The 115,871-nt window shown below is 37.5% G+C and overlaps 2 protein-coding genes across 3 annotated transcripts; both read left to right on the top strand.

Moving 5' to 3' along the window:
* The first annotated feature begins 243 nt into the window (after window positions 1-243).
* On the top strand, window positions 244-44,125 carry LOC131839079 (pregnancy zone protein-like). Of its 2 annotated transcripts, none has more exons than XM_059186178.1 (36): window positions 244-381; window positions 2,578-2,761; window positions 3,502-3,655; window positions 3,815-3,867; window positions 4,398-4,418; window positions 4,868-5,036; window positions 6,276-6,360; window positions 8,457-8,580; window positions 10,521-10,635; window positions 12,156-12,265; window positions 14,177-14,338; window positions 14,958-15,185; window positions 16,573-16,636; window positions 20,249-20,391; window positions 23,209-23,358; window positions 26,278-26,442; window positions 28,361-28,466; window positions 31,508-31,643; window positions 32,040-32,268; window positions 32,779-32,905; window positions 33,180-33,301; window positions 33,518-33,569; window positions 35,487-35,570; window positions 36,447-36,623; window positions 36,914-37,001; window positions 37,437-37,593; window positions 37,991-38,065; window positions 38,347-38,524; window positions 38,786-39,009; window positions 39,918-40,136; window positions 40,288-40,418; window positions 40,791-40,881; window positions 41,726-41,794; window positions 42,162-42,264; window positions 43,281-43,322; window positions 43,957-44,125. In XM_059186178.1, exons 1-36 carry the CDS (start codon window positions 299-301, stop codon window positions 43,977-43,979), a joined length of 4,443 nt encoding a protein of 1,480 aa, XP_059042161.1. In that variant the 5' UTR covers window positions 244-298; the 3' UTR covers window positions 43,980-44,125. The 2 variants fall into 2 exon arrangements, with proteins under 2 accessions (XP_059042161.1, XP_059042162.1); XM_059186179.1 differs by having other exon boundaries at window positions 28,361-28,460.
* Window positions 44,126-61,073: 16,948 nt separating this feature from the next.
* LOC131837976 (SCAN domain-containing protein 1-like) lies at window positions 61,074-61,713 on the top strand. The gene has a single exon (XM_059183625.1). The coding sequence runs from the start codon at window positions 61,130-61,132 to the stop codon at window positions 61,580-61,582; it is 453 nt and encodes a 150-aa protein (XP_059039608.1). The 5' UTR covers window positions 61,074-61,129; the 3' UTR covers window positions 61,583-61,713.
* Window positions 61,714-115,871: the final 54,158 nt, after the last annotated feature.

Here is a 115,871-nt window from a genome sequence, read left to right on the forward strand (position 1 = left end):
TTTTGTTTCTTCTTAAAAATATTTAAGGTACTGATTAATAATCAGAGCTAGTGTAGCCTAAAAGTCCTATTTTTCAAAGACATAGAAAATTTGAGAAAGTGGATTAAAGAACACTGATGGTTGTAGAAATAATCTGGAATTGATTTTTTTATACTGGAAGTAGTTAATATGTTACAAAAATAAATGGTTAGCAGTTTACTTTCACTGCCCATCAGGTAAAATAAAAACCAGAGATTACAAGAACAGAGTTCAAGAAATCAAGGACTCAGCTTCCTATTATTTCCTTTCTCTCCCCACCATGAGGGGAAATCAACTGCCCAATCCAGTCTTGATTCTATTTCTCCTGCTCCTTCCCAGAGATGCTTCCACTGCTTCAAAACCGTAAGCAACATTTCCAGAAAATTCTACTGCCCCTCTCTTTCTCATTGTGTTATCTGCTTCTTGATATGTCTCACTTACTTATTTTCTGATTTCCTGTGAAGTTATCTACTGTTGAAGGGGTTTGGAAAGGTCAGTACATTGTTATGGCTCATGTGGAAAGGGGCATACTCCAGTTCTAGAAAACACAGAGACATAGGGCGGTAACATTTATGAAACATTCACCAAATAAGAATACAGAATTATACAACATTCACTTAATAATAATATAAAATTCCCACCAAAAAGGGGGGGGCATATTTTTATAATTGTCTCATGAAAAGGGCTGCTGTGTCTCGTCCACTGTGAAATGGCTCAGTGGCCATATTTTCCCCCAGTCAGGGATCACCAGGACGGATGCATGACTTTCACACAAGCCAGGCTTTGTGTGTCAGGTCACTCAAATCATCAGCAAACCTGTAGGGGCTGGCATTAGATCTTGGGACTTTACATATTAACAAAATGTGGGCTCTGCCTTCAATACCTCACAGTATAGAAAATAGGAGGAGATAGTGCACAGAGAAAGGAATACAGTGCAAAACCAGAAGCAAGCACTACAGGATTTTGTGAGAATGCCCACAGAGAAAACCTCCCTCCTCCTGGAACCTTTAAGTGATATAAGAGACGGGGTATCACCTAAATGTGCAACGAGAAAGCTGTTCTTGATATAAGTCCTATGAAGTAAATAGGATATACCCAGATAGATAAGGACACTTCAGAAGGAGAGAGAGGCCTGGGCAAACCAGAGCATTGCAAACACAGCACGTTCGAGTGGTTGCAAATGATGGGCAAAGAACAGTAGGAAAAGTGATATTTTCTTCTGGGTGAACATGGTAATATATTTGGTGATTAGCCTTGCCTAGCTTGGTTTGTCTTCCAACATCAGAGAGTGTAAGAGAGAAAAGAGCTAAAATTGCTCTTGGAAAAATACTGCAAAGCAATTCAATTCTTCCTTACCTATTAATTGTTATCACTTTAGCATCCTAAAATAAGGACATTCATATCATCCACATGAAACCCAAGACCACCGGTAGGCAGGTTCTTAAGGCTTTCATGATAATCAATGGGTTAATCACATTTTGTTGTTGCTTAAAAAAAAAAAAAAAGTTTTTTCAGCTTTATAGACATATAATTGACAAAATTACAAAATATTTCAACTGTACCATGTGATGATTTCATATACACATATATGAAAGGATTCCTCCCACTGGGTGAATTAACACATCCATCTCATGCATATTTACTCTTCTTCTTTTATTTTTCTGAGAAAGTTTAAATTCAACTTCCAGCAAATTTCGTTTATACAATGCAGTTATCAGCTATAGTCACCATGTCTTACACTATATCCCCAGACTTCATTCTTCTTACTATAACTGAAAGTTTGTACCCTTTTACCAACCTCTCCATATTTCCTTCAACACCCCTCCACTCCAGGCCCCAGAAGTCACCTTTCTATACTCTGTTTCTATGAATTTGACTTTTAAAAAAAAAGATTCCACGTATAATTGACAGCATGCAATATTATCTTTCTCTGGCATACTTCATTAATAATGATATCAAAGTCCATCATGTTGTTGCAAATGATAAGATTTCCTTTTGTTAAAGCTGAACGGTATCCCATTTCTAAATTTGAAAATGACTTCTTTTTTTAAAAAAGATCTTGTTTATTAGAGAGAAAGAGAGAGAGAGAAAGAGTGCACAAGTAAAGGAGCAGGGCAGAGGGGAAGCAAGAAGCAGACTTTCTGCTGAACAGGGAGCCCAACATGGGGCTTTCTCTCAAGGACTGCAAGATCTGACCTGAGCCAAAGGCAGACACTTAACTGACTGAGCCATCCAGGTGCCTCAGAAAATAATTTCTATCCAAAATACAAAGTGACTCCTGGATTGCTTATCCATAGCTTATGAATAGTTCTACAAATATTGTGAGGGTGAATACCTCCACAGCACAACAGAAGCATATTAATGTTTAACTTGTTGGAGGTTTCTGAGTTTCTAAGGTCTTTTGGATTGTCCTTTGAAGAACACATTCCTCTGCCTTTTTGCTGAAATCTGGCTCTGTTCTATGATTGGTGATTCCAGAAAAGATGATCTAGAATACAGCCACAATAATGATGTCTTTTTAACTTCTCCATGATTGATCCAGACGCCTCTTCTCCACAGGCAGTATCTGGTGCTGGTCCCATCACAGCTGTATGCTGGGGTTCCCGAGAAAGCTTGTATCATGCTTACTCACCTGAATGAGACGGTGACACTGAACATAATTCTGGAATATGGAATGCAGACCAGAACCCTCCTTGCAGACGTGGTGACAGAGAAGAACTCCTTCTACTGCAGCCCGTTCACTGTCAGTATGACTCCTTAGGATACAGAAGCTCGTTAGAGGAAGAGCATATTTATTAGCTGATGCCTTGTGTCCTGACCCCCAACAATAAAAAAGCATAATGAAAACACTGAGGAGTACAAAGTGACTTTCAAATTAGATTCTACTGAATATACTTTCATAATATTTCCAAACAATTCCATTGTAATATGCAAAACATAATAGTAATTATAGGAAAGATTTAATTTGCCCTCAAACTCGTGAGGGAAATAAAGTTCATGCCGTTACCCACAAAAACATTAAAATTCATAAATTTAAATGACTTATTTAAGATCTCACAAGTGGTCATTGGTTAATGTCTTATCCTTGTAACCTGTTATTACATAAGGAATTAAATAGTTAATGATACTGGCTTACTGCCAATGATATAACACATAATGTTGAGGTTGACCATCGGACAATAACATTTGATAATCATTTTAATGCCATCGTATTGCTGTGGATATGAGAGCGTGTTATTTCCTTCACCCTCATGACTGTTTGAAGAACTAGTTCCTTTCATTGAGGTGACATTTCCCCTTTAAATCAACAAAGTGTTACCGTCATGTTACATTAAACTTAAGAATCTATAAACCCAGGGACATAATTTTCTATTTATTCCTCACTCGTTCTCTGGGACTGACAAGAGAAATAAGAAAGTCAGAAAGGCTGAGACATTCAGAAGTGGGTCTGCATAGATTTTTCAGCTCTTTTCTACCTTACAGCTTCCGGAGTTCCCGTCTTCCTCAGGGTTGATTACTGTGGAGGTGAAAGGTCCAACCCAGCAGTTTGTAAAGAGGAAGAGAGTGCACGTCATGAAAGTAAACAGCCTTGTCTTTGTCCAAACAGACAAACCCATCTACAAACCGGGACAAACAGGTATAGGGAACCAAATCAGCAAGGGCCACTTTACGGGGCAGGTGTGTGGTTCCCTATTAACTTATTTTGCAGTCGTGAAAATCCAGGCATGTTGTTATCTGTGCTATTTACCCTCAATTCCCACTGGGTAGTTTAATGGGGAAAATCTCTATGTTTCAGTGAGACTCCGCATTGTCTCTGTGGATGTCGATTTTCGCCCTTTGAATGACACGGTAAGTCTCCTTACAGTGGGTAAGTTTGGGGAAAATGGGAAAAAAAGTATCAAGCCCATTTTTTGCAGAACCTGAAACCAATACGATCTCATAAGAGTTCCACTGCTGGAGAATAGAGAAACCAGTTCACCAACTGCATTGTTAAAATAAAATATTCAGTTGAAATTATCCTTTTAAAGATCCCGGTAATTTTCATTGAACAAAAGAAAGTAAGTGCATTTGATTTCTCCCTTAGAGAAATGGAGACTTTCTCAGAGATAAATTTCATCTGCAAAATAAATTTATTTGGACCTTTTTACCGTAGCATAACTTTCCTCAATTGTACAATATTTCATAAAGGTAAAGTCATGACTTCTCAAGAACTATATGTCCCAAACTACACATGTAAACCAAACTGGGGCACATCTCCTTGTTTGGACAAGAAATATACAGACTCACTTCCTCTCATCTGGATAGCATATCAATGTTGATGAAATGGCTTTCTTGTTCTGACATTTATCCCACACTCATACTATTTTTTTTCTTTCCAGTTCCCAGTGGTTTATATAGAGGTAGGTAATATCTTATGCATCTCAGATGGGATGAAGACTTACTTATGTTCCATTGCCCCTTGCTACCCCTCTCTTCCCACCCCACTAGCACCTCACCAAAACTAAACAGTTTTCCCTATCTTCAATTCTTTGGAGAGTGGAAAAGATGTAAATGAAGGGGAAAAATCCCCTGAGATGATACAAGTTCATGACTCTTCCAATATTTCTGACCAAATTGGATATGCATAATTTCAAAAAGAGGTATTGCAATCTGTAGTATCTCATTGCTGGTAAACTTGCTGCCCTTTCCTCAGTGTGTAATTCCTAGAAAACTTTGCTCAGTACGTTTGGTGTCAATTTACTAACCATCTCTTATCTAACTCCCAATGTGCCCTCCCTAAAAAGCTTTTCCTCTACTCAGATTATGTATTTCAGTTGTTTCTATGAACTCATAATATTTTTATCTGTAGAATCCCAAGAGGAACCGAATTTTCCAATGGCAAAGTCTCAGACTACAAGGAGGACTCAGCCAGCTGTCCTTCCCACTCTCAGTGGAGCCCACTCTGGGTGCTTATAAGGTCAAGGTTCAGAGGGAGTCAGGGGAAGAAATAGAGCACCCCTTCGAAGTGAATGAATATGGTAAGAATTCTGCCTTTCTCTAAGACGTTTATGACATTACTTTAGAGTTTAAGAGTTTTGACACATAGATATAAGCAAAAATCTAACAGATAATAGTTGGAAATTAGCAAGTTTTTAAAAATTTACCCAAATATTCACTAAGAATCTTTCATGTACTATCTTATTTAATCCTCGTATCAACCATCTGAGGTAGATACTCTATGGTCTCCATTTTACAAATGAGTACATCAATACTAGAACAGTTAGTAATTTACCAAAATCCCAGTAAGAGGTAAGAGAGATTTTAATAAGTCCATTACCTTATTCAAACCAAAATTGTTAACCAACGCAACAAATATCTTCACGCATTTGTTGATCTGTATCTTATACCTCCTGGCTGTCTCTAATCTACACCTAGACTACTCTATTCAAAATGGTCAGACATTGAAGCCATCTTACTAGCTATCAGCCATGTGGATTTTCTCATGAAAATGTAGTATTTCGTGCCATGGATGAAGAGACTGCTCACAAAAACATCATTCGCCAAATTCACCTGAACTGCTATGAGGATTATAGAACAGATATATTACAGGAACAGTGAGCTTTACACACCTGTGAGAGAGGATGGGAAAGTAAGGGTCCAGGAGGGGGAGTTAGATCATAGGAAATTACTAACCAATTCTCCTGAACCGTGGGTGGAGAGGAATAAATTAGCACCTTCCAGGGTACCTTCAGATCCCAAAGTGAACCACAAAGGGAAACTGACAGAAGAATCTATGGAAGACTGGATGTATCTGTTCTTCATATCTACCACTTCTTTATTTCTGTAATAAGTGTCTGGTGGTGGGTCTGGGGACTCTTTTAGTCAGCAGGACAAGCAGCTGGGAAGAATTGGACACAGAGGGAAAGAATAAGGACAAATTGGAATTTCCTCACCTCTCTGTACCTGCCACCACATCGAATTAACCATGATGACCTTCAGAGAGTAACGATGCTGCTTTCTTTCCATCTTTAAGTCTCAACCAAGTTCAAAGGGGATTCTAGGAAATGTAGTACCAGCATAACAAAATAAACATGGTACAAATACCCACGGTCATAATCATGTTTCTGTGATCAGTAGAGGCCCTGCAGCTTCTTAATGTAATGGAAATCATTTCATGTGATTCGATGTTATAAGGTTCTGTAATAAAATCATTACAAATACTTACAAGATAGCCTGCCCACCCATCTTCACCTCTTTCTTCCTTCTGTTGACGACAGTTTTGCCGAAGTTCGAGGTCCAAGTGAAAATGCCCAAGACTATCGGTTTTCTAGATGAAGAATTTACGGTATCTGCCTGTGGCCTGTGAGTTACATTTTTTCATCCATTTTGATCTCCCTACTCTATGTTCATTGCAATTAATCGTTACCAGGCTTCAAAGTATTTTAATTAGAGAATGACTTTCTCTCCAACACGCCTGAGCTCCAGCTAGAGAGCAGGGGTGGCAGCAAAGGACACTCTTACTACTACAAACAAAAGCATTTACTGAACACCTAAAATGTGACAGAAAATGTTTTAAGTGCCTTGTAAGATGGGGATAGTTATCCTTAGTTTGCAAATGAGGAAACTATAACACATGGGGGATAGAAAACTTGTTCAAGTAAATAGGAAGACTAGAATTTAACTCTAGCAGTCTGGCTCCAGACCCTCAACTCGTTACCCTATAATTGTCTCTACAATTAAAAAAAGAAAATCTAGTTTCATGAAACATTGTACATGCCAAACACTGTGCCAAACTGAAGACAGGACATCCAGCTCAAGCTCATGCTCATGTTCATAGCTTCTGTGTTATTCTGTATCCTATGATTCCTATTTTTTTTTATTGCTCCCAATTTCATAAACTATGGAAAATTGGGGCGGGGGAATGAAGCAGACCTTCTTAAATAGATATATAGATATATAATGTAGAATTTAAAAGACGTGTCATAGTTATTTCCCTGATTGCTTTTTAGTTCAGTAGAATATTCTCCATACACACTGAGGACACCTTACCTCTTGCTTTTGAAAACAGTGTGAGGATCATACTTTCATCTTTCTTACCAGTTTTGATGCTTGAGAATTTTCCTTCAGAAGGGAGAGCCCTTTGAGTGACACTTAAAGATAACATTCAGCAAAGTGAGATACAGTAAATGGCTTATTGCTTTATCAGCCTTCCTAGAAATTAGGGGGGAGAAACTTTAGAAAGGGGAAGATTAGGGTCATCAAAGCCAAAACTCATCTACCTCACAGTTTGGACCAAAGCAATTGGTCTCAAACTTAGGTGAACATCAGAATCTATGGAGATGATTGGTTAAAATGTAGATTCCTTGACCCCCCACATCTAAAGATTCCAATCATAAATCTGAGAAAGGATTCAGGATTCCAAATCCCAATACAAACATCAGGTAATTTCAATGTAGGTGGTCCATTAAGCATACTCTGAGAAACAATGGACTAAGTTTGGCTTCCCATCATGTATTACTTCACTCAGCCTACTATGACAAAATACCACAGAATGGGTAGTTTATAAGAAACAGAAATTTATTAGTCTTAGTTCTAGAGGCTGAGAAATCCAAGATCAAGGTGCCAGCATGGTCACGTTCTGGTGAAGATTCTCTCTGGTTCATAGCTGGTGCCCTCTTGGCATGTCTTCATACGGCAGAAGGAACAAAGGATCTCTCTGGAGCCTCTTATAAAGACACCAATCACATTCATGAAGGCTCAACCCTCACTATCTATGCACCTCCCAAAGACCTCGTCCCCAACACTATCATCCTTAGGGTTTAGGATTTCCACATATACATTTGGGGGGGGAAGCAAACATTCAGACCATACCATAGCATATCCTTCCATTAGATTTTGCAGAATTGGAATAAGTCATTATGCTACTCTTCATTTATAACAGATATGTTAAATGATATGTAACGAGTGTTTTTGAATATTTAAATTCCCATTTAAGTTCTCATTTATCCTCTTAAAATACATATGAATTAGGGAAGATTTAGAAATACCCTGTCTACATGTCCTTAAATTCTTCCCTGAAAAAACTTAGGTGTTGTCAAAGTTGAAATTATAACCTAGATCATCTGATGACGGGGAAAGAAGAAATAAGATAGTCTTATAGTAAAACCTCAACTGAAAGGGAGGAAAGATCTGAGAAATACTACATTGTTAATTTTCCCTTTAGAGGTGTTTCAAAGAAGATTCAGTAAGTATTTTCTCTTTGAGTTGTAGTTGTAGGTCCACTTAGATAATTAAGAAGACCTAGTTTCAGAATAAGTGCTTCTCGAGTACAAATGGTATGGAAGGAAATATAATTGGTATATGAACAAGATGGATATATGAATGGATCAAATCATGTGAAAAAATATAGGAGTTGTTTATATCAAATATCCTTTTGTATAACTGCTTTACTGTTATAGATACACATATGGAAAGCCTGTCTCTGGTCTGGTGAAAATTAATGTATGCAGAAAATACTCACGATACCATTCGACCTGTCATGGAAGACATTCACAAAGTATCTGTGAAGAATTCAGTCAACAGGTATGTGATAAATGAAACAAGATGGGATCAGGAGGCAGACAAACCATAAGAGACTCTTAATCTCACAAAACAAACTGAGGGTTGCCAGGGGAGGGGGGCAGGGAGAGGGTGGGGGGGTTATTGACATTGAGGAAGGTATGTGCAATGAAGTGTGTAAACCTGGCAATTCACAGACGTATTCCCTTGGGGTTAATAATACATTATATGTTAATAAAAAATTTAAAAATTATATTTAAAAAAAAGAATTCAGTCAACAGTTATGTGGAAACTATTCTCCCCAGACATTAACACCAGATCTTGTTTTCTCATGGATTATAATGCAATAAAGAATATCATACAAAAGAATATAATATTTTAAGGTGAAAACAGTTACAACAGAAAGTAGTATGGAGTAAGGGAAACATTGTAAGATCGCTTGGTAATGTTTGGAGCCCACTGGAAAGTTGGGTTCATGAATTTATAGTGGTATTTATTTGGCCAGTTTTGTAACTTTCTTCTGAGAGCAATCAGCATGCCAGGTATAAAGGCATAAAATAATATGGAAGTATCCAAAGCTGGCCTTCACTTATCAAACAGGTAATAGAAAAAGAATGACAGATGTTAAGAATTTGGTTAGTGGGAGGGGGTGGCTGACTGGCTCACCTGGTAGAGCCTACGACTCTTGAATGCAGGTTCATGATTTCCAGATCCCTGTTGGGTGAAGAGCTTACTTTAAAAAAAAAAAAAATTTTTTTTTTTTTGGTTAGTTCAAGAATCAAATGACTTGCTATGGAATCTAAACTTCATATGGAAGAAGAAAAAAATAACATAAAAGCCCAGGGAGTGGCAGTGAGTGACACTGTAAGGGTATGGAAACGAAAGTTACCAAAGCTTCAGAGAGGGTTGCCTGGGTGGCTCAGTTAGTTAAGCACCCAACTCCTGGTTTCAGCTTGGGTCATGATCTTGCATTGGTGAAATAGAGCCCCACTTTGGGCACCATACTGGGTGTGGAGCCTGCATAAGATTCTCTCTACCACTCTCCTTCTGCCTCTTCCCCTACCCTCCCCACCCCTCCTCCCAGACTCATGGGTATGTGCACTCTTTCTCTTCAAAAAACAAATGAACAAACAAAAAACCTGCAGAGAGCAAATTAATGAAAGGCAAGAGTGACGAATATGATGATTAATGTCAAAAAAATCAATAAGAAAGATAAACATGAGAGAAATAAGGTTGCCAAAACTCTAATATATCAAGGATACAGGAATTAGTTTTATTTTCAAGTGAATAAATTAAAAAATGATTAAGTAAATATAAGTACATTAAATATGCTTAAGCTTTATTATGCAATGCATATTTTCGTGTAAATAAGTAAAAAAAATGAAAACAAATATTTCTTAAGATGTGGTTCCCAATGTTTAGTTTGGAAATCTAATGACTATAATGATTCATCTATTCAAAGAATATATATGTTTTTATTAATGTCCTAGGCATAGAGAAATACAGTTAAGAAAATGTAATCCTTAGTTGAGGTGTAGCTGAAGGTGATCGAAGAGGAGGTGTTGTATCTGAGCTGTGTTTAGAAGAGCAGTAACTGTTGGCCATGATAAGAATGGAAGAAAAAGAATGTTATCACGTGAGAAACTATGTATGCAGAGAGAGTACGATGGCACATTTGGAAACTAGTTAATTTAATTTGGCAGAAACGGGATAGACTTTCAGAAGAGAAGGAGGAAGGGAAAGGTTGGCAATGAGTAACTCAACGGTTAACGAAGACATCTGATGCCATTTTTGGCTTGGGAAGAAATGTGATGCCATTTTTGGCTTGGGAAAGGATCAGCACCTAAAAGATGGTCAGAACTTTGTAAAATTTCCTTTGGCCAACGAAAAACTTTCACAGGTTGATAAATGACTTTTTTGACAGGAAACCAGAGGACCCAGAAACTCTCTTTCTTTCTCTTCAGGCAGACAGTGAAGGGTGTTTCACACAACTCGTGAAGACTAAAGTATTCCAGCTGAGACAAAAGGGGTATGACATGAACATACAAGTGGAAGCCAAAGTCAAAGAAGACGGAACAGGTTCACGTTATTTTGAAATATTTATTAATTCATTAATTCACCAATATGTTAAGCATTTATCAAATGTCCATTTCTGGGGACTATAAAATAATACAGTCCTTCCTGTCAAGGATCTAGAAATCTAAAAAGAAATTATGTATATGTATGTATATGTATATATGTATATATGTTTGCATGTATATATTTATAATCATAACAAAATTTCCATGAGCAATGTAAAAACTAAAGTCCAAATGAGTATGAAGAGAGAGAATTAATTCTTTTATAGAGATAGAGAAAGTTTATAAAGTACCACATGAGCTGATTTATATAGAATGGATAAAATTTTGAAAGCTCGTGATGGACTGAAAACACATGATTTACATAAAGCAAATATGTTTGGTCTCAGAAGAATCTAAAAATGTAAGCTGGAGCTAAGGTGTGTAAAAATGTAAATCATGCGCTACAAAGATTAGACTTTATTATGAAAAACCTTGGATATCAGCAGATAGATTTAAGGAGATGTTGTAAGTAAAGTGATTTTTGAAAATATAATTCAAGCAGACATAAAGAGGACAGGCTAGATGAAACAATTTTAAGAGGTTACAACGTGCTACATCAGATTACTATTCAAAATTGTTCCAAAGATTATGAATCTGGGGGCTGGGAAAAGGAAATGCCATTAACTAAGATTAGGAGTAAATGAGAAAGAACTATTATGATGAGAATGTGTCAAGGATAATTAATTGTAATCTGGAATATCAAGATAGAAGTTGACTCATTCTGGTTTAAAAATAATTTTAAAAGAAAATCAGAGCAAAGTCAAGACCAGAAATGTAAATCTGGAACAATTCCCATTGTATCTATATCCTCCTATGAATAAGTGCATTTGTTCTGAAAGTGAATTCACTTAACATAGCTAAATAGGGGCTGGAGACAGACAAGGAGAGACCCAAGGACAGAAACAACTACATTTAGGACATAGTGTCAAATAAACCAGCCATAATAAAATTAGAAGTCATAGAGATGGGGAAAGCAAAAAAGCTATAGATGATGAAGCCAAAACACACATTACACTTCCCTGAATGAAAAGACACCAGGTGTTGGCTATACTGGAAGAGCCATACAGTGAAAAGAAGTGTCTTGCTGGGGAAGTAGTTTGTAATAGACATTTAAGTATATTTTGAAGCCAATGTGAAAACTCATGTTGCATGCAAAAAGTCATGGGGAGAGGGAAGAGATCTGAGAGACAGAAACAAAAATGGAGCAAGCTCATGGAGGACATGGGAAGAACCTAAGAACAAAGATAGAACCAGAAAGATACTTGTGAAACCAGAGGAATTTGGGAATAAGGTATAACAACTTTTGTATGAAAGTGAAGCTAATGTCAAGTTGATTGTATTTTCTAGGTGTGAAAAATTCTGGAAAGGATAAAAAATAGAATAGGGTTAGTACTTTGCCAGGATGAAGTGAGGCTGGGGTGGGTGTGGGAGGTGAGTCGAATCGAAAGAACAATTCAACTTCACTTATTTCTTTTTCAGAGTTGGAATTAACTGGGCATGGATCATGTGAAATCACAAATACTTTAACCAAACTGAAGTTTACAAAAGCAGATACACATTATAGGCATGGGCTCCCTTTTTTTGGGCAGGTAAAATAATTTCTCAAGGGAATCATAATTTCTATAATTTGGGGGATGTGGATTTTAAGAAAATGAATTTTTATACCATAAAAGTACAATTTATTATAAAAATATTTATTTAGAATAAGGAAAGAAATTATAGCAAATGACAAACTTAAAGGGCAAATACCATTACATCCAGAAAAATAAAGTACACTTTTATTAGTTTACTTCCTAACACATCTCTAAAATACATTTTTCCTGTGTAGTTTGGCTGCATACTTTTTTGATTGCCTCTTTATAAACAATGATTTTGTAATGTAATTTTTTAAAGATATTTTTCGTCTAGATGACTTTTTATATTGATAGTTTTTAAAAGTTTTTTTAGCTTCCTAAGCTCAATATTGGTAAATATTGATAAGTTTTCAGACTGATATCCAACTTAGTAAACTATCAGTTTTCTGGTTTCTAGCCATTTTAAATTTCCTTTTTTAGTAATTAATCCTTGAGTTGACAGTTGATAGGCAATTGACAGTTGATAAGCAATTGGCAGACAATAGGCAAAATCTTTTCGTTAACTGTGACATTCCTAACTATTTCGCAGTTGATGACATTATGAATTTTCTATTTTCTTCATTCATTGTAGCATTTTGTATCAAATTGGCAAGAAATTAATAAATATATAGATATGTTGGGGCAGGGCCATTTTGGATCAAGAAAGAATGTGAGGAAACTGAGGACTTAAAGATGAATATGACTTGGCAAGAAATTTAAGAAAGAGGGGAGAATAGCCAGGGCCCTAGGTGTTAAACAGCTTCTAAAGAGCAGAGAACTAAGAGTGTGACTGACCGAGGTAGAAGACAGAGCTAACTGGATTGGCTGGATAGCTATAGGTAAGCCAGAGCAGATCTTGAGGGCCTTTTAGGTGAAGTTCAGTATTTTGGACTGAGAAGTTACAGAAGAATTTAAGGAGAATAACAAGATCAGTTTAACTCAGGCTGTAGAGAGAATGGTTTGAAGTAAGCCTGAAGCAGCAAGAGGGTGAACTGTGTAAGATTAAATAAAAAGCTATTGGGAATCAAGTAGGGAAAAAATATTGCGTTTTGTCAGCTAAGAAAAGAGGTAGAGCTAAAATAAAAACAAAGCATTTATTTGGGGCCTCAGACTTGCAATGCAGAAAACATGGATTTGGGCAGCAGATCCAATAGTGGCCCCCTGTCCCCAAGAACAAATAACAAGGGTTTTTGAAGACAAAAGAGAATTCTTGTACATGTTATTCATAAGGAATTTTGATTGGCGTTGTTGGCAGAAAACTAATCTCAACTGAATATAATTGGTTGCTAAGGCTACCACCAAATAAAAGCTTCTGCAGCAGGTTGCAGGTGTTTCTGTGAGTTTTGGCCCAGTTCAAAAGTTCATGGGTCCTCTGGTGAGGATGTCAGAAGGCCCATCTCCTTAATGGCCTCCCAGCTCCATTGTAAACCTCTTGATAAGTGATCTCATTTTATTTCACCTTAAACAGGTTTAACTGGTATAGAAATAAATGAAATGTGTTTAACAGAGTAAGAGATAGCACTTGGCCATGGTTAGAATTTGTCAGTGAAAGAGAGAAAACGATTTTTTGAAAGGACCTTGATATTGCCACCATAATCTATGGGATCGATAAAATCACCATATACTGAGACAGAACACTGGGGATGAAGTAAATAGGGAAGGGTGATATCCATTTTTTGGATATTCTCAATTGTTTTGTGCTCAAAGAATACCTATATAAGAATGTCAAAAAGAAAGTAGTTTAGAGCCCAGAAAATAAATCTTATTTTCAGATTGATTCTAAGATCTTCAGTAAATGATAGTAGCCACGGGGTCAAGAGGTGAACGCAACTGAAAGGGTAAGATGTCATTGCTATGTAACACCAGCTATCATTTCCACACTTCTAGGCTCTTCTTGTTGATGAGAAGGATCAACCAATCCCCAATAAAGCTGTAAGCGTCAATGTGGATGTAACTGCGTACCATTCCATCCTTACCACAGATGAGCACGGTCTGGTGAACATTTCCATTGATACCACTAACTTCACATCTTCTTTTCTTTCAGTTAGGGTAAGTGGGAAGGGGCATCCAGGACTACAGACAGATTGCTGAGGTCACATAATTTAAGGATATATGGGAATCATGTAAATTCTAGGGAGAAAAGAAATAGCAATAAAGAGTAAAATAGAAATTAAGCAATTCAGAGACCTAAATTTTAAGAAAACATTACTTGCCCCAAAATTTTGGCTTTAGATAGACTCCATTTACAGCATGGTCTAGTTTCAGAAAATACATATTGGATCATCTTGATATTCCCTTGTAAAATTCAATATTTTTACAATTTTATTACAGATTAGATTTTGTTTAGTTTTTTTGGTGTACCGCCATTTTTTGTTTTCTGTAAAAAAATTAAATATCTTTATGCAGTTTATAGGCATAGGGTATTAAGGAAAATAATTGATCCTGACTGTGAGTGAATATGATCTACCAAAATGGTATAGAACAACCTTAAATAAATTTAAGGAAAGGTCACTCACAGATTATGCTTTATTTGGGAAAGCAGATTATGATGGAACCAAATAAGCATGGTTCATGTAAAATCTTCAGTAAACAACTCTTCAGAGTGATGAATGTATACATAATGTACACTAACAAATAGCCTTTTTAAGACCTTTATTCTTTCCACTAGGTCACTTACAAACAAAATAACCACTGTTTTGATAACTGGTGGCTTGAGGAAGTTCATATGGAAGCACAGCACACTGTAAAGCATATTTTCTCCCCGAGCAAGAGTTTTGTTCACCTTGAACTTTTCACTGGTACCATGACCTGTGGACAAATCCAGGACATCCGGGCACACTACATCCTGAATGGACAGATTCTGAAGGATGAAAAAGAATTAACCTTCTATTATTTGGTAAGCATAGAAACCACTATAGCTCTTTCTAAATGTGTAAACCCCAAAATGAGTGAACTCCTATCTAAGTAATGCTTCTGTAAGATAGCAGAGTAAACCCTTTTTTTCTTGAAGAAAAGTTGCTTCCTAATAAAATTGTTAATGCTTTAATTTCTTATTTATGCTTTGGTCTCTACAGAAACATTTAGTTTTTATGAGTTCCAATGGAAAATTATTGAATGAGAGGAAAAATCAGGAACTTAATCAACAGGAAATAAAAATTATAACCTTGGGACTCCTGGTTGGATTAGTTGGTGGTTAAGCGCCCAAGTTGCAACTGGTCTCAGCTCAGGTCTTGATCTCAGGGTTGCAAATTCAAGCCTCATGCTGGGCTTGCATTGCACAAGGAGCCTACTTTTATTTTTTTTTTTTTTCAGTGTTCCAAGATTCATTATTTATGCACCACACCCAGTTTTTTAGGAACCTACTTTAAAAAAATACTCTTCTGGAAAATACTCAGTTTTGACAATAATTGGAGAAGTGAATCAAAAAACAATAAAGTAATTTATACATATAAATACAATTTATAACATATACAATTTATACATATAAAGCTTCTAAATAATCTACAAAGTTCATGACTACTGCAACTGCAGGGGAAAAGGACATTGACAGGATTATTATAAATTGGTATAACGCTTTTGAGAGCAATAAGCCTATTTGTGTCCCAAGACTAAAAATAATATCTAAAATTGGTAGTTATTCAGGTAAGTCATTTTAAGAAGAAAAATTTATGTGTAGGAAATTCTATATGGGTCCATTAACTATAACTATGAAAAAGTAAGAGAATATTGACAATAAGAATCTTAGTTTTATTTGTTCCTAGTTCAGTGACTTGGGCATTTATATAATCCTTATTTGTACAGACAAATGTCAGTCATCTTCCCTGAATACTAAGGATGGGATTTAAATCTACTTCATGGGAATATTGTGCACACTAAATAAAATCTGAAAACCAAATTATTTTGTTCAATGCCTGGCACATAGAGAGTATCATACATTTAGTTTTTTAACAATATAGAATACTGACATATATTTTATATCTGCCTCTACTGTTTATTGCTTTGTGTATGTCTAAAATATTTGTTGAAAGAACATGTAAACTTGAAGTATTGATATTCAAGATAAATAGCAAACATTAAGTAAAATAATAACATTGCAAAACTTATATACCCGTTATTTATGGTGTATAACTATACATATAGAAAAATACTGAAAGAGAACGTGAGTGTTTGAAACTTCAGGGTTGGAGTAGTGAGATAATTTACTTATATCTTTTAAATAAGCTTACGTAAGTTTAATATGTGTGTGCTCTTTAGAATGATAGTGGATATATTTCTTTCTTCAGATCAAAGCAAGAGGAAGAATCTCTCAATCAGGAACCCATGTGTTGTCCATTGAACAAGGAGACAGTAAGTACTTCCAGGGTTTCCAGGTTTTTTTTTTTTTTCTCTCATATACTCAATCCCAAACATTACAGCAAGATGGAGTTATTTTTACATCTTATATTTTACATGTACATTTTATGGAGATGATGGTCACCAACCTTCTTCCATCAACCAAAGATGAGGAAGCTAATATAAAAAGATAGCATACTAGATTCGTTTTAGTCCACTTAGTATTCTTTCTTAATTTTATAGCATTTCTATATTTTAAATTTTCTTCCTAAAGTAAAATATATTCATTTTATTATTAAATGTTTTAAAACACATAAAATAATTTGAAAGTGCAGAAAATCACCAAAGAAAAATCTTACTGTGTAGTTCTTTGCACTCGTTTCCTATTGTTGCTATATTAGATTGCTACCCACTTTCTGGCTTAAAACCACACAAATTTATCAGCTTATGTCTTCGGTCAGACGTCTCCCTAGGCTAATATCAGACTGTCGGTAGTACTGCATGCCTTCTGGAGCTCTAAGGAATTAAATATCTTGTTCCTTGCCTAAGGACCTCCTGCTTTCCTCGGTTTCTGTCTTCAATGCCAGGACTACATCATCTTCAAACTCTCTCTTGCTTTTCTGCCCCCTCTTTAAAGGTCTGTGTGATGACATTGGGCTCACTTGGATAACCCAGGATAATCTTCGCATCTCAAGGTCCTTAACTTATTCACGTTTGCCAAGTCCCTTTTGCTAATAACGTGACACATAAATGTTTTTTAGATTATGCTGTCTTTTGGAGACATTAGTCTACATATCCAAACTGCACTCTGGCACCAAAGAGTCACATCCATATACAAAATCCATTCACCCCATTCCAACAACCGTAAAAGACTCAATCTTTGATAGCATTCACTCAAGTCCAAAAATCTCATGTAAGTTTCATCAGCTCAAAAGGCCCAAATATCATCATCTCAATTAGATACTGGTGGGGCCTTGGGTATAATCTTCCTAGGATGACAAAGAAATTTTGAAAGGGGCTGGAAAAATAACATTAGGTTTCAAGATACTGCTTTTTCTGCATCTTACCAGTATCTGCACGGTATTTTCATTTATGCTTGGTTCAAAACCTTTTCAGGAGTGTCGGGGTGGCTCAGTGGTTTAAGCCTCTGCTTTCAGCTCGGGTCTTGATCCCAGGGTCTTGGAATGGAGGCCCATATCGGGCTCTCTGCTCAGCAGGGAGCCTGCTTCCCCCTCTTTCTGCCTGCCTCTCTGCTTACTTGTGATCTCTCTCTCTCTCTCTCTCTGTCAAATAAATAAATAAAACCTTTAAAAAAAAACATTTTTTTTTTCAAATTTCCCTTTGGATATCTACTTTGGACTACAGAGGATTCATAAAATAAATATGTTATTTAGTTTCTAAATATTGAGATTTTTCAGAATTTTTCTTATTGATTTCTAATTTAATGCCATTATGACCATTTATTTTAAATTTACTGAGACATGGGGAGCCTGGGTTGCTCAGTCAGTTAAGTTTCTGATGCTTGATTTCAGCTCAAATCATGATCTCGTGGTCATGAGATCAAGCCTCAAGTCAGCTCTGTGTTCAGTGCGAAGTCTGCTTGAGATTCTCTTCCCCAATTCCCCTGTTCAGGCATGCTCTAAACAAACAAACAAACAAACAAATAAATACCATCTTTTAAAAGTTAAAAAAAATAAATTTACTGAGACACATTTTATGGCTCCACATATGATCTCCCTTGGTAAATGTTAGCATTTCTATTCTTTTGCTCATAAGAGGAGTGTTTTTTAAATGTCATTTGAGTTAAGTTGGTTCACAGCATTTCTATATCTTAGATCATGCTTTCCTTCTGGATTTTCTTGAATCATCTACATCTCTTGATGAAAGAAGAATTAACTTTTCAAAAAGGGTCTGTTACAAAAAGATGAGTACATTTGGTCTATTTATTCGTTATATGTCCCCAGTCTAAATCTCATAAATAGCTTCCCCTTTTTCTATTCATTTGAATAATGACAAGGTATCATTTTACTAAAACAAAATAAAAATAAAATAAAATAAATTTTTTGACAGAGCATATGTAGAGAGATTAAACAGCTCATTTAGCCAAAATGGGTCAGAATATCCAGGAAAAATGAAGAAGACATGTTACAAAGAGTAAAAAGTGTTTTGTCTTTTGTCTTTGAAACCCCATTTTTTCTATTAGTCCTTGGCACACACTGGGTACACACTAAATATTTTTAAACTAATTCGTTAATGAAGGATAGAATATCTCTTTTTTTTATATATATATATAAATATATATATTTATGTGCACCATGATGCACATGCACGTCTTCTCTTACTTTAGTGTGCTCCAAATGTAAGTAAGTTAAATAATTAGGGAGCCTCCTCTTCCTAAAGTTGAGAACTCTTCCCTCTTCCTAAACAATATATATATAAATATATATATATTTTTTTATATATCTCTTTTTTAATAATTTGTGATAGCTAAACTTTATTTGAGGTTTATATATTTGAACTATCCTGGATGAAAACTGAATTTGAAGATAATATATTTTCCTGCTTTCATATAGCTCACTATTAAGACTTTTGGATAAGTACATTAATAAAACATGGTCCAAGATGGTCAAGATGTTATGCTTGTTTTGTGTTCTTTGTATGGTTTTAGTATTATCATTTCAAATTATTTTATTGAAGTATAATTAACACAATGTTATATTAGTTTCAGGTGTACAATATATTGATTTGAAAATTCTATGCATTACTCAGTGTTCACCATGAAAAATATAGTCACCATCTATCACCATACAACGTTATTACAGTATTATTGACTGTATTCCCTAGCCGTTACTATTCAGCCAAATGAAAAAAGCATGAGATCATGCCATTTGCGACAACACGGGTGGACCTGGAGGGTATTACACTAAATGACATAAGTCAGAAGTTTCAAATTTATTTTGACCCTGTGGTTTCTGCGTATATTCACCACAAGCTGTCCTCAAATTTTCTATTGATAGAGGACAGCTACAATTTTCAAAGCATTTAATGCTACAAAGAATTTAGGACATTTATGAGAAAATTAAGTGGATATGTCCTATAAGCACTATATATGCACACAGAAAGAAACCCCCAAGATAAATACAGGGACCTCTGTGATAAAAATTAGAGACACAGCTGGTTTTGTATGGGATTATTTGTACTTGAATCTCTACAGTATTGAGAACGGCCTGAAGGTAGACCCTGGGCTGCATTCTTTGAATTATCCTCATGTCTATGACAGGAATTGTGTTGATTTGGATCATAAATAGAGATAATTAAAGATGTCTAGATGTTCTATTCTCTTGACTTCTTTCTTAAGAGATTTTTTTTTAAACTTTAAAACAAAAATGTGCATTAAATGTTTTTCTCTACTTAAGCAAAGGAAATGAACAATTTATCTTACATCCTTAAGGAAAACTGTCATTGGTTTAGCATGTCAGTGTACATGCACCATGATGCACATGCACGTCTTCTCTTACTTTAGTGTGCTCCAAATGTAAGTAAGTTAAATAATTAGCCTCCTCTTCCTAAAGTTGAGAACTCTTCCCTCTTCCTAATCAATTATCTTGGACTTTCTTTATTCTCCAGGGAAAGGGGTATTTTCCTTCTCGTTTCGAGTGGACTCAGACATCGCTCCTGCTGCCCAGTTGCTGCTTTATGCCATTTTACCCAATGGAGAAATTATTGCCGATACTGAGAAACTCGAGATTGAAAACTGTTTTGCCAATAAGGTGGGTCTTTTGTGCAAGCAGTTCTTTTATTCGTCTCCCCTTTTGAAGTACGGAAAGAAGGAAATTGTGTCTGTTTTTAAAACTGCTGCACAGTGTTCCTAAAACATCCTCTGATGGCCTTCAAAGACCCACAGTGATGCCATACCCTGCCTGAGAGGGCTAGTGAAGACATCCAAAGCAGGTGGTCATAAACACGATGTTGTAAAAACTTCTTGTTTTATCTTGAAATTCATGTGGAATCCAAAGTCTGTTCTGTTATAAAGCTTAATTTTGCAGTGTTTTGTGCCCTAAATTTTCAATTAAAAATGATGCTTCCCAAGGATGTGTCATTTTACCCCACCATACCCCCCAATACATGTCCATGTACTATCACAGAAACGAGTAACTCACTGTGAGTTAAATTCTGATAATACAGAACAGAGATGTATGTATGTGCCCCATGTTGAGAAAAATAGCCTGGGCTCTCTAATAAGGACCACAGCAGAAAAATCAAACATATTTTCAAATGGGATCTTGTATTTCCAAAGAATACACAGTTGTAGTAAGAAGCCTACTGAAATATAAATAAGATTTATCCCAAGAGAATTTCATACTGTAACTATAACATTAGCAATCAGATGATATTCACGGACTTTACATATCTTTTTAAAAATATTCTTAGATGAACACCAGGATGGCTCAGTGAGTTAAGGCTCTGCCTTCAGCTCAGGTCATGGTCTCAGGGTCCTGGGACCAAGGCCCACATCAGGCTCTCTGCTCATCAGGGAGCCTGCTTCCCTGTCTCTCTCTGCCTGCCTCTCTCCCTACTTATGATTTCTCTCTCTATCAAATAAATAAATAAATCCTTTAAAAAAAAAAAAAAAGCTAAGAAATATATATACCTAGAAAGACTCTTTAACATGAGTTTTTGGAGTGCTCGCTTCGGCAGCACATATACTAAAAACATGAGTTTTTGGAGATTGAAGCTATGCATTTATAGCAAGTGAACATTTCTGCAAGGAAAACTGTATTAGAGTATCTTTTTTAAATATTTAATGATCCTATAAATAATGATCAAAAAAATACACAATGGATGTTGATTTAATTTTTAATTACATCTTAGTAAAGAGTGCTATTAAATCTGGACAGGTGTCCAAGAGCATAGTTTCTGTTCTGTTTGAATGTTCTGTGAACCTGGGAGAGATTCCTATCTTGAACTTCCACACCCTTCCTGCTAATCATGGGCAGTTTGTTAAAACCTTTTCCATTCAAAATTCATATCCCTCTTTCTTACTTTAAAAATAACAGATTTAGTATACATGTTAAATACAAGGTAAGAGTTTGAATTGCCTGTCTGCCTTAACTGGATATAATTATTTATTAAAGATAACATTGATTAATATGAGTCAGTGAAGACTCTCAAAGTATGTCTTAAAATTCTCTTTTGTTCTCATATCAATAAAACATTTTACACTTTCTAGCACAGCCACTTATTTATTAACAATATTTTCAGTTGATTATAATCCCCAATAACTCAAGTGTTCAATTGAAATGAGCACTCACAACATTTTAATAAACTAAAATTTTCTAATAAAAACAAACATGCTTAAAACAGAATTCTTCATAAGCAGTGTTTTCATAATTTATTAAACTCTAGAGTTGAATATTTCTTCATGTTTTTGAAGATTTATTTATGTATTTTGAGAGAGAAAGAGAGAGGCATGAGTGAAGGGAGGGTAGAGGGAGAGAATCTTCAAGCCAACTCCCTGCTGAGCACAGGGGTCACTCTCATGACCTGTGAAATCATGATCTGAGCCGAAACCAAGTATCAGAGGCTTAACCGACTGAGCCAACCAGGAGCCCCTAAAAATGAATATTCTTTCATTTTGAGGGTATATGCTTCATATAGGTCTCATGATACATGAATCCAACTGTTACATTAATTCACAGAACACACAGCAGGATTATCATAATTAAATTCAGCAATCCAAATCAAATATTATTTAACTAAACATACGGACATTTCATTCCAATCCAAATCAACTTGCAGATCAAGAACCTAGGAAGTTAACTGATGCTACTACAGTATCTAAATTCTAAATGATTTTATTTTATATTTTGAATATAAAATAAAGCTCAGATTCTACTCAAAATATGTTTACACAAACATCAGGAACTGGTAGATTCACTTATCAGTAAGTTTCTACTGGCCAAAGCAGAATCAAATGTCTGAAGAAATTTGGCACAATTTTCCGTTATTTTGTAGTTCTTGTTCTTTATTCATGGTTCTTTGAATTTTCTCAACCAGTTACCGCTCGGGATGTATATTAGATGTTCCGTTTTTTTAATGAACCAATAAATCCCCAATCCCAACAAGAAATACGGCACCCTTTTAGAATGTCATGACTAAAATGGCCACCGGGAGGAAACTTCAGGTGGCTGGTCTCAGAGGCAGAGCATGACTCTTCACACCACCACGCAAACTACACACATTCACCACAAAAGCACAGCACAGAGATAGGTCAACTACAGCAAGGTATGTAACTTCGTTAGCATGCATGTTCTTATTCCCCTTCAGGTTTCTGTTTCAATGTGACCAAAACCAATTTACATTTCACCAGATATACAAGGAGCAGGAAACCTGAGTTTCCACATCTCCAGTTTATTCCAGAGGTAGTTAACCAGTATTGCCAAGGTGTAACTACCTCTTAAGCCTGGCCTAAAATGGATGAAGAGAAGCCAAGTGTAGAAAGAACTAGTCCTAGCCTGGAGTAGAAGAGAATATTTGAGGTTGCAATACTTAGAAAATTTGCTGCCATAATCATATCCTCTTTACAGGTGAATTTGAACTTCTCCTCAGCCCGGAGCCTGCCAGCCTCACACAACAATCTGGAGGTCACGGCCAGTCCTCACTCCCTCTGTGCCCTCCGTGCGGTAGACAAGAGTGTTCTGCTGATGAAGCCTGAAGCTGAGCTCTCCCCTCAGTCGGTGAGTCCCCTTTCAGTCTCTCATGTCAGAAAATGCACATGTGAGAGGACCAGTTTGAGAAAATGGAGGTTGTGACTGAGAGGATATGCTCTTCTGAGTGTCAGGCACAGTGTACTAAGCTTTGTATGAGATGAAATTAAACTCATTTCCACAGAAGACGTTGCACAGACTGCTTCACGTGTCTCACCTTGCTTCATTCTCTGTTATAATACATTCTCAGTGAGGGAGCAACATGGCTCCCCTCCACATTCCCTGCTGAGCGCAGTACCTCATGTATAAAAGATGCTCAACAGGGGCACCTGGGTGGCTCTGTGGGTTAGCTGCTACCTTCGTCTCAGGTCATGGGCTGAGGGTTCTGGGATCGAGTCCCACATCGGGCTTTCTGCTCAGCAGGAAACCTGCTTCCCCCCCTCTCTCTTCCTGCCTCTCTGCCTACTTGTGATTTCTCTCTGTCAAACAAACAAACAAACAAATAAATAAATAAATATCTTAAAAGATTTTCAATACATTGTCTGTGAGTGAATACATGAAGAATAATTCTTTAAGGTAGGTAATATTACCTTAATTTTAAGAATGAAGAAAACATAAGAAGGATAGATCAAGCCCCTACAGAAAGAGCAGGCCAAAAATATAACTGAAGGGTGGAATTGGAATCAAATTTCGCATTCAATGCCACCTTTAATGCACCACATTTCAAGATAGTCTGTGAAATTCCCGATTCTAAGCTTTCCTTAAAATCCAGGCCCTCACTCACTGGTTTGAAGTACGGTCAAAAAAAGTTCTCATTCAAACTTGTCTTTTAGAGATGCCTCTTCTACCAAAGCACTTTCCAAAAGGCCCTGTAGTTTACTTTCATTGTCCCTTTATTCATTTAACAAATGTTCACTGAATCTTGACTAGACACTGGAGCGTGCTCTGGGAACAGGAGTTCTATTGGCGAATAATCAGATGTGGTTCTTTGACCATCTTGGACTTACAGTCTTGTGAAGTATTAAAAAATAAACAAAGAAGTGACAGAAACATATAAACATGGAATAGTTCCAAATTTTCCTACATATAATGAAAAGAACAAGAAATGTTGACATAAAGAAAAAAGGAGTTGGACATTTTTTGAAATAGTGATTAGGAGTGTCTTCTTAGATGGTTGGGGAATGTAGGGGTAGGGGCAGGCATGTCAAAGAATGAGAGCAGCAGGGCGCTTGGGTGGCTCAGTGGGTTAAAGCCTCCACTTTCAGCTCAGGTCATGAGCCCAGGGCCCTGGGATGGAGCCCTGCATAGGGCTTCCTGCTCAGCAGGAGGCTTGCTTCTCTTCCTCTCTCTCTCTCTGCCTGCCTGTCTGCCTACTTGCGATCTTTGTCTGTCAAAGAAATAAATAAGAATGAGACCAGCGTCCCCGAAGGTCTTGGGATCAGGCTAAGACCGGAGTGCTCCAAAAGGAAAAGGTAATGACTTAATAGGTAGTGGGGTGGAAAAAGGATGGTAGAGGCCATAAGCAAAATGGATAGTATGGAAAATTGTGACTAGCACAGAATTTGGAGCTGACAGTAAATGCTATGGTAAATCTGAAGAGTTTGTTTGTTTGTTTTAAAGATTTTATTTATTTATTTAAGAGAGAGAGAGAGAGCACTCACAAGCAAGGGAGAAGAGGCAGAGGGAGAAGCAGACTCCCCACTGAGCAGGGAACCCAATGTGGGACTCAATCCAGGGGCCCCGGGATCATGACCTGAGCCCAGGGCAGATACTTAACCAACTAAGCCACCCAGGAGCCCCAAAGCTCAAGTGTTTTAAACAGCAGAGTGACCATTCAGATTCATCTGTTAAGGAGCTGCTGTTTGCTGCTGAGAGGATAAGAGCAAGAATGAAAGGTAGAAATGGTTAGTAGATTATTGTAGTAGCATAGATAAGAGACAAATGCAGCCAGATGAGGAGGTCTGCACGGAGGCCAGCATTTGCTTAATGGCTCAGGTGCCATGTGACAGAGCAGGTGACCCCACACTAGGCTTTGAGCAAAAACTGAACTGCAGTTGATTTCCAGTGTGCCTGTGCCCCTAGTTTTCCCTCAAGCTAAAGCTGGTCCTAACACAGTAGACTAAAACAAACAAACAAAACACTTGGTAAGAGTTAAAAACAACTTGATCATTTTATAAAGTGGAAAAAGGAACGAGGGGCGCCTGGGTGGCTCAGTGGGTTAAGCCTCAGCCTTTGGCTCAGGTCATGATCTCAGGGTCCTGGGATCGAGCCCCACATTGGGCTCTCTGCTCAGCGGAGAGCATGCGTTCCCCCTCCCCACCCCACACCCCACCTGCCTCTCTGCTTACTTGTGATCTCTGTTAAATAAATAAATAAAATCTTTAAAAAAAAAAGGAATGAATCAAGAATTTACAGTAATTATTTCTGAGTGATGGAATTATGAGTGGCTTTTGTTCTCTCATCACACTTCTCTGTACTGTTCACATTTTCTGCTTCCTTTCTTTCATAAGATTTATTTACTTATCTACAAGAGAAAGAGGGCACATGCAAGTAAGGGAGGAGGACAGAGGGGAAGGGAGAATCTCAAGCAGACCCATGACCCTGAGATGATCATGACCTGAGCCACCCAGGAGCCCACTGGTTTCCTTTTTTAAAGAGTACATTTGGGCTGGGACACTTAAGTTTTATTCTTACTCAACCAAAATGGGCTCTGAGATTTGGATCAATTGATTTGATTTCTGTGTGTATTAATTTCTCTTGTACAACAGGAGGATTAGGATCCTCCCATGATTATGATCTTCCCATGATTGTGTTCCTTTTAATCATGTTGGCATGGGAGTATTATAGAAACACCATGGTCTTTTAAATCCCAGATTGAACATTATCACACTCAAAATAGAATTAAGAAACAAAACAAGAGTTTTTCCCTTTGTTCTCTTGATTTTCCAGGTCTATAATTTGCTACCAGTAAAGATTGGCCTTAGCCCTGGATATGGAAATCCCCTGAATGAAGATAGCGAGCCGTGTATCAATGCAGAGGACATCATTCACGATGGAATCATGTACACACCAAGGCGGATGATGGATGATGATGACATTTACAGTATTTTTGAGGTAATTCATCTTCCCAAATATATAACCAAAACTGAGTTTTAAGTCTTTGTTAAAATGGAGAACAAGCGGACTTCTAAGCTCTAGAATCTGATCCTGTGTCCCATAAAACAAAGCAAAGATGAACAGAGAAATACTGAACCCTCAGAGGCATGGAGGACTTTATAGACATGTAAATGTTCAATCACCAATTTATCTGGCTCTTTAAAGAACAAGAGGTATATCTTTAGGGCCCACAACCTTAACCAAGTTGATCCTAAAGCTATTTATCACTGTCCTAACCCCTCTCAGCCTCTGCCAGAGATTCTAGTAAGTGAGAATAACCTAATATTTTCCGTCGTGCCTCTGACACCCTTGGGAAGGGGAGTGAGTACATTATGGACAGCCATTTTAGCAGCCTTTGGCACAATAAATACATATTGAATGAATAAATGACTGAAAATGAAAAATCTGATACTTTCATCATCTTCAGGGCAGCAGAATTTCAGGAAAAATTCTGGAAAGCAGCCTTTCAGGAAGAAAAGATTTACAAAACTTGGGTAATCGTGCTAGCTTTACGGGTCTGTTAGATAAAATGCTTGTCTTTGAGATTAACTGTAACGAGGCAGTGTTATGCAAGGAGAGTATATCCAGCTTGTGAGATTAAATCTTTTCACCACCAAGAGGACTAACAACTCTCTTTAAACTTTGAGGAAAACATGTCATTCTTCTGCAGCCAGGCAGACAGCAATTTGAAATCTCCCTGTTCTGGAGCCTTCAGAACCATCACTCCGTCGGTGGCAGGGATAGAAAGAGGACTTTTTAGGTCTACTAGTTGATTGTTTCATCTTTAAACACATATTTCTGACATCTTTCTCCCTATTCCATGTGGCTGCCACCACAGATAGCTGTGCCTCCGTGTCCCACAATTTGCCGGTACTCTGAGCTAAGACAGCAAGCAGTATTTGCCTGTGACTAGTATTGAAGGGAAAGATGGTCAGGACCAGGTGGACTGTAGGAGTCAGGCTATCCTGTAGGTATCTGCCTACATTATATTTGTTTTGGGGGGAGAAAAGAAAGAGAAGATAAACATCCAAGCATAAAATATTTAGCTTCTCAGCTTACAGCACACAAAATTCAGAAATAGGAATCAGAAGACATGAGTTCTGATCCCAACTTCTCTTTGCTAACTGGATGCACTCAACTTTACGTGACTCTGTTTTCCTATTTGTAAGATATCTCCGTTCCTGATTGTGGGGAATTTTCCTGAGGATGAGCTCTGTGCATAATAATAACGTGTTTTATCACTAGTGTGATAGTGTAGGGAAGGAAAAATTCTTCCTCTACCCTCCTTCAGGGTCTTCCTGCTGAACTAAGAATTACATTTACATGTGACAGATTAACTGGAGATTTAAAAAACAAAACAAAACAAAACAAAAATAGGTTCATTATGTTCTCATGAAGGTCCAATAATGAAACCGAGTCCTAAGGAAATGAGGAAGTGCCCAGTTCTTATACTTTTTAGGCAAAGACGCAATACATTTGTGAGAAATTGGCAGGATAAGGAAAACAGAGCTTTAGGATTCAAAGTGGAATTTGGCTTGAGGTCACAGATTAGAAAACAAAAAGAACAGGGCTTGTTTCTAAGACTTTCTTGGCTTTAAAGTTTCTGTCTCTGGTGATAAGGATTTTTTTCTCATTCTTAGTAAAGGGAATGTATCTCTCACGTGGGAGATGTGTTTTCTACTGTGAGAGGGCCAGAGAAGGACAGAGAAATGTCCTTGTACCCGTGTCTCCCAAATAACTTCAACTCAAAATAATCAAATGCCATGTGGGATATATTGGCGCACACTGCCCTTGGTCCCTACGGTCCAAATGTAAGACAACATTCCACTCTCAAGACTGGTTTCCCAGTACGCTTTCATAATTCATTTTTGTCCAGTCTGCAGGATTAAATATTTTTACCAACTCAAAAATCCGCAAGCCGCATTTTTGTCAGCTGCTTTCGCTGTACCCAGGACCGCCTATGGGCTATGCTGGAGGTAATGGTGAGATTTACTTGCCTGCTATGATAATGGGCGGGGAAATGATGTTTTTCTGCATATAAACATTGTGACTCTGGAGCAACTTCTTGGTAAGTTTTCTCCAAATAACATGCCTCCCCCCCAAAATGGGATTTTTTAGAGCAATTATTGTTTCTCTCTCTCTCTCTGAAATCAAAATTGAATGTCTTTTGTCTCAGCCTTCAATAATCTTGCTATTTCAAATCCTTCTTATCCAGGGTGGTTTCAACACCTACATTGGTCAGGGTAAGACAGACTGTACTGCAATAAAACAAACCTCCACATCTCAGTGACTAAGCATTGACAGTTCTATTTTCTGCTCACACAAAACTGCTTTTTGAGTCTAGTGGCTGTCCGGAGCAGCTCCTTACCAATCAGTGAGTCTGGGATACCCATTCTGGTTTCACCTATGACTCTATCTCCGATGTGACATTTAAGGTCATTACCATGGGAAAGGAAATGGTTTCCACACTACCTTTTTTGGCCAGCTGTGGAAGTGGCATATATCACTTCTTCCCTGACAGCAACGGAGGCTGAAAAATGCAAAGGATCCTACGGATATTTATTGTCTGTGTCATATTCTTTCATAAAAATCAAAGAGGTTTTCATGTATTGGACAAAATAGAATAATCCAACTTTCAGCAGAAATACTGTTAGGGTACGGAGTCGACCACCCCTCAATTAGACAGAGAACACTCTCAATAATGCAAGTCACACAACGAGGTTTATTTCCAGCTACCTGGGGTCCAAGTATCGGCCCGGCGCAGCAGGTTTCAACAAGGACCCCAAGCACTCAAAGCCAAGGGTTTATATAACATTTTCAAGGCACTTCTTCATGGCTACATACATATCATGCACCCCACTTTGACAGTTTAACTTTGTTTAACCTTTTGCCACCCTGGCTCAGAAGAAATTCAACTTTATTTACATTTCCTTCTGCCTCAGGCTCCCTCAGTTTTATGGTGTGACCTTAGGCCTTGAGGAACTGAGCCACTTGTCTCCAGAAACTGGGACTTTGAAGAGATAGCCCTTTTTGTTGTAAATAACCAGGACATTTGCAAACCAAGGGAGATTCCTGTCTTGCAGGATTGTGATCTCTCCAAGTTAACTATTTGTTTTTCTTTAACATTTGGTCCCTGTGGCACCACCACCTAACCACCCTAGTGGTGTATGATTAAGTTATTTTTCCAGGTTTTAGCTACTTTCTCTGATCTCAAGTTACGTGCGCAGTGCGGGCTGGTTAGGGACACTCAGTAAACTGGCTTCCCCTCCTTCAGGATGGCCATTGTTATGCTAACCCACTCTTACAGTGCAAGGTGCCAGCTTTTGATTTGCCAAGGTGGCTGTACTTCTGTCAGGGCTAGACTCGAGGTAGGTACAGCCTTGTTTTTCTTGGCCTTCACACCTGGAGCTGTTTTCTGGGACTTGTTTTTAAGTCCCCTGGGGGAGGGGAGCAGGGAGAGTAAAATAGGTCCTTACAATACCACTTGTGGGTTTCAAGTATATCTGGAAATGAGGAAAAGTTGAAAAGATTCTGAGTATGCTTTTCGGTTGCTGTCAGGCCTAGGGAAATTTCTCACTGCATGTTTGGCTATCGACTAATCCTACTTCTTAATGAGAAATGTGCTGGTATATGGTGTTTCTTAAAAATAAACACATGGGGCACCTGGGTGTCTCAGTAGGTTAAGCCTCTGCCTTCTGTTCAGGTCATGATCTCAGGGTCCGGGGATCAAGCCCTGCAACTGGCTCTCTGCTCAGTGGGGAGCCGGCTTCCTCCTCTCTCTCTCTCTCTCTCTCTGTCTGCCTCTCTGCCTACATGCGATCTCTGTCAAATAAATAAAATCTTTAAAAATTTTGTTTTTAAAAACCACATACTTTAATACAGTAGAAATACTTTAATACAGTGGGAATTATTTACCTAAAAAGACAAAAAATAAAGTTCTAGTTGACAACAGGGAAATAACTAAGAATATTTCCTCAACGGAAAGAAAATTCTGTGTACAAAAAAAAAGAAAAAAACAAAAAGAAAGAAAAGAAAAAGAAAATTCTGTGTACAGAAAAAAGAGCACTGTGCTAAGAGCAAAGGGACATGTTCTCGTCATATTCCTACGTGGTAGGACATATGAAGCTTTGAAAATGATATTATTTTATATATATGTAATATATATATATATATATATATCACATTTCTGTTTATATATTTATACCTGTGATCTCTATCTTCTGATCTCTAGAGTATCACCTTTTTTTAAAAATCAAGCTAACTCCTACCTTAACAGATCTAATTTTTTTGTCCTAATCTTCATGTGTTTCATTATATACATCTATTATTACTCAACAGAGCCCCAAAATAGACATCTTACTCCATTTTCCCTGCAGAGCATCCCTTCTGACCTCTGCGTGTGTGTTCATGGAGCCATTTCCATCAAATACCTCCTCCATTCTCCTCTGTTTCTCATCCTTCAGTGATCATCTAAAAGTCTACTTCAATGAAATTTTCTCTGGCCAACCTGAAGTTCATTTTCTGTCCTTTATTGAGTCTCTGCTGTCTGTAATACATACTTCAGTGTATCTTAGAGTTTCTGTCTGTATCTCAACCACTGTAAAATAAAAAAGCATTTCTGAACTCCTCTTGCTGGAGCTATTATTCATTCTTCTTGTTTGATTCTCACTGCAAATGGAGAGCACGTGATCATCCTTTCGGTATCAAAGCAGTATTTGATGTATTAAATCACTCTTTCTTCTTCCCTTTGTCCATTGAATAATCAGCTTCTAGAGAGCTACATTTGCTTTCATGTCCAGAAAAAAATAAATTTACCTCCAGACTCTTTGAAGAAGCAATAGGATTCACTCTCCTGGAAGACAAATAGATAAATGAACAAAGTCAAAGCTAGTAGATTAAGCTGTTCCAATAATAAACATTCCCTGAGCAAGTGACCTCATTTTACTTGAGAAACTAGGCAACTGTAAGAAATTCATGATAAAAATGGGGTTTACATGGGGGCCCTTGTATTGTCCTGCCACAGTACTTCCTCTAGCACGTGGTATTGGAGTACCAGCTTTTGCAACGCTCCCTAGAGAAAACTCTCCCGTTGTGGAAGTGAAAGAGACAGTCCGGAAGTATTTCCCTGAGACCTGGATCTGGGACTTGGTGCCACTCAGGTAAGTAGTGTGTTGCCCAGAATTTCGTTGAGGAAAAGATGTGGCTCACCCTCTGTGATTCTGGTATTCCTGAGCCTTGCAGTTCTGTTCCACTTCTTCCTGGTAAACTTTTAGGTTCATAGTTCATAGTTCATAAGTCTCTTAGCTCAACCATGCAATATTTTTTTTTTTTCTAATTTGGTCCCGAGATATCTAAAATCATGATAAGTAGGAAATTACCCTGTCTCTAAAAGGAAAGGAAAACCTTTCAGAGACTTCGCTAGGAGTGCCAAACCTAGTTATCAGGTTTACCGTTAACCATACTGGGTTACTAGGTTAGCGCACTATCAGCTAGTGTCCGTGCCAAAAAATAAAAGAAAATTGCTTCCCAAGGCTTCCTCTTATTCCCTTCTCTAGTTTATCAGGTAGAAGTGAGTTGGCCGTGAAGGTCCCTGACACCATCACAGAGTGGAAAGCCAGCGCACTCTGCTTGTCTGGAACCACAGGGCTGGGCCTCTCCCCCGTCATCTCTCTTCAAGTGTTCCAGCCCTTCTTCCTGGAACTCACTCTCCCCTACTCTGTGGTGCGAGGAGAAGCCTTTACGCTGAAAGTCACTGTGTTCAACTATTTGGCCCATTGCATTCGGGTAAGGACACTTCTCTGGAGGAGAGCAAAAGTGGAAGGGAGACACCGAGTCACCATTTAATATCCAGGTCTCCTAGGTAATGTGCCAGCAAATCATAGCTGAAGAATGGTGTAACCTCATTTGGGAATGGGATAGTTGCTAAGAGCAAAGCTCACTGGCTGACCCAAGGTGGTACGGTTATATTCATTTGGGACGTTATATTTTCTGTGTATTCCTAAATTCAGACCTCATTTCTACCTGATTTTATTTTTTCCCCTGCTCTGACTAAAGCAAACATCTCTTCATTGTGCTAGCACAATCCTAAATCCTGGGGATTATCTCAGTTCTTGTCAGTTTTTTAGCTCCCTATTGGCAACATCTAAACTACAAAGTGCTGGACAGGATTTACCTTGTTTGAACAATTTCTCAAAGCCTCTCCATTAGTTCCCATTGTCCCTTGAAGCTCCTTGCCCCTGTAATTATTCCTCTACCTGTGTTCTTTTTCAAACTTGTGCATGGTTATGGGGATAGGTCAGTGTGCAGCTGGAAGCCTTCCCTGACAAGTCAGCCAACTTAGTGAAAAAGAATGAAGACACTCCCTGTATCTGTGGAAATAAGCAGGAAACCATGTCCTGGGCTGTGACCCCAAAGTCACTGGGTAAGTGGTAAATCTGTTGACAGATCCTACTTCTTATGTTGTAATGATTTGCTTTCTACACTCTGAACCAGGTACATGTCTTTTTCTCCTCCTTCAACAGTGATGCCTTGAAAGAAAAAAAGTATATATTTATATATTTATATGTGTGTGTGTGTGTGTGTGTGTGTGTGTGTGTGTATACATGGTGCAATATATGAAGTACAGGAGAAACTTGAAAAGACAAACCATGCAATATAGAATCACTGTTTAACTCCATAAGAATCTTATTCCCCAGGAAAGGTGAATTTCACAGCTACTGTGGAAGCCCTGCAGTCTCAGGAGTTGTGCGGCAAGGAGGTGCCAAGAGTTCCAGAACTTCAACAGAAGGATACCGTAATCAAGCCCTTATTAGTTGAGGTATGCCGGTAAACTTTCTCTGTGTCTCAAAGGCCTTATTATATTATATAACATTATCTAATATGTCTGTTATGGTAACATTTCACTCCCAAAAATATAGATGTATCTACAACTCACTTTCTTACTAATGTTTTCTCCTCTACTTTAAAGTGAATGATTTTTTTCCTATACACTCAGTATGACCTTCTTTTTCACTTTTTTCCCCCCAATATAAAGCCCGAAGGAATAGAAAAGGAAGAAACTTTCAACACACTCCTCTGTGCATCAGGTAAATGTCAAAAAGAGACAAAATTCTCATGTTAAGCCACTTGCCAAAGTGTATAGTTTTAGAATGCTCTTCGGGGTATGTTTTCCTCTGGGGGAAAAAAATTAGTGTACTCTCCTGTATGAAAATCTAAGGATATTTGATTCAGAAGTCTTTTCCTGGTGAAGACTTAAAGAAGCTAAAAGACTTACCTAGGAGCTCCTGGCTGATAATGAGAACCAAAGTTGATGAGCATAGAACAGGATTCTTTCCAATACCCCGGTGTTTTTCAAACTTCTTTTTAAATAATTCTCAAAGTATTAAAATATCTACATGTAAAATAGCTAATAAATAGTAATATTTATTACTCAACTAATAGTTTAAAGGTACTCAAGGTTAATTTACTTGTGTCAGTTATTTGAAGAAGAACTTTAGGTCACTAACATATATAGAAAACCAATATTTTACTAATACCATTAATATAATCATATAAAAATTACCTTTAAAATATTCAACTCTGCACCATCTAGAATCATCTTGAGGACAATGCTCAGTGTTCAAATCTCTCCTCTCTAGAAGCATCCTTTTATAATCTCATTTAGTTACAGAACTTAAATAACAACTTTGTAGTGGAGATCACAAAATAAACAACTTGGGTCCACACCGATTTCCTCACTCAAACTTGTGCATTCAGTTGCCCACTAATCATCTCCACTTACAGGCCTATAGACAAATAGACATCTCAAAACTAGCATGTTCAAAATTGTTCTTCTGCTGGTCTCCACAAACCCACACCTCCTTCGATTTTCTCCATCTCAGAGGATGGAAATTCCATTATTCTACCTGCTTGAAATAAAACTTTCGAGTCATCCCTTAGTATGTTCTTTCTCTTACTCTCCACACCCAATCTACTTTCAAATCTAGTTGGTTCCGCCTTCACATTATATCCAGAATCTTCCCACTACTCTAGCCTTTTCTCTCTTGGATCATCTCAATAACCTCCTACCTGGTTGCCTGGTCATCTTTCCTTACATCCCTACAGCAAAAGGGATCATTTAAAGCATGTTTCAGATCATGTGCCTCTTCTGTCCAAACCCTCCAAGAGTTTCCCATGTCCCTGAAAGTTAAAGGTTATGTCTCCAACGTCCCCTCCAAATCCTTGATATCACCATGACTTCAGATCCTATTACTCTCTCCCTCACTCACCCTCCTCTGGCCACATGGGACTCCTAGTCTGGTCTTGTAACAGAGCTAGCATGCTCTCATCTCTGGATTCTTTTCGCTTTTTGTTCCTTTTTTCTGGAAGCCTCTTTCCCCAAATATATATAAATCTTACACCTTGACATACTTAAAGTCTCCAGTCACCTATGATTTTGTTTTATCAAAGAGGGGAACCCTCTTCCCTTATCCTACACTTTCTGATTTGCGCTGTCTTACTAGCTCACCCATATAAACACTTCACTTTAATTTTCCCTGGAGAACTTACTAGCATCTATTATACTAAATATATATATGGTATGTTATTATTCCCATTAATATGAAAACTCTGGGACGTCAGGGAATTTTTTTGAGAATCATTTTATCATTGCACTTAAAACAGAACCCGTCACATAGCACACAATTAACACATTTAGACATGAATGTTATTTTCAAAAAACGCTAATAATAAATATTAACATAAACAATGAAGGGAAAGAAATAAGTATAACATAAGGTATATGCTTGTAAGGAAATCTGTAAAAATTTAGCGCAAACATAATATGAATTTCACTGCAAGACGAATCACAACTTTAGGAGAAACTCAGATTGCATCGAAGAAATTATAAAATGATCAAATTATAAAGTTATCAACCTGTCATGACAGGTTGAAATTTGATCCAAAGAGGAAAAATTTCTCATTTTTTTCCTTCCCTTATATATATATTTGTCTTCTTTCCTCAGAAACTGGTGTATCTGAAAAGTTGTCACTGAAAGTTCCTTCAGATGTGGTTGAAGGATCTGCCAGAGCAACATACTCAGTTTTGGGTAAGTCTCCCAGCCCAAGGCAAGCCACTGTCCATCTCACTCTAGTGAGATGCATGCACACTCTAGTGCATGCAGCCTCACCATCCACGGTTAATGAAGACTTTTGCTGTGCTAGATGGAAAGAAAGAGCACTAAGCTGAAAATTGCATTGTATATTAGTCAGGAAGGGAGTTAAATAGATGTTGTGCTACTTTTTATACCTTGACATACTCAAAAGAGTAAAAAGTGTCATCTCTCTGTGCCCTTATCTTCAGAGACTGACTAGGTGGTGAGGCTTCTTAATAGATTTGAAAACATTTGGTTTTTACCAGACATGTGGTTCATCAGAAAAGATATGCCCAGCCATTGTTTTTCCATCGTGGAATCATCAACTATTTTTCCTACTTTCTCTGTCCTTTCTGTTTCTTGTTTTTCTTCACCTCTTTTATGGTTTCTTGTTCTACTCTCCATACATGATTTGACCTCTTGTTTAGCTAGTAATCTATCTTCTTATCCCAGCAGAAACCAGCTCTAGTTCCTCTGTATTTTTTTTTTTAAAGGTTTATTTGTTGAGTGCTGTGAAGTGTATAAACCTGGCAATTCACAGACCTGTACCCCTGGGGATAAAAATATATGTTTATAAAAAATTTAAAAATTAAAAAAAAAAAAGGTTTATCTCTTTATCTGAGAGAGAGGCCCCACAGAAAGGAGTGGAGGAACAGAGGCAGAGGAAGAGAATCCTTAAGACTCTTCCCTGAGCACAGAGCCCAGGCAGGGCTCAATCCCACCACCCATGAGATAGATCATGACCTAAGCAGAAACTAAGAGTTGGACACTTAACTGACTGAGCCACCAGGCACACCTCCTCTGATTTTTTTCATGTCTTTCATTCCCCAGGTGACATATTAGGCTCTGCAATGCAAAATCTTCAGAATCTTCTCCGGATGCCGTATGGTTGTGGAGAGCAAAATATGGTCCTTTTTGTCCCTAACATCTATGTTCTGAACTATCTAAATGAGACCCGACAGCTGACAGAGACTATCAAGTCCAAAGCCATCAGTTACCTCATCAGTGGTGAGCAATAATCCCAAAAGGAGAAATCTTAGTTGATTTCCTAAATATCTCTCTCAGTGAACTCAAAATAGCATCCCTTTGGTTAAGATCTAATAATCACTGTTGCTGTGACAACCAATAAAATGTCCCACTCTATTACCAGGAAATTCAATGGCATATCAAGCCTTAGAGACATCTTAACAAAATAGTAGTTTTCCTGTGATTCCCAACCAAGTTTTGAAGAAAAACTTTGAAGATTAATTCTCCAACACCTCTGCTATTTCATAAATCTACGAAAACTTCCTCTTTAGGGTATCAAAGGCAGTTGAATTATAAGCATAGTGATGGTTCATACAGCACCTTTGGGGATCGTGATGGCAGAAGTCAAGGAAACACTTGGTAAGATCATTATTTTCATATGCTTGCTATAGATCCATTCTATTCTCATATTCTAGAAATAATTATTCTCTGATACCTGGAGTTCTTTCATGGAAATGTGTTATCCTTTAAAAATCCATATGTCTGTCATCACTACTATGTGACATGTATCATTTCATGTATGAACGCATGCCAGCTGTGATAGCACAGTAAATAGCAGTAAAATAGGTGAAAAGCATCAATTTGGAGGAAACCAATAAAATTGAGATTTAAAAAAGGAATTCAGATACTTGTTAAACAAGCAAGAATATTTAGTGTACAAGTGTCATTTCCCTTACCAATTCTCCCCAACAATTTCCTCCCGTGGATGGCAAAGACCAATGTCTGAATGCATTTGCCCAAAGTGGGCTTTAAATGTGAGATGGTCCTCATGTCTGTCTCTCCTGTACTGGACAGGCTCACTGCATTTGTGCTCAAGTCCTTTGCTCAAGCCCAGTCACACATTTTTGTGGAGATGTCACACATCACGAGTGCCCTCACCTGGATCTCACAGAGACAAAAAGAAAATGGTTGTTTCCAACGCTCCGGATCACTTCTAAACAACGCCATTAAGGTGGTGCTGTTCATTTTGTTCTGGTCCCTGAAAACAGTGACATTTAGGGGCAAAGACACTCCTGTTGATTCCCCATGTCCTGGTGACATATCTTTAAGGAAGGATGGTACTCTCTAAAGCTTCAGAAATGTGACAATAAAATAGTCGTTTTTTACTGAATTATAAAATAGGGTGCCAAAAAACCCCAATATATTACTAAAAATGAGGGGAAATAATTTGAGGCAGATTCGAGAATTTGAGGGTAGAGGGGAAAGGGGGAAAAATCAACAATATTGCGCAAGAAAAGATGCTTTCTAGTGAAGAGTGTGTGGAGTAGGGGGCTTGGGGGAATAGAATGATCCAGCTCTGACTAATGACTATTGGAGTGTTTGAGTGTCTCTCCTTCTGCTCTCTACAGGGTGGGGTAGATGATGAACTGACGCTCTCTGCCTACATCACCATTGCTCTGCTGGAGATGCCACTGCCTGTCACTGTATGTACCAGCACCTCTACCTCCCTCACAGATACAAGGAATATCAATCAAGAAGCTGTGACTCTGTGAGGAAAATAAGTTGTGGTTGTCATGTTATTTAATTATGGTATATTTCACTAGACCATAAAAAACTAAATCCCTTTGGAAGCTGCCAAGGAAATTATTCTCTGGTCAGAACCATGATGTAACATGACACATTATGCCTTTTAATCTGGTGTTAGCCTGTGGACAATTCATTAGCCCGCTTCTGCTATCTAAAGATTTTTTTATCTGCCTTCTAGCACTCTGTTGTCCGCAATGCTCTATTCTGCCTGGAAAATGCCTGGAGATCCATCTCAGAGGCCCAAGAAAGTCCTGTCTATACCAAGGCATTATTGGCCTATGCCTTTGCTCTAGCAGGAAACCAGGCCAAGCGAAGTGAGCTTCTTGAATCACTGGACAAAGATGCCGTGAAAGAAGGTAAGGGCTGCTACTGCAAAATTTACCTCCAGAATCACCAGCAATTGATGGGCACCTGGGTGGCTCAGTTGTTGATCCCAAGGTCCTGGGATCGAGTCCCACATCAGGCTTCTGTTCAGCAGGGAGTCTGCTTCTCCCTCTACCAATTCCCCTGCTTGTGATCTCTCACCCTCTCTCTCAAATAAAAAAATAAAATCTTTCATAAGTAATTAAATAAAGTCATTCTTTAAGTTTAAGACAATATCCTCTTCCATTTCAAAGATGACTCAATCCACTGGCAGCGTCCAGGGAAAGTTGAAGAAGTTATGACATTCTATTATCAACCTCGGGCTCCTTCTGTTGAAGTGGAGATGACTTCCTACTTGCTCCTTGCCTATCTTACTGCTTGGCCTGCTCCATCTTCAGAAGACCTGTCTGTGGCTTCACGTATTGTGAAATGGATCACAAAGCAACAAAACCCCAATGGGGGCTTCTCCTCTACTCAGGTCTGTGGAGATCCTCTAGGAATTAAAATAAATATGTTAATACATATGTAGACACAAGCATATTCTAGGAGTTGACTAATCAGATAGTATTTCTAATTCATGCTTTCTCCATTCCTCCACCACCAGAAAGGTTCCAGCCTCATTATTTTATATAATCATTATTGTTCTGTCCTCTGTACAATCTCTCATATCTTCTCTCCTTAGTCAACCCATAAATGTAAAATGGATCAATCTTCCTAAAGCAATATTTCATAAAATTACTTCCCTGGTAAAGCAAATATTTTTTTTTTCATCCGAAGACCAAAACAATCTAATAATGTTATTCAAAGTATTTACTCTTCCCCACTAAACACAAATACTCCCTTTTAATTAGGCTAATCTCTTCACTTATTTTGGAATTGACTCTCTCCTTTTTCTATGTCTCCACGTTTCCCACCCTGGTAGTCCGTGATGCCTCTTTTCTTGTCTATATAAATCTTTCTCATGATTCATACATAATTTTATTTCTTCTTCATAGTACCTTCTTCAAGTAAGTCTTCTTACTTACCTTCTCATTAGGAAATGTTCTCTTACTAATCTAGCTCCACTTTCTTCCCCTTTCCCTGAATGTTTACAACAAATAATATTATATAAATTTCTATTATTATTATATATTATTATATAAATGTCTAAATTATTGAAATAGCCTCTGCTCTATGTCAATGTTTGGGTCAATTTCCGTATGTATAGTGTAAACTACTTGAATAGGGAAACTTTTTCATGTTTCCCTAAAGTACATAAAATAGTTTGTGGTTAATAACGGGTCTGTGTTTGTCATGAAATCACTCTGAGAGTAGTACTGATATGATCTACACCCAGTATGATTTTGTTACCTTCACTTCCGTGACTTCTGCCCCATCTTTTTTCAGGACACGGTGGTAGCTCTCCAAGCCCTGTCCAAATATGGAGCGGCAACTTTCAGTAAAAGGGAGAAAGCAGCTGTAGTCACAGTCAAGTCTTCAGAGACATTCTCTGAAGAATTCCAAGTCCACGATGCCAATCGCCTGTTGCTGCAGGAGGTCAGGCTGCCAGAGATTCCAGGGGAGTACAGCACGACCGTGTCAGGGTCAGGATGTGTGTACCTCCAGGTGAGACTCCCAGGGTTTAGGGGATGCCACAAATGAGGGGGGGAAAGCTTCAAAAATTGGTAATGAATCTCCAAATAAAAAAAGATGAGTGAGCTAAAAAGAACAGACTATTTGAGTGTAATGATAAAGGCTTTTTCCCCATTCATTTTAGACATCCTTGAGATATAACATCCTGCCCAAGAAAGAAGGGAAAGTCCCCTTCACTCTAAAGGTTGATACTTTCCCCAAGAATTGTGATGGAGTACATGCTCACAGGAAATTCCAGATTCACATCAACATTAGGTAAATCCTTTTGTTGGTAAGACCTTTTGTAGAACATGGAGAATGTGATTTTCTTTTGCAGGGGAGCTCCATTGTCCCAAGTCACAAAATATGAATATGGCATTCTTGCAATATTTACTAACAAGAAAATTTTCTTCACCCAAATTGAAAAACCTTAACACTGAGCATATGATGTTGCCATACCTGCAGAGTGTGACTTCATAATGGTGTTTTCCAAACAAGCATAGCAGACACAAATAGAATAGATGGGGAAGCTGGGTGGTAGTTAAAGATAGGGAACACCAGAAATGAAAGAGAAGGGGGAATTTATGCCTTGAATGAATGCCAAAGAATTTTGTTTGAATGCCTTATCTCTGTGCCTTGTCTTCATAGTTATACTGGGGAACGACCAAGCTCTAACATGGTCATTGTTGACGTCAAGATGATATCAGGCTTCATTCCTGTGAAATCATCAGTGAAAAAGGTAAACCCTAAATTCCTTACAGATAGAAAAATCATGATAAATGCTGACATTTATGCTTGTCAGTTTTATTGGGTTTTCAAGAGGTTTACTTGCTCACACTTCTTCTCTAGAGTGCTTCCATCATTTCAATAGTGGGTGTCACTGTTACATGGTCTCCAGTGTGAGACATAAGTTAATGACATGGTTAATAATGCTCCAGCAGCCCTTGAGACATCAGGTATATGGAGAGGTATTGATTATCCTATATTTTAAAAAGGAGAAAATGTATATATACATATGTATGATATAAAAATATACTTCATATGTACACATATATATGATATATATGATAGCATTCCTTTCTTCTTTTTCATATAAAGGATGATTCTCATATATCATGAAAATGTGGGGGTGCCTGGGTGGCTCAGTGGGCTAAGGCCTCTGCCTTCAGCTCAGGTCATGATCCCAGGGTCATGGGATCAAGCCCCACATCTGGCTCTCTGCTCAGTGGGGAGCCTGCTTCTCTCTCTCTCTCTCTCTGCCTGCCTCTGTGCCTACTTGTGATCTCTGTCTGTCAAATAAATAAATAAAATCTTTAAAAAAAGAAAATGTTTATATTAGAGATAGAATAGATAAATGATAGACAGATGGACAGATAGATACAGAGATACATTGGTATAAAGAGATGATGGAGATCATAGGTAATAGAGAAAGCATTTAATAAATATTACTATAATTCTCAAAGAGATCACAATTAGCCATTTGGATATTTCTGAATAGCCAGTTAGATCATAAGTACCTGAAAAGTGCTCTTAGCCTGGAATTTCTTCATCCCATATGTCTGGCTTATACTCTTTGTCAACAGCTCCAACAAAAACCTCAGATTCAAAGGACTGAAGTGAGCACCAACCATGTCCTGATTTACTTTGAAGAGGTAAGATTCTGTGACTCTGCTATATCTAGGGGAAACTACTAGAGGTTCCAACACACCAATCCAGATTCTGGAGAAAGTTTTGCACACACATACAAGTGAGGTAGAAGAAAATAGCAATAGAGGGAAATGAAACCTGGATTGATCAACAAAGCTCATTTTACATTTGTCTATCCACAAAATCATCTCTTTTGTCCTTCTTATATCTGCCATTGAGTGTATTATGCAAGTCAAAATGCCCATTCTTTCCATAGGTTTTGGTACAATTGAATAGCATAACCATAAGGGTTGATAATACCATAGGAAGAGAGAACGGTAACTAGAAACTAAGTTAATCTTTGATTCCAATTGAGTTTTCCTGTCTCTCCAGCTAACCAATCAAACCCTGAGTTTCTCCTTCTCAGTGGAACAAGACATCCAAGTTGACAATTTAAAACCGGCCACTGTAAAAGCCTATGATTATTACGAGACAGGTGAGTAAGATTCAGAAATGCTGAGCTTTGAAAGGGAAAAACTGACTACCCTGGTAAAGAGTCACCCTAACTCAAACAAAATTCCACAATCTTTCACCAGAAGAGTGAGTTTGTGGTCATTGGATAATCGTGTGCCCCCTAAATGAGTCCTGAGCCATTCGTATAAAGCAATAAGGGGATCAGTTCTTTCTAAATTCTCTTATAAAATTGTTTGTTCTGGAATGAAGTATTCCAGAAAATTAAGTAGAGTAAGCAATAACTAAAAAAAATAAAATGAGTACTGATTTATGATACATGACCTAAAATTTTATCTTTTTAAAAAATATTTTATTTACTTATTTGAGAGAGAGAAAGTGTGCACAAGAGAAAACATGATCTGGGAGGAGGGACAGAGGGAAAGGGTGAAACAGACCTCCCCTGAGCAAGGAGTTGGATGGGAAGAAACTCGAAAAGAAAGTATAAAGATCCCAGGACCTGAGCAGAAGGCAGTTGCTTAACTGACTGAGCCACCCAGGTACCCCACATTTGATCCATTGTTGACTCATGCCTTGAGTAGTCTCAAAAATTTTGGGAAACTCTGTAATGTAACAGGAAATTCTTCCATTTGCTCATGACTTTGAACTAGGAATTTGTCAGCACCATAAGATGCTGGTAATGTAAAACTTTACTCCTTCCTGGAGTGAGAAAGAGTTCGGAGAGGAAGTTAAACTCCAATGAAGAGAACACAACTTCGAAGAGGGCCATAGTGTATCCCATAGATAGACAACCATCCATCTTTGAAACCTGCCCTTGACTTCTGTATCCAAGCCCAGTTTTCTCTCACTGCCCCCTCCACTAGTCCTGGATGGGTTAGTACAGAAGTCATTTGTTTCCATTGGCTCCATAACTGTCTTTATACTTTCTTTCCTAGTTTACACAGTTTGGTTTTTTTTTTTACACAGTTTATTTACAGTTAACTTCCAATATGCCTATTACTGAATGTCTTCACTCTTTCTGTCTTATATATTCTGTTTCAGAGGAATTCACTATTGAAGAATACAGGGATCCCTGCAGTGCTGGTAAAGTATAAACAGCAAAGTCTAATGCCAACATAAAATAAATAAGCTTCAGTTGTCCGTATAAGATTGCTTCTTGAGTATATCCTTATCATATTATAAAGCCCATGGTGTATAATTTAGGAATTTAAACTATTTCAAATATATTCTAAAATTTCTAGAAATTCTAAAAAAAAAGCATGTAAATTATAATTTCTGGGTCTGGGGAGACTTATTTGCAGATGAATCCAGGAATTTGCAACATATAAAAACTAAATCATCTAATATTTAGTTTATATTCTATACCCAGTGGTGATATGTTTATCACCTATGACCTTTTCAGGATACTTCTAAACTTTCACTAGTTAAGGTCAGGAAAATTTTCCCTGTAGTTTTCTATATAGTACAGTATGAGAGATGCGATCTACAAGATTTTCCTTTAGGCCAGTCAACAATGTTCATTTTGACAATAGAACACTCACTGTGACACCTTCAGTTCTCCATTTTTCAACAGAAAACAAAAAACAAAAACAGCCCTATCATTAAAAATAATTAAAATTTATTAAGGTCAAATATTTATGATTGAAATATAAAAAATTATTCCTTTAGTAGATGACAGGATTTCCCTAACTTTCCTGTCTTTTATTCTACTGTTTAGAATCTGAACACAGAAATGCTTGAAAATGGAAACTTGTGGACCTCATCAGATGATCTTCTCCAGCAATGAAAAACAAAACCTTATCAGAAGAGATAAAATAGCAGGAGAAATAGGGGACAGGAATTGGAAATATATGAAACTTGTATGTTGAATAAATTTATGACATATACACTTCTACCATTTCTTTTTTTAAATTCTTTTTTATTTTTTTATAAACATATAATGTATTGTTAGCCCCAGGGGTACAGGTCTGTGAATCGCCAGATTTACACACTTCACAGCACCCACCATAGCACATATCCTCCCCAATGTCCATAACCCCACCACCCTCTCCTGACCCCCTCTCCCCATAACCCTCAGTTTGTTTTATGAGATTAAGAGTCTCTGATGGTTTGTCTCCCTCCTGATCCCATCTTGTTTCACTTATTCTTTTCCTACCCCCCAAACCCCTGACGTTGCATCGCCATTTCCTCATATCAGGGAGATCATATGATAGTTGTCTTTCTCCGATTGACTTATTTCCATAAGCATAATACCCTCTAGTTTGATCCACATCGTCGCAAATGGCAAGATTTCATTTCTTTTGATGGCTGCATAGTATTCCATTGTATATATATACCACTTCTTCTTTATCCATTCATCTGTTGATGGACATCTAGGTTCTTTGCATAGTTGGGCTATTGTGGACATTGCTGCTATAAACATTCGGGTGCACGTGCCCCTTCAGATTACTACATTTGTCCCTTTAGGGTAAATACCCAGTAGTGCAATTGCTGGGTCATAGGGTAGCTCTATTTTCAACTTTTTGAGGATTCTCCATGTTGTTTTCCAGAGTGGTTGTACCAGCTTTCATTCCCACCATCAGTGTAGGAGGGTTCCCCTTTCTCCACATCCTCACCAGCATCTGTCATTTCCTGACTTGTTCATTTTAGCCATTCTGACTGATGTGAGGTGGTATCTCATTGTGGTTTTGATTTGTATTTCCCTGATGCTGAGTGATGTGTAACACTTTTTCATGTGTCTATTGGCAATCTGGATGTCTTCTTTGTAGAAATGTCTGTTCATGTCTTCTACCCATATCTTGATTGGATTATTTGTTCTTTGGGTGTTGAGTTTGATAAGTTCTTTATAGATTTTGGACACTAGCCCTTTATCTGATATGTCATTTGCAAATATCTTCTCCCATTCTGCCAGTTGTCTTTTGGTTTTGTTAACTGTTTCCCTTGCTGTGCAAAAGCTTTTGACCATGATGAAGTCCCAATAGTTCATTTTTGCTCTTGCTTTCCTTGCCTTTGGTGAGGAAGAAGTTGCTGCGGCTGATGTCAAAGAGGTTGCTGCCATGTACTCCTCAAGGATTTTGATGGACTCCTTCCTCACATTGAGGTCCTTCATCCATTTTGAGTCTATTTTCATGTGTGGTGTAAGTAAATGGTCTAGTTTCATTGGACCACTGCAAGTGGCTGTCCAATTTTCCCAACACCATTTGTTGGAGAGGCTGTTTTTTTTCCATTGGACATTCTTTCCTGCTTTGTCAAAGATTAGTTGACCGTAGAGTTGAGGGTCTATTTCTGGGCTCTCTATTCTGTTCCACTGATCTATGTGTCTGGTTTTGTGCCAGTACCATGATGTCTTGATGGTGACAGCTTTGTAATAGAGCTTGAAGTCTGGAATTGTGATGCCACCAACTTTGCCTTTCTTTTTCAATATTCCTCTGGCTATTCAAGGTCTTTTCTGGTTCCATACAAATTTTAGGATTATTTGTTCCATTTCTTTGAAAAAAATGGATGGGATTTTGATAAGGGTTGCATTAAATGTGTATATTGCCTTAGGTAGCACAGACATTTTCACAATATTTGTTCTTCCGATCCATGAGCATGGAACATTTTTCCATTTCTTTATGTCTCCCTTAATCTCTTTCATGAGTACTTTATAGTTCTCTGAGTATATATTCTTTGTCTCTTTGGTTAAGTTTATTCCTATGTACCTTGTGGTTTTGGGTGCAATTGTAAATGGAATTGACTCCTTAATTTCTCTTTCTTATGTCTTGTTGGTGAAGAGAAATGCAACTGATTTCTGTGCATCAATTTTGTATCCTGACACTGTACTGAATTCCTGTACAAGTTCTAGCAGATTTGGAGTGGAGTCTTTTGGGTTTTCCACATAGAGTATCATATCACCTGCAAAGACTGATAGTTTGACTTCTTCTTTGCCAATTTGGATGCCTTTAATTGCTTTTTGTTGTCTGATTGCTGAGGCTAGGACTTCTAGTCCTATGTTGAATAGCAGTGTTGATAATGGACATCCTTGCCAGGTTCCTGACCTTAGCAGAAAATTTCTCAGTTTTTCTCCATTGAGAATGATATTTGTGGTGGGTTTTTCATAGATGGCTTTGATAATATTGTGGTATGTGCCCTCTATTCCTACACTTTGAAGAGTTTTGATCAAGAAAGGATGCTGTTCTTTGTCAAATGCTTTTTCAGCAACTATGGAGAGTATCATATGGTTCTTGTTTTTTCTTTTATTAATGTATTGTATCACATTGATTGATTCGTGGATGTTGAACCAAATTTGCAGCCCTGGAATAAATCCCACTTGGTCGTGGACAATAGTCCTTTTAATGTATTGTTGGATCCTATTGGCTAGTATTTTGGTGAGAATTTTCGCATCTGTGTTCATCAAGGATATTGGTCTGTAATTCTCTTTTTTGATGGGATCCTTGTCTCGTTTTGGGATCGAGGTGATGCTGGCCTCATAAAATGAGTTTGGAAGTTTCCCTTCTATTTCTACATTTTGGAACAGTTTCAGGAGAATCGGAATTAATTCTTCTTTAAATGTTTGGTAGAATTCCCCTGGGAAGCCATCTGGCCCTGAGCTCTTTGTTGGGAGATTTTTGATGACTGCTTCAATCTCCTTACTGGTTATGGGTTGGTTCAGATTTTCGATTTCTTCCTGGTTCAGTTGTGGTAGTTAATATGTCTCTAGGAATGCATCCATTTCATCCAGATTGTAAAATTTGCTGGTGTAGAGTTGCTCATAGTATGTTCCTATAATTGTTTCTATTTCCTCAGTGTTGGTTGTGATCTCTCCTTTTTTGATCATGATTTTATTAATTTGGATCCTTTCTCTTTTCTTTTTGATAAGTCTGGCCAGGGGTTTGTCAATCTTATTAATTCTTTCAAGGAACTAGCTCCTAGTTTCATTGATTTGTTCTATTGGGTTTTTTTGTTGTTTTGCTGTTTTTGGTTTTTATTTTGTTTTTATTTCACTGATTTCTGCTCTGATCTTTATGATTTCTCTTCTCCTGCTGGGTTTAGGCTTTCTTTGTTTTTCTTTCTCCAGCTCCTTTAGATGTAGGGTTAGGTTGTCTATTTGAGACCTTTCTTGTTTCTTGAGAAAGACTTGTACTGCTTTATATTTTCCTCTCAGGACTGCCTTCACTGTGTCCCACAGATTTTGAACCATTGTGTTTTCATTATCATTTGTTTCCATGAATTTTTTTCAATTCTTCCTTAATTTCCCAGCTGACCCATTCATTCTTCAGAAACATGCTGTTTAGTCTCCATGTATTTGGGTTCTTTCCAAATTTCCTCTTGAGATTGAGCTCTAGCTTCAGAGCATTGTGGTCTGAAAATATGCAGGGAATGATCCCAATCTTCTGATACCAGTTGAGACCTGATTTAGGACCCAGGATTTGATCTATTCTGGAGAACGTTCCATGTGCACTAGAGAAGAATGTGTACTCTGTTACTTTGGGATGGAATGTTCTGAATATATCTGTGGTGTCCATCTGGTCCAGTGTGTCATTTAAGGCCTTTATTCCCTTGTTGATCTTTTGCCTGGATAATCATCCATTTCAGTGAGGGGAGTGTTAAAGTCCCCTACTATTATTGTATTATTGTTGATGTGTTTCTTTGATTTTGTTATTAATTGTTTTATATAGTTGGCTGCTCCTATGTTAGGGGCATAGATATTTAAAATTGTTAAATCTCCTTGTTGGACAGACCCTTTGAGTATGATATAGAGTCCTTCTTCATCTCTTATTATAGTCTTTTCTTAAAATCTAATTGATCTGATATAAGGATTGCCACTCCACCTTTCTTTTGTTGTCCATTAGCATGGTAAATTGTTTTCCACCCCTCACTTTATTTTATTTTTTTTTTCCTCCCCCCTTCCCGCGCCCCCGTCCCCAGCCCGCTCCACCCCTCACTTTAAATATGGAGGTAATTTGGGTCTAAAATGAGTTTTTTGTAGACAGCATATTGATTTTTTTTTTTAATCCATTCTGATACCCTGTGTCTTTTGATTGGGGCATTTAGTCCATTTACATTCAGGGTAACAATTGAGAGAGATGAATTTAGTGCCATTGTATTGCCTGTAAGGTGACTATTACTGTATATTGTCTCTGTTCATTTCTGACCTACTACTTTCAGGCTCTCCCTTTGCTTAGAGGACCCCTTTCAACATTTCCTGTAGAGCTGGTTTGATGTTCACAAATTCTTTTAGTTTTTGTTTGTCCTGGAAGCTTTTTATCTCTCTTTCTATTTTCAAATAGCCTAGCCTAGCTGGATATAGTATTCTTGGCTGCATGTTTTTCTCATTTAGTGCTCTGAATATATCATGCCAATTCTTTCTGGCCTGCCAGGTCTCTGTGGATATGTCCCCTGCCAATCTAGTATTTTTACCATTGTATGTTACAGACGTCTTTTCCTGGGCTGCTTTCAGAATTTTCTTTTTGATGCTAAGACTTGTAAATTTTACTATTAGATGACGGGGTATGGACCTATTTTTATTGATTTTGAGGGGGTTCTCTGCACATCCTGGATTTTGATGCTTGTTCCCTTTGCCATATTAGGGAAATTCTCTACAATAATTCTCTCCAATATACCTTCTGCTCCCCTCTCTCTTTCTTCTTCTTCTGGAATCCCAATTATTTTAATGTTTCATCTCATCATATCACTTATCTCTCAAATTCTCCCCTTGTGATCCAGTAGTTGTTTGTCTCTTTTGCTCAGCTTCTTTATTCTCTGTCATTTGGTCTTCTATATCACTAATTCTCTCTTCTGCCTCATTTACCCTAGCAGTAAGAGCCTCTATTTTTGATTGCACCTCATTAATAGCTTTTTTTATTTCAACTTGGTTAGATTTTAGTTCTTTTATTTCTCCAGAAAGGGCTTTTATTTCTCCAGACAGCGTTTCTCTAGTATCTTCCATGCCTTTTTCCAGCCAGCTAGCACCTTGAGAATTTTCATTCTGAACTCTAGATCTGACATATTACCAATGTCTGTATTGGTTAGGTCGCTATGATTGGGTTCCTAGCCTTTGGTACTGCCTCTTGTTCTTTTTTTGTTGTTGTGAGTTTTTGTGCCTTGTCGTTTTATCCAGATAAGCATATATGAAGGAACGAATAAAATACTAAAAGGGTGGCAAAGACCCCAGAAAAATGTGCTTTAACCAAATCAGAAGAGATCCCAAATTATGGGGGGGAAGAGAAGGATAAAAAGAAGTTCAGAAAAAAAAATTTTAAGGAAAAAATATTTAAAATAAAGAAAAATATTAAAAAGAAAAAATATATATATATTAGACTGGTGAATAGAACAGGTCCACCCACTTAATTTTGAGAGTATTTTGGTCTATTAGAAGAAACTGCCTCCCAAAATTTTAAAAATGAAAAAATATATAAGTGTAAACACAATGCAGGGATGGAATATGACTATAAAGATGATAAGTTGTTTTTTTTTTTTAATTTCTAAAAAAGGAGTTCATAAGATAAGTTGGTTGGGAGAATAAAGAAAAAGAAAGTGGAGAGAATTTGTTCAGGTGGAGACTAGAAGAAATCGGTGCTAGATTTAGGGTGCATTTTGATCTATTAGAATAAGTTGTACCCCAACTTTTTTAGAAGAAAAAACCCTATGTGTATACAAAAAATAAAGTTAGACACAATGAAGGATAAAATATGACTATAATAATGAAGTTTCAAAAAAGATTTTTTTCTATGAAAGGTATTGTTAAGATAAACTAGTTTAAAAAACTTAAAAGAGGAAAGGGCAAAAGTTAAAAAAAAATTAGCAGAAGAAAAAAATAAAATTAAAAAAATTAATTAACTTTGCAAGACTGAAGAATCATGGGGAGAAAACCATGAATTCCATGCTTTGCTTTCTCCTGCTCTGGAATTCCACTGTTCTCCTTGGTAAGAGAACTTGGTCTTGGCTGGATTTCTTGCTGATCTTCTGGGGAAGGGGCCTGTTGCCATGATTCTAAAATGTCTTTACCTGAGGTGGAACTGTGCTGCCCTTGCCAGGGGCCAGGCTAAGTAATCCACTTGGGTTCGCTTTTGGGAGCTTTTGTTCTCTGAATGCTTTCTGTAGAGTTCTGTAGAGTTCCATAGAGTTCCGTGGAGGACAGGAATGAAAATGGCAGCCTCCCAATCTCTGGCCTGGAGGAGCCGAGAGCTTGGGCCCCACTCCTCAGTGCACCCTCGGAGAAAAGCGCTCAATTGCTCCCGTCTCTCTGGCCTCCAGCTGTGCTTTGAGCTCACCCAGACTGTGACCAAATGTCTCTGTCTCTGGCACACAGCCCCGTCTGGAGTCTCCAAACCCTGCAGATCCCTGAGCTCTTCCAGGGGGGTCACCCTGGATCTTGTAGGGTCCCCACTCATAGAGCAGTGGCCAGTGCCACAGACCACGGTTCAAGGTAACCCCGAGCTGAGAGCCCTCTCCTCAGCTCCATCTCTGTAGCCAGCTTCCCTGTTCTAATACCTGTGAGCTCTGCAACACTCAGACACCCCCGATCCTTCTGTGACCCCGTGGGACCTGAGGATATGCTGTCCCGTGTGGGCTTCACCCAGGCTTAGCCTCTGGAGCGATGTCCCTCAGTGGCACAGACTTTAAAAGTTCTGATTTTGTGCTCTGTTGCTCCGCCACTTGCCAGGAGCTGGCCCCTCCCCCCACGGTCTATCTTCCTGTCGCTTTGAATTCACTTCTCCACCAGTCCTACCTTTCAGAAAGTGATCGATTTTCTGTTTCTAGAATTGCTGCTCTTCTTCTCTTTGATCTCCTGTTGAATTTGTAGGTGTTCCAAATGGTTTGGTAAGCTATCTAGCTGATCTCCTGCTATCTGATGTCGTCTCAGCCTGCTACTTCTCCTCCATCTTCCCTTACACATCACTTCTACCATTTCTTTTGTTCTTTATCAATATTATATTTCCCTTCTGAAGGTATGTGTCTATTCTCTGCAGCATTTTTACAAACACTATAAAAGCTGAGCTAAATGCACTACAGATAAATCAAAATGGAATTCCAAAAAGTGTTCAAGTAATCCACAGAAAGGTAGTCAAAAGAAAACAATGTTTCCAAATATTGGAAACAACTAAAATGTCCATTACAGGTCAATGGTTATACTAACAGCGGCTCATTCATGCTGTGGAATACTGCTCAGCAGTAAAAAGGAACAAACTATTAATCTACACAACAATTTGAATGGATCTCAAGAACATTATGCTTGGTAAAAATAAAGCCAATTTCAAAAGGTCGTATGATATGATTCCTTTTATCTAACAGTCTTAAAATGAAATAACTATAGAAATTATTGGTTTAGTGGTTTCCAGGGATTAGTGATGGTAGGGCAAGGTTGGTGGTGGGGGGATTGGCATGACTATAAAGGGACAGCTTTAGAGAGATCTTTGGAGTGATAAAATCCTGCATGTGTTTCTTTACAAGTAAAATATTTGCGTTTCTGTGGCTTAATAAAGTGTTTTAATAACAACTATGGCATTAATTAAGTGGCTGCCTTCTGCTCAGGTCATGATCTTGGGGTCCTAGGATGGAGCCCAACACTGGGCACCCTGCTCAGTGGGGAGTCAGCTTCGCCCTCCCCTTCTGCCCTTCCCCCACCCCATTCATGCTCACTCTCTCTTTCTCTCTCTCAAATAAATAAATAGTCTTTTTAAAAAATAACTACTACGGCTGGTTCTTCTTATTTCTCTGTTTTCATCTCTTTTTTTAAATAATACTGTTTATTATTTTCCCCAGGTAAAACTTTGAAATCCTTTTGTTGATAGAAACCATTGCAAGATTTAAAGCAAGTGACTATTTCAGATTTGCATTTTAAGAGTTTGTCTTCTAGGTGGAGGCAAGAAGGAAATTTTTGCTGATCTCCAAATACACATGTCATTTGTGCAAAGCTCGGCTCCATTCTTTATGCTTCATCAAATGGTTTAGTACACTTATGTCTCTTCACTCTTATACAATTCTACACTGTAAAAAATTACTTTCCTTTTACCTATGACTCAGACCTCTTTGAAAACCAAACCTGTATCTTGTCTGCAGTGTGTTCATTCAATGTGCTATGACTATCGCAGGCACTCAGTGAAACAAAGGAGTGAATGAATGGGTCACTGCCCAAATGAGCACATTCCCATAGGTAGATAGGTAAAGAAGAAATGGAGGAACACAGAAGTGTTGGAATACACCTGTAAGGAAAATGAGGTAGAAGAATTTCTAGAGGAAAGGTGGAGGGGGTGATGGGCATTAAGGAGGGCACTTGAATTAATGAGCACTGGGTATTATATGCAACTGATGAACCAGTAAATTCTACCTCTGAAAACTAAAAAAAAAAAAAAAAAAAAAAAAGGAGAAAACAAGACTAATTTAAAAAAAAAAAGAAAGAAAATGAGCCAGAAAGACCATTTTACTCAAACCTGAGCTGAATTGCTTAATGCTTCACAAATGTATTATGGAAAACTTTTTCGTTCTTTTCCAAAGTCAAATAAATGAGAAGGAAAAGGAATTTTGGTTATTTATTAAACTTTAAGGAAAACTTATTTAAAAGTACCTTTTATAGGGGTGCCTGCATGGCTCAGTGGGCTAAAGCCTCTGCCTTCGGCTCAGGTCATGATCCCAGGGTCCTGGGATAGAGTCCTGCGTCAGGCTCTCTGCTCCCTCTCTCTCTCTCTGCCTGCCTCTCTGCCTACTTGTGATCTCTCTCTCTCTGTCAAATAAATAAATAAAATCGTTTTTAAAAAAAGTAACTTTCATACATTCACTGAGCTCTAAGAGGAAAATTATTGCCTCTGTCTTGCAAAACTGGCTGTCAACAATCATCAAAAGGGTAAATAGATATTATCTCTGTTGTGGGTTGAATTGTGCCCCCCCCCCAAATATATTGAAGTCCCAATCCCTGTCACCTGTGAATGTGTCTTATCTGGAAATAGGGTCTTTGGAGATGTACTTCAGATGTAAGTTAAGATGAGATCATTCTGGAATAGGATGGACCCTTTATCCAATATTACTGTTTTTCCATAAGAAAAGGTGAAGAAATACAGAGACAAGCATGCACACAGGGAAGACAGTGTCAGACACACAGAGAAAAGGTCCTGTGGTGATGGAAGCAGAGACAGAAACACCAAGGGCTGCTGGCAACAAACGAAGCAAAGAGAAAGGCAGCAAGAGGTTGCGCTGTAGAGCACTTGCAGGCTGTGTGGCCCTGTTCACACCTGGATTTGTGACTTCTAGCCTTCAAGACTAGGAGAGAATAAATTTACATTGTTTTAAGCCACCCAGTTATAGGAAACTACTGTATTATCCAATTAAAATAATATATTTTCATTACTGGCCCAGTTTACTTGGTTCCTTCTTATCTGTGTTTTAAATCAGAGCAAATGGAGTGCTTGGGTGGTTCAGTCAGTTAAGCATCTGACTTTGGTTCAGGTCATGATGTCAGGGTCCTGGGATGGAGCCATGTATCAGGCTCCACCAGCAGTGAGTCTCCTTGAGTCTCTCTCTCCCTCTTCCCCTCCCCTGACTCATGCTCTCTTTCCCTCCCTCAAATAAATGAACAGTAAAAATCGTTAAAAGAAAATAAAATAAATCAGAACAAGTAAGAATGTTCCAAATGATTGAGTGGTGGAAGAAAAATCCAAGAGATTTTCTTCTTGTTTATATATTCCTGCACAGTTTAATAATAAAATATCTTGTTCCATAACTTAAAACAAACAAAACCTAAAATGAGATTTGGGGTCTAGTTTTGCACATCTAGCCTTCTAACATGTTTATAGCTTATCTCAAAAAAGATGAGAGGTGCCTGGATGGCTCAGTGGGTTAAGCCTCTGCCTTCAGCTCCAGTCATGATCTCAGGGTCCTGGGATTGAGCCCCGCATGATTGATCCCTGCATTGGGCTCTCTGCTCAGCAGGGAGCCTGCTTCCCCTCTCTCTCTGCCTGCCTCTCTGCCTACCTTTTATATCTGTCTGTCAAATAAATAAATAAAATCTTTAAAAAAAAAAAAGGATGGATTGTGTATAAAACTAAATAATGTAAAATATGCCATAAAATCCTTGGGGTTATCTTTTCCACTGGACAGAAATTATTTCATGTTTATCTGACAAAAATCCACAAGTAACTTCACTGAGTCTGGAGCCTTTCAGTGTAGTAAATTATGATAAACTAAGTATATTCCCCTTGATAATCTTTAAATGGCCCTTGCCCCCAAGTTGTATTGAAAGAATGTGTTACTCCATATGGTTGCTTATTGCTGAGTTTCTTATCATTTTTCTGATGGTCTCCCCTCTCCAAATATTATTTTTAATTTTAAAAAAGAGAAATGGCAGTCTCGTGAGGTCTGCATGAATTGTTTTCATAAGTGATAGGAGGGTTAATTAACCATGTAGGCCTCATTTATTTTGCCTGTAAATCTTGAGCCTTCAGTATTAAGCAACATAATTAACTTCTGTCCAGCAGCTTTTATAAGCCTGAATCCTGGTTCAGGATTTTAAGACCCTCTATGACACCATTTCACCTCTAGTACCACAAATATAGATGAGTGCCTCTTATCTAAAAGTCCCCCAAATTCCAGGGTCCTTGGCTTGCACTAAAGTGATCTTATTTAAACTTGTGAGACTGAGGCCCTATAAGTCAGGCACCAGGTCAATTTCACGAGAGAACTATGTAGGCATTGACTCCACTGATACTTCTCAATAGTGACCTTAACATGCTCAATGATAAATGATAATTATCTTCAAATAATTATAGGCCTTGATTACACAATCAACCTGTCCAATCATATCCATGTTAAAAGCAAACAACAGATTCTTATTAAGCCATGCAATATTTGCCATGCAAAGTGTAAAAATTCAGTGACAGTATGTATTTGAACTCCATGGGAATCAGATAAATTTTAAATGTTTTGTTTTCATCCACAGAAACAAAATCTACTAAATTAGGGGTTAAATACAATGTGTAAAAAGAAAGAAAAGTACTTTTTCCTATTTTTGCTAAAAACACAATATTTAAAATACTACTTAACCATATTCCAAATAGATAACCATATTTTAATTTCCCTTCTTGTTTTATTCAATCCTGGTGATTCTTGTTCTGTTTGATCTTAGGTCAAGCATTCTTGCTCTATTTGCTTCTAAACTAAAAAGAGTCTTGGATACCTTGACTGATCCATTAGCACAGCCTGAAAATTGTTTAAGGAACAGCTCAGAAATCTGAATTCAAGAGTATGTTCTTTGAAATATTTATGTTCATAGTATCTAATACAGGACTTTCCAGAAGCATTCAGCAAAAATCAAGCAGTAAACACTTGGGACACCTGGGTGGCTCAGTCAGTTGGGCATCCCAGTCTTGATTTCAGCTCAGGTCATGATCTCAGGGTTGTGAGAACCACCCACACCTGTGGCTTGCATTGAGCCTACTTGAGAGTCTCTCTCCCTTTCCCTCTGCACCCCCAATTCTAAAAGAATAAGAAAAAAAAGCAGACACTTCCATGATAGTGAAATTAATTAATTTAAAACAATAACCAATAACATCACAGTGAAGGAGGAAACATTTCTCTACAGGCTTACTGCACATAGCTATTTTACAATGGTTTGATCAATGTTTTCATAGAAGTGACAATAGGGCTACCTGGGTGGTCCAGTCAGTTAAGCATTCAATTCCTGGTTTCAGGTCAGGTTGTGATATCAGGGTCATGATACTGAGCCCTGCATCAGACTCTGCACTCAGCTGAGAGTCTGCTTGAGATTCCTTCTGCCTCTCCTGTTGTGCTATCTCTTTTTCTCTCTCTCAAATGAATAAATAAATCTTTTTTTTTTTAAAGTGAGAATATGCTATGAACAGTGAAGACACTGACAAATCTCCAGTGTTTTCACATAAAAGGTATAATTTCTGAAATATTTATATTGATATTTTGCCTGTGCAGATTTAACCCAGGGAAGACTGACTATATCTTCCAATTTGATCATTCTAACCAACTAGGCCTTACAACACTGATAAAAAGCTAATTAATAAATACAATGAAAAATATCCTGACTTTGTACTTTTTTTTTAATTTAAAATTCCACCCAAGGAAAGCAAAAGAAAGTAGTTCAATTGTACCTGGTAACTAGGTTAAAAATGGAAAATGATACTCTGTTACCTATTACTTAATCAAACTGAAAATATTTTAAAGCTAACATAAGAGAAGAAAGATAACATGATTGTAAAGTCAACACAAAGCCAAGAAAAATATTCTGGTGCAACAGTGAATAGTTGCTATCTGGAAACATTACAGAAGAAAATAAGTAAAAATCTCAACCACTGTTGAGAGCCATACCTACTAAATTGAGTGTTAGATACAACACAAAAAGAAATAAAAAGAACTCATATTCTTGTTTTTTTTAAGATTTTTATTTATTTATTTGACAGAGAGTGACAAAGTGAGAGAGGGAACGCAAGCAGAGGGAGTGAAAGAGGGAGAAGGAGGCTTCCTGTTAAGCAGAGAGCCCAATGCAAGGCTCAACACCAGAACCCTGGGATCATGAACTGAGCTGAAGGCAGATGCTTGAGCACTGAGCCACCCAGGTGCCCCTCTTATATTCTTTAAAAACACAATATTTATAATCATACCAACTATATTCCAAGTAAATAACCACAATTTAATTTCTAAGACATATCTATCATTAAGAGAGAAAGTCTAATTTTAGTTTTGCATTAATATAAATTTTGCAGTAAAAGTTTTATAAGTTTTTTAAAATTAATAAACCCATCAAAAAAAAATAAACCCATCAAAATTGAGCCAAAAGTAACATCAACAAAAATGGTAGAGTAAGGAACTTCAAAATACCAAATATTCACGGATTGAAAGACATATATTAATATAAAATGTATTCACAGAGTAATGAAATATATATAAATTTTACTATACTAATATATTGATACTATTAAGTTGGCAATAACTCCCAAAGTGATCAGTCAATAGATTCAGTGTAATCTCAACCAAAATTACAAGTACTTTTCTTTCAAAAATGAACAAGTTAATCCTGAAATTCATTTGGAGATGCAAGGAACCCAAATGAGCCAAAACCATATTGAAAAATAATAAATAAGACTCACATTTCCCTATTTTAAAACTATTTTCAGAATTTGATCTAGGATCCAGAACACATAAAATCCTCTTACAACCCAACCATAAGAAAACAATCAAATTAAAATGTGGTAAAGGAATTGAATAGAAACGTGTCTAAAGAAGATATGCAAATAATCAATAAACTCATGAAAATATGCTCAACATCATTCGTTTTTAGGGAAATGCAAATCAAAACCACAGTGAGATACCTCTTCACACCCAGTAGGATGGGGACAATAAAACAACAACAAAACAGAATGACAGGTGTCGGTGAGGATGTGGGGAAAAGAGGACTCATTTATGGAATGCAGCAATGTGAGAAGTTGCAGTTGTTTGGAAAACAGTCTGGCAGTTCCCCCAAAATGCTGAACAGAGAGTTCCAGTGTGACTTAGCAATTCAACTTACACACCAAAGAGAATTGAAAACATGTATTCACGCAGAAACTTTTACACAACTGTTCATGGCAGCATTATTCATAGTAGCCAAACAGTGGCAATAACCCAAATATCTTATCATCTGAACAGTAAATAAAATATGGCACATCCTTACAATGGAATATCTTTCATCCATATAAAAAGTAAAGTACTGAGGGGCCCAGGTGGCTCAGTCGGTTAAGCATCTGCCTTTGGCTCAAGTAATGATCCTGGGGGCCTAGGACCAAACCCCCACCCCCCGGTCCCCATCAGGCTCCCTATGCCTGCCCTCCCCCACCCCACTTGTCCTCACTCTCTTCTGTGCTCTTTCTCTCTATCAAATAAAGAAATAAAATCTTTACAAAAAAAAAAAAAAAAAAAAAGTAAAGCACTGATACAAAACAACAGGGATGAACCCTGAAAATACGGCACTAAATGAAAGAAGCCAGATGCAAATGGCCACGTAAGGAATTTTTCCATTTATTTACATGAATTGTCTAACCAGACAAATCCATAGAGACAGAAAATAGATTAAAAGTTGTCAGAAATGGAGGGAAAAAATTGGGAGCAGGTATATTTCTTTTGGGAATAAAGAAATATTACAACAATTACACAATGGTAATGATTGCCTAACACCATGAATATACTGAAGTCACTTAACTGGACACTTTAAAATGAACTCTAGTATTATGTGAGTTACATCTAAATAAAAAATTACCCAAAAAATGTGCCATCTATGGGAAAAGTTGTAATGCTTCTTCCCAGATTCAGTGTTACAAATGAAGGGGGAAATATCCTTTCCTTCAGACCTTGTTCTACATTCATTCAGGTTTTCTCTTTTACTGTTCTATTTCACATTATGAAATAATATTTTATTTTTATTTTAATAAAACAAAAGTATTCTTGTTTAAAACAAGAGTACTCTCTTTTTTCCCTTGGAGAAACAAACATTCAGTCCAATACTTTGCACAATTGTGTTTTTCTATTTCCACTATAGTCTCACCTTATTCATAATTACAACTTTTAGCCCTATATAGAGAAAAACAACTGGAAGAGAGGTCATTGAGCAGTGTCAGCTCTCAAGAATACACATACTACGGGGCATCTGGGTGGCTCAGTGGGTTAAAGTCTCTGCCTTCAGTTCATGTCATGATCTCAGGGTCCTGGGATCGAGCCCTGCATTGGGCTCTCTGCTCAGCAAGGAGCCTGCTTCCTCCTTTCTCTCTGCCTGCCTCTTTGCCTACTTATGATCTCTTTCTGTCAATTAAATAAATAAAATCTTTAAAAACTAAAAAAAAAGAATACACATACTATAATTTTCTGCAGCCACCCATGTCCCTTTTACAACTTTTCAAAGACTGGAGTTGTAAAAACAAGGAACAGAAAACATACGGCAAGGAAAATGTGGTTAATATTTTTAAAATTACAAATAATTCAAGAAATAAAAAATTGATTCATGGAAATAAATTGATTAAATAATTAATTAATATTATTAATTGATTTAATAAATTAAATAATAAATTGATTCAAAAAAATCAGGGGCACCTGGTTGGCTCAGTTGGTTAAGCAACTGACTCATTTTTTTCAACTCAGGTCTTAATCTCAGGGTTCTGAGTTCAAGCCCCATGTTGGTCTTTGGGCTGAGCATGGAGCCTACTGAAAGAAAGAAGAGAAAGAAAGAAAGAAAAAGAAAGAAAGAAAGAAAGAAAGAAAGATCGATCAACTAATGCTTCAAGCAGTAGGTCTGACAGAGATAAAATGAAGATTTAAAAATTTGTAGTAAGATCTGAGGAAATTACTCATAATGCAAAAGAGAAGTAAAAAGTTATGCAAAATACCGAAAACAAGTTTAAAAAAGGCACAGAATAGAGTCAACAATTATTTCTGACGAATTGGAAAATGAAATTTTTTAAAAAATGGAAAATCAGCACAGACTGTTTCTTCCTTCTTTCAGAAAACCCTTGAGAAACAATATAAGCAAGAGAGAAACAGAAGTTTTAGGAACCAACAAAATATTAGGGGAAAAAATTGGAGGAAATGAAAGCAATCTGGAGCTGATGAAGAAGTGGCAGGGGAGTTGACAGTCAAAGAGGAAGGAATTTGGGAAATGACTGACTTGGTAAATTGAAAGAAAATTATTTAAGTTCTGCTGCTGGTTTTCTTTGAAGCTGGTTTGGGACAATCTACTCCTTCACCAAAGAAATCAGCAGCAAAAACCTAGAGTAAAATTCTATTAACCAAAAAGCTTTGCAAGTATGAAGATTGGACCAAATCCAATGTGGAATAACCAGTGGCCTGAGGCTTTCATTTTTCCATTCTCTCCCCCCTTTCATTCCTCCAAGCTCTGGATTCGATTTCTTTTCACTGCTGTCACCTAAAGATATAAAAATGTAGCAAGTAAGAGTGATCACTAGTGGCCCTTGGTGACTGGGGATTTCCTCCCTGGACTCTTTACCTCCCCATAATTTAAAGTCACTAGCAAGATCATAGGGAAGGATCTGATCTTTGGATCTTCCCCTGCATATATTAATCGACAAAGTATCCCATTAATAATGGGCTCATAGGCCAAAATAACTAAACAAATGTCAGCTGTTCAAGTGTTATAAAAGAAACACAGTAAACTATGTTTGTTCAGTGTATATGTTCAACATATATTACCTAAAGAAGAATTATCAGAATAAACATAATATAAAACAATCCCAATATTTTAAAATAGATAATAAAAGGTATACAAAATATAAATTAAAAACTAGAAATCATAACACAAAAAGTGGGAATATTAGATATGAATACATTATTTGATACTTATGAGCTAAATACTCTGATGTATAAACTGAAGAATAAAATAATGAGCTTGAAGATGAAGTTGAGGAACTTTGCAAAAAGTAGCAGAAAAGTTGAAATAAATACATAGAAAATATAAAAGGAAAGCTACGTAATATGAAAAACTGAAGTAAAAGATGAGCATCTACATCTTAGATTTCCCAGGTGAGATGAAAGTAAAAGTGAAAAGGAAAAAAATAAGAAGAAATAATGGAAATAAATTTCCCAGAATCAAAAAAGTATAAATAACTACATAAGAGAAATTAAAGAAACACAAACCTGGATACATACTAAACTTTTTTAAATGTGTAAGATAAAGAAAAATTCTAAATGATTCCAGAAACAAAGATTAAGTACAAGTTCTCAACAACAACACTGGATACAAGAATACAATGGAGAAATAGTTTCAGGCACTAAGGAAACATTTCACATCAAGAATTTTATATACATTCCCGTTTATATACAAGAATTTTATATACGCCCCCATCCCCCCCCCCACCCTCCAAGGTGGCACCTGCACAGGAGACTTCGACCTTCTTTTCCAGAGTTCCAGAATGGAGACTGAAGGGTACCTAGAGGCACAAAGAAATAGAGAAGTCCAGAATGGTAAAATGAGGTCATCATCAAATGAGATGATGTCTGAGGAGCCAGAAGTTGTCCTAATACCAGCTCCCTGGCTCCAGGCTCCACGAGAGCCATCTGGGCTTCCACAAGTGAGTCTTGACGAAGACTCTCTCGAAGACCTTGAGACCATGCCACAAAGGAATCCTCCCAACGCGGCAGCCTCCAGGCAGAGGTTCCGGAAATTCCACTATGAAAATGGAGCTGGGCCCAGGGATGTCTTCAGACATCTGCAGGAGCTTGCCAGACAGTGGCTGAGATCCAATATTCACACAAAGGAGCAGACTGTGGAGATGCTGGTACAGGAGCAGCTCCAGGTTCTCCTGCCCCAAGAGCTCAGAGCTCAGGCCCAGAGATGTCAGCCTGGGGTCAGAATCACTGGCTAAATCCTGCCACAGGGTTCTTGCTCAGCCTACACGTGAGAAGTAACCAACTGTTCTCTTTGTTGCAGAAACCAACAACAGTCATGGAGAAATGTGAACCTCGGGGTTTTTTTTGTCTTTGTTTTTGTTTTTCTTTCGGCTTGCCTTTGACTAGTTGTAATAAGAACACATCAGAACCCATGTTTGGACCTCTCTCTGGCGGAGGCGGCTCTAATTCCTGGGACTGAGCTCCAAAAAGAGCTTCTGTTAGGACCCTCCTGTTAGGACAATCAGCCTGTTACTTGTTCTTGCTCTGCTGAATGCCTCCTATTTTGCACTTTCTGACATGCCTTAATATATTGTTATATATCCAAAGAGGTAATTGCTTCAACTTTCAGAATTTTTGATTCTTGCTGTGGTGGCATGAATAGAAGCTTCTGTAACCCCACCAATAACTCATCTTAGATGTCCTTGAACTATTAAAAGTTTAGTGCTTACAAAAAAAAAAAAAAAAGAATTTTATATACAAAAAATAAATAAATAAAAAATCAGAACATAAAAAATAATGAATTTTATGTCCAAGAAAATCATGACTCAAATGTGAGAACATAAAAAATATTTGTATGTATATACAACCTCGAAGTTTTGCTAGGCAAGAGCCCTAAACTGAAAACCATTCAAGAGAAAGTTTGCTAACCAAAAAGAGACATAAACTAGGGTATGCTATAAAAGATGTGAAAGCAAGAATGCTTTAAAGCGTTAGTGTTAATTATGGGTTTCTTTGAATATAATGTCCAAAATCAAAGAAACTGAGAAAGTGTAAGTTTCTATCAGGCAAGGTACACTCAGGGGATCAAAACTACATTATAATTTGAAGAGGAAAAGTTTAATATAAAGTATTATAAACAAAAACAGGAGATGGGGATAATGAGATATTTATTTATTTATTTTAGACTTTTTTTAATTTTATTTTTTTATTTGAGATAGAGAGACCATGCATAAGCAGGGGGAGAAACAGTGGGAGTGGCAGAGGAAAAAGCAGGCTCCCCACTGAGCAAGGAGCCTGATGCAGGGCTCCATCCCAGGGCCCCAGGATCATGATCTGAGCCAACGGCAGACTCTTAACCAACTGAGCCATTCAGGCTCCCAAGTGAGATTAGTTAATACAGAATAAAAAGAACTCTAAAAAAATGTAAGAGTAACAGGACTATGGAGCAGACACTACTCACGGGCTGAAATACTGCACCAAGGAAAAGACAGATCAGAAGTCCAAAGAAAGAACAAAGAATGCTGAGTACTGAACTTTGTTGGAGAGGGAGCAGCTCTGGTTCACTGGATGATAGAGAAATTCACTAAGGCTTTGAAGCCAGGTGATAAGGAAAGGTGCTGAGCTGGTGGCACTCTTGCTGGAAATCACCTCAGAAGGTGTTGGGGAAAATCATCCACAGGAACTCACCAATTGCTGCTAGCTATGGGGCACCACCAAAGCCTAGAGGTGCAGAAGCCACACACACACACTGCTGAAGATGGGTACTGAACAGATCATGCAAACTGCAGGAATCAGTCACCAGAGGAGGCCAGGTCTGTGGAAACCACATCTGCTGATGAAGACTACATAGAGGAGCCCCTTAGAACCAAGAAGAGAAATTTGTTCCTTCTCCGGTGTTCCTCTAGAACTCCTTATTAGAAAAGCTTAACATCCTGGCAAAGGATAACATAGACACCAGCTCCAGCAGGCAAAGTTAGCAATGAAGGATAGATTTGGAAGGTATTGAATTGGTAACTGGCACAAAGCTCTACAACCCATTACCTTAAAAAAAAAAAAAAAAAGTATATGGGAAAAAGGATAGATGTAGGAGAGTCTAAACATATATAAGAAATTTCTAAAATATCTGCCTTATTACATTGAAGATGTGGAAAGTCTAAGCTACCACAGGAATAAATAAACATGAGTATATCTTAGGTTAAAGCAACAATCATAAAACAAAACAGAATGTATATATTTTAAATCAGATGAATAAAAATTTCAGTAATTACAATAACCATAAATGCATTAAACTTAAAAATAAAATGAGAGGAACTATTAAACTACTGATTAAAAAAGAGAAAAATCTAGCAATGTTTTGTCTACACTTAAAGAAAAAGTTTGAAAAAAGAACATTTGAAATGAGATATAGCTTGAGATGAGATAAAGCAATAAATATGAACCAAAGAAAAGCTCCCCCAGGTAGCAATCTTATATCTACCAAAATTAAATTTGAGGAAAAATAAATCATAAGGGACTGTGAGGGACATTATATATTTTAAAAGAAATACAAAGCAGAAAGATACGTCCATTGTCAATATAGAGTCATTAAAAGTACACAAACAGAAGTGGAAATAAATTGCAATGCAAAATAAATATTAACTGACAGGGGCTGCAGAGGGGGAAAAAAACAAGAATATCAAACACTTGTACAGTGAAATGAATAAGCTCAAATTACATGTATGCAGGGGAGAAGGATACTAGTGCATGAATGAACAAAACGACCACTGGTAGGAAATTAAGAGTTCAGATATGGACCTATATGAGACTTTAACAGACCATCTAAGTAGCACCACAAATCAAAGGGGTTTAAAAAGATTGTTAGTAGAAGGGACTAGGAAAATTAAAGTTAAGAAAAAAACCACAAAACTTGGATCTGTAAAGAAAACTACATGCAAAGTTAGAATACAGAGAGTTTGCTGATACACTTATAACAGGTCAAACTATAAAATTAACAGAAGAGTCAAATTTGCGCTGGGAAAAAAATATCTTAAAGCAAACTGCAAAAGCATAAATCACAAGGAAAAGAAGTTGAAGTTTATCAGTGCAACATTAAGAAATAAAGGATAGTATGGACAGTTATAGATGAGAAAATGAAAGAAAATGTCTATAATGTCTAAAACTGATGAGGAATTGTATCTAGGTTTATACAAAAAAATATTCAGGAAATCAACAAGACTAAGATAGTAACTATAATCTTAAAAAATGAGAAAAGAAAATGAACGAGCAATTTACAAACTAAAGGCATACTAAAAAAAAAAAAAAAAAAAAAACCCTGAAGTCATTGGTAGTGACATAGATACAAATTGAAACAATGATACAATATCACTTCACACCTTTTTGTTTGGCAAAATGTAAAGACCAGCTGCCCTTAGAAATGTGAGGATATGAAAATCCTCCTGCACTATTTGGTGGAATCATAGTGTGTTACAGCCATCCTGGGAGAGTAACATGCCTCAGATCCAGCAAGCCCACCTCTGTGTATATGCCCTCCAAAGAGTTTTGTCGAAGTGTCCAATGAAACATGTTAAAAAGATATTTATCAAGGCATTATTTGTGGTATCAGGAAGGTGGTATCAGTGATCCTATCACTGGGAGAGTGGACACAAAATTTGGTTGATGATGACCTAGCAGTGTGATACTATAACAAAATCCAACTGGTTCAATATACACAAAATAACATGGATGAATCTCTTATAAGGAGCTGTCCACCAGGAGCTTTGCTGTCAAAGTAAAAGAAAGTTCATTCTAATTAAAATATGAATTTTATCCTCTGGAAATGCCTCAGAGCCTGTCAGAGCATTAGACTTGAGGGTAATGCAATCACTGAGAGCAATGACCTTTTTCCAGGAAGCTCTGCCCAACCCTGAGCTCCATTTGGAAGCCTTGGGAATGGAGCTTGTTTGCAAAAAACAGCCATGTAAAGCTTGGTAAATTTAAGACGTCTCAGGGACCCAGCTGAAGGTGGGGAGTTGGGCACAATACAGTGGCTGAGATTTGTCCCTCACTATGGAGAAAGGCAGACTTCCTCATTCATGTTTCATGCTACTTCTCCTTGCCCTGCTTTCCACCAGTGCTTCAGACCCTGAAAGAACCCAAGTCTCGCTTGAAGTCCCCTCCTCCCTTGTCTGCACCTTATCTCTGTCTCCTCTTTGTATCTTTGCCTTGACTTTCCCATTAAACGCCACCCTTCCATTTCTTAAGATACCTTGCAATCATAAGAGATGAATCGTGTTTTTTCTTTCACTTTTTTCTATATATTTTTTCTATTGGGTCATCATAATCATAAATAGAATAAGTGGTCCCTAGAAGGCATGATTTGACTAGAAGACACTGAAACCTCAGATCCCACCTTCACAGACTCGTCCTTTAGGATGGAAAGCATTCACTATATAAATAGTTACAGTACATAGTGGAGTACAGTTTAATTCACATTGTAGATCATACATGTAGAAGTAGAGCTCCTTTGTTTTTTGATAACTTACTGAGTCTTTAGCAAGAGACCCCAGTAACCGGCCAGTCCGGTAGGGAGGCAGGGAGTAATTAAAAACTATTCAGTTGTAAAGTTGGTGAAATCCAATAATAGTAAGACTTCTTTTCTACCTCTCCTCAGTGTCTCCCCAAGACAGGATCTAGAAGGTCGTGATCTCCATTCCCTCCTGGTGGAGAAAAAAACTCAGAATCTTTGGTCTGAGAGTTCTTGGTCTTCCTTGGCCACTGTTAATCTGGCTTCTCACCCACCACCCTTCATCATCTGAATCTTCAGCCATCTGGTTTGTCTCAGCTGGGCGCCTTGACCCATAGTCCCAGAAGACCTCTCTGACTGACTCTTATTCACCTCAGCTCTTTTTTATCTTATAGAGCCTCCAACTTGCATCCTGCCTTCAATCCTGTGACTATTCCAATACAACCTGTATTACAGAGTTACCTTTCACCTTTGTAGTTCAGACTCCTACCCACTGTGCCCTCCTGCCTTGAATGGAGCTACATTCTATATTGATACAGGCAGCAGTCCAGAGTCCTAAACGTGCAGAGGGATCAAAGGATCCTTTCCTCTTTGTGTTAGCTTAATCCACTTAAATACAATTGGCCCTCTTCAGGCCTGAGTGCAGGAAGCAGAAGTCAGAACTCAACCAACTTACTCTCCCCCTTCTTCAAATTTCTTCAGTGCACAATTTCCCAGTAATCAGTAGGGATACATTTTTCTGCCATCATTCCTCTACCTCATGTACAGCTGTGGATGGTAACACCTCCCACTGCATTCCACCCACAGCGCATATGGAAATATGTGGGGGCTGTCAGATTTCTTAGTAAAGGCTGAATGGATGAAGCAAGTAGCATTTATTGGGGCTGGAAATGTTAAGCAGTCTGTTTTCAGTCCACCACAACATAAGGCCATTCTGCCTACTGAAAACTTATTACTTTACATCACATCCAACATTTGATAAAGACCAACAAACGTCACAGCCTAGCTGTCATGAACAGAAGAGGTATTTTCTCACTATGCAGAAAACATCCCATATACCTCCAGCATTATTAGCCCTCAATGCAATTAATGAGAAATATTGCCCGGAAGACCCAGTAACTGTACTTCTTTGCCTTCAGAGAAATGGAGGTAGCAGCGGAACATGAAAAAGAGAAAACTAAAGGTCACCTGTTTAATATTTGCAAAATTTAGTCACTCCTACAAAGACAAATATTTAAAATGCAAACATCCATGGTTAAGTAATATTTCAATAGTTTAATTGCTCACTTACAGATGAAACCTTGGGCAAATTACTCAACTTGATGGATTCCAATCTCAATATCTATTAAATGATACTAACCAAACCTTTACGAAATAGCTGTTTAAAATACCTAATATATGTGGAATTAATTTTTAAATTATGACATCAATTAGGCTTATAACTAATAAGAATAAAAATAGTCTATCAAATAAAATTATAATACACTGATGCCTTCTTTCCTATGAAGATCAAAGAAATAGAAGGGAAAAAAGTATAGATCGGAAGGTTTAAAAAATGATAATTTTTATCACTTACTTTATTTTTGGAAGAGTAGATGATTCAGATAAAAAAAAAATCCAGATATCAGAAAGGGATTAAATGAAAGGCACTATCTGAATTATTATGGATACCTTATTTTTTTTCAAGATTTTTATTTATTTATTTGACAGACAGAAATCACATGTAGACAGAAAGGCAGGTGGGGGAGGGGGAGGGAGAAGGCTCCCTGCTGAGCAGAGAGCCCGATGTGGGGCTTGATCCCACGACCCTGGGATCATGACTGGAGCCAAAGGCAGAGGCTTTAACCCACTGAGCCACCCACACACCCCTATGGGTAGGTTATTTAACTGCTCTGAGCTTCTCTGCTTTATAACAAAACCTTAGGATTTATGCAATTCAAAAATCTGAGGTTTTAATTTCTGAAGAATGGATCTAAAGTTACATGGTATATAGTTTTGCTAAGGAATAACTTAAAATATATACAACATGATGATTGGGCTAGAGCAGACCACTTGGAGAAAGAGAGAACCAAACTTGACTTCCAAATTCTGCAAGTAAACTGTCTCTGTTACTCTCTTCTCCTGGTCTCATACCTATTAACTTTGAAAAGTAATAAAATAGTTTCCATGTGTCAGATTGTCTGGTTTGGTTTTGTTTTTTAAGTGTTAAGAGTCCATGTTGGAAGTAGAAGGGAAAGGATAGTAAAAAAATTTAAGAAAATAATAGCTCTCATTTGCTTAATTGTAAATTAACTCTATACATAAATGTCTTAAACCTGCAGCTATTGAATCATTAAAGTTTTGAGGAGTCACATTTTATGTATGGTTTACTGATTTAGTGAGTAGGCAGGGATTTTATCTTACTGTTGTATATTCAGATTTGGGGACTGGCAAGTTTTAGCTGTCATGAACATGAAGAATATGATATATGTATCATATAAGATTGCTAGGAGGATTTATACAGATACTGCTTAACACAATTCCTTCCAAGTAGGAAATACGTAGGAAACACACATTCTCTTTCAGCTCATAGGGATTCAGAGTATGGAGAGATTATACTGAGCTGACTAGTTCAGGAAAGTTTTTGTGTCAAAGGTGGCGCTTGGGATAATTCCCAAAGAATGGGTAGAATTGTGCCTGGAAATATGCAGGGACAAGGATGTGGGGGGAAATAGGATATGGGAGAATAAAACAGATAAAGGAAACTTATCAACAAAGTCAAGAGAGTAAACTCACAAGAACACCTGGCTGGCTCAGCTGGTAGAGCATGCAACTCTTGATCTTAGGGTTATAAGTTCGAGTCCCACATTTGGTGTAGAGATTACTTAAAAATAAAATTTTAAAGAAAAGAACGAAAAAGAAAGAAGATTTCCCATACCTCTGAGTAATTACATTCAATGATTAGAACTAAAATACTGCAATATAACACATTTTATATGAACTTTTTTTTTTGGTAAGTAAAGATAATTTATAAGCATATAAGCATAAGCATATATTTGACATAAGCATATATTTTTGAACCTGGAAGTATTAATATTGATATATTAATATTGATTATCTCAAGAGGGTGAGAATGAAGAATGTTAATCTAATGCACTGTGTACTTGTATGTGCTTACACATTATTGACAGAAATAAAAATTTGTTGATAAAAAAATTACTGATTTGGGGGCACCTGGGTGGCTCAATGGGTTAAGCTTCTACCTTCAGCCCAGGTCATGATCTTTGGGTCCTGGGATCAAGTCCTGCGTCAGGCTCTCTTCTCGGCAGGGAGCCTACTTCCTCTCTCTCTCTCTCTCTCTCTCTCTCTGCCTGCCTCTCTGCCTACTTGTGATCTCTGCCTGTCAAATAAATAAATAAATCTTTTCAAAATAAATAAATATTTATTTATTTATTTGACACAGAGAGATCACAAGTAGGCAGAGAATCAGGCAGAGAGAGAGAGAGAGGAGGAAGCAGGCTCCTTGCTGAACAGAGAGCCCAATTCTGGGCTCGATCCCAGGACCCTGGAATCATGATCTGAGCTGAAGGCAGAGGCTTAACCCACTGACCACCCAGGCTCCCCTAACTTAACCCCTTTTAAGACATGTATATTGTCTCCAGAAACTCAAGAGACATCACCTACCTTGTAGTGCATATGAATTCAGATCAATGTTGCTACTAAGCTCTTTAAAAACTATTTGAAATACTGAAACAGCACTGGAGAATTTCTGAAAATTGAAGAATAAAGAAGCCACCTGGAATCACGCCAAAAACTAATTACATTTTAGGGGACTAGTTGAGCTACCTGTAATCAGCAACTCAAGGTTTTCTATTAACTCACTGACTATGAATTACCTGCCTGACTCCCTGCCTACTTGTGATCTCTTTGTGTCAAATAAATAAATAAAAAAAATTTTTTTTAAATTACAGATTTTGGCTAAGGCATATCTGAGGAACCATAGAGAAACAGGAACTATATTATGTTTTCAGTTTTGCTGTTATAAAGAAAATTATTTTACAGTATAGATATGAGTTATTTTATGTAATGGATATATGTTTACTGAAATTTTTCAGTTGAATTTATATAAATTCAGTCGTGGTGTTCATGTATCAGTGATGTTTATTTAGGCAAATTTTAATGTAAATCCTTTTTTTAACATATAATGTATTATTTGTTTCAGAGGTACAGATCTGTGATTCATCAGTCTTACACAATACACTAGATTTAGAGCATATTTTAATCTGTTAGTAGAAACTGTATCCCAAAATTTTAAAGAAATAAAAACATATATATATATATATATATATATATATATATGAACTAAGGTTAAACACAATGAAGAGATAGAATATGACTATAAAAATGAAAATTTAAAAAGGTATTGATAAGACGTTGGTTAAAATAGGAAAGAGGAAAAATTTTTTTAAAATTAGGAAAAGAAAAAATAAAGAAAATTTTTAAAAGTTAACTTTGGAAGACTAAAGAATCATGGGGAAAAAGCCATGAATTCTATGTGCTGTATCCCCTAGCTCTGGAGTTCCTCAATTCTCATTGATAGGTAAACTTGGTCTCAGCTGTATGTTCTTGCTAATCTTCTGGGGGAGGGACCTGTTGCTGTGAATCTCAAATGTCTTTGCCGGAGGCAGAATTGCAATGCCCTTGCCAGGGGCCAGGCTAACTAATCTGCTTGGGTTTACTCTCAGGAGCTTTTGTTCCCTGAACACTTCTGTACTGCTTTGGAGGACGAGAATGAAGACCACAGCCTCCCAGTCTCCAGCCTGGAGGAGCCAAGAGATTGGGGCCACACTCCTCAGTATGCCCTCAGAGAAAAGCAGTCAATCCCTACCATTTCCCTGGTCTCCAGCAGCACCCCAAGCTCATGAGGCCTGTGACCGAGGGTTTCTGTCTCTGGCGCATGGCTCCATTTGGAGTCTCCAAACCCAGTGGATTCCTGTAGTGTGCTCCCACGCCACTCCTTCCAGAGGAGGAAAGAGGGGGTCTCCCCAGATCTGCCTCCTGTGGGGCCCCTGCTTGAAGAAGTATATACATTTCTCCACTGTGCCTCGGATCATAATTTAAGGTAACCTCGAGCTGAAAGCTCACTCCTCGGCTCCATCTCTGTAACCGGCTTCCCCACTCTGACGCCTGGGAGCTCTGTCTGGTCTTTCTGTGACCTCCTAAGTCCTGAGACCACACTGTCCCAGCCAGGGTTCCACTCCACCCCACCCCCCCACCCCGCTTAGCTACTGGAGCAATGCACCTCCGTGGACTAGACTTCTGAAAGTTCTGACCCTGTGCTCCACCTCTCCACCAGACCCAGCTGATGGAGGCTCCCTCCCCCTCCTGCAGTCTCTCTTTCCATATATCACCCAAACTCACTTCTCTGCACGTCCTACCTTCCAGAGTAGTCACTTTTCTGTTCATAGAATTGTTACTATTCTTTTCTTTGATCGCCTGTTAAGTTTGTAGATGTTCAGAATGCTTTGATAACTATCTAGCTGAATTCTTGGGACCAGACGAAATTTAGGTCTCCTTTTCCTCTGCCACATCTTTTTATGCATTGAATAATCACCAGTAATTCATTATATATGTGTACTTTTATGGCTATATATTCAGGAATTCAGATATTAATGCTCTATAACACAAAGAATGCCTATAAAACTGTAACATCCTTGAAGGAACTTTCAGCAGACTGGGTGGGTAAAGCACTACTCAGGAGTAAAAAATATAATTCTTACACCAGGCAGTGATAGAATGTTCATCTTAATGCTTTTAGTCCATTGACATTTGCTATAGAACCAAATGTAGCAAGACATATATATTGTTAGGAAAAACACATTTATGGTTGAAAATGCTTGCTATCCTGCATTTTTCTCTGATATCAGCCCTCTTCTCTACCCAGGCAGTATGTGGTCCTGGGCCCCTCCCTGCTCCACACTGCAACCCCTGAGAAAGGCTATCTGAACAAGGCAGTGTCTGTAAGTGCTTCCTTGGAGTCCACTGGGGGCAACCAGAGCCTCTTCACTGACCTGGTGGTGGAGAAGGACTTATATCACTGCATCTCCTTCATCTCCTTCACTTGAGTACTATCTGCCTGTCCTTGTTTGATACAGCATATTGAGTCATGGTGATGGGGAAATGGTGCTGAATCCCAAAGAATGACTTTAATGTTAGTGAGGACTTCATAAAGTACTAAAGAGAGTGGGTTTTCAGCTACTAAGGACAAAGTATGGATCTTCCACCAACTTAGGAAAGAAATATTTTTTATGTGTGAAAATCCAATTTAAGTTCTAAAAAAAGAATCCTATTAGCCATAGAAAACATATGACTTGGTCTGAGAGATTTTTGAGCTCTGATATATAACCATCTCTTTAAGGCCAGAGTAGGACAGTGCCTAGAAAAAGATTATACAAAAATCTCAAGGTAGGACAGCATGTAGCAGAATGTTTCCGCTGTGGTGAGATGTTAGACATCTTTGTCTTCTGAATGTATAAATGGTGCGAGATAGTCAAAGCAAACATCCAGTACCTCTTTGAAGTTGCCCAGATTGCGATACTCAGCTATCATATTCTCCCACGTTTTTACAGAGAGACTTCTTTCCATTCCTCCACGACGTATATACTCTGTTAATAGGAGAATTATTTAAGAATGAGAGTTCCTGGTAAGCTGTATGGAGATTTGGGTCCCACTGATGTGTGCTCTCACTGATCTATTTCCCCTATATCTTATATTATTATCTTCAAGCATTTCTAGAGAAATATTTATACTTAGCAATTTGTGAGGCTGAGAGAGAGACAGAAAACAGTCATGGATTAAGGATTGGGAGGGAAAAGATTGTGTGGTTCCTCAGCAGTGTTCTTTGTTCCGTAGCTCCCAAGGATCTCATCCTCTTCAGAGGTCGCATTCCTCACTGTCCAGATAAAGGGACCAACACAAGACTTTAGGAAGAGGAACACAGTGCTGGTAAAGAATGCTCAAAGTCTGGTCTTTGTCCAGACAGACAAACCCATATATAAACCAGCACATACAAGTATGTCAGGAAATTCCTCTATTTCTCTTAGTCAGGGGGCAGTGCTGAGAAGGGGAGGACTCCCCTCAGCAGGTTTTGTAGAGTAAACTGCTTTATCATGTCTGAATCTTATCAGGGAATTTCTTTTTCAGTAAAATTCCATATTGTCTCTGTGGATGAGACTTTTCACCCCCCTGAATGAACTGGTAAGTATCTCGAGAGTTATGGCTTTGGTGGACGGTTGGGTGGGAGTAGCCCCCCAAGTGGGAGCAGGGAGGTCCCGTAACAGCAAGAAGACAAAAAAACATTCCTTTTGGAACCTGGGCTCCAGCCACACCACAGATCTAGAGCCTTATGGAAGGCCTAACTGAAGGGTGAGAGATGAGGAAGATATTTCTCTTACACAGTAATTAATCATTTGACAATAGCTAGATTTATTGCTGTGAACACAATACATTAAACATAATGAAGAGACACAATAAAGAAGTTAGGCACTATCCATAGCCATACTCTCAAGGAGTTTATGATTAATTAAAGTGTGAAGAGTTTCATTGATTCTGAATATATCTCTCCATCTATCTGTATAGACAATATTGTAATATGGTAATAAATACATATATGTATATTATATTTTTTTCTATAATATGTATTAATACATAATGTAGCATAGATATCATATAGAATATATATTATATACAAAGATTTCATTTTTGCTAACTGGGTGTCCCTTCTTCTAACTAGCTTTCAACAAGGCAAAGAAACAAAGCTACTTTAAAAACACTGAAAAAATAAAATAAAATAAACACAGTTTTTAAATTAGAAAAAATACGCTTGGTTAACTCTTAACCAAATCATTCTGAGAACTCTATTCCTATTTGGTCTTAATAATAACATATCACTCTATTAATATCCACTTCCTAATTAATGCAACTAAACAGTATAGTCATATTCTTTATCTCAGTACCTAATTACTAGTAAATAATATTAATAAATTAGTAAATATTAAGAAAACTTATTCACCAATAATATTTTTTAAGGAAATGGCAACACAATGATTGTTGTGGAAATATTTACTCTTAGAACTATTTACTGGTTTCCCTAAGTAATTCTAGTTCTCTAATGTTTCAGGTTAAACTTTATCATATCTTACTACAGATACTATTTTTCCTAAGTAAGCTATTGAATCATGAGTCTGATATCACAGCCTTTGGTGAAATTCTAACACATTGCTTCTTTCCTTTTTTCAAATAGATTCCACTGGTATACCTTGAAGTAAACAACAGAGTCTCATATAAAGAAATCAACATATTTAAAGTTAGAAGTTCTGATATTCCTTACAGACAAATTACTATTTAAAAAAATCCCTTCAGATCTAAACTTTCCTACTCCTAAATGTCAGGTTTATTCTATTTTATCTTTCTTCTGTGTTTATCTCCTCTGAAGGCAAGGCCAGTTACCAACCCCATTTGTCATTTGTTTGGTTCAAGGACTATCATGGCTACATAATTACTCCCCTTGTTCCTTGTTTATCTCTAGGACCCAAAAAGAAATTGAATTGGACAATAGCAGAGTCTCAGATTGGAGAGTGGCCTCCAACAGCTGGCCTTTCCTCTCTTGTCTGAGCCCATTCAGGGTTCTTACAAGGTGGTGGTACAGAAGGAATCAGGTGAAAGGATAAAGCACCCCTTCACTGTAGAAGAATATGGTATGCATTCTGAAAAATGAAAAAGATATAACTTTTTGTTTCATACCATGCACTCACTTAGACTTTCTGAATGTCCCATAGGTATGTTGAACTTGGATTAGAATCAACTTGAGCGGTTTGTAAAGACATCATAATTCTGTGCACCAGAAACTCACAAGAGCTTGAATTTCAGTAGCAAGTTATCCTTTGCTGAGTATCAAAATTCTTATTTCAGTGGAGCCAACATCCCTTGATAGTGTCGTTGAGATCTGCTGTGATCATAAAGTCGTTTAAATTTTGCATGAATTGTTAAAATTTATCATCTTAAAGCTGGCACTTGAAAAATGGATCTAGCATTTCAGGGTATTATATTGGGCAAAGTTATAGACATGAAATATTTGTATTTCCATTAAATGTTCACCGTCTCCCTATTTCCATTATCTCTACCAACAGTGCTTCCCAAGTTTGAGGTCAAAGTTCAGGTGCCAAAGAAAATCAGTATCCTGGATGAAAAAGTGAACATATCAGAATGTAGGATGTGAGTTAAATTGCTTTTGTCTAAAATTTCATATTTTGCCTTAATTTTGAGTCATTATATATATAATTATAAGTTAACTTTCTGCAGAATTTAAAAATTAAAAGTTTATTTCAATGACTTATTCCAACTGCTTATTACTAAATTTTTCAAATAAACAAAGGAATAGAGGACCCCCATAATCATGGTTTTAACAATTGAAATCATTCTATATTTGCTACATTGGGGTTTTTTTTGCTTTAATATTTCAGGATAAATTACAAAGATCATGACATTGTGCCCTAGATGCAGTACTATGTACCTCTAAAAATTACTGACATTTTTTCCCTGCATAGTTATGATGCCATTATGACACTTTACAACATTAAAAGTATTTTTCCAGTACTAAATCTTATTTTACAATCAAGTTCCCTCAATCTTTCTAAAAATGCTGTTTACTCATTGCTTTCCGTTATTATGACTCAAGTGTACCCTTTTGTTCCAACTCTCTGCAATGGAAATTTTCAACTGAATGCAAAAGTTAACAAAATAGTAAAATGAAAATCCATGTACCCATCAACTATGATACAAAATATGAAATTTTGACAATTTTGTTCCATTTATTCTCCCCCCCTTCCAATTTTTTTCTCCAATACTTTTTTTAACAAGCCATGGGAATCTGTAAATATATTAAAGCTTTGAAAGTCCTTAACCTCAGGGTGCCTGTGTGGCTCAGTCTGTTAAGCTTCTGTCTTCAGCTCAGGTTATGATTCCAGAGACCTGGGACTGAGCCCTGCATCAGGCTTCCTGCTCATAGAGAGCCTGCTTCGCCCTCTCCCTCTGTCTGCTGTTCTACCTACTTGTATTTTCTCTCTCTCTCTGTCAAAAAATAAATAAGTAAAAACAAAAATCTTTAACCTCTTTTTCTCCCCATGATGTTAATTTATTGAAAAGCGTAGGTCATTTTGGTTTGCAAAAGCCCCACTTGCTGGATTTGCCTGATTGCTTCCTAATGGTATATTGAATTGATTAATTTCAATTTCTCCTCTGGCCAGTTTCAAGAGGATACCTGGAGTATTTTGCATAGATAGGTCATAGATCCTCTTGATGAAGTATAAGAACAGATTTTTAAAACCTGAAATAATCTGTTTTTAATTTTTTGAGAAACCTCCATGCTGTTTTTCATTTATACTGCACCATTTTACATTTCCATCAACAATGTGCATAATGACTAGTATCATAAAGTTTCTCCCTATATTTTTGACAGAAATTTTATAATTTCAGGTGTTATAGTTAAATCTTTAATCTATTTTGAGTCAATATTTATGTATGGTGTAGCATAAGGGTTTACTTTCATTCTTTTACATGTAGATATCCAGTTTTCCTGAGAATTTTGTTGACGATACTATCCTAGTCACTATGTATTTTTGGCACTTTCCAAAGACTAACAGAATATATATAAATAAATTTATTTCTGGGCTTTGATCCATTAAAAAAGTAAAAAGCTTTTCCTTTTTTTCTCAAGACTGTTTTGAGTTTTTAAGGTCTTTTGTTGTTCTGTATGAATTTTAAGATGTTTTTTTCTATTCCTGTAAAGAATGCCATTATGATTTTGATAGGGACTGCATTGAATCTGGAGATTGCCTTGGATAGTATGGCTATCTTAATATTGTCTTCCAATCCATGAACATAGGATGTCTTTCCATTTATTTATGACTACATTCTTTCATTGATGTTTTGTAGTTTTCAGTGTACAAGTCTTTCACCTTCTTGGTTAAGTGTATTACTAAATCTTTTATTATTTTTTCTGCTATTGTAAATAGGATTGCTCTCTTCATTTCTTTCTCATATAATCCATTGTTAGTGTACAGAAACACAGCTGGGTTTGTATGTTGATTTTGTATCCTGCAACTTTATGGGATTGGTTTATTAGTTCTAACAGTTTGTGTGTGTGTGTGTGATGGCATTAGAGGGGATTCTATATATTATATTATGTCCTCTGCAAATAGTGATAGTTTTACTTCTTTTCTGATTTGGATGACTTATTTTTTTTGGTATGCTTTCTATTTTTTTATTTGAGTATAGTTGACACATAATGTGACATCGGTTTCATTTGTACAACAAATAAAACAATTTTATATATTATGCTGAGCTCAGTTCAAGTGTGGCTACCATCTGTCACCATATAACATGATTACAATGTTATTGAATATATTCCTTTTGCTGTACCTTTTACTCTCATGACTTATTCATTCCATAACTGGAAGCCTGTGTCTCCCATTTCCTTTCACCCATTTTGTCCATCCCCTCTAGCAATCATTAATTTGTTCTCTGTATGTATAAACCTGATTCTTCCTTTTGTTTGTTTATTCATTTTTTGTTTTCCAGATTCCATACATAAGTGAAATTATACAGTATCTGCTTCTCTGTTTATTTCATTTAACATAATACCCTCCAGTTTCAACCATGTTGTTGTAAATGGCAAGAACTCATCCTTTTTATTGAGTCGTATCTTCTTTATCCATTCATCTATTTTTTTTTAAAGATTTTGTTTGTTTATTTATTTATTTGACAGACAGAGATCACAAGTAGGCAGAGAGGCAGGCAGAGAGAGAGGAGGAAGCAGGCTCCTTGCTGAGAAGAGAGCCAGATGCGGGGCTCAATACCAGGACCCTGGGATCATGACCTGAGCCAAAGGCAGAGGCTTTAACCCACTGAGCCACCCAGGCGCCCCTCCATTCATCTATTGATGGACACTTGGGTTGCTTCCATACCTTGATTATTGTAAAAAATGTTGCAGTAAACATGGTGGTACATATATCTTTTCAAGTTAGTATTTTCATTTTCTTTCAAATTAGTATTTTCATTTTCACTTTCATTTTCTTTTATTTTCATTTTCTAAATATCCAGTAGCAGGATTATTGGGTCATATGGTGATTACATTTTCAATTTTTTGGAAAACCTCCATAATTTTTCACAGCCACTGTACCAATCTACATTCCTACCAACAGTGTACAAAGACTCCTTTTTCTCCACCATCTTTGCTGACATGGGGTATAATATTCTAAATATGTCTCTTAAGTCCATGCAGTCTCTAAGGTTGTTCAGTCTGTTTCCTTATTGAATTTATGTCTGGATAGTCTATCTATTATGGACTATCTATTATAGTATCCTGTTATTATTGTATCATTGTCTGTTTCTCCTTTTTGTTCCATCAGTGTTTGTTCATATATTTAAGTGCTTTGATGCTAGGTGCATATATATTTATAATTGCTATGTCTTCTTGGTGAATTGATCCTTTTATCATTATATAATTTCCTCTTTGTCTTTTATGACAGTTCTTGACTTAAAGTCAATTTTGTGTGATATTAGTATAACCACTGCTGATCTTCTTTGGTACCATTTTTATGGAGTATCTTTTTTCTATCTCTTTGCTTTTGGTCTATATGTGTCTTTAAATCTAAAGTTCATCTCCTGTATATATCATATAGTTGGATCTTTTATTTTTAATCTATTCATCCCCTTTGTTTTTTATTGGATAATTTACATTTAAAGTAATTATTGATAGTGAAGAATTTACTAATGCTATTTTTGAATTTTTTTCTGTCTTGTAGGATTCTTTTCTTCTTTAACCTTTTGCAATTACAAATAACTCTTACATTTCATTTCAAGCTTGAGAATTAAAACTCATTTCCTACAAATCATCAGTAGCAGAAGAACCAGCCAGGGTAAAAGAAGACAAATAAACAAATACCCATCTAAATATTATATACTGGAAGCATCAAAGCATCTGGACCTCTGCCTCAATTCTGTCTTCAAGTCAAAACCAAGGAATTAATTGTTTAATTTAACAGCATCTTAGGAAGATATCTGTTATCTTAGAAAGGGGTTTCAGAATAAGTTGCTCTGATTACATTTTTAATTTGAAGTGATATTTGAGGCATTTACAAATAGGAAAGAAAACTAATGCCCAAAGAAATCCAATTACTAATCATTCCATTTTTAATAAGAAAGAGAAAACTAATATAAATATGGAGCACACACACACACACAATTTGTTTTTAATATAGCTCATGATTGTTAGGTTTTATCAGGGCTCTTTCTTCGTGTGTGTGTGTGTGTGTTTGTGTGCTATTATGATGTTGGGTTTGTTATTTCTATTATTTATTTGTTTATTTATGTTCTATTTATTATCTAAGTTTTCTCATTTGGTATAAACAACAAGTTTTTATTTTACAATGACAGAATAAAAAGAATGACAAAAAATAAATAGTGTAAAAGGAAGAAATTTTTTAAATCCTGAAGGAAAATTTATTGTATATTGCAGCAAAATTTCAAATGGTTTAATGAGGAGTACATCTTGATAAAGAAATTTTCCAGGCATATTTCAGTTGATATGAGCCTAAAATGATAAAGAAGTATAAGTAACTATAGAGAGTAATTATTTGATCTGGGGTAGGTTGGTGGTGAAAAATATAGATACCTTTTTGCAGTTCCTGATGTATCTCTTATGTGACAGATATACCCACAAGAAACCTGTCCCAGGACTTGCAACTGTAATCATTGGCAGAAAATTATTTCATCCTGCTTATTGCCAAAAGCAAGAGTTCTGTGAGAAATTGAGTCAACAGTTTACTTTACAGTTTTCTCTCTAGGGGCTATCAGTGTTGACAATCACTGAGCTACCCCCATTTCACTCAGTGAAAAGAGGATATTGGAGTAAGCTTATCCCAAAATATTTTACACCAAAAAGGAAAAGTAATTACTCTTCCTGGTCAATAAAATTCTCATTTTGAAGACTAACCCTTTGAGATTATAAAGTAGATGTGAATATTAAATTCCTGAATGTTGGTTAACCTGGTTTTTTTTTTTTTTTAAGATTTTATTTATTTGACAGAGAAAGAGAGAGAGATCACAAGTAGGCAGAGAAGCAGGCAGAGAGGGGGGGAAGCGGACTCCCCACCAAGAAGAGAGCCAGATGTGGGGCTCGATCCCAGGACCCTGAGATCATGACCCAGGCTGAAGGCAGAGCCACCCAGGCACCCCTGATTAACATGTTTAACCCAAAGAAGTTGTTTTGGCATCGGAAAGAAAATAGATTTAGTGACTATTGGTCTTTTTTTTTAGTTAACATATAATGTATTATTAACCCCAGGGGTACACATCTGTGAATCGCCAGGTTTACACACTTCACAGCAGTCACCATAGTACAACCCCCCCAATGTCCATAATCCAACCACCCTCTCCCTACCCCCCGCACCCCCAGCAACCCTCAGTTTGTTTTGTGAGATTAAGAGTCTCTGATGGTTTGTCTCCCTCCTGATTCCATCTTGTTTCATTTATTCTTTTCCTACCCCTTAAATCCCCCCATGTTGCTTCTCGGCATCTTCATATCAGGGAAATCATATTGTCTTTCTCCGACTGACTTATCTCACTAAGCATAATACCCTCTAGTTCCATCCACATTGTCGCAAATGACAAGATTTCATTTCTTTTGATGGCTGCATAGTATTCCACTGTATTTTTTTTTTTTACCACATCTTCTTTATCCTTTCATCTATTGATGGACATCTAGGTTCTTTCCATAGTTTGGCTATTGTGGACATTGCTGCTATAAACATTCGGGTGCATGTGCCCCTTGACTATTGATCTTAATCAGTATGACATTTATCAATTTTTTTTAATTTTTAATTTTTAATTTTTTTATAAACATATAATATATTTTTATCCCCCGGGGTACAGGTCTGTGAATTGCCAGGTTTACACACTTCACAGCACTCACCATAGCACATACCCTCCCGAATGTCCATAACCCCACCCCCCTTCTCCCAGCCGCCCTCCCCCCAGCAGCCCTCAGTTTGTTTTGTGAGATTAAGAGTCACTTATGGTTTGTCTCCCTCCCAATCTCATCTTGTTTCATTCATTCTTCTCCTACCCTCTTAAACCCCATGTTGCATCACCACTTCCTCATATCAGGGAGATCATATGATAGTTTTCTTTCTCCGCTTGACTTATTTCGCTAAGCATGATACGCTCTAGTTCCATCCACGTTGTCACAAATGGTAAGATTTCATTTCTTTTGATGGCTGCATAGTATTCCATTGTGTATATATACCACATCTTCTTGATCCATTCATCTGTTGATGGACATCTAGGTTCTTTCCATAGTTTGGCTATTGTGAGACATTGCTGCTATAAACATTCGGGTGCACGTGCCCCTTTGGATCACTAAATTTGTATCGTTAGGGTAAATACCCAGTAGTGCAATTGCTGGGTCATAGGGCAGTTCTATTTTCAACATTTTGAGGAACCTCCATGCTGTTTTCCAGAGTGGCTGCACCAGCTTGCATTCCCACCAACAGTGTAGGAGGGTTCCCCTTTCTCCGCATCCTCGCCAGCATCTGTCATTTCCTGACTTGTTGATTTTAGCCATTCTGACTGGTGTGAGGTGATATCTCATTGTGGTTTTGATTTGTATTTCCCTGATGCCGAGTGATATGGAGCACTTTTTCAAGTGTCTGTTGGCCATCTGAATGTCTTCTTTGCAGAAATATCTGTTCATGTTTTCTGCCCATTTCTTAATTGGATTATTTGTTCTTTGGGTGTTGAGTTTGCTAAGTTCTTTATAGATTCTGGACACTAGTCCTTTATATAATATGTCGTTTGCAAATATCTTCTCCCATTCATTCAGTTGTCTTCTGGTTTTGTTAGCTGTTTCCTTTGCTGTGCAAAAGCTTTTGATCTTGATAAAATCCCAATAGTTCATTTTTGCCCTTGCTTCCCTTGCCTTTGGTGATGTTCCTAGGAAGATGTTGCTATGGCTGAGGTCGAGGAGGTTGCTGCCTGTGTTCTCCTCAAGGATTTTGATGGATTCCTTTCTTACATTGAGGTCCTTCATCCATTTGAGTCTATTTTCATGTGTGGTGTAAGGAAATGGTCCAATTTCATTTTTCTGCATGTGGCTATCCAATTTTCCCAACACCTATTGAAGAGGCTGTCTTTTTTCCATTGAACATTCTTTCCTTCTTTGTCAAAGATTAGTTGACCATAAAGTTGAGGGTCTATTTCTGGGCTTTCTATTCTGTTCCATTGATCTATGTGTCTGTTTTTGTGCCAGTACCATGCTGTCTTGATGATGACGGCTTTGAAGAAATGGATGCATTCCTAGAAACATATAAACTACCACAACTGAACCAGGAAGAAATAGAAAGCCTGAACAGACCCATAACAAGTAAGGAGATTGAAACAGTCATCAAAAATCTCCAAACAAACAAAAGCCCAGGGCCAGACGTCTTCCCGGGGGAATTCTACCAAACATTTAAAGAAGAACGAATTCCCATTCTCCTGAAACTGTACCAAAAAATAGAAATGGAAGGAAAACTTCCAAACTCATTTTATGAGGACAGCATCACCTTGATCCCAAAACCAGACACGGATCCCATCAAAAAAGAGAGCTATAGACCAATATCCTTGATGAACACAGATGCGAAAATACTCAACAAAATACTAGCCAATAGGAATCAACAGTACATTAAAAGGATTATTGCCCACGACCAAGTGGGATTTATTCCAGGGCTGCAAGGTTGGTTCAACATCCGCAAATCAGTCAATGTGATACAACACATCAATAAAAGAAAGAACAAGAACCATATGATACTCTCAATAGATGCTGAAAAGGCATTTGACAAAGTACAATATCCCTTCCTGATCAAAACTCTTCAAAGTGTAGGGATAGAGGGCACATACCTCAATAACATCAAAGCCATCTATAAAAAACCCACTGCAAATATCATTCTCAATGGAGAAAAACTGAAAGCTTTTCCGCTAAGGTCAGGAACACGGCAGGGATGTCCATTATCACCACTGCTATTCAACATAGTACTAGAAGTGCTAGCCTCAGCAATCAGACAACAAAAGGAAATTAAGGGCATCCAAATTGGCATAGAAGAAGTCAAACTATCATTCTTCACAGATGATATGATACTATATGTGGAAAACCCAAAAGACTCCACTCCAAAACTGCTAAAACTTGTACAGGAATTCAGTAAAGTGTCAGGATATAAAATCAATGCACAGAAATCAGTTGCATTTCTCTACACCAACAGCAAGACAGAAGAAAGAGATGTTAAGGAGTCAATCCCATTTACAATTGCACCCCAAACCATAAGATACCTAGGAATAAACCTAACCAAAGAGGCAAAGAATCTATACTCAGAAAACTATAAAGTACTCATGAAAGAAATTGAGGAAGACACAAAGATATGGAAAAATGTTCCATGATCCTGGATTGGAAGAATAAACATTGTGAAAATGTCTATGCTCCCTAAAGCAATCTAAACATTTAATGCAATTCCTATCAAAGTACCACTTATCTTTCTCAAAGTAATGGAACAAATAATTCTAAAATTTATATGGAACCAGAAAAGACCTCAAATAGCCAAAGGAATATTGAAAAAGAAAGGCAAAGTTGGTGGCAACACACTTTCGGACTTCAAGCTCTATCAATTTTTTTTTTTATTTCTCTCAGCTCAACAGCAATAACTGCATCACCCAAGAAGTAAAATCAAACATACTCCAGATTAAAAATATGGGTAACTTAAATGCAACTTAAAGTGGAAGCCAAGATCAGAAAAGAGGGAACAGGTTTGAACTCTGAATTAATATAGGGAGTGAAACAATAAACATTTGTTTGTTTTCCATAACAAAAAAAGGGTCATAGGAAGGTGAAAGGAAATGAATTTGAGTACTAAAATAACTTCCAAGAGAACTTACTCGTCTCAACATATTCTTAGACCCAGTATTTACTAGAAATGGGACCAGTGAAATCACAAATATTGTAACCAGACTCAAGTTTGTGAAAGTGGATTCACACTTTAGATGAAGAATCCCCTTCTTTGGAGAGGTAGAGTATATTGCAATTCACAAGTAATGAAATATCCAATTGTACCTATCTTTGGGGCACAATGACCTAGCCTACAACTAGTTAATGCTATCAGTTAATTAATATGACCCAAACCATGAAGCCAAGCAAAACTACTTTCTTTCATAAATGTCACTGACAAAATGTGCAAGCACATACTGTAGTATTTTGAAAATCAGAGGTTCTCATTCTTTCCAGAACATATAGCTGATGAAGATGCTTAATATGATGTGAGTTAATTATTATGTCAAACACTTCTACCACCCATCTGACATGAAATGTATACCCACTGATATCCAGACAGCATCAAAATTTTAAGAGAATTTCTCACAAATGAATCTCAGTTTATGACTACCCATATCCTCCTTTACACCTGCGGTTCTATTTGGTAATAGATAAGTGGTTTTGCTTTTATTTTTTTCTCTTTCAATTTTTTAAAATTTTAGTTAATTAACATATAATGTAATGCAGGTTTCAGGAGTAGAATTTTATGATTCATCACTTTCATATAACTCCCAGTGCTCATCACAAGTGCCCTCCTTAAACCCATCACCCATCAAGCCCATCTACCACCCACCACCCACCACCTTCCATCAACCCACAGTTTGTTCTCTATCATTAAGACTTGTCTTATGGTTTGCTTCCCTCTATCTCTCTTTTTTCTTTTCCTTCCCATATGTCTAGACTGGATATGTGTAGTTTTAATTTTAGGCATAGGAAGTATAATAGTGTACATTTTATGGCCATTATTATTAAATTACTTTCAAACTTAAGGTTTACATGTTAATTTTAACTAATAATTTTACCCCTTTTTTAAGCATTTATAATTATTTACCCATCCCATAATTATTTCTTTAAATTACATATAATTTTTCTCAAAAAAAAAAAAGCACCTTTTGTGGGCAGCTTATGTGGTTTGTTTCAGGAGATGAAAAAGACCTGAGGATCCAAAAAAAAAAAAAAAAGAAGGAGAAGAAGATGAAGAAAAAGGTGAAAGATGTGAGGTTACAAATGGGAAAAAAATAAAATTTTGTAATAAATATGAAAAATATGGAAGGGCTTTTTCTGAATGTGCTTTTGCTTTTTCTTTCAGTTATGGTAGCAAAAGAATTTGGTCCCATGAGTTCTGTCTTCTCTGAATATTATCCACATAATTTATCAAATTATTTTCTTCTTTATGTGCTTCTGGTGGTTGGGAAAGATGTGCACATCCCCAATAAATAAACTTGTCTTTATCTTTGCAAATGAAGCAAATTATCTTTATAATGCAACTTGTACGGTTTTCAATCAATACTACTACTATCTTGGGTAACAAAATTTCTGTCATGGTAAGTATGAAAGAAAAAAAAAAAAACCTGAGGACAAAGAGAAACCTTAGTATACCAATCATTTATTCAAAAGTGAAGAAGCACACAAATACTGTATTTGAGAGAAAGAAATAAGAAGCTACCCAACTTAGAGCTAAACTTAGGATTTAAAAATTTAATTACAAATAACAAAAACAGTAGAAGAGATACTATCAGGTTACTGATCATTTCATTAGCCTTATCTTTAAACTTTTATGTATTATGCCAAAAAAAGTCTTATAGGATTTGGTCCTGAATCATACCAGTTCTTCAATAGGTAAGTAATTCATGTAATTTGCTTTATTTTCTTTTCTATGTCCACTCAGATCATTTTAAGACTCATCAGAACACACACACAAACACTTAATATATATTGCCAAATGATGATAATCAAAAGATTTCTACAATATTAAAGATTTTGTGCTTGTAATCTCAAACAAAGTAGTGGTGAAAGAATGATTTGTTGATTCCAGCTTAGATAAATAACATTGAAATTATTTCCATTTTCCAAAATTCACATGTTAATTCAACTTAAAATATGGGATGATGCTTAATGTTTTTTATGTACTAGATAGTTGCTCTTCCCTAAGATTGAAAAGGTGAGTAGCGTGTCCCTATATTTAAAACTCTGTAGTGATAGAGGTAACAGGGTTGTAAATTTTTAGTATGATATATTTAAGAGCAATAATTTAAAAATGGAAACTTTATCATGAGAGCAAATAGAAAGGTCCACAAAATATACCTAGTAAATTCAGAAAAAGAAAGTAAGTGTACCCATAAAATAGCTAAGGAGCAACCACTGCAAGGAAAAATAAATGGAATTATCTGGTAAATAACATTTGCAAGGTTTAAAGGTCCAGAAACTACAAGATCTTGAAAATAAAAAGTCATAAGAGTGATTAGAAGCATATATGGGAATTTGTTGGGATTATTTTTAAACAATTTGAAGCCCTTACAGTTATAAAATATTACAGTAATATACATAACATTATTTTAATTAAAGCAACTTACGAGGGATTTCTATTTTCTAAATATCTCCTTTTCTGCTTGCTACATTTATTTATCATTCTCACTGAGATGTCATTGTCTGGCCTAGAGCCACAGAAGAAGAGATAAATCAGTGAAGATTTAGCAGAATTAGAGCAAAAGAGATTAATTTGTAGATTATTTCCTTTTAATCACGGAAATTTGAGAAGGTAATCATTTGTTTCTTTGGTGGTCAACAGGGTCGAGGACGATGCATGGTATATGTTAGAAGGGAAGACACAAAATTTTAACTCTTCATTTTGGTGGGAAGCTAAAGTGAAGAATTTCAAGATGTTGTTCTTTGTTTTTCTGTTCTATCAGGCCTACCACATGCGACCTGAATTGTGTTTTAACTTTGTATGGCTCCAAGAGGAACTCCACACAGCTGAGCACATTGCAAAGCATGTTTTCTCCTTACATGGGAATTAGAATAAGGACACGAAATATATTTGGAGTTTATCAGTAGACAAAAGTAGTTAAGGGCGGGGTGAGGAGTGGGCCTGGGTGGCTCAGATGTTAAGCATCTGCCTTATCATGCTCAGGTCATGATCTCAGGGTCCTGAAATTGAGTGCTGCATTAGGCTCCCTATTCAGCAGGAAGCCTGCTTCTCCCTCTCACACTCTGCCTGCCTGTGTTCCCTCTCTCGCTGTTGCTCTCTGTCAAATAAATAAATAAAATCTTTTAAGAAAAAATTAATGGGCCAGGAAAAGTGGTTAACCTGTGCATCACCATCTTCCTTTCTCAACCATGTTCCCCGTGATTTTTTTCATTTTTTTTCACCTGAATTAAATTCTTTAATCATTCACTCATTACCGTGTATATTGTTAAAGGAGGCCAAATGACATTCAGCATAATTGCTTTCTTTGTTGTTGTTGTTGTTGCTGCTGCTGCTGCTGGGTTTTTTTGTTGTTTGTTTGTTTTTATTTTTTATAAACATATATTTTTATCCCCAGGGGTACAGGTCTGTGAATCACCAGGTTTACACACTTCACAGCACTCACCAAAGCACATACCCTCCCCAATGTCCATAATCCCACCCCCTTCTCCCAAACCCCCTCCCCCCAGCAACCCTCAGTTTGTTTTGTGAGATTAAGAGTCACTTATGGTTTGTCACCCTCCCAATCCCATCTTGTTTCATTTATTCTTCTCCTACCCACTTAAGCCCTCATGTTGCATCACCACTTCCTCAATCAGGGAGATCATATGATAGTTGTCTTTCTATGCTTGACTTATTTCGCTAAGCATGATACGCTCTAGTTCCATCCATGTTGTTGCAAATGGCAAGATTTCATTTCTTTTGATGGCTGCATAGTATTCCATTGTGTATATATACCACATCTTCTTGATCCATTCATCTGTTGATGGACATCTAGGTTCTTTCCATAGTTTGGCTATTGTGGACATTGCTGCTATAAACATTCGGGTGCACGTGCCCCTTTGGATCACTACGTTTGTATCTTTAGGGTAAATACCCAATAGTGCAATTGCTGGGTCATAGGGCAGTTCTATTTTCAACACTTTGAGGAACCTCCATGCTGTTTTCCAGAGTGGCTGCACCAGCTTGCATTCCCACCAACAGTGTAGGAGGGTTCCCCTTTCTCCACATCCTCGCCAGCATCTGTCATTTCCTGACTTGTTGATTTTAGCCATTCTGACTGGTGTGAGGTGATATCTCATTGTGGTTTTAATTTGTATTTCCCTGATGCCGAGTGATATGGAGCACTTTTTCAAGTGTCTGTTTGCCATCTGAATGTCTTCTTTGCAGAGATGTCTGTTCATGTCCTCTGCCGATATCTTAATTGGATTATTTGTTCTTTGGGTGTTGAGTTTGCTAAGTTCATTATAGATTCTGGACACTAGTCCTTTTTCTAATATGTCGTTTGCAAATATCTTCTCCCATTCTGTCAGTTGTCTTTTGATTTTGTTAACTGTTTCCTTTGCTGTGCAAAAGCTTTTGATCTTGATGAAATCCCAATAGTTCAGTTTTGCCCTTGCTTCCCTTGCCTTTGGCGTTGTTCCTATGAAGATGTTGCTGCGGCTGAAGTCGAAGAAGTTGCTGCCTGTGTTCTCCTCAAGGATTTGCATGGATTCCTTTCTTACATTGAGGTCCTTCATCCATTCTGAGTCTATTTTTGTGTGTGGTGTAAGGAAATGGTCCAATTTCATTTTTCTGCATGTGGCTGTCCAGTTTTCCCAGCACCATTTATTGAAGAGGCTGTCTTTTTTCCATTGGACATTCTTTCCTGCTTTGTCGAAGATTATTTGACTGTAGAGTTGAGGGTCTATTTCTGGGCTCTCTATTCTGTTCCATTGATCTATGTGTCTGTTTTTGTGCCAGTACCATGCTGTCTTGATGATGACAGCTTTGTAATAGAGCTTGAAGTCCGGAATTGTGATGCCACCAACGTTGGCTTTCTTTTTCAATATCCCTTTGGCTATTCGAAGTCTTTTCTGGTTCCATATAAATTTTAGAATTATTTGTTCCATTTCTTTGAAAAATATGGATGGTACTTTGATAGGAATTGCATTAAATGTGTAGATTGCTTTAGGTAGCATAGACATTGTCACAATATTTATTCTTCCAATCCAGGATCATGGAACATTTTTCCATTTCTTTGTGTCTTCCTCAATTTCTTTCATGAGTACTTTATAGTTTTCTGAGTATAGATTCTTTGCCTCTTTGGTTAGGTTTATTCCTAGGTATCTTATGGTTTGGGGTGCAATTGTAAATGGGATTGACTCCTTAACATCTCTTTCTTCTGTCTTGCTGTTGGTGTAGAGAAATGCAACTGATTTCTGTGCATTGATTTTATATCCTGACACTTTACTGAATTCCTGTACAAGTTCTAGCAGTTTTGGAGTGGAGTCTTTTGGGTTTTCCTCATATAGTATCATATCATCTGCAAAGAGTGATAATTTGACTTCTTCTTTGCTGATTTGGATGCCTTTAATTTCCTTTTGTTGTCTGATTGCTGAGGCTAGGACCTCTAGTACTATGTTGAATAGCAGTGGTGATAATGGACATCCCTGCCGTGTTCCTGACCTTAGCGGAAAAGCTTTCAGTTTTTCTCCATTGAGAATGATATTTGCGGTGGGTTTTTCATAGATGGCTTTGATGATATTGAGGTATGTGCCCTCTATCCCTACACTTTGAAGAGTTTTGATCAGGAAGGGATGCTGTACTTTGTCAAATGCCTTTTCAGCATCTATTGAGAGTATCATATGGTTCTTTTTCTTTCTTTTATTGATGTGTTGTATCACATTGACTGATTTGTGGATGTTGAACCAACCTTGCAGCCCTGGAATAAATCCCACTTGGTCGTGGGCAATAATCCTTTTAATGTACTGTTGATTCCTATTGGCTAGTATTTTGTTGAGTATTTTCGCATCTGTGTTCATCAAGGATATTGGTCTATAGCTCTCTTTTTTGATGGGATCCTTGTCTGGTTTGGGGATCAAGGTGATGCTGGCCTCATAAAATGAGTTTGGAAGTTTTCCTTCCATTTCTATTTTTTGGTACAGTTTCAGGAGAATGGGAATTCGTTCTTCTTTAAATGTTTGGTAGAATTCCCCCGGGAAGACGTCTGGCCCTGGGCTTCTGTTTGTTTGGAGATTTTTAATGACTATTTCAATCTCCTTACTTGTTATGGGTCTGTTCAGGCTTTCTATTTCTTCCTGGTTCAGTTGTGGTAGTTTATATGTTTCTAGGAATGCATCCATTTCTTCCAGATTGTCAAATTTGTTGGCGTAGAGTTGCTCATAGTATGTTCTTATAATAGTTTGTATTTCTTTGGTGTTAGTTGTGATCTCTCCTCTTTCATTCATGATTTTATTTATTTGGGTCCTTTCTCTTTTCTATTTGATAAGTCGGGCCAGGGGTTTATCAATTTTATTAATTCTTTCAAAGAACCAGCTCCTAGTTTTATTGATTTGCTCTATTGTCTTTTTGATTTCTATTTTATTGATTTCTGCTCTGATCTTTATGATTTCTCTTCTCCTGCTGGGCTTAGGGTTTCTATCTTGTTCTTTCTCCAGCTCCTTTAGGTGTAGGGTTAGGTTGTGTACCTGAGACCTTTCTTGTTTCTTGAGAAAGGCTTGTACCCCTATATATTTTCCTCTCAGGACTGCCTTTGTTGTGTCCCACAGATTTGAACCATTGTATTTTCATTATCATTTGTTTCCATGATTTTTTTCAATTCTTCTTTAATTTCCTGGTTGACCCATTCATTCTTTAGAAGGATGCTGTTTAGTCTCCATGTATTTGGGTTCTTTTCAAACTTCCTTTTGTGGTTGAGTTCTAGCTTTAGAGCATTGTGGTCTGAAAATATGCAGGGAATGATCCCAATCTTTTGATACCGGTTGCGTCCTGATTTAGGACCGAGGATGTGATCTATTCTGGAGAATATTCCATGTGCACTAGAGAAGAATGTGTATTCTATTGCTTTGGGATGAAATGTTCTGAATATATCTGTGATGTCCATCTGGTCCCGTTTGTCGTTTAAGGCCTTTATTTCCTTGCTGATCTTTTGCTTGGATGATCTGTCCATTTCAGTTTGGGGAGTGTTAAAGTCCCCTACTATAATTGTATTATTGTTGATGTGTTTCTTTCATTTTGTTATTAATTGATTTATATAGTTGGCTGCTCCCCCATTGGGGCCATAGATATTTAAAATTGTTAGATCTTCTTGTTGGACAGACCCTTTGAGTATGATATAGTGTCCTTCCTCATCTCTTATTATAGTCTTTGGCTTAAAATCTAATTGATCTGATATAAGGATTGCCACTCCTGCTTTCTTCTGATGTCCATTAGCATGGTAAATTCTTTTCCACCCCCTCACTTTAAATCTGGAGGTGTCTTCGGGCTTAAAATGGTTTCTTAGAGGCAACATATAGATGGGTTTTGTTTTTTTATCCATTCTGATACCCTGTGTCTTTTGACAGGGGCATTTAGCCCATTAACATTCAAGGTAACTATTGAGAGATATGAATTTAGGGCCATTGTATTGCCTGTAAGGTGGCTGTTACTGTATATGATCTCTGTTCCTTTCTGATCTACCACTTGTAGGCTCTCTCTTTGCTTAGAGGACCCCTTTCAATATTTCCTGTAGAGCTGGTTTGGTGTTTGCAAATTCTTTCAGTTTTTGTTTGTCCTGGAAGCTTTTAATCTCTCCTTCTATTTTCAATGATAGCCTAGCTGGATATAGTATTCTTGGCTGCATATTTTTCTCGTTTAGTACTCTGAAAATATTATGCCAGCTCTTTCTGGCCTGCCAGGTCTCTGTGGAGAAGTCAGCTGCCAATCTAATATTTTTACCATTGTATGTCACAGACTTCTTTTCCCGGGCTGCTTTCAGGATTTTCTCTTTGTCACTGAGACTTGTAAATTTTACTATTAGGTGACGGGGTGTGGGCCTATTCTTATTGATTTTGAGGGGTGTTCTCTGAACCTCCTGAATTTTGATGCAAATTCCCTTTGCCATATTGAGGAAATTCTCCCCAATAATTCTCTCCAGTATACCATCTGCTCCCCCTCTCTTTCTTCTTCTTCTGGAATCCCAATTATTCCAATGTTGTTTCTTCTTATGGTGTCACTTATCTCTCGAATTCTCCCCTCATGGTCCAGTAGCTGTTTGTCCCTCTTTTGCTCAGCTTCTTTATTCTCTGTCATTTGGTCTTCTATATCATTAATTCTTTCTTCTGCCTCATTTATCCTAGCAGTGAGAGCCTCCATTTTTGATTGTACCTCATTAATAGCTTTTTTGATTTCAACTTGGTTAGATTTTAGTTCTTTTATTTCTCCAGAAAGGGCTTTTATATCTCTCAAGAGGGTTTCTCTAATATCTTCCATGCCTTTTTCGAGCCCGGCTAGAACCTTGAGAATTGTCATTCTGAGCTTTATATCTGACATATTACCAATGTCTGTATTGATTAGGTCCCTAGCCTTCGGTACTGCCTCTTGTTCTTTCTTTGTGTTGAATTTTTCCATCTTGTCATTTTGTCCAGATAAGAGTATATGAAGGAGCAAGTAAAATAGTAAAAGGGTGGCAACAAACCCAAGAAAATATGCTTTAACCAAATTAGAAGAGATCCCAAATCGTGAGTGGGGAGAAAGTGGATAAAAAGTGGTTCAAAAAGGAAGAAAGAAAAAAAAAGAAAAGAATTTTAAAAAAAGAAAACAAATAAAGAAAAATATAAAAAAGAAAAAATATATATATTAGATAAACTAGTTAAAAAACGTTAAAAAAGAAAAAGGTAAAAGTTAAAAAAAATTTTACCAGAAGGCGAGAAAAAAAACAAGAAATGAAAAATAAAAAAATTAAATTAACTGCAAGACTAAAAAAAATCACAGGGAGAAAGCCCTGAGTTCTGTGCTTTGCTTTCTCCTCCTCTGGAATTCTGCTGCTCTCCTTGGTATTGAAACTGCTCTCTTTGGTAGGTGAACTTGGTCTCGGCTGGATTTCTTGTTGATCTTCTGGGGGAGGGGCCTGTTGTAGTGATTCTCAACTGTCTTTGCCCCAGGCGGAATTGCACCGCCCTTACCAGGGGCCAGGCTGAGTAATCCGCTCGGGTTTGCTTTCAGGAGCTTTTGTTCCCTGAGCGCTTTCCGTAGAGTTCTGGAGGTCGGGAATATAAATGGCGGCCTCCTGGTCTCCAGCCCTGAGGAGCCGAGAGCCCAGGGCCCCACTCCTCAGTGCGCCCTCAGAGAACAGTTCCCAGTTACTCCCGTCTGCCTGACCTCCGGCGGCGCTCCGAGCTCACCGAGTCTGTGACCAGTTCAAGGTAACACCGAGCTGTGAGTTTACTGTCGGCTCTGTCTCTGTAGCTGGCTTTCCCGTTCCAATACCCGCAAGCTCTGCAACACTCAGACACCCCTGATCCTTCTGTGACCCTGCGGGACCTGAGGCCACGCTGACCCCGTGTGGGCTCGCCCCGGTTTAGCCTCTGGAGCGATGTCCCTCAGCAGAACAGACTTTTAAAAGTCCTGATTTTGTGCGCCATTGCTCCGCCGCTTGCCGGGAGCCGGCCCCTCCCCCCAGGGTCTATCTTCCCGTCGTTTTGGATTCACTTCTCTGCCGGTCCTACCTTTCAGAAAGTGGTTGTTTTTCTGTTTCCGGAATTGCTGTTGTTCTTCTCTTCGATCTGCCGATGGATTTTCAGGTGTTTGCAATCTTTAGATAAGCTATCTAGCTGATCTCCGGCTAGCTGAAGTAGTCTCAACCTGCTACTTCTCCGCCATCTTGACTCCTCCCCCTTGATTTTTTTCATTTTCAAGCAGTTCATTCTCTCTAGCAGAGATTCAAGAATCAAAAGCCAGTCATGTTGGTGGTAAGATGTTGAGAAGTGTGTTGGGTTCAAAAAGGTTGCTTTTTTGTTGATTTTCATTTCAGATCATGGCTAAGGGGAACATCATCAGATTAGGAACAGATGTTGTGACTATAGAACTAGGAGACAGTGAGTATCCTTAAATATGTCCCTCCATGTCCTTCCCAACATATCTAGCCTCAAACTTCAGTGACAGTTTGCAAATGGGGATATTATTCCCATTATCCCTTTATAATAAGGTCACAAAAGAAAATAAACATTCTCCTATGACTCTAACATTATTTTTGTTCAACACAGTCAACAAATACATTTGATTGCCTCCTGTGTGTCAGGCACTCTGTGAAGACACTTTTTTTTTTCTCACTTTAATGTGTTTCTTCTATCTGACATTTAAATTAGAAACTTCTGAAAATCTAAGCTTCCTTCTGTTTTTTAACCCTAACATAAACGGGAATTGGTCATCTTTAATCTTTGTATTACAGAGAAGAGAGTTAATGGATATCATGGATATCATGGATAATGGGAAGGAAAAAAATGATGGACTGTTTTTTTCCTATGCCAGACTCTGGAGTAGCTTTATTCCTTCTGGAAAGGCTCTCTCCCTTCAATGCTTAATGAAGACGCGTTCTGTGTGTGCTGCAGGCATTAAACGGGGAAACTCACATGTGAATTTGAGTGCACTCCATGAATAAGTTGGGGGAAAGGAAACCAGGATTATTTTCTGTCCCAATTAAATCATGTCAGGATATAAATCACCAGAAAAAGAACCCATGAGCATTCTTGTAATTAAATGAAATTAAGGCCTGAAATATTCTGAAATATTTCACCAAACTCTGCTTCAACTCAAAGCTAAACTTAACAATGGGATTTTTTCCACAGCTGTGTGTGTGTGTTTTCTAAGATTTTACATATTTATTTGAGAAAGAGATTGAGAGAATGAGTGGGAAGAGAGGCAGAGAGAGAAGCAGACTCCCTGTGGAACTTGATCCCAGGACTCTGGGATCATGACCTGAGCCAAAGGCAGATGTTTAACCGACTGAGTCACCCAGGTGCCCTACAGTTTTATTTTGTTTTGCTTTGTTTCTATAGTTCCTTTCTCTATCAAGCTGGAAAAGTAAAATATCAATTATATTTTTTATTTTCCATATTGAAATAATATCAGGAGGGGTTTAATTTAAAAGAAGGAACTAATTAGTACTCTCAACATTTAACAATTGGGGGTGCCTGGGTGGCTCAGTTGGTTAAGGGTCTGCCTTCAGCTCAGGTCAAAATCTCAGGGCCTGGGATTGAGCCCCACTTCTGGCTTCTAGCTCAGTGGGGAGTCTGCTTCTCTGCTTCTCCCCACTGCTCATGCATATCTCAAATGAATAAATATTTTTAAAAATTAACACTTGTTTGAATTAAACATTAAAGAGTGCTGCCAGCTTTGAATATCAATTATCCCAATATTTATATAGGGAGAGTTTGATATAGAGAGTGGACCCCACTGGGTGCCTTTTTTCCCATTAGTGCATTATGTTGCCTATTTTTTCTATTAAAATATAATAGATTATAATAATGGAACATATAACACATTTCTAGAAGTAGATGAGTGTCTTAAAACATTATATGTTTAACTGATTTTTCTTTCCTGATATTTTAATTTGTGCATCATTCAGAAAAGGATCTTTACATAATAATATGAGGAAGAGTTTATTATTTCCTTCATGAAGACATCACAAAAAAGTAATGCAAGTAACTCAGCTAATAATTGAAGGGAATTTCTTTATATACTCAATGAATTCACAAGTATTTATAATATAACTGTTTTAATGACACATTATAATTATGTTATTAATTACTAGTTTGTTCTTCGTAAAGATGTACAGAAATTCCTTGACCCTATTAGTTAAAAGAACCAGGTCTGTTCACAGTCTGTCTAAATTAAACCTTTTCCATTGCTTACTCATATTCTTTTCTTATACTATTCTGCAGTTTTAACATCAAGGTGCAAATTACTAATTTCAGAACTATTTCTGAGTTTGTTTTAAATTCAGAATTCAGAATTCAGATTTTAAATTACAAAGCCTTCACAAAGGTTACTTTCCTTCTAATATTCTCTGAAGAAAAAAATTCTGCCATAACTTCTCTTTCTATTTTTGTGATGTCTCAATCTATTCTTAACTATTGTTAAGTTATTGTTAACACCAGATATGGCAATACAAGGATTTAAATTACCCTCCTGTTAGAGAAAAACTTACTTCCTTTAGGGGTATAAGTTAAAACATGATCCCTTTAATGGGACAAAAATATGAATGCCATGATACTGCCTTGGTCATTAACCAAGGGCAGGGGGAGGGGAAACAGGAGAGTTGTTAAATGAGCATAGTTTCAGATCTGCAACATGAGAAAGCTTTGGAGATCCGTTTCACAACAATGTGAATATACTTAACACTACTGAACTTTACACTTTAAAATGGTTAAGATGGTGAGTTTTATTTTATGTGTGTTTTTACCACAATAGAAAAGACATATATTTGGGAGGAAAAAGTGAGCTCTATGATTATATGTTACAAATTATAGCTCTGTATTTTAATTGAGAATTACCTCTGACCTGTAGTCTAAATGAGATGGTTTCTATTCATCATATAGATTTATATATATCTTTACATATTTATATATATTTATATAAATTTATGTATGTATATACCATTATATATATGACATATATAAGAAGTTCCTTATTCTATAATTTTTAACTAAGTCCAGCAGGCTTTATAAAATATTTTGTACATATATACATATGTAGAATAACTTTGAGCTATTCTTACATAAGTTGGTTACTGTCATAGTTAAGTGGAAAATCAGACACAGACTTGAGTGTAAGGAACTTTTACTTTTTCTACAGTGAAGTTGTAAAGGAACACATTAGCCTATTAATCTCACCAAATAATTAGAATGACATTAAAGAGATCATGCCACTGAATATGTAGGTACAATTCTAAACTGGGTTAAGATCTAGCAACAGTGTTCTGACTCATGACCATCTTGTCTCATTTTCTCCACATCCCCTCAAAAGGCAGTTTTTCCTTACCCTTCCCTGTGGAGTTGGACATACCTTGACTGTTCATCTTTACCATTTTTCCAGATGGCAAAGTTATGGGAGATTCAGAGAGCTTTGAGATTGAAAATTGCCTAGCCAACAAGATGAAGCCAAACACAAATAAATGGTACCATAGGTGTTGTCCATTTACCTCAGAGAAAACAGGTCCAGAAAATTAAATGAGTTGCCTAAGGGTTCTCAGCAAGTTAGTGGCAGAGCCAAATCTCCAGGCACCTAGCAGAGTACTTTTTCAATCATGCCAAATTGCTACCATATCAAACATAATTCAATCTTGTGTCCATGGTGCTTTACTCCACTAGTTCAATTGCTTGACATATGTATGATGCTAAGACTCAGAAGTTCCAAAAACCTGAAGGACAAATACAAATATCTAGAATAGCCTTGTAACAGATCAGAGGTAAAGACAGGCCTCTAAAAGTGAAACAAGCTATCTACCCCTTACCAGTACAAGTATCAGTTGTGCCTGGAAGATAAGACTGAGCTACTGAATAAACCTTTTCAACATTGAAGGGCAGAAGAGAAAAGAGGCTCCCGGCTTGACACATCGGCAGTCCTAGAAAGCTAAGGTAAAGATGACTCGGGACAGGTGGGTGATTGCAGGATTGCAAAGGTAGAAGTCCTGCTGGCTGACTTTTCCTTCTATTCTCACAGGTGAACTTGAGCTTCCGCCCACCACAAAGTCTCCCGGCCTCACACGCCCACCTGAGAGTTTCAGTTTCTCCTCAGTCCCTGTGCGCCCTCCATGGTGTAGACAAAAGTGTGCTGTTCGAAAGGCCCAAGGCTGAGTTGTCCCTGGATTCGGTGAGTTTCCGGCAGCCTTGCGGTCAGGAGGGGCGGTTGGAGGAGCGGCAGGCGACAGGAGGCAGGAGAAGCCCTTCTTGTGAGTAAAATATAAAAATAGTCACCATTGTCTAATTTTTTATAATTTCTTGAGCTTTCTCACATACATTTTCTCATGTAATCCTCCCTAGATCCCAGGAAGTAACAGACACATTTGAAGTTGTAGAAACAAAGAGAACGTTTGAGAGATTTGTGCAAGATTACCCAGAAATAAATGACATAGCTGAGCTTCTGAAACTGCCTAGAAGCTTTGATCTCTTCCCTGAAACATAACTTCTTTTTTTCTCTAGAGAATCAAATCTAAATCTCAACTATTCATGCTTTACAAGGATATTAATGAAAGCTATGTGTTTTATGATTAACCACTTATGTGATGGTCTTATTTTAAAAAGAATTTAAACAAGATGGGATCAGGAGGGAGACAAACCGTAAGAGAGTCTTGATCTCACAAAACAAACTGAGGGTTGCTGGCGGGTGAGGGGGTAGGGATAGGGTGGTTGGGTGATGGACATTGGGGAGGGTATGTGCTATGGTGAATGCTGTGAAATGTGTAAGACTGATGATTCACTGACCTGTACCCCTGGGGCAAGTAATACATTAAATGTTAATAAAAATATATATTTTTTAATTCTTAAAAATTTTTTTTAAATGAAAAAGAATTAAAAATGGGGCATCCAGGGGGGCTCAGTCAGTTAAGCTCCTGCCTTTGGCTCAGATCATGATCCCAGAGTCCTGAAATAGAGCTCAAATCCTGCTCCTTGCTCAGCGGGGAGCCTACTCTGACCCTCTCTCTGTTTGTGCTCTCTCTCTGTCAAATAAATCAACAAAATCTTAAAGAAATAAATAAAAAAGAGAAAAGAATTAATACATTCCCAAAGTATTACATAATGTGGATCATATCTAAAAGAAAATCATTTTTGGTCAATGGAGTAAGTAAGCTTTTTACAAAATTGATATTTACAGGCAAAAGTCCTGTACCTTCCAGCCAATTTAACTATTTCTATCCTTAAAATTCTTGTGGTCTATGAAACTGAAAATGATTCACAAATTATCTTCAACTTAAAAAAAATGACCTACTACAGCTTTGTCAGCAATGATGAGCCACAAGCTAACTAAAATTTTCAGTCTCTTCTCTTTTTTTCTAGAATTATATTAATTCACAGTGATAATATTTGGTGTATCGTGTTGATCTTTAATTTCATCATTACCATCATCTTGCAGGCATACTATGCACTGGGTCTGTTTTAGGAGCTGGAGAAATAGTGGTAAACAATCATAGCCCTTGTCCTCAGAGAGCTGTCATTTTAGAGGGACTATAATAAGAGATCACATATAGCTCAGAAAAATAAAAGATGAAAGATTAGCATTAGGAAAGAGTATTTTCAAACATGGGGTTTTGAAGAAAAAACTATCAGAAGGAAGGGAAATTTCAGAAACAATTTTTCTAACCTATTTAAAACCAGATTACTCATATTTTTAAAATATTCAGTACAATGCAGGAAAAATGGTATGTTATTAGAATTTGATTGTTGTCAAAAAGTAATCACTGGCAAATTCTATAACTTTCATAGGCTTATGCATCAGTATTTTAGCAGATCAACTGACCAACTTGCCTATTTGGGAGTTATTATTACTTATAAATATTGGAGGATAAAAATCAGTAATATTGAAGTTCCTTCTGGTTTTGTTCTAGCTTCTACTTCTCAAAATTCATTTATATGTCTTACGTTTTCTTTAAAGATTTGTTTATTCATTTTGAGAGAGAGAGAGCACATTCACACACAACAGGAAAGGCAGAGGGAGGAGAGAGAAAAATCTCAAGCAGACTCCCTGCTGAGCACAGAGCCCAACACGGGCCTCCATCTCACAATCCTGAGATCATGACCTGAGCCAAATACAAAAGAAGGATGATTAACCAAGAGAATGATGATTAACCAACCACACCACCCAGGCACCCCATATGTATTAAATTTTAAAACCTTAAGATAAATATATCAAGAATCACTATCCTGTTTCTAATTATCAAAATGAACATTCTTCAGAATGGAGGGTATAATCAACATTTTTCTCAACCTTGTCTTTTATTGACAGGTCAAAATATCTCCCTATAGCATAATAATTTTTACATAAAAGACATATTTCTCTGACTATAATTGTCTATTTGAATGAGAAGATGGCATGAGGAAGTTGACCTGAAAAGTAGAGAATTTTCTTCCGTGGTGCTTTCTTTGGAGGAATAGCTTACTTTTTTAAAAAAAGATTATTTATTTGAAAGAGAGAGACAGAGAGAGCAGGGGGAGGAGGAGAGGGAGAGAATTTCAAGTAGACTTAACTGCGCATAGAGCCTCACAGAGGGCTCAATCTCATGACCCTGAGGTCATGACCTAAGCTAAAATCAAGAGTCAGATGCTTAACCAACAGAGCCACCCAGGCATCCAAAGGAACGGCATATATATATATATATATATATATATATATATATATATATACACTCTCTGTATTTATGGTAGCCTGTTCTAAGTGGTTTTTTAGCTTATATTGATGGAATTCGGTCTACTTTTCAATATTTTTATGTCTATCCCATTTTATGTCATTATATAAATTATTAGTTGCTTCAGTTGCATTACACAGCTTTGTACATTATAGAGGTAAGAAAGGGTTATGAACATAACTGGATATTTGGGTTCTTAAAGTTGTGAAAATCTTTAAATCACTTGCTTTCACCCAATATTCATTCACTCAATATAGATGATGCATGCTCATTTATATGACCATTTAGTTCTCCTACTCAAGAACAAAGTAAAAAATAAAGAAGGAGGGTGTTTATGTTTAGTCTTCTACTTACATAGAGCAATCTTTCCCAAACTTAGTGGTTTAAAACAATAAACAGTTATTATTGTGTACACTTTCTGTGGATTAAGAATCCCAAAGTGACTTATTTGAAGGCTTGTGATCTCTCATGTCAGTCCACATGTCAACAGGTTAGCTAGTGCTTCAATCATCATATAATTGTCAGGAGGCCTTAATTCCTCACCACATTGGCTCCTCCACAGGGCTGCCTGGGTGTCCCCACAACATAGCAGTTGATTTCCTCCAGAACAAGCAATCCAAGAGAAAAGCTAAAGTTGCAATATATTTTATGACCCGGCCTTGGAATTTATACACCATCACTCCACAAAATCTTATTAGTTATAGATGTCAACCCCATTCATTCCGGGAGAAACTACATAAGAGCATGAATACCAGGAAGTAGAGATGTTGTGGGGCAATTTTGGAGGCTGTCTTGATGGTCTACCCTTTGACTCCCAATGATTTATGATCCTCCCACAGGTAAAATACACTCACTTTCCTCCCAAATTCCTAGAAGTCTCATTTCCCAATAACAATAGCTCAAAGTTTGAATTTCATCATTTAAATTGGGTCCAGGTACAGATGATGTTTATTGGGTGTAGTTCCTCAACTGCAATTCCTCCTGATATGAAAGCCTTGAACTAAAGTATACTTTAGTTATTTACCTCCACGCATCCAGCATACAGTGGTGGAACTGGCACACTAACACTCCTGTTCAAAAGGGGGGAAAAAGTCACATGGGCATAATTGATCCATGGCGATTCTGAGATCCAGCCAAAGGTTCAAAGTCCTTTGATTAGGACTTGTCTTACTCCAGCTTAGGAAATAAATATCCAGGCCTCCTGGCTCCATTCTATGGATTCTTGGTTCTTTCATTTAAGTCATCCCTATTCAAAAAAAAAAAAAAAAAAAAAGTGGCCCTTATTTACAATTGTATAGACATTGTTCTATTGAATATAGATTATATATAATCATTTATGTACCTATGTGGTTCTTCTATCCAAGAACAAAGCCATATAGAAATGGAAGGTTAATAGATTGCAATAATTCTACCTAAATTTGTCAGGGTATTAAGCATTCACCAAACACAGAGACAATTTAGATCTCCTTCCTATATTTGGTCTAGTTTTACCTATAGAGTGATATTTTCATTGATCCTTGGTAATTTTAGTTTTATTATTCCTTGGAAACATTTTCCCAGGTAGATTTTATATCACTAGAGCAACCAAAAAAAAAAAAAAAAAACCCACTTAAAAATAATCAAACAAAAATTTTAACTTCTCTCTAATGTACCAACAACTTGAAAGTACTCAAGAAAGGATTAGTGAAGGGGGCACCTGGAGGCGCACTCAGTTAAGCATCCAACTCTTGATTTTGCCTCAGGTCATGATCTCAGTGTTGTGAGATCCAGCCCCACGTTGGGCTCTGCACTTAACATGGAGTCTGCTTGGGATTCTCTCTGCCTTTCCCTCTGCCTCTCCTGCAAACTCTCTCTCTCTCAAATAGATAAATCTTTTAAAAAAATAAAAGGAAAGAAAGAAAGGATTGATGATGATTATCATATTTCTCTCAGTTCCCTGGATATTTCAAAATAAAAACAGGTACAAGCACTGTCTTTGATCTCTCCACTGTTACAGATGTATAATCTGCTAACTGTGAAGGATCTTACTGATTTCCCTGAAAATCTGGACCAGCAGGAAGAAGAACAAACAAGTTGTAGCCATCCTTACATCCTTCATAAAGGAGCCATCTATATTCCCTTACCAAGTTATGATGAAGATGATATGTATAGCTAGCTTCCTAAAGGTAAAGTCCTTATTATTTATTAATGTATCAGCTTATGAAAGTTTTAATGTTGATAAAACTATATACATAGTTTAGAAATTGTTTAGCCTAACAGTTGGTAAGTCAGAGCCGGGGCTAGACCTAACTTCTGCCATTTCATTGAAAGATTTTTGTTATATTTAGTTTATTTGCATAAGGCCACAAGTAATAAAAATCTTAATAAGCCATAAAGTCTATAATTCTTCCACTCTATTTATATTTATTGAGTTTATTTATCTCCATGAAGTTAATATAACATTAAGATTATTGGGGTTACATAGGGATATTTCTTTAAAAAAAAAAAAAAGATTTTATTTATTTATTTGAGAGAGAATGAGTGAGAGAGAGCATGAGAGCATGAGAGAGGAGAAGGTCAGAGGGAAAAGCAGACTCCCGAAGGAGCTGGGAGCCCAATGTGAGATTCAATCCTGGAAGTCCGGGATCATGACCTGAGCCCAAGATAGTCGCTCAACCAACTGAGCCACCCAGGTGCCCACATAGTGACATTTCTAAGGAAAATATATTTCATACATTCTAATTAAGTTTATAAATGTATTGAGTCACAATTTTTATAGGTTTGGGATTAAAGGTGTTCACCAACTCTAAAATCCAAAAACCACGGCCATATAACAAATATTGAGAACAAGAATCTTCACCGCTTTGAAGGTTATATCCTAATGGACACAGAAAGAATGTAAACAAAATTAGCAAGTATATTATATAGTCTATTAAAAGATGATAAAGGCTATGGGAAGAATTAAAAGAAAGGATGGAATATCAAGACTAAAGGAGTTGCAAGTTTCAATAAGATGGTCAGTGATTATCCTACCAGGAGAGTGAAATCTGAGCAAAGACTTGAAGGAAGACAAGAAAATAATAGACTATCTGGAAGAAGAATATATCAGTCATAGAAAGCAACATGAATAATAGAAAATACCCGTGGAGTGCTTACTCTGTTTTGGAAGACCAATGAGAGGGAGATAGTAGATGGCTTTATTGAGACATAACTGACATGTAATATATGAGTTTAATATATATATATAAGTTTTGGGGTGTCTGGGTGGTTTAGCGGGTTAAAGCCTCTGCCTTCAGTTCTGGTCATGATCCCAGGGTCCTGGGATCAAGCCCCACAACAGGCTTTCTGCTCAGCAGGCAGCCTTCTTCCCCCACTCCCCACCTGCCTCTGTGCCTACTTGTGATCTCTGCCTGGCAAATAAATAAATAAAATCTTTAAAATATATATATATATATAAGTTTAATACAATGCTTTTATTTTTTAGAGGGGTGGGGCAGAGGAAGAGGAAGAGAGGGAATCTCAAGCAGACTGGCTATTGTACATAGAGCCCCACATAGACTAAATCTCATGACCCTGAGTTCACAGCCTGAGCCAAAGCCGAGAGTCAAACATTAACCACTGATCCACCTACACATCCTATGATGAACTTACATATATTGCAAAATTATTATCACCACAGTATTAACTAAAATTTCCATGGCCTTGTAATTTCCATTTCTTTAAGTTTTTATTTTAATTCCAGTTAGTTAACATACAGTGTTTTGTTAGTTTCAGATGTAGAATTTAGTGATTTCTTTACTTCCATACATCATCTGGTGCTCATCACAAGTGCCTTCCTTGTAACCCATTAGTTTTTTTCTCTAGAGTTAAGAGTCTGTTTCTTGGTTTGTCTGTCTGTCTGTTATTTTTTTCCCTTTGCTTGTTTATTTTGCTCCTTAAATTCCACATATGGGTGAAATCATCTGGTATTTATCTTTCTCTGACTGCCTTAGGAATTTTATTCATCCATTTTAAAAAATGGAATCTTGCCATTTGCAACAACATGGATGGAGCTAGAGAGTGTAGTGCTAAGTGAAATGAGTCAATCCCTTTCTTTTTTATGGTTATCACCACTTTTCAAATGGAAAAGCTGAACCTGGAAAGACTAAGTAACTCAAGCCATTAAGATGCTACAGCCAGTTTAAATATGGAGTGGGGATGGATTCAAATCTGGCTGTCTCCAAGATCCATGTTTTTTAAACTCTACACTATTCTGTCTCTCAAAGACTCTAAGCTGAAAGCTTGTCTGGAACATTCTAAAAGTAAGGGAACCATTGTGGTCAGAATGAAGTGAATCAAGGGAGAGTGAGATCAATGGAATAACCGAGGCCAAATTGTATAGGGCCTTATAGGTCACTGTAAGAACTTAACTTTTTACTCTGCGTGAGATGGAAAGATGTTTCAGAAGGGATGGGTAAAATGATCTAATATGTTCCTTATAAGATCACCTAAATACTACATTTAGAAGAAAATTAAGTTTTGAGTTTTTATACTTTTTTGTTTGAAAGTAGCAAAGGTCAAAAATGAATACAAGTATTACAAAGCTAGACTGAGTGACCCTTTAACAGCAATGAACAGCATGTCCAGGAGAAAGTATTTTGTGATCAGCAGTGAAATAAAATATAAGAGAATGTGTCCAGGAATCAACACATTTTGACTAAATCAGATGGGAAAAGGAAGCAAAATAATAATACTAATAATAATATTTTGTCTTAAAAAATTAATCTAAAGGCATTTCAGTAGCGTTTATGAGTTGTGACATTAAAGAAGAATAAAATGTTAATGTAAACACTGTGGAAGGATCAGTAGAGAGTTAAGTTGACCTTGAGAATGAGACAATAAGGAAAATACAGTCTTCATCCAATAAATGGAGTTAAAATAACACATTAAGCCATTCTTCATTAACTGCAATAGCTGGAGAAGTTGAAGGGTCTTTGACATCTGGAGCAGGAAAGAGAAAATAGTTTATTTAGATGCACCATCCATTTAGATAAACTTGAGTACTAATAATCTGTTTCCATTATTCAACCTAAGAGTAAAGACAGAGATAATAGAGCAACATCAGTGAGAAACCAATGGCAGAGATAGAGATGGCTACCACTTAGAAGGACATGAAGGAAAAAAGATGTATGATATTTATTTAAAGAAATTATGATTGATGCTTTTTACAGTTGAGAGATATTGAGGAGAAATATCTGGTAATGTTTTTCCTTATAAATGTTCTTTCACAAAGGCAATTCTGAAATATCAGATGGAGTACTTGGATGGAGAGCCTCACTCAAATTCAATTAAGCATGATTTCTAACAAAAAAGAACCAGAAAGTCTTCATCTTTAGTTCTCTACCCTCTCACTTAGTAAGTAATTTCTGTCTCTATCATAGAACTGTACCAAATGTAAATGTCTCTTTAGCATCATGAATTTTTCATTTCTCCTTCCCAAGAATAAAGAGAATAAAATCTAATGTTCTAGCCTTGTTATCAAGAGAACAATGGGTTTCCAAGTTTCAATATAGTGCAAAGAGTTGATATTATTAAATTCTTTTCACCCCATTGGTAATTCAAACAACTGACATATGTTGCCGAAAGAGAGTTTGGCATTTCCTGCTCAATTCTTTTCATAGAGGAAACAATACTCTGTGATATTGCCATTTGCAATTTGCTATTTCTCCCACAAACCATAAATGCAACTCCAAGTTATCTTGTCCTATTATCCTGTTATCCAATGAGTCTCCACTCAATATAGAATTATGGTATCTCCAGGAAACATGGCATTTCTATCTTCAACAAAGACTCTTTTCTGCTTAAAGAATAAGGGCTCAACAAGTTATTTCCAGGGGTGCCTGGGTGGCTCAGTGGGTTAAAGCCTCTGCCTTCGGTTCAGGTCATGATCCCAGGGACCTGGGGTCGAGCCCTGCGTTGGGTTCTCTGCTTAGCGGGGAGCCTGCTTCCTCCTCTCTATCTGCCTCTCTGCCTGCTTGTGATCTCTGTCTGTCAAATAAATAAATAAAATCTTAAAAAAAAAAAAAAAAACAAGTTATTTCCAAAGTTCTACAACTCTTGGGAGACAATCTGAGCAGGAATACTAAAAATTTGCTCTTCTGAAATAAGTTAGTCAGAGAAAGACAATTATCATATGATCTCTCTGATATGAGGAATTTGAGAGCCAAGGTGGGGGTGTGGGGAGTAGGGAAGGAAAAAATGAAACAAGATGGGATCGGGAGGGAGACAAACCATAAGAGACTCTTAATCTCATAAAAAAATAATTGAGGGTTGCTAGGGGGTGGGAGGGCTAGGGAGAGGGTGGTTGGGTTAGTGGGGGGGTATGTGCTATGGTGAGTGTTGTGAAATGTGTAAGTCTGATGATTCACAGACCTGTACTCCTGGGACAAATAATATATTATATGTTAATAAAAATAATTTTTAAAAAAGAGAAGAGAAAAATAGATCTGATTTCTCCCCTCTGTTAGTTGACACACATATTAATAGAAACAAAGCAAACAGCATTGTGAGGTTATTTTTTTCACTAACAGCAAGGAATTTATTCATTTTAATTTAAGAGTATGTAAAATGGAAGTTTGCATTTGAATTACAGTTTCAATAAACAGAATCACTATAAAAAAAATTTGCTTTTCTGAATCTCACACTGGCACCATGAAATGAATGGATGCTTTTTCTTCAATTAGATTATAATTTTCCCTTATTTTTATAGCAGGTTTAGCAGCAGGTCCATATATTCCTCAGTTTCACTCATATAATATCATGTCCGCAAATAATATGCAAAATCCAGAGCCAATCTCTGAAACAGTACCGGCTTATTTCCCTGAGACCTAGATCTGGGATTTGGTAGTGGGGGGGTAAGTACCTTCATTCTCCTCCATTTGCTGTGGGTGAGGGAATGTGGGTCCTTCCACATTTTCAACTCTAAGAATAATCTTTCTGAAAAGCTCTAAATAATCGTCTTAACCTCTCATCCTTTCAGGATGGGCCTTAAAAAGTGCTTTTATTATTTAGGTTTATTAGTAAAATTATCTCAGAGATGAGCAATTCTGAAAGAATTATTCCTGAGACTGCCAGGAAACAGATATGGGTACTAAAAGTATCCAGATGCTAGATTGCCTAATGCCATTGGGGAAGACTTCCATAAATAATATTAGAATATACACATAAACACACTAAGCTATATAAATGTAATGGTCTGCTTATTGGATCATGATTCTTAAGTATGCTGGTTTATGAGATCATACAACAGTGAAGGAAGTTTAAGAACCAAACTGAATCACATTCAAATATTTTTCTTTAAAGTATAGACATGTTGATAAGGGAAAGAGGTAGCATTTAGTACCTTTTGTTTTCCCAACTCAGTTTGCCAATACATTACCTAATGGACACATGTGCACATACTGATTTTCACTTGAGAAGAGATGTTTCACCTGTTCACTTTCTGTTCTTCACTTTCTATCTTCCCCCAGCTCATCAGAGGTGGCAGAAGTGGGAGTAAAAGTCCCTGGTACTATCACAGATTGGAAGGCAGGGGCCCTCTGCCTATCCAATGACACTGGACTTGGTCTCTCTCTTCCTGCCTCCTTCTGAGCCTTCCAGCCTTTCTTTGGGGAGCTCACAATGCCCTACTCTGTGATCCACAGAGAGGCCTTCACACTCAAGGCCACTGTCCTCAACCACCTTCCGAAATGCATCCAGGTAAGAAAAATGAGGGTGAAGAGAATCAAAGACTTCTTTCCCTCAGCTCCTGATTCTGTTCCCAAGAATGTAGATAATTCTGAGAATTATACACTAACACTGTCTGTGCTAAGCAAGCAAGACATGATCAGAAAGATAACACAACGACATTTGACCTACAGGTTGAAATTATGGATCTCCATAACACATGCATTTTTTTTTTAAAGATTTTATTTATTTATTTATTTAACAAAGAGAAACACAGCGAGAGAGGAAACACAAGCAGGGGCAGTGGGAGAGGGAGAAGCAAGCTTCCCGCTGAGGAGGGAACCCAATGTGGGGCCCAATCCCAGGACCCTGGGGCCACGACCTGAACCTAAGGCAGATTCTTAACAGCTGAGCCACCCAGGTGCCCCCTCACATGCATTTTTGAAAAATTTTCCTGAATCTTACAACATCCTCTACTGTAGGATAGGCTTTTTGCCAGGAAAATCCTTGATGCTGACACAAAACTCAAAGTTTTCTTAATTCCATGAGTGTCATTCTTCAAGGTCTCCCATCTCTAAACTCCCACAATATGCTTGTAACTTCTCTTACAGCACATATTTCCTTGTAAATTTTGTCACACTTTTGTATATAGATTATCCCCTTCATAACACAGTATCTTCATGGTCAGGAACTTCTTACATACTCTTCATAATTTGCTATGCCTTGCACATAATAGACATGGGGTAACTGTTGTAGCAAGTGGGAAAAGGTAAGAAGGAAGTCAGGGGAAAAATAGACATGAGAGGTAAGAACCAACAAGCAGAAACCAGTAGATGGTGCTCCCAAGGGCAATATACCATTTGTGCTTTTCCCTCCTGCCCACTGCTTCATCTGCAGAGTTCTCCAGTCTACTCTAATGCAAAGGTCAGATCCTCCTAGTAAGTAATCATCCTTGATTTGCATAATTGCCATCCTCATATTTCTCAAAGCATGCATGAGCTTACATGACATCATTTTGTCCAAATCCCAATTTAGTGCCCCACCTCGTTTGTGGCCCCAATTCTGCACATTCATTGTCTCTCTGAACATATTCTGGTAATTTCTCTCCCTCTACCTCCCTTGCAAATGATAGGTCAGTGTGGAACTAAAAACTTCTCCAACCTTCCTACAATCCCAAAATGAGAAGCAAGAAGAATCCTATTGCATCTATGCAAATGAGTGGCAAACCCTGTCTTGGACGATGACTCCTAAAACTCTGGGTAAGGGACATTCCCCCAAAGGTTCTCCAGTGGACAAGGGTGGTGGATATTTGAACACTACTGACATCACATTCACTTTTTTTTTTCCCCCACAAATATAATTCCATAAGGTTAGGTCTTTTCTTCTTTTGATTTCTACCCACAGTGTTTTCCTCCCAGTACTCCCACTGCACCTGGGCCCCACAAGCACTGTACTTGGGCACAGGAACACTCAGTGTCCATTAGCCTTGAGTTTTTTTCAGCTTTATTTCCTATTCCAGCTGGTAATAAGTTTAAAGGGCAGCCCTTCAAGGTGTTTACAGAGCACAGTCATTTTCAGCTGTTAGGGATGGCTCGGACTGTTATCAAGATGGATGCTCATTTTTTTTTCTACATTCTTTGTTTTAAGGAATGTGAATTTCTCAGTGAATGCAGAGGCAATCCCCAGAGCTCTGTGGAAATGAGATTGCTGAGGTCCCTGAAATTGGGAGAAAAGACACAGTCGTCAAAACCCTGTTGGTTGAGGTAAGTCGGTCTGAACCACTTCAATACTTTTCTGAGACTGTAACAATAAAATCAGTGAGAAACAGCATGACCATATTCTTGGACTAACAAAGAATAATTAACACCGTACCCACACAATCCACCTGATAAGACTAAAGGAATGTCCTTCCCTGAAACTATTACAGTAAACTTTTTTGGCTAACTTATCATAAATACTCTTTCTCATGAATTATTTCAGACCTAGTCCCTTTTCCTGACCTCTCCATCCCTTCTAAGATTCATTTATTTCTTATACTTTTTACCTCTGATTATCTTTCCTTATTATTCCTCATTTTATCTTCTGCTGGTCTCCAAGGTTCTTCAGAGTTTAATGGATTTATAGTAATTTGATGATAAGTAGGGTGTTAAGATTGTTTAGTGTAAACCCCACCCTTCAAAGCAATGAACCTGTGGTTATCCTTCAAAAACCTGGACATTTATCCCTTTTCTCCTTTTTTTTTTTTTTCACTTGAGCCTGAAGGTATTGAACAAGAAAAGACTTTCAACTCTATGGCCTGCATTTCAGGCCATCTTCATAATCATAGTGAGAATAATGTTTTCCAGGGATAGGTATGTCAAGTTACAATGCATGTCCATACATGTTATCTCCCCCTTTTCTTTAGAATATTCCCTTAAATTTGACATAGCAATAAGTATTTCTTTATAAGCATTTTACAGAAGAGGACCCTGAGCCCAAGAGAGGAGGTTATTATGACCTAGGGGTGTGGACAAGATTATTAGGACTTGCTGAGTTTTTTTGCCTTTACATTTTGCCTTTACCTCCATAGCCCAGGGACGGCTCATGAACCAATAAGGATATAGTAGCTCAGAGTGTCATAGTCTACGTAGAAAGACAGCAAAGTCACAATAAGGTTGAATGACAGTGATATTCTCCAAAATAGTTAATGATGAAACATACAGCATTTTGTAATCTTCTTACTGAAAAAATGTTTCATGGCCAAAAACAACAACAACAACAACAACAACAATACTTTACATTAGAGATTTATCATTTCATTAAGAAACAGCTGTAGCTTTTAAATTGTATTGCCACATTAGTATTAGTTTTACATCTGTAGTGTATATGACACTGTTCTTGTCTTTTGAGAAGGACCAATTTAAAATATAAAAATCAGAGAACTATAAAATCAGAGGATTAGACAATCAGATCAAAGAACTATATGCCCTATGAGCTCCCACACCTTCTTTTAGAACTACCATGAACAGCTACCAAGAACATAGTAAAATGAGAGCAGAAAGGACTCTGGAAGTCATTCTATGCGAAGAAGAGCTGGACAATTTAAGGTGATCTCACCTGAAGCCAAAGTCCTTATTCCTAGACCTAGGGTTCCTAAAGGAGACACAATAATATGGATAAATATAATAAATAACTACAATAATAACTCTGCTCACCTGTATGGAAACATCATGTGATGCATGGGCTGTTCTAATGCACACATGCTTTACATGCATTCTTCCACTGAATCATCACATGAGCAAGTTAGACTCTAAGAAGGTTAAGTAATGTATCTAAGGTACAGAGGTAGTAAGTGTGGCTCTGAAGCCCCCCTCCCAAACACTACATTGTATTGCTATAAGAGATGTCATACTTTGGTATGGGTTGTCTGTTTCCAAAGGTATTGAAATATCTGAGCAGTTATTCCTGAAGCTCCCACCAAATGTGGTCAAAGAATCTGCCAGAGCCTCTTTCTCAGCTTTGGGTGAGTCACCTTGCACCCGGGAAACTTGGGACAAAAGAGCAGCCATCATACATCTGAATCTATACACCTATATCTATATATTTGTGGGGGGTTTTAAGATTTATTTATTTATTTATTTATTTATTTATTTATTTATTTGAGACAGAGAGAGAGAGAATGGGGAGGGGCAGAGGGAGAGAATCTTCAACCAGACTCCCCACCGAGCATGGAGCCTGATGTGTGGCTCACAACCATGGACCATGACCTGAGCTGAAACCAAGAGTCAGACACTCAACTGACGGAGCCACCCAGGCACCCCAATATTTGTGTTTTAAATTGCAACTTATTAATAGCATCTATTTCTATTAGGATTCTGGAAGTCTTACTCTCTAAATATAAATTCCTCTTGCCTAAATGATAGCGTCTATGACTCTAATTATGAGAACAATTTGTCTTTAATAATGTTGGTCTACTTAAGAGCTGAATTACTCTGATATCTGATCTTTCACGTTCTCTAGGTGACATATTGGGTTCTGCTATGCAAAATATACAGAATCTCCTCCAGATGTCCTGTGGATGTGGAGAATAAAACATGGTCCTGTTTGCTCCTAACATCTATGTCTTGAACTATCTGAATGAAACCCAACATTTGACTCCAGAGATCAAGTCCAAAGTGCTTGGCTATATAATCAGTGGTGAGACAAAAGTTTACTTTGTTAGTCTGAGACTTTTCTCAATTAAACTTGAATTATATTACCAGATATTAAGCTATTGATGGTGACTTTGTGGGAATGACAAATTTCCCACCATATAATAAGATGTTGTATTATAGCATATCCATAATGTTCCCAAAACCATGTCAGGTAGGAGACTGTACAATGTCTGTGGCTTCTGGGTGCATCAGCTTGCACTTTTGGGTGGCCTGCCTTTCTATAACACTTCTTGCGCTTCTTGAACCTTCCATTCCAGGCTACTAGAGACAGCTGAACTACAAACACCTAGATGGTCCCTATAGCACTTTGGGGGAACAATATGGCAGGAACCAAGGTGACACATGGTAAGAAAAGAAAATCTATTCTGACTTTCAACTATGAGTTCACAGCATGTACAAATATTAGGCTATTTAATTCTTAATGCAATCCTGTCAAGTGAGAGCTATTCACTTCTTTTTACAAAGGAGGAAATGGCATTCAGCATGGATAAGTAAATGTCTCTGGTATAAACAACTAATAAGTGGCAGAACAGAGAATGCTTGGAAGTTGATTCTTTTTATATCTAATACACCAAGCATCTTTTCTTTCTCATGTTACTAAGGGACCATTGTAAGTTTGTGATTTTCCTTCTTAAGTTTTTTCTCAGCACTGAGAGATGCTAGAAACAGGTTAGAAAAACTGAGTGTACTTTACTACCTTCTGCTAGATGACTCTGTGTGTGTCTGTCTGTCTGTCTCTCTCTGTTTATTCATCTGTCTTATGTCTCTCCATCCAACTGTCTGTCCATCCATCCATCCCATCTATGTACGTGTCTGTCCACCTGCTGATCTACCTATGTATCTATCTGTCTTGAATAAGTCTGACCACACAGGAAAACAAGTGGAAATCAATGACCCAGAAAGTAGTGGAGGGGCTGGGTGATGTGGAGGGAAATATTTACTGAAGCAACTTTCAAAGTGGTTTGTTCATTAGAGTATTAGCTGCAGAAGAGAAGATAAGAAATTTGTGAAAAAGAAATAAATACAGAAAGCCCAGAAGTGTGAGAGCAAATATCATAACTGCTCAATAACTCTAGGAGACACCTGAATCTCTAAAGTGACACAGAAATGCTTTAGGAAGCAGGGACCAGTTGGTAATGATTTACCAACATGTTGTAGCTAAGCAAAAAGAATATGGAAACTGCCCCCTTAACAGAAAAAGTCTCCAAACTCTTAGTGATTGCTCACGGACTCTCATGAGGGTGCACTGGGGAGAGATGGAGTCTATGTGTGGGAAACAGAGTATTAGGGTGCTACATGGAGAAGACCACTCCACTCTTCCCCACCCTTCAGGATCACGGCCTTTGTACCGAAGACTTTTGCCCAGGCTCGAACCTACACCTTAATCGAGGAAGCATGCAGCACCCAAGCCCTCATCTGGCTCTACCAAAGGCAGAAGGGAAGAAGAACTCTTTCAGGAGTTCCAGGTCTCTGCTCAACAATGCCATTAAGGTGAGGTGTTCTGAGTACTTATCCTGAGCCTCGTGATACACCAAAACTAACATTCCTCCAAAGGTCAAAAGGTGAGGGGAGACGAAAGGCACAGAGACATTGCAAAGATGAAGTCCAGCAGTGTGAGAGGGCATTAGGGAACGAATATTGAACCTGAAAATTCTAGAGGACAAAGAAACAGTGCTTTGCATTCCGGTGCTATTTTGCTTGATAAAGACAACATCCTGAGAAGAGTCTCTATGAAACAGCAGTAGAGAATATACTAATATTTGAGAGTAGAATTAATAAAAATCTGCCCCCTCTCCACAGGGAGGAGAAGAAGGTGAAGTGACCTTCACTGCCTACATTACTATTGCTCTTATGGAATTGCCTCTTCTAATCACTGTAAGGTTCACCTCAATCCCATTTCCCACCATGGAAACTACCAGCCTGATGTCTGGAATACCCCCTACTAAAAGCCAAGTCTCCACTTCCCTTTTGCTCAATGCTGAGGCATTTCTCAGCTAGATGAGCTCTTCGGTGAATCCACTGAAGGGAACTTATGCTTGCCTAGTCATGCCCTTGGACTCTATACCAAAACAAATCTGAAAACCACGGGCTTGCTAGCCTTATTCTTTGAAGACTTAACTATAAAGCTAAGAGATTTTATATATCTTTTCCATTTCAGTCTTGTGGATATCTGGCTGTCTACTTGGCTGGTTGGAAACCACAAATGGCATCTATTGAGCAATATCCAAGTCAGGGCTGTCTCCATCCTCTACTTACCCTAATTTGACATCCTTACCTCTTTGTCTTTGCAGCACCCTGTTATTCGCAATGCCCTGTTCTGCCTGGAGACTGCCTGGAACACAGCAAAGGAAGAGATACGTGGGAGCCACAGCTACACCAAGGGATTGTTGGCCTATGCTTTTGCCCTAGTGGGAAACCAAGAGAAGTGGAGAGAAATATTGAACTCTCTTGATGAGGAAGCCACGAAAGAAGGTGAGAGCAAATGGTAAAAAAAAAAAAAAAATCCCCTTTTGCTTACATTGATACTACGAAAAGAGAAGAGCTATATTCCAAATAAAAGTAACCAGCTCCCATCTGGAATTCCTTAGCCAACTTGTATATTGTGAAATCAGAGCACCTCTTATAAAAATGTCTTCTTGGGTGCCTGGGTGGCTCAGTCAGTTAAGCCTCCAACGTCTTGATTTCGGCTCAGGTTTGTGAAATTGAGCCCCATGCCAGACAACCCGCTCAGCAGGATGTCGGATTGAAAGTCTCCCTCTGCCCCTCCCCCCGTGCTCACTCTAATTTAATTTATACATATTTCACTTCACATGATATCTGTCTCCACACTTGGATGAAAAGAGGCACAACCAAAAACCATATTAAAGGAAATGTAATAGCATTTTCCAAATGTTAATGCACTATGTTAATATCCTATCGATTTGGCTACTCACCGTAAACATCATTCCTCTCTAAAGCTTATGCACATTGGTCATTAGCCACACTCTAGGGTTTTTTGATATCAGTGCTCTTGACATTTTGGGTCAGATGGTTAGTTGTGAGGGGCTGTCCTGGACTCTTCAATGTTTAGCAGCACCCCTGTCCTTTCCCCACTAGACGCCAGTAACACCCTACTCCCAGTTGAGACCAGGTAAAATCACCCCTGGTTAAGAATTCGTGTTGTAGGGGTGCCTGGGTGGCTTAGTCAGTTGAGCCTCTAACTCTTGATCTCAGCTTAGGTCATGATGTCTCTATTTGCCAGAGATTATCACAAAAGTCCTCTGAGATCAATAGGTAGGTTTTATATTCCAGTTTATCTTTCAGTTTCCAGGAAATATCACAAGGAATAAGAGAACTCTCTCTGTCACTATTCTCTTCCTCTGACTCAATTAAAACACTTGAGAAACTGATAAGGATGCTCTGTGCTTCCTCCTCCAACAATAAACTTCAACTTCTCCCCACAGGACTAAACCAACTGTAGCACGGAAATGGGAGTTAGTGAATTTGCAGGGCTAATTACTTCTTCTCTGTACTCTCTTCAGCTCCATATGATACAAATATGTATGTGTTCACATATCATCTACTAGTAATCAGGATTCTCTCATTTTTCTCACCCTTAAGACAACTCAGTCCATTGGGAGCGACCTCAGAAACTCAGGGCACCAGTCGGGCATTTTTATGAACCCCGGCTCCCTCAGCTGAGGTGGAGATGATGTCCTATGTGCTCCTAGCTAACCTCACGGCCCAGCCTGCCCCAACCTCAGAGGAGCTGACTTCCACCTGGCACACCGTGAAGTGGATCACAAAACAACAAAATTCCCACGGGGGCTTCTCCTCCACTCAGGTCTGTGGTTCCCAAATAGTCTTCTTCAGTCTCTAGCTTCACTTGGCACATGGGAAGCTTGAAAA

This window comes from Mustela lutreola, chromosome 8 (assembly GCF_030435805.1).
Source record: "Mustela lutreola isolate mMusLut2 chromosome 8, mMusLut2.pri, whole genome shotgun sequence".
In the NCBI taxonomy this organism is placed as follows: domain Eukaryota; kingdom Metazoa; phylum Chordata; class Mammalia; order Carnivora; family Mustelidae; genus Mustela; species Mustela lutreola.

Bases quoted from the DNA above. Each gene is read 5' to 3' on its own strand.
- LOC131839079 (XM_059186178.1), top strand. From the start codon at position 299: ATGAGGGGAAATCAACTGCCCAATCCAGTCTTGATTCTATTTCTCCTG. The intron at 3,868-4,397 runs GTAAGTCTCCTT...TTTTCTTTCCAG, and splicing joins TTCGCCCTTTGAATGACACG to TTCCCAGTGGTTTATATAGA. The intron at 28,467-31,507 runs GTGAGATTTACT...GTCCTGCCACAG, and splicing joins GGGCTATGCTGGAGGTAATG to TACTTCCTCTAGCACGTGGT.
- LOC131837976 (XM_059183625.1), top strand. From the start codon at position 61,130: ATGGAGACTGAAGGGTACCTAGAGGCACAAAGAAATAGAGAAGTCCAG.